Source organism: Schistocerca nitens, chromosome 7 (genome assembly GCF_023898315.1).
Source record: "Schistocerca nitens isolate TAMUIC-IGC-003100 chromosome 7, iqSchNite1.1, whole genome shotgun sequence".
Classification (NCBI taxonomy): domain Eukaryota; kingdom Metazoa; phylum Arthropoda; class Insecta; order Orthoptera; family Acrididae; genus Schistocerca; species Schistocerca nitens.
In genome coordinates this window covers 150,047,421-150,174,471 of record NC_064620.1, presented here as the reverse complement: position 1 = coordinate 150,174,471, position 127,051 = coordinate 150,047,421, and the positions used below count along the sequence as shown (strand labels likewise).

General features: G+C 40.4%; 1 protein-coding gene across 1 annotated transcript; it reads right to left on the bottom strand.

Moving 5' to 3' along the window:
- Window positions 1–19,329: 19,329 nt before the first annotated feature.
- On the bottom strand, window positions 19,330–105,764 carry LOC126194947 (UDP-galactose transporter senju). The gene is made up of 6 exons (XM_049933335.1): window positions 105,401–105,764; window positions 97,168–97,285; window positions 93,826–93,872; window positions 66,312–66,451; window positions 41,712–41,897; window positions 19,330–22,121 (listed from the first exon to the last, which is right to left on the bottom strand). The coding sequence occupies exons 1-6, from the start codon at window positions 105,489–105,491 to the stop codon at window positions 21,636–21,638; spliced, it is 1,068 nt and encodes a 355-aa protein (XP_049789292.1). The 5' UTR covers window positions 105,492–105,764; the 3' UTR covers window positions 19,330–21,635.
- Window positions 105,765–127,051: the final 21,287 nt, after the last annotated feature.

Below are 127,051 nucleotides of genomic sequence, written 5' to 3'. Positions count from 1 at the left end.
CCTGGAGCAACACCAGTGCTCGACATTACTGCCACCATGGTGGCAGCCGCTTTCACCTCCAAGTGAAATGTCCATTTCGGCTGCCCATGCCGCATCAGTGCAGACTGTGGGCACCATATTACATTGTTCTTTTTTGTCCACTGAGAGCTCTGTGTGAGGCATGCACCTGACAAAAGCAACCACCCAGCCGCCAACGGCATGGTGGAATGGCTACATTGCACCTTGAAGGCCGCCCTCGCCTGCCACAAGAACAGGTGGACTGCTATATTGTCGCTGGTACTTCTCGGTCTCCGTATCGCTCACGAGGCTGATCTTGAGATATCAGCTACCAAACTTGTTTCCAAACCAGCCACTTGCCATTCCAGGTGACTTCCTGGAGCCCACCGACCTGCCCGCGGATGACATCGTTGCTGAGTACGTCACTTGTAGGACTGCATGGGCTGCCTGTGACCCACCCCTCTCCAATGCCACAACAAATGCAGAACTTTCATTCACAGTGACCTTGTATCATGCACGCATATTATGCTGCACATCAATGCTCACCGGCCCCCTCCCTGACCACACTACTTTGGCTCCCACCAGGTCCTGAAATGGGACTCCAAGACATTTACCTTGCATTTGCGTAGCACACTGACCAGCATTTCGATTGATAGGCTGAAACCCATTTATACACTGCTCGACCCCACACCGCCAGGTGACTTTCTGGAGCTCTCCAAACTGCCCACAGATGACGCCATTCCTCAGTTAAAAAAAATGGCTCTGAGCACTATGGGACTTAACATCTACGGTCATCAGTCCCCTAGAACTTAGAACTACTTAAACCTAACTAACCTAAGGACATCACACAACACCCAGCCATCACGAGGCAGAGAAAATCCCTGACCCCGCCGGGAATCGAACCCGGGAACCCGGGCGTGGGAAGCGAGAACGCTACCGCACGACCACGAGATGCGGGCTTCCTCAGTTCATCACTATCTTGCAGGACTGCGTGGCTCACTTGTAACACACCCCTTCCCAACAACAAATGCAGAAATTTCGTTCACAGTGACCTTGCGTCATGCACATGTTACGCTGCACATCAATGCTCATCAGGCTCCCCTCCGACCACACTACTTGGGCCTCCACCAGGTCCTGAAACATGATTCCATGAGATTTACCTTGCATCTGCAAAGCACACTGACCAGCATTTCGATCAGTAGGCTGAAGCCCACCCATACACTGCTCAACCCCATGCCGCCAAGCTTGACTACCATCTACATCAACAACCCACAGATGCACGCTGCCACTGATGTTAGGCCCTTTGACAATGCCGATGATATCACATCAACCACCCCACCGCCAAAGCCCATGAGACACCCATCCACAGCTCTATAGCCAAAACACCATGAAAAACTTGCCATGCTATGCTAGAGCCACACCTCGCCCACCAGCAGTCACCAGCACAGGCACACAGGATGCTCACATCCCTGCTTCTCTACCTCTTCCACAGCCTACAACTGAGCCAGCAATTTCACCTCCGCCACCGGCAGTTGCCGAGTATGCCCCCAACATCACATCGCAGCTCCTGACATTTGCATGACAGCATTATTTTATGTGCTCCCAGTGCCATGCCCCAAACTGCCACCACCTGTCCTGACACTGAAGGCACAGGCGACCCACGCATATGGTACCCGGTGCATGCACTTTCTACTGTAAAATGCAGCCACCTTCTCAACACCGCCTCGCACCCACCCAACAAGGTCACTGCACCCTTTCCTCTGCAGTCTCACACTGGTAACCATGCCCTGCACGTACCCACACTTGCAAGCACAGCATCGAACACAGACTCAGACCACACTGGTACAGCACGCCCACCCCATGCGCCACTGCATGCTGTCACCCAGCAAACTAGAACTACTGACAGCTGACTGCCGTGCCCTCCATGTGCCTGGTGCCTTGATTTTAGGCACCCACACCCACTGCAGAGCCGACACCCGTACTGTCAATGCCACCACCGTCGGCCTCACTGCTGGCACAACACAACCCTCCACCAGTATCAGCCTTCACCATCTCCCCCTGACTCAACACTACAGCTTCAATCTGGAGGGTGAGGGGGGGGGGGAGGTGGAGGGGAGACAGGAATAGGAACAGGGAACTGTGTAGCAGCCTTTGCAGCAAGCTTTCTTATCAGTTCTGTATGCTCACAACTCGCTATGGCCATCTGCTAAGGCAGCTAGTTTCACCTCTCATGCAGTACTTCCATCCACAGCTGTTGATCTTTCCATGCGACAGGACATTTCACCACTATGGTTGCTGACCACCTGTAAGGAACAATAGCTGCCCCTAACGAGGCTTTCACCAACAGAGCTTCATCAGTCTTTGTCCGTCCATTGTAGCATACACTGTGGTTGATGCTCTGCACCTACACCATGAGGAACTGCCCATGTGGTGACGCACATGATGCTGGTGCTATCGCAATGCTGCAAGATGCCCACACCATACTGTCTTTATGCTTGGCAAGCAATCACTGAGGATATAGTGTTTTTGCTTCACACTTTGTGCAGACTATAAATTTTGCTTCACTTGTGTAAGTGCAGAGATCGTAAGTGTGGATATTGTGCAGTGAACACTGGGATGAGGCAACAATTTCTCCAGCTCAGTCGTTTCTACAACACTGCTCCTGGATAGTACATTCACATCATGTGTGAGTGACTGATTTACATTTTGAACCTGAGGCCGTTTAGGTTACTCCAGCCCTGTGTGGGCCTGTCCTTTATGTGTTTGTAACTTCATGTTTTATTTAGTTGAATAAAGTAAGGAACCTTCATACACAGTGGTGTTATTTATTTCAATAAAGTAAGGAACTTTCCTACACTTTAATCCAGCTTGGTAACAGTCCCACACAGATAAAAAAAAATAAAAAAATAATCAAATTATGGGTTCACAAGTGACCTCTTTTCTGCCAAATTCACTTCCTGAGCAATTGGCTAATAAATTTGAGCCTCACATCTGCTTTTTCCATGGATATATTTATGCTGTCATTCCACCTCAAATAGCTCTGGACAGAAACTCCGAGAGTCCTTAACAATTTTGTAGCTGATTTGAGAGACTAATCACCAAAACCAATATCTCATATTTTCATCTGTTTAGACACTTCACTTACATTTATTTATATTTACAGGCAACTGACAATCTTTGCATCAGACATTGATCATGTGCAAGCCTCTGAATTTCCTAACAGGTTTCTAACAATGTCCCCTCCCTGTATGGAACTTAATCACCTGTGAGCAGCCTCAGAGCTACAGGAGTTATCAGTCAGGTTAGTTACAGACTCATGAACAACAGAGGCCCTCTCACATCACCTTGAGGTATTTTGCTTCTGACAATGTCCTTCCATTAAGAATAGCACAATGAGTTTCGTTTGTCAAGAAGTCTTCAGTCCAATCACATGTCTGTTCCACATGCACATATTTCATTTCCCAAGCAATTGTACTGAAGGATTTTTGAAAATCAAGAAACACAGCACCAACCTGAGCCGTACTTTCTACAGGCATCATATCTGTACTATTCCTACTAATGCTATATGAAAAATAAACTAACACTTGTGGGTATCATATCTTCTAGGAAAAATGGCCCAATAGTATCTAAACTCAGAGGATGTGTAACACAGTATTCTAGCAATAAATCATCAAATTGATGAGAAATGGCATACTTATAGGCCAAGAAGTATCTCCTCTCAGGCATGACTGGGAAGATCAGTGTTATGCCAAGCTCAGTCAGTGAAGATCCACAAAATGAAGTTGCAGTGTGAAAACAAGTAAGGGGATAGCTCACCAACATCATTAAACTTAGTAAGAGATTCACAGCCTATTGAAACAAGGTAAAACAATTGGTCTCCAGGAAATGAGTCTGCTGTACCATGACTGATTGAATTGCATAGGGCACACAACTGGGAAAAAGATGCACATCGAACCAGTGGGTAGAATTTTTTGAAGTGTGGAGTGAGACCTGGACCAGTCTATGTGACCACAGCACAGGACAACCAGTTGGTCAAAACAGACTGTACAACTTCATCCACAGTGCTGGCTTGAGGAGTGACAAAGGTATCAGGCAATAATAGACAAATGAATGCTATATTTTTGTCTTAAATAGCAAAATATGAGTATGACAGACAAGTCATCCTGTACTATAGTGATGGTTGCATATGTATCACACACTTATGTTTCTTTACTACACTGGCAGTCTGGATTGGTTCAGCATAGCACGCCTATGTCACCTGTATTGGTTTAGGACAACATCAAGCCACAGTTGGAAATGAAGATGCAAATCTTCTTGATTAATGAGAGGTCCACTATTTTCTTAGGCTGCATGTTCACCTGCAGGTGTTGCACATTAAACATGTCTGAAATATTGTAAACTTATTGTTCACAATCTTCCACTAACAACTACTTATGCTTTGATGACTTACGTAAAAATTGTGTTAAGATACTTTCAAGAACATATTTGCATTTATTTTATTGCAGTTTTCAGTAGTTCCAAATTGCTTAATTTTCTGCTGCTGGCACTGCACCTTGACAAGGGTGAGGGGTTGTGTCATGTGGATAGAGAAGAGGAGAAAGAAGGTAAGCTTAGGGAAGAATAGCTGACAGCTACGAGTGAGAGGAAGTAGGTGCATGGGATAGGAATGTGCCACTAGTAAGTTTGTCCTCGTCACTGGCATGGGGCATAGGCAGTGGCCTGTGGCATGATGTGGAGGGATGGAATGGGAATGGGTGGGATATAAAACAGGAAGATGGAGTTTCTGGAGAAAATGATGTTGGTGCAGGATGAGTGAAATTAAGAGTCACGGGGCTGGTGGTGGAGGTGGACCTAGGGCTAGCAGAGACTGAGACCAGGTGGATTATGGGCTCAATGGATATGCTGCATGGACAGCTCCCTTTCATAATTCGGAGGAGGTGGTGTCATGGGAAAGTATCAAAATCATTCTGAACGCATTCTCAGAAAATTATTTTGAACAATTAGTTCAGGAGCCAACTCAAAGTGTGAATGATTGTTAAAACATACTTTACCTCTTAGGAAAAAATAATCTTGAGCAAATAGTGAGCATCATGATGAATACTACGATTAGTGATCAGTAGGTTGTTGTAATGAGACTGAGTACCATAACATCCACACCCACCAAAAATAAATGCAAATTCACTTGGTGCCTTACTAAGAGACAGTCCCCACTCTTCAAATCTGGCTACATAAGTGTAGACCAGATGTTATTGAAATTCAAAGCAGTAGTATCCATGGAAATTGAGAGACACATACCATATAAATCAATAAGAGATGACACTGATTTCCCATGGTCCACAAAACAGGTCAAGAGCATTGTTGCAGAAGCAATGAAAAAAGCATCAAAAATTTAAAAGCACACAAAACCCCCAACATTGGCGAAGTTTTACAGAAGCTTGAAATTTAGTGTGAACTACAATGCACGATACTTTTAATAGTTTCCATAATGACATCTCTCGAAACCTGCCAGAAAATTCAAAGAGACTCTGGTCATGTGTGAAGTACACCAGAAGAAAGACACAATCAAACCTTCACTGCATGATATCAATGGCAATGTTACTGCCAGTAAAGCAGAGTTACTTATTACGGTTCTCTTAAACTCCTTCACCAAAGATGATGAAGTAAATATTCCAGAACTCAAATCAATAACAACTGCCAAAATGAGTAACTTAGAACTCGGTGTAGCAAAGCAGCTTAAATCACTTAATAAAGACAAGGCCTCCAGTCTAGACTATACACCAGTTCATGATCCTTTCAGAGTATACTGATACAGTAGCTCTGTATTTAGCAATCACATACAACCACCCACTCATCAAAGGATCTGTACCTTCAGATTGGAAAGCTACACAAGAAAGTTACCAATGAAAGGAAATAGGAGTGATGCATTGAATTACAGACCTGTATCACTAATGTTGATTTGCAGTAGGATTTTGGAACATATACTACGTTTGTACATTATGAGTTATCTCAAAGAAAATGACTTATCGAGAAACAGCCAACATTAATTCAGAAAATATTATTTTTGTGAAACACAACTAGCTCTTTATTTTCATGAAGTAATGAGTGCTATTGACAAGAGATGTCAAATTGATCCCATGTTTTTAGACTTTCAGAACACTTTTCTCACTGTCCCTCATAAGTAACTTCTAATCAAATTGCTTGCCAATGGAGTATCGTCTGAGTAGTGCGACTGGATTTGTGATTTCTTGTCAGAAACATCACAGCTCATAGTAACTGACTGAAGGTCAACAAGTAAAACAGAAGTAACATGAGGGGCTACCCAAAGAAAACCAAATTTATTTTTTAAATGCTGTATATTTTCAAACTGTTTACAAAACAACCTTTCCCCTTCAAAGTACTCTCAATTACAAATAATAGATTCACCCCACTGGTGATTCCACTGTTTGAAACATTCTTTGTAGTCAGCTTTAGAAATGGCTGACTGCTCCTCCCAAGTTTCTTTTTTTTCCTTTATTCTTTTTTTTTTCAAATCAGTGTCCTTTCATGCTCCTTTTCATGTGTGGAAATGAAAGAGAGTCGCACAAAACCAGGTAAGTTGAGTAAGGTGCACGAGGCAGTGGGACCATGCCATTTTTTCCAAAAACTGTCTAACAGACATGGCTGTGTATGCAGGTGCATTGCCATGGTGGAAGAGCCAGTCCCTGTCTGCCACAAATTGTGTCTTTTTGATGATCCCTGTTGTGCAATCTTCTTAAAAGTTCAAAGTAAAAAGTTCAAAAAGGTGGCCAAAACACACATAAAAGAAGGTTATACTTATGCAAGCTTTTGGAGACAGTGGCTCCTTCTTCAGGCAGAAGGGTTGATGCGGAAGGAAGAGGGGTGAAGGAAAATGACAGAAGAGGTCTAGGAAAAGGGGTAGAGTTTGTAAAAGTCGCCCAGAACTGCAGGTCATGAGAAATTTACCAAATGGGATGCCTTCACAAAAGAAAACGAAGTAAATATTCCAGAATTCGATCCAAAACAGCAGCCAACATGATTAACGTAGAAGTAAATATCCTCGGAGTAGTGAAGCAGCTTAAATCACTTAATAAGAGTAAGTCTTCTGGTCCAGACTGTATACCAATTAGGTTCCTTTCAGAGTAAGCTGATGCATTAGCTCCATACTTAACAATCATATACAACTGTTCGCTCGACGAAAGATCCATACCCAAAGACTGGAAAGCTGCACAGGTCACACCACTATTCAAGAAAGGTAGTAGGAGTAATCCACTAATACAGGCCCATATCGTTAACATCAATATGCAGCAGGATTTTGGAACATATATTGTGTTCGAACATTATGAATTACCTCGAAGAAAATGGTCTATTGACACAAAGTCAACATGGGTTTAGAAAACATCGTTCTTGTGAAACACAACTAGCTCTTTATTCATATGAAGTGCTGAGTGCTATTGACAAGGTATTTCAGATTGATTCCATATTTCTGGATTTCCGGAAGGCTTTTGACACTGTACCACACAAGCAGCTTGAAATAAAATTGTGTGCTTATGGAATATTGTCTCAGTTATGTGACTGGATTTGTGATTTCCTGTCAGATAGGTCACATTTCGTAGTAATTGATGGAAAGTCATTGAGTAAAACAGAAGTGATTTCTGGCAATCCCCAAGGTAGTGTTATAGGCCCTTTGCTGTTCCTTATCTATATAAATAATTTGGGAGACAATCTGAGCACCTTTCTTCGGTTGTTTGCAGATGACACTGTCGTTTATCGACTAATAAAGTCATCAGAAGATCAAAACAAACTGCAAAACGATTTAGAAGAAATATCGGAATGGAGCGAAAAGTGGCAGTTGACCTTAAATAACAGAAAGTGTGAGGTCATCCACATGAATGTTAAAAGGAACTCAAACTTCGGTTACATGATAAATCAGTCTAATCTAAAAGCCGTAAATTCCACTAAATATCTAGCTATTACAATTATGAACAACTTAAATTGGAAGGAACACATAGAAAATGTTGTGGGGAAGGCTAACCAAAGACTGTGTTTTAGTGGCAGGACACTTAGAAAATGTAGCAGATCTACTAAGGAGACTGCCGACACTACGCTTGTCTGTCCTCTTTCAGAATACTGCTGCGTGGTGTGGGTTCCTTACCAGATGCAGAACATTGAAAAAGTTCAAAGAAAGAGAGCACATTTTGTATTATCGCAAAATATGGGAGAGAGTGTCACAGAAATGATATAGGATTTGGGATGGACATCATTAAAAGAAAGGCGTTTTTCGTTGCGACGGAATCTTCTCACAAAATTCCAATCACCAACTCTCTCCTCTGAATGCAAAAATATTTTGTTGACACCGATTTACATAGGGAGGAATGACCACCAAGATAAAATAAGGCATGTCAGAGTTGGTACAGAAAGATATAGGTGTTCATCCTTTCCGCGCACTGTAAGAGATTGGAATAATAGAGAAATGTGCAGGTGGTTCAATGAACCCTCTGCCAGGCCCTTAAATGTGATTTGCAGAGTATCCATGTAGATGTAGATGGAAAGATTGATTGTTGGGGACTGCACCGGATGGGATTTGGAAATCTGATACCTTAAAGATGAAATAATAATATGCAAGACAGAATAATAATACACAAGGCAGAGATACTGCTAAAGCATTGTGTATGAGTTAATAAGAGTGAAAAGCTGAGTGCATTGTATGTAACAGAGGTGTGAGGGGGACGGCAAAAAATAGACAGGTAAGAAAATGAAATATGTGGAAAACTAAAATGGAATGAAGAAAGGAGTAGTTACTCAGAAGAAATGTTGAGACAGAAGAAATTAATGTAAATTAAGGTTGGAGGAGTGGCAAGAACCAAGGACATACTTTAGAGCTAGTTCCCACATGCGGAGTTCTGAGAAATTGGTGTCTGGGGCATCAAAATGGCATGTGTAGTGAAACAGGCACCAAAGTTACAATTGTAATGTTGTAGAGCTTGCTGTGCAACAGGATATTACATGTTGCCAGTATACACCCTCTGCCTAAGCCCATTCATTCTAAATGATAATTTGATGGTAGTCATGCTGATGTAAAAGGCTGAACAGTGTCTCAATAAAAGCTGGTATATGACATGTCATTTCACAAGTGGCTCTCCCTTTGACAGTATATGTTTTGTCACTTACAGGGCTGGTATAAGTAGTGGTAGGAGGCTGCATAGGGCAAGTCTTGCAAGCAGATATGGTCACAGGGGTAGGAGCCATAGGGCACGAAGATGGGTGCAGAAGGAGCATATGATCTGAAAAGAATATTTTGGAGATTAGGAGGGTGACAAAAAGCTATTCTAGGTCTGGTGGGCAAAATCTCAAACAGAATGGATCTCATTTCAGGGCATGATTTGAGGAACTCATGGCCCTGTTTAAATAGCTGATTAACACATTCTAGACCAAGATAACACTGAGTGAGCAATGGTCTGCTCTGAAGTTGTTTTTTGGAGGGATCAGCAGTACCAGGATTAGATGTGATGGCCTGGGAAATCTGCTTTTGAACTAGGCTGATGGGGTAATTATGTCCAGTGAAGGCTGAGGTGTGAATGGTGGTGTATTGCTGTAAAGAGTCTGCATCTGAACCAATACATTTGCCTCAAATGCCAAGGCTGTGAGGGAGGGAACATTTGACATGGAAAGCATGGAAACTGTCAAAATGTAAGTGCTGTTGTTTGTTAGTAGGTTTAATGTGGAGCATAGGAAGGAGCCATCCTCGTTCCCATGGTCATACCCCTGGTCTGTTTGTATGTCTGCTCCTCAAAGCTGAAGTAGTTGTTGGTAAGAATAAAGCTGATTAAGGATGGCACAGATTTGGAATCAGGTGGGCACTGACTGACAAAATGTTCAGAAACAGACAGACCATGTGCGTAGGGGATTTTGGTGTAGAGGGAGGTGGCATCAATAGTGACAATAGTGTGGTGGGAGTTAGATGGGCACAGACTTCAGATGACCTAGGAAATTATTGGTATTTTTTATATAGCAGGGAAGGTCTTTGTATTATGAGTTGCAGGTGCTGATCAACTAAGGTAGAGATACGTCCAGTGGGTACTTTGAAGTCAGCTTTTTGTCACCCTCCCAATCTCTACAGTATTCTTGTCAGACCCTATGCTCCTTCTCCCAGCCCTATGGCTCCTACCCCTGTGACCATCCCTGCTGCAAGACTTGCCTACGCACCCTTCTACCACTGCCTATACCATCCCTGTAACTGGCAAAACTTATACTATCCATGGGAGAGCCACCTGTGAAACAACACGTCATTTACCAGCTCTTATGTAGACACTGTTCAGCCTTTTACATCAGCATGACTACCGCCAAATTATCAGTTAGAATGAATGGGCATAGGCAGAGGGTGTATACTGGCAACACACAATATCCTGTTGCGTAGCAAGCTCTACAACATGACAATTGTGACTTTTGTTCCTGTTTCACTACACATGCCATTTTGATGCCCCAGGCACCAGTTTCTCAGAACTCCACAGGTGAGAACTGGCTCTAAAGGATGTCCTTGGTTCTCGCCACTCCTCCAACCTTAATTTACATTAATTTCTTCCATCTCAACATTTCTTCACAGTAATTACTCATTTTTTCTCCACTCTAGTTTACTTTTCTACATCTTTCATTTTCTTACCTGTCTGTTTTTTGCTGTCACCCTCACACCTCTGTTACATATAATGCACTTAGCTTTTCACTGTTTCTAACACGTACATGACATTTTAGCAGTATCTCTGTCTTTCCTATTATTAGTCCGCCTTGCATATTATTATTCCGCCTTTAAGCTATCAGGTTTCCAAATCCCATCCGGTGCAGTCCCCAGCAATCAGTCTTTCCTTCTCATCCTGTCCAGTAAGTCTCTCCACAGCCGAGATACTGGGTGGCTTTTCTGATCTCTACCCCTTTTCCTAAACCACACCCATGCTTCTCGTTCACCCCTCTTCCTTCCCCTTCAACCCTTCTGCCTGAGGAAGGAGCCACTGGCTCCAAAAGCTTGCCTATTTATAACCTTCTTTTATGTGTGTTTTCTGCTGCCACTTGTTGAATAGATAATTTTTCATCTATCCACATCCATTACATTGTCAAAAATGAATTGTTATCATTGTTACAAATACAAGGTTTGATTGACAGTCTAACATGGGGGAAAAAAACTCCAAATGAACTATGCCCATAGCATCAAAAAAGCAAATCAGTGTTGTTTTGGTGGTTGATTTGACTTGATGACATTTTTCTGAATGGGGTAACAATGACATCTACCACTGGCTTGACTGTTGCTTTGTTTCTGTGTTGTACCCATAGCACCATGACTCATCACCAGTAATGACCTTTAACAGAAAATCTGAATCAGTTTCAAGCTGTTGTTTCAAGGTATGACCATGTTTCAGCTCAACATTCCAGAAAGATTTTCACTCTGCAGTGGAGTGTGCGCCGATATGAAACTTCCTGGCAGATTAAAACTGCGTGCCGGACCGAGACTCGAACTTGGTTCGAGTCTCGGTCCGGCACGCAGTTTTAATCTGCCAGGAAGTTTCATTTCTTTTGATTGTCAGTGAGAACACGATGAACGAACTTGGCAGCAACCTTTTGCATTCCCAAATCTTCCATTAACATTTGCTGAACTGAGCTCCAAGATAACCCACTAATCTCTGACAGCTGATCAATTGTCTGTGAGCACAAGCTCTCAAATTTTTTTCAATATTTTCATCAATTCAGGCAGTTGATGGGCATCCAGAATGAGGTTTGTCATCAATCAACATGTCGTCATTTTTAAATAGAGTAAACCATTCGTACACTTGAGTGTTTCCCATAGTGTCATCTTGGTGAACCATTTTCAACATTAAAACAGTTTCAGCACCATTTTTACCAAATAGAAAACAAAATTGCACATCTGCACATTGTTCACTTAAATTTGCCATGATAAAAATGAAACAAAAGCAAAAGAGTGCTAGCAGAAACAATCAGTGCTGATGAAAATAACAAGTCAGGTCAACAGCACAGGTAGCACTGAACTGGCAATAAGTTGCGCTATACACCCCTAGCAGCATAAATGTGTACTACACAAGCTCTACCCATGGAAATGTTATTCCAATCGCACCCCCTGTTAAGTGTTACAGGCCCTCTGCTGCTCCTGATCTACATGAAAGTTGTACTAGACAATCTGAGTACCCATATCAAATTGCAGATGATTCTGTCATTTACTGTCTTATAAAGCCATCACGTGATTAAAAACCAATTGTAAAATGATTTAGACAAGATACCTGTACGGTGCAAAAGGTGGAAACTGACTCTAAATAATGAAAGGTGTGAAACTGTGCACATGAGTATTAAAGGAATCCACTAAATTTTGGTTACAGGATAAGACACACAAATCTAAGGCTGTAAATTCAGCTAAACACTTAGGAATCACAATTATGAATAACTTGAATTGGAACAATATGTAGATAATGTTGTGCGTAAAGCAAACCAAAGACTGATTTACTGGCACAACATTTAGAAAATGGAACAGGACTACTAAAGAGACTGCTTACACAACATTTGTCTGACCCCTTTCAGAATAATGCTCATCAGATAGGACTGATGGAGGATATTGAAAAAGTTTTTTAAAAAAAAGGCAGCTCAATTTTTCTATTGTGAAATAAGGAAGGGAATGTCAAGGATATGATATGCAAATTGGCATGGCAATCATTGAAACAAAAGTTTTTTACTGCAGCAGGGTCTTCTCATAAAAGTTCAATCTCAAACTTCTCCTCGAGTATGAAAATAATTTGCCGGCACCCACCTCCATAGGGAGGAATGATCATCATAATGAAATACAAGATATCACAGCTTGCACAAAAAGATTTAAGTGTGTGTTTTTCCTGCACACTGTTAGAGGGTGGATCAGTAGACAAACAGCTTGAAGGTGGTTTAATGAACTCTCTGCCAGGCACTTAATTATGAATTGCATAGTAATCATGTAGATGTAGATGGCATGGATTGTGAAGCAGCCACTGAGACTGAGTATGTTGTGCTCAGCAGTGCATTCTGCCATTCAGTGTCCAACTCTGCTCTTTGCACTGTGGCAGTGAGCACTTATTCGGGTGGATGGGTGGTCATGCCCACATAAAATGCCATGTAGAAATTAGAACAGAGCAGGTATACAATGGAAGCATTTTCACAGATGGCCCTACCCCTTAGAGGATAGGATAAAACTATGGTGGGATGGAAATAGGATTTGGTGGGTGGGGGCACAGAACAGGTGTTGCAGCTGGGACTTCCACAGGGGAATGACCCACTTGGCAAGAAGTTGAGTGTAGGTGTGGTAGAGGGGTGGATTAGGAGATTGAATATATTGGGTGGGTGGGTGGGTGGGTGCACACCAATTTGGAAGGGTGGAAGCCCAGATGATGGATATGATTCAGTGGCAGTTGTTCCAGTCTGATGGTACTGGGTGATGAGGAGGTGCTCCTTTGCAATTGGGTTCTGGGAGTGTGTGGATATGACACAGCAGATCTGTCTGTGGACTACATTTGGGAGGAAAGGGGGGGGGGGTTAATGTCTATTGGTGAGCAACGTCTTTGTGAGACCTTCAGCATACTGGGCAATGGATTTAGGTAACTACTTTGTCGCAAATTTTGATTTGATTGTAACTTGGTTTGTCTCCACATAATGCAACACTTGCACTTCTTCATTCATTCATTTATTTTCAGTTTTCATGTTTTCTGCTATGCCACAATTGCACTATAACTCTGAGATTTGCAACACACATATCACATGTAATATTTCTCATACTTCCTCACACGTTTGCAATCATCTTTGAAGTCAATAGTCAGTTACCATCTGATGGCAGCCCAGTAAGCTGGAAACTGGTTCATAAGACAAGTATTTCAATAGCTAACTATGTATTTATTTAACCAAGCAGTAGCTGAATCACCCATAGACACTTAAAAAGTGAGAAAAGGGTGCCTTGATTCCGTGTCACATCATTTAAAGGTTCTTATTATATCATAAGGGTTCTCCACACCATAGTGAATTCTCAGAGTTGGAGATTACGTACAATTCTGTAATAACTTTTGTTCTGTCACATAGATAACCTCTGGTTCGATTAATACTTGATCCACAGATCATGAATACGACACTTTGTAATAATGTGGACTGTGACAATTTAACACAAGGTTTCTTTTGGTGGATGGATATGTGTGTGTGTGCACGATTGTATACCTGTCCTTTTTTCCCCCTAAGGTAAGTCTTTCCGCTCCCGGGATTGGAATGACTCCTTACCCTCTCCCTTAAAACCCACATCCTTTCGTCTTTCCCTCTCCTTCCCCTCTTTCCTGATGAGGCAACAGTTTGTTGCGAAAGCTTGAATTTTGTGTGTGTGTTTGTGTATCTATCGACCTGCCAGCGCTTTCGTATATATATATATATATATATATATATATATATATATATATATATATATATATATATATATATATATATAGAGAGAGAGAGAGAGAGAGAGAGAGAGAGAGAGAGAGAGAGAGGGAAACATTCCACGTGGGAAAAATATATGTAAAAACAAAGATGATGTGACTTACCGAACGAAAGCGCTGGCAGGTCGATAGACACACAAACACACACACAAAATTCAAGCTTTCGCAACAAACTGTTGCTTCATCAGGAAAGAGGGGAAGGAGAGGGAAAGACGAAAGGATGTGGGTTTTAAGGGAGAGGGTAAGGAGTCATTCCAATCCCGGGAGCGGAAAGACTTACCTTAGGGGGAAAAAAGGACAGGTATACACTCGCACACACGCACATATCCATCCACACATATACAGACACAAGCAGACATATTTAAAGACAAGACAAGACCCTTTGTCTTTAAATATGTCTGCTTGTGTCTGTATATGTGTGGATGGATATGTGCATGTGTGCGAGTGTATACCTGTCCTTTTTCCCCCTAAGGTAAGTCTTTCCACTCCCGGGATTGGAATGACTCCTTACCCTCTCCCTTAAAACCCACATCCTTTCGTCTTTCCCTCTCCTTCCCCTCTTTCCTGATGAGGCAACAGTTTGTTGCATAAGCTTGAATTTTGTGTGTGTGTTTGTGTGTCTATCGACCTGCCAGCGCTTTCGTTCGGTAAGTCACATCATCTTTGTTTTTACATATATTTTTCCCACGTGGAATGTTTCCCTTCTTGCCATAGCAAATTTCACAATTATTACTGCATAGTATTACAGTCACAACTGTTTGTGATGAAACATAGCTGAGGAATATGCATTCCACTTAATTTTAGAATTAATTTTTGTTAAAGCAAGGTGATTTTAGCAGAGAGTAATTATGGAACATTACTGAAAAATTACAAGGAAGAGAATTTTCAGCAGAAATTTTATGCCCATTCTTTATTGGTTCCAATTTTTGATGAATAAATATTTCAAAATAGTATTTACATACATACAAACTTTGTACATAGTTATCTGGTAACAACAATGTGTTCATATAAAATCATCTTTCAAAAGTAATTATTACAAAATGTTACATGTTGACTAGGAAACGGCTGTTAATTGACAAGATTTTAAACACAAATAGGAAATTGTAAATAGACAAATTATTTCCTTAGCTTTTTTTTGTATTTAGAGGTTTGAAAAATGAAGCAAAAAGCTTCACAGTAAAGTAGATTGTATAACACATTTTCTGTATTGATCCAATTCTCATACCCAAGTCATCAGCTAACTAAAAGGCAAGGTGGTGGTGTTTATGTTTTTTTTGCAGAAATACAGCCCCAAGTTCTGGACAATGCATCCATTACATAGTTTTGGTTTTAACAATGTAGTGAAATTAAAGTGGTCAAAAGGTAGAAAAAATGTTTTAACTGTTGCACACAAGAAAAACTTCTAAATGAAGGGGAAAAAAAAAATTGAACAATCTGGGCTGTGAACGATACATTTTATTTCAGCTGTGGCACATACCCATGTCTTTACTTTTAACAATTTAATAGCAGTTGTGTATGTACAACATTTCTGTAGATAACATTTCAGAACTTTTCAATACTATTCTTTACAAGAGGAGATGCCACTTGTTGTCTGCAGTACAGAAATACAGCAATCAGTGACATAAAAAAAACAAATGTGAATTGCAATGATTTTAGCTGGTAGTAGAGCTAAAAGAAATTTAAGACTTATAGCTACCTGTGACTGAGAACAAAGGGCACATTTTGTTTCATTTATCATAACCAGTGCTATGTAGTTTCCATTTATTTAATATTTTACTTGGTTACTTATTTTGTCACAGAAGTTATGTTAGTGATTTGGATAATAATGAATTGGATGGTAAATTACACCTATTGAGAATTAATCTTTTGCAGTGACTAGTCCGAATGCACAAAAAAAGAGAAAATTCAAAAGCAAACAACAAATAGCTGTGCAAATATATTCAATATATGCATTTGATTTTCGATCTTTTCTGCTCTTGATCAAACTGAGTAAGGTATTTTCTGTCAGGACTAGAATACAGATTGAATAGTAGACATTGCAGCACACAGGTGCCAAATGAAAAGCAATACACACTTTTTGTTCTATAAACAGTTTGTGGTCCCTTCTTTTTCATGAAGGGAATTTGTGATATGACACTAAATAATACGAAATACATGGCACGATTTTTTTCTAGTGGCCCCGTGTGCTTAAGGGCTTACAAGGAAATTGGAAAGGTCTGGATACGAAAGAGCAACACATGGATGGCCATCATTAATCAGGAACCTTCATGTAGTTTCACATACATTTAGACCAGAAAATGTCTAACTGATTATGAGTGAATCACATAAGAAGTAACACCACTAAGTTATAACGGTAAGGCCGAATCTACAGGCTCATCAGAAGACACAAAATATATGTGCACCTCTATTATTTGCAGTGTTATTTTAAAGCAGCAAGTTTTGCAAGAAATGTGCTTTAACAAGAATGGGCTAACTACAACATGTCTAATAAAATGTAACTCACTATAGTAAATCATGCAAAATAGAAAAGGAAAATGATGAGGGTGGTTTAAATGAAAGATGTACTGCTACACTATCAAAAGTAAAACCACTAATAAACTAATGAACTTAAGAGATGTCCAGCAGATCACAGCTTCAATGCCAATCACTGTTACTTAAAGCAAAAATCACTCCAATGTAAGAAATGATGAGATATCTCTTATCCACTGATAAGAATAACTTTGAGAATTTGTTACATTGTTTAATCTAGGAATTTACATCAGAGATTGTGCACTTCAGAGGAGTGTGGCCAGACAGGGTTTACTGCTACAACTCTGCCTGTCATGAAAGACTGTGACAGAAGAGAACATTACACAACAAAGGAAATGATATCATTCATTAGTTGCACCTGCTGGCACACTTTTATTTGTACCACAGAGCAAACAATTAACATACCTTCATGCAAGAAAAAGACAAAGAGGTGTGAGTCTGTAGCTTACAAAAATTTATATGAAGAAAACAATGCAAGGAAGTTCCCTATATGTTTGGGGCATTATTTCTGAATGCTATTAACGTCATTTGGCAAGTCAACAGCAATACGAGTAGTTGGTAGTTTACTAGCACTGCTTTATCTTTCACTGTTTACGGCTGGCAAACCAAATACATATCATACAGCAAAGAGAGATTCCCGTGCAAAAACATCTGGCAGCAACTCTATACATTGTCTTATACTATTACAAAATAAATGTTTCGCAGAAATTTATGACTGTGATGAAAAGCCATTTCTGTCACTAAGAACAAACAGTCTGAATGTTTCTTTACAAAACAAGGGACTTATGTCTCCACATTATATTTTCACTGTGACTGTGTGCCAGCTTTATAAATTAAACATGGAGCACATTTTTAAAGGCAGCACTGATTAGAGCAAGATACAACTGTGAGACAAGAGACAACCAGAATATCTCTGTGAAGATGAAGAGGATTCAACATTGCTGAGTAACTGAAGAAAATTTGATTTAGTCTTACATTCAGAACAACTAATTATAAAATTACAATATGGTTACAGAGTGCATATAATTTCACATCTGTTTACATCCCATAATGAAAAGAAACACGAAAAAAATATCACAGTTGTAACATCACAGAGAAAATAGTACATATCAGTTTCAAATATACAATCACAAACACACAGCACTTATCGTTAAAATTACAGGGAGACGGAAAGGCTGGAAAGAATGTTGTTTCAGGAGGTACACGCACCCCTGAACTGTTTCGTGGTCAAATCTCCCAGACAGTCACCCCTCCCCCCCTTTTCCCCATCCCTCCAAACAGCACAGCTCTGACTGCTGTTCTTACTATTCTGGTTACCTAGTAGCAGCTAGGGCTTGAATACCTCAGTACATTAATTTCTCACATCAGGCACTGAAATATAATCATCTCTCACAAATATCCTTTCCACACAATCCACTTGTCACCTTCTGCCACTCTCCTAACCTTTACAAGATTCTTATCAGAACATTCCTCATTCCCAGACCACCAATACCACCTCAAGGTTCCAGCTCCTACTACTGATTATGTTGCTTAATCTGTTCTTTGCACCCACTCACTATCATCCTCCGAGACTCCTAACTAGTTATGTTCTGCCATGGCTTTCTATATTGGGATGATGAACACCAAAATGGTAGAGGACGTAAATGGACACGAAAAACTATCCGTGTTGCGAATGTCAAGTACCCAATTACTAAGTCTCTCTCAGAGGACCAGAGTGCCTGCTATACCCCATTTGGATCCCTCTACCCAGCACCAGTTTTGCCACATCCAGAGACAGGAAGTCACTCTCTAAGATATCCTCTCATCCCGATGCCCTCCTGGGCTAACACCCCTTGCATGTACTGATGATTTTTAAAGTTCTATCCCACCTATTATTTACTTAAAATTACAAGACAGAATGATTGGCCAGCACTTACCTCAATAACAGTGCTGACAGACACCTACAAAAGTACAAGAAACTATCCTAACTTTTGAAACTATTAATTCCTTCCACAGGGAGAAAGTGACTTGCCCTTCCTTTCTCTCTTTCCCCATCTTATCCATCTTACCTTCTCAAAGAATAAACTAACCATTACAAATGCTAGGATAGTTTCTTGTGCTTTTATATGTGTCAGCAGCACTAATAATTTTGCCTCATAAAAGTAACTACCAAGCAGCCATTATGTCTCATAATTCTATAGTCTTCTCAGGTGAATTTTACTTTCAGTGCTATTATGTCTTAAAATTTTTCACACTTTCACCCCCCCCCCCTTTTCGCTCTGCCTCTGCCATCCATAACAGATGCATCACACCACTGCCATCCCCCCCCCCCCCCCCCCCCCCCGGTTACTAACTGCATTACTCTGGCCACATTTTGTTTTCCGTTCCTTTTTTCCTTCCTCTGTCCTCTGGCCATACTACTCACTCTATCATGCCTATAATCTCTGAGCTGAAGGTAGCACAGTTCTACCTCTTACACTTTATAGTTACATTTTCATCGTCTTTGTCTTTCTTTTTCTCTTGAAACTTATGTCGCTCAAAAAGGAACCTATTGTCCTAATGCTAGGAACATGCATCTACAGGCAGTACTGGGCTTTGCCTATCTTGAAGGTGTACACTGAGTCTCTTTGTAATTTTACCAATTTTCTGAATTGAATTTTTCATTTTATACAACAATTCTTTAAATTATAATTTGGTTGTTTTAAAAATATATTAGATGGTAGGAAAATGCATATATAAAAACATCACATATAAATAAAAATTAACATTAATTTACTTGTAAGTTACTCTTAAATTTACAGATGATTTAAGTGCTCTGGAAGCAGAGAGACATATAGCACAATAACTATAGCAATCACAGCACACACAAAATTTTCAAAAACTGCTAAAATTAGAAAAAAAGTCAGATATTCATGAAGCCAACACATCAAAACAAGAATACTCTTTCATTTAAGCACCAAACATATACTTCAATGGTAAAATACACTTAAGTAGCATAGCTATAGAAATTACTACAGCAACAGAATCTTCTAAAGCTTCCTGATTGTTGTTACAATACAGATAATGAATGGCAAGACTGACCAAATATGAAATTTAAAATAAATAATTAAATTTTTATCTGAGATTATCATAAGGTGCAGAACCACAAATGAAGTTAAGCATGTCAGCCAAGGTCACTTCTTAGTGATTCTTTTTAGTCTTACCACCTCATGGCACAAAGTAAAAGATTGTTTCTGTGCAAATCTATGCAACTAGGATTCAGCAGGAATCAGATTATACAAATGTCAAGAACAATCTGAAAATATTATTTTTAATCTGCTGCATTATGCTGTGGTTCACAAGGCAGCACTTTCAGCATATTATTTACTTTATTTTATTTTATGAAAATCATAGAATAAATCCTTGTAAAATCAGACAAAGAGAAGAGATTTCAAAGAAAGCCTTATCAAAAGTGAAACATTTTGTTCTTTTGATCAAAACAAATAATAAATGTGACCAATATTGGGAAGAGTCTCCCAAAAACTGTGAAACATTAAATGTAAACATACTTCTGGAGTACAACATTAAATGACGATTCTGTACTGTAAAAATACTCGCCAAAAAGTGGTTTGAAACTGATATCTTTATATTATGTTTTCATATTTTGTAGGTTATTCTGATGTTACAAACTTTAGGCCATTATATTTAATTCACAGCACAAGGGTTCAAAGAAAAAACATAGCTCTTCTATTAGTTAGTCCACTGACATTTCTGCTCGAGAAACAAGTATATGCTGAGACAGTATCCAGCACCTTTCATAACTTCACTTCACCAAGGCCACAAATATTCATTAGTTCTCTGATATTGTTACTATTATAATTACTATTTCAAGTTATTTGAAGTTTTTGGAATATGGCTGAAGAAAATTAATGAATTAAAAAATGCATCAGTAATGAACACCTGAGCCTTATATCAATGCAAAATTATCTTGAAATGATAATCTTTAAACACATTATAACCGCCATAACTAAAAAGATCAAGTACAATAGAGGCTAAATGCTTATCAATCTTTGGGCAAGTTCATGGAAATGTTCCATCATTTCATGTCCTAACGTATTTAAAAGCTTATACTTTTCTGCTTGGTAGCATATAAACCAGTAAATATTCTGGTGAAATGATGACTATACAAATCTTGACATTAGTTGCTAACATTGACCAATTTGAAAGATAATGTTTTAATGTTTTTGTTTAACAGAATAGAGTACACCACAAGAAATGGTTGGAAAATATGAAAAGTACGGAAATTCTTCTGCTCCCATTGTTCCTTGCACTTGTATTGTTTCAGCATATAAAATGTTCCACATTTATGTTCACCATAACAACTGTATATTATGTGCCATTGATTACGGTCACAAGTTAACTTACAGCAATCCTTTATAAAATTCATGAGTATAAAGATACAGGCTTCTAAATTTATGTGGACCATTTCTTATAACATAAATAAATAACGAAAGTTAAATCTATATAAATATCACAGACTATAATTATGACTTAAATTCAGAAATAAAAAGCCAGTTGCCAACGCAAGTTAACCTACAGAACCCCTTGGTACATTCTGCAAGTACAAAGGTGCATCCTTTTAAATTTATATGGACCATTTCTGAAAATATTAATAAGTCAGGCAGAAGAAACATCTAACAGATCTTCCTCTTCCTCTGTTTGCTTGTCTTCTTTCTGTGACTGATTTACAACTGGATTTTGAGAATAGAGTATAACAGCATACGATACAATGGAGATGGCAATAACAGTGTTCACATATATTGGTATTCCAAATATTAACCAACAGAGTACTGCTGTAAACATTAATTCAAGCGCACTTGCAAATGTTTTCAGAATAGAATTTAAGTTCTTCAAAAAGAAGCTAGTAATAATACCAATAGCTGCATTGTTGAACATTATAATCATTACTTTAAATGTAAACACCGATGAAAGTGCTTCCCATGTGAAAGCACTATAAAGTTGTCCTTGCACCAGAAGTATACCTCCGTTGCATATAATTGAATCCACATACATGAACACATTCTGTACAAACACATTGACATCTGCACCATCTGCCTTCAGAAGGTATTCATTGTAAACACCAGCAAATGAGGAACACACGGTCTGAAACAAAAAAATAATAATGAGCACAAAAAATTACAAAGCCATTATCATTACTGAGTCCATAAAGAAAAGGAAGACACCCCATTGTTAATGTTGTAAGAACACCTTCAGCTGTGTTCCATAAATCACAGAGGTATGTGATGGAGAAAGCTTTAATTGCACAATATATCAAGATTACTTATCGCTCCATTCACGGCTGAAGCCTGAGAAGACTGCTTATGTTTGTTCATGTGAACTGCCATTAGTCAATTCTCTGATCAACTGCAAGAGCACTGTTGTTGCGGTTATTTATTGCTCTTGCATTTCTTCTAGAAATAAGATCTTTACATTTTTAAAGTAGTTTTTTTTATTAGTTAAAATGGCTCTTCCTTTGAGCATGGTAGTTCATATTTTTCTGCATTCCTGTGGTAATTTCCATATTTTCAAGTTTTTCAGCAAGTTAATACTGTAATTTTACTCAAAGTTTAAACATATTTCCTTAGTTGTCTTCTTAATGTGTCCAACCTCAGCAATGAGTTACCAACCGGACTACAGACAGGACATGTTTTAGCAAATAATTCATTCAACCAGACCAGCAAGGGAATACCTGTGTTTGCATTGGGAAACAAACACGTGTATAAAAATTTGTGCACAGCTTGTCCTTAACACAGTTTGGATGCATTCCATGCAATGATCAACCAAGAACTACACTAAACACACCTAAAGCAGATATCAAGAAAAGCTGTCAAAACATTGTATAAAATAACATTAACTAAATTAGAGAAGGGAAGTTGCTACTCACCATACAGCAGAGATGCTGAGTCGCGATAGGCACAAGGAAAAGATTCACACAATTATAGCTTTCGGCCATTAAGGTCGCGCACCCACGCACCCACCTGCGCGCCCGCCCGCACACACACACACACACACACACACACACACACACACACACACACCGACTGGGTAGGGGTAAGGAGGAGGCTGGGGCGGGGAGGGGAGGGGAAGGGATAGTATGGTGGGGGTGGCGGAGAGTGAAGTGCTGCCATAGATAGAGGGCAGAAGAGAAGGTGGGGGGAGGGGGGGAGGAAGTAGTGGTAAGGAGAGAAATAAAAAGAAATTAAAAGACTGGGTGTGCGATGAAATGACGGCTGTGTAGTGCTGGAATGGGAACAGGGAGAGGCTGGATGGGTGAGGGCAGTGACTAACGAAGGTAGAGACCAGGAGGGTTATGGGAACATAGGAGGTATTGCAGGGAAAGTTCCCACATGTGCAATTCAGAAAAGCTAGTGTTGGTAGGAAGGATCCATATTGCACAGGCTGTGAAGCAGTCACTGAGATGAAGGACATCATTTTTGGCAGCGTGTTCAGCAACAGGGTGGTCTACTTGTTTTTTGGCCACAGTTTGTCAGAGCCATTCATGCAGACAGACAGCTTGTTGGTTGTCACGCCTGCATAGAATGCAGCACAGTGGTTGCAGCTTAGCTTGCAAATCACATGACTGGTTTCACAGGTAGCCCTGCCTTTGATGGGATAGGTGATGTTAGCGACCAGACTGGAGTAGGTGGTGGTAGGAGGATGTATGGGACAGGTCTTGCATCTAGGTCTTTTACAGGGATATGAGCCATGAGGTAAGGGATTGGGAGCAGGGGTTGCATAAGGATGGACGAGTGTATTGTGAAAGTTCGGTGGACAGCGGAATACCACTGTAGGAGGGGTGGGAAGGATAGTGGGCAGGACATTTCTCATTTCAGGGCACAATGAGAGGTAATCGAAACCCTGGCGGAGAATGTAATTCAGTTGCTCCAGTCTCGGATGGTACTGAGTTAGGAGCAGAATGATCCTCTGTGGCCGGACTGTGGGACTTTGGGAGATGGTGGGTGCCTGGAAAGAAAAGGCATAGGAGACTTGTTATTGTACAAGGTTGGGAGGATAATTACGGTCAGTGAAGGCTTCAGTGCGACCCTCGGGATATTTTGAGAGGGTCTGCTCATCACTGCAGATGTGACGACAATGGGTGGCTAGGCTGTACGGAAGGGACTTCTTGGTATGGAATGGGTGGTAGCTGTCGAAATGCAGGTATTGCTGGTGACTAGTAGGTCTGATATGGACACAGTTACTGATGTAGCCATCTCTGAGATTGAGGTCAACATCTAGGAAGGTGGTTTGTTGGGTTGCGTAGAACCAGGTGAAGCAAATGGGGGAGAAGTTGTTGAGGTTCTGGAGGAATGTGGATAGGGTGTCCTCACCTTCAACCCGGATAGCAAAGATGTCATCAATGATTCTGAACCAAGTGAGGGGTTTAGGATTCTGGGTTCTTGGGAAGGATTCCTCTAGATGGCCCATGAACAGGTTGGCATAGGATGGTGCCATGCGGGTGCCCATAGCCGTACCTTGGATTTGTTTGCAGGTAATACCTTCAAGGGAGAAGTAATTGTGGGTGAGGATATAATTGGTCACTGTGACTAGGAAGGAGGCTGTTGGTTTGGAATCCATAGGGCGTCTGGAAAGGTAGTGTTCAATAGAAGTAAGGCCATGGGCATTAGGAATATTAGTGTACAGGGAGGTGGTATCAACAGTGACGAGCAGGGCACTGTGTGGTAAAGGGACAGGAACTGTGGAGAGTCGGTAGAGAAAATAGTTGGTACATTTTATATACGAGGATAGGTTCCGGGTAAGAGGTTGAAGGTGTTGGTCTACGAGAGCAGAGATTCTCTCAGTTAGGGCACTGTAACTGATCCAGGGCCTAAGGATTTGAGTAATGACTGGAGATCCTGCTGGATAACTGGAATAGGGTCACCTTGGCAAGGTTTGTAGGTGGAAGTATCTGACAGTTGACAGAGCCTTCTGCCAGGTAATCCTTGCAGTTCAAAACAACAGTGGTGGAGCCTTTGTCTGCAGGTAGGATTATAAGGTCGGGATCAGTTTTTAGATGGTAGACTGTGGTTCTTTCTGCGGATGTAAGGTTAGTTTGAATGTTGAGGGATTTGGGGAATGTTGGTGAGGCAAGGTTTGAGATTAAGAAACTCTCAGAGAAGTATCAGTCCTTTCCAAAGGCCTCACCTTTTGCCCCACTTCCAAATTAAATCATGCAGGACTTGTTATAGACCTTCTCTCCTTCCCCTAGTCCCTACAGTGGAAACACTTTTTAGCCACCAACCCAACTAGCCAGACTCAACCAAAGACCAGTATTGAACCTTGCCTAACCCAGTTCACTCCTCTATCCAACCATGATCCACCCCCACTGCCTCTAAACCATCCCCTCTTAACTTTCCACAGTTTCTTAACCTCGAACCTTGCCTCTCCATCATTCCCCAAATCCCTCAACATGCAAACTAACCTTACATCTGCAGTCCCTCTCAAAATATACCGAGGGTCTCACTGAAGCCTTCACTGACTGTAATTATCCTCCAAACCTTGTACAAAAACAAGTCTCCTGTGCCTTTTCTTTCCAGTCTCCCACCATCTCCCAAAGTCCCACAGTCCGGCCACAGAGGAGCATTCCCCTCCTAACTCAGTAACATCCAGGACTGGAGCAACTGAATTACATTCTCTGCCAGGGATTCGATTACCTCTCGTTGTGCCCTGAAATGAGAAATGTCCTGACCACTATCCTTCCCACCGCTCCTACAGTGGTATTCCGCCGTCCACTGAACCTTCACAATATACTCGTCTATCCTTACACAACCCCTGCTCCCAATCCCTTACCTCATGGCTCATACCCCTGTAAAAGACCTAGATGCAAGACCTGTCCCATACATCCTCCTACCACCACCTACTCCAGTTCGGTCACTAACATCACCTATCCCATCAAAGGCAGGGCTACCTGTGAAACAAGTCATGTGATTTACAAGCTAAGCTGCAAGCACTGTGCTGCATTCTATGTAGGCATGACAACCAACAAGCTGTTTGTCCGCATAAATGGCCACCGACATACTGTGGCCAAAAATCAAGTGGACCATCCTGTTGCTGAACACACTGCCAAACATGACTGCTTAACAGCCTGTGCCACATGGATCCTTCCCTCCAACACCAGCTTTTCTGAATTGCACAGGTGGGAACTTTCCCTGCAATACAGCCTATATTCCCGTAACCCTCCTGGTCTCAACCTTCGTTAGTCACTGTCCTCACCCATCCAGCCCCTCCCTGTTCCCATTCCATCCCTACATAGCTGTGATTTCACCGCCACACCCAGTCTTTTAATTTCTTTTTATTTCTCTTCTTTCCGCCACTTCTGCCCCCTCCCCCCTTCTCTCCTTCCCTCAGTCTAAACTGCAGCACTTCACTGTCCGCCACCCCCTGTGTGTGTGTGTGTGTGTGTGTGTGTGTGTGTGTGTGTGTTGCTGACAAAAGCCTTAATGGCCAAAAGCTATAAGTGTGTGATCTTTTTGTTCTGCCTATCGCGACTCAGAATCTCCGCTGTATGGTGAGTAGAACTTTCCTTCTCTAATATTGTTACATTCCATCCTGAATTTTTCATTGTTGATAACATTAACTAGGTTGCAAAACTCAAACATTGGGAATCACAAATTTTCTTTTTCTTTTCTTGTAAATGTATCAAATTCTTTGGCTTTGACTAATAATTTTCAATTTATGGTTTGCCCGCCTGAGCTGAATCGCCAGCAAGCCTGACTGCCGTGCAGCTGGCCCAGGTTCAATTCCTGACCAGGTCGGAGATTTTCTCCGCTTGGGGAATAGGAGCTGTGTTGTCCTCACTATGGGACTGGAAGTTGTGTTGTCCTCACCATCGTTTCATCACCATCAACATGCAGTCACTCAGTATGGCATCAACTTATAACTTGCCATTTAGGGCTAAGTCCTGTCTATAAGGAAATTTTCAATTCAGACACGAACCTGGCAATGTATCCCATATGAATGTATAGACTTCATTAGGTGTTAAGACCACAAGAGATCAAAACTTTTCCAATGTAGTTACCTCATCTCAAAGATTTGAAAATACATGACAAGCTGTGTTTCAAATCAATGGTGTTCAGGTACCTATTTGATTCAAAGCAAGTCATAATTTGTCACATTAGAATAGACATAGAGATGTCAGTATTATATGGCAGATGTTCTGGGGATCAGTACAGTTGTCTCTTATAATTAATTACCGACAGTAATACCCTGTTTTGTGACACAGACAACAATGCAATGATTTAAATAAGGTACTGCACCAATTACCATTTTTTTTTTCACATAGCATAATACATTTCAGGACCTCACTCCCATTTTCAGCTGTAGTGGGAGTTACTTCACACATGCTCCAGAAAGAACACCAGGACTCTTGCTGTTTCTGTTGTATATTCATGACCTTGCAGACAGTTAGTAGTTACCTCCATTTCTTCACAGATAATGATCCAGTTATATACAATGAAGTACTGTCTGAAAAAAGTTGCACAAATATTCAGCTGGATTTTGGCAAGCTATGAGAGAAGTGTGAAGATTGGCAACTTACTTTAAATATAAAAAACAGAAGATTAATATTTAACATCTTGCTGACAATGGGGGCTGAAGAGATGGAGAACAATCTCAGATTAATGAAGGAAGGGGAATGACATTGGCTATGCCCTTTCAAAAGGACCATGCCAGCTTTTGCTTTGACGAATTAGGGAAACCATGGAAAACCTAAATGTGGATACAGATATTTGAATTGTAATCCTTTTATTGCACCACCCCACTCTGTGCTTTGAATGTTCATGTGTAAAACTGTGAACTTTACAAAAAGGAAAAAGTCAGCATCAAATAAAAGTATCATATCACTCCAATAACAATGAGTCACAACTAGAATCACTAAACACATGCAAGTATAGAGGTTTGGAGTAGGCTCAGCTGTAGGTAAAGCAGATGGCAGACTTTGGTTCATTGCTTGGTTACTAGGAAAAAGCATTCAATATACAAAAAGACATTGTTTGCAAAGTACTTGTGTAACATATCTAGATATACGAGAATATAAATACTGATGTATGTATGTATGTATGCATAAATATGTACGTACATGTGTTCCACAACTCCTTCTCCAGCAATGGATTGATTACATCCAAATTTGGTACATATACTACTTATCGTCTGGAATTAAGTATTGTGGGGTAAAAATCACTTAGTTCCCATAAGGTTGGGGATGAGAGTGAAGATGGATGGTATTATCTGACATGTAGGCTTCTCTGCACGAATGGCGTGTTGCGCAGATATTATCGGAATGTGTTCCTGGAGGTATACGTTGTGGACAGGCATGACTGAGCACAGAGAGGGGGCAGAGGAGACAGACAGAGAGAGTGGAGTGGGAGATGGGCAGACAGGGAGAGGTAGGAGGAGGATTAGGAGGTTTAATCTTGTGGTTTTGTAAGGGTAAATTCATTCAGTCTGCTGCGCAGTAGTTCCTCATTTGTTTTGTTTTAAAGATAAGCTTCCATTCATTTAATAAGCCAGTCAGTCAGACCACAGCTCTCAGCTGATGTACACCTACAGAGCAGCAAGTTAAGTGTTAATCTTTTCCTGTACTTCCCTCATTGCATATTTTTTAAATTTCGTGCATGTTTTTCTGTTTAAGAGGTTCAATCTCATTATCTCATGTTTTTGTATGGGCAAGTGCATTCAGTCTGTAGTGCAGTAGTTGCTCGCTAAACAACCAGGTACACAGCTCATTAATGCATCAGCATCCATTGGTGACGCATCAAGAGCGTAGTAAGTTGCATATCTGGGACTCTTTCTGCTTTTATAGTTTACTTTCTCAGTTTACTTTCACATGGTTAGGATGTGTGCATGCAGTGTGTGGATGCAGGAGGAGCCGGCTGCAGTTTGCGAACAGTTGGATGCACTTTCGACAACAGTAAGTCACCTTCAGGCTGTTGCCTCGGGATGTAGCATTGGCGGAGAGACTGGTGCACCGCATGGGGCACCTCAGGTGTTGCTTGTTTTGCCCACAAGCTCTGCTGCTGAGGCACCACCCAGTGTACCCGACACAGTGGATCCATCCACACCACATGGTGAGTGGCTGGTGGTAGCACATTTGCTTCGCTCAAGGCGGAGGAACAATGTGGAGACTGGCCATCTGGTCTCGCCCATTCACCCTATGAGTGGACATGCAGTCGCACATACACCTGCAGAGTAGATTACCAGTTATCGGAAGCTCCAATGATAGGCATGTTATGGAGCCCTTTAGGCACACACAGTTCAGAGCTGGAGAGAAAACCAATGTGCACTCGGTATGTCTGCCAAGGTGCCTCATCCAAGATGTGAAGGTGGCCCTGCCCACAGCTTTCGAGCATGCAGGGTGCAGTCGTCTGCAAGTTGTGGTTCATATTGGCACCAATGACGCCTATCACATGGGTGCTCAGTTCATACAGGCAGCTGCCGGAGGTGGATAAGAATGCTGGCCTCACGTGGGATGCAAGCAGAGCTTGCAATTTGCAGCACTGTTCCCAGAAGTGATTCAAGTCCTTTGGTTTGGAGCCAAGTAGAGTGTCTCAACCAAAGGCTCTGTCAACTCTGTGATGGTATTGGCTGCAGATTTCTAGACCAGCATTATCAGATGGGGATTTTTAGGACTTCCCTTGATAGGTCAAGGCTGCACTACACGTAGCAAGCTGCTACTCAGGTAGCAGAGTACTAGTGGATTGCACAAGGAATTTTTTAGGCTAGACAGTAGTTTGAGGTACTCTGATGAACATTCACCAGTCGATATGCAGCGTGGGAAGTCAGACCGCATTCAGAATAAAGACAATTTGACGGTCAAAATTTTATCAGTAAACTGTTGAAATATTCGTAACAAAGTTCCTGAGTTTACTGCCATCCAGTAAAGCTCTTGCACTCAAATTATTCTTGGGACTGAGAGTTGGCTCAAACCCAAAGTGGAAAGCTCAGAGATATTTAGCGAGTCGTTGAATGTGTATCAGAAAGACAGATTACAGGCCACAGGAGGGGGAGAGTTCACTGCAGTTGACAAAAAAAAGCCTCTATTGAGGTCCAGATGGAGTGATAAAATGAAGTTATCTGGTTGCATATAACAAGTGTAGGTGAAACCAAGTAATTGTTAGATTTTTTTACAGGCCGTCCGATTCTGCTGTGACAGTTCTAGAGTCATTCACAGGAAGTCTACCATCAGTAGTGCATAAATAGATTATACAATACTTGTTGGAAGCAGCTTTAACCTATCAAGAATAGATTGGGACATCTATAGATTCATTGTGGGTGTACAAACAGACAGTCATGCGAAATACTTTTGAACATGTTTTCTGAAAACAGTCTTGAGCAGCTAGCTCGGTGGCCCATACGCAGTGGAAATATCTTACACCTTCTAGCAACAAATAGGCTGGATCTTCTTGACCATGTCAGTATAGAAATGGGGATTAGTGATCATGATGTCATTATAACAACTATGGTTATGAAAGTTAGTAAATCAGTCAAGAAAGCTAAGAGGTGTTCCTGCTAGAAAGAGCAGATAAGCAGTTGTTAGAGAGTGAATTGATGTCACTTAGTTCCAGTAAGATGGACGTAGAAGGATTATGAGCAAATTTCAGGCAGATTGTAAATCGTGGTCTGGAGAGTTATGAGCCTAATAAGTTGATAAAGGATGGAAAAGACCCACTATGGTTTAATAAAGAGATTCAGAGGAAGCTGAGGAAGCAGAGGCTGTTGCAGTTTTGGTTTAAAAGGGAATGCACAAATGAAGAAAAGCAAAGGTTAGTAGAAATTTGTGCATCTGTGAAAAGATCTACAAACGAGGCGTACAAAAACTACCACAGTCACCTTAGCAAAAGATCCGGCACAGAATCCAAGAAAATTCTGATCCTATGGAAAATTGCTAAGTGGCTCTCCGGCTTCCATTCAGTCCCTGCTGACCATTCTGTTGTGACTTTTGAAGATAGCAAAACGAAAGCTGAAGTTTCAAATTTCGTGTTCACGAAATTGTTCACACAGGAGAATTGTACAAACACACCATCATTTGAAAATTGGACAGACTCCTGCATAGACAACATAGTAATAAGCATCCCTGGTGTAGAGAAACAACTGAAGGACTCGAAAACATATAATTCACCAGGTTCGAGATGGAATCCAAATTTGGTTTTACAAAGAGTACACTACGGCACTGGCCCCTTACCTAGCTTGCATTTATCACAAAACTCTCACCCAGCACAAAGTCCCAAGTGACTGGAAAAAAGTGCAGGTGACTTTATTATATAAAAGGGCAAAAGAACAAACCTGAAAAATTACAGATCAATACCCCTAACATCGGTTTGCTGCAGAATCTTCGAACATATTCTCATTTCAGATATAACAAATTTTCTTGAGACTGAAAAGCTTATGTCCATGAATCAGCATGGATTCAGAAAGCATAGTTTCTGTGGAACTCAGCTTGCCCTTTTCTCACTTGATGTACTTCAAACCATGGATGAAGGGCAACAGGTAGATTCGATATTTCTAGATCTCAGGAAAGCATTTGACATGGTGCCCCATTGCACGCTGTTAATGAAAGTATGAGCATGTAAGATCACAGATATGCGAGTGGCTCGAAATAGAACCCAGTATGTTGTATAATTTTTAACATTTTTATGCAGTGACAGCAATTGATATTGTTTATATAAGAATATATAGCCTACAACTATGTGTGTGTGTGTGTGTGTAGTTTGGCGGACGGATTGGGCAGTAGTCGTGGTGTATGGTAAGATGTTGAAGTTGAGTGACTGTAGAAGGGTATACGTATACTGTTGTGGCGTAACAAGACAGCCACGCCACTCGGAAGTAGCCGAAAGGCACGCATTAACTCACGCAGGCTAGTAGATAGGTCTGAAACAGGATACGTAATGAATGCTATAAAGAAAAGTACGTAGCTCCTGGAATACTTAACTTTAATCCATCCTTGTGGTACATCGCTCTTGACGATACAAGTGAGACTCTTTAGATACAAGCTATGTAATGCTAATGGCGCCTTGCTAGGTCGTAGCCATTGACTTAGCTGAAGGCTATTCTAACTATCTGCTCTGCAAATGAGCGAGGCTTCGTCAGTGTGCATCGCTAGCTACGTCGTCCGTACAACTGGGGCGAGTGCTAGTAAGTCTCTCGAGACCTGCCGTGTGGTGGCGCTTGGTCTGCGATCACTGACAGTGGCGACACGCGGGTCCGACATGTACTAATGGACCGCGGCCGATTTAAAGCTACCACCTAGCAAGTGTGGTGTCTGGCGGTGACACCACATATACGATGACTTAAGACAAAATTTCTAGTTGGTGTAATGAATGGCAGCTATCTCTAAGTGTGGAAAAATGTAAGTTAATGCTGGCAAGTAGGAAAACCAAGCCTGTAATGGTTGGATACAGCATAATAATGTACTGCTTCACACAGTCATGTTGTTTAAATATCTCGGCATGATGTTGCAAAGCAAAATGAATTGGAACAAGCATGTGAGGACTGTGGTAGGGAAAGCAAACAGTTGACTTCAGTTTGTTGGTGACTGTTGGGACAGTGTGGTTCATCAGCAAAGGAGACTGCGTATAGGTGCAATCTATGGGTTGGATTGAAAGAGAACATCAAAGCATTTCACAGACAGGCTGCTAGATTTGTTACCAGTAGGTCTGAACAAAGATGCTTCGGGAATTCAAATGGGAATGCCTGGAGGGAATGTGACATTCTTTTCCAGGAACACTATTGCGAAAATTTAAAGACCCAGCATCTGAAGCTGACTGCTGAACAATTCTATTGCTGCCAACAGACACTGTGCATAAGGACTATGAAGGTAAGACACCAGAAATAAGAGTTCTTACAGAGGTATATAGACAGTCATTGTTCCTTCGATCAATTTGCTAGTGGAACAAGAAAGGAAATAACTAGTACTGGTACAGGGTATCATCCGTCACACACAGTACGGCGGCTTGCGGAGTATGTATGTATGTAGATGTAGATATAAATGTAGGAGATGGGCACAGAGAGAGAGAGAATTAGACTCATAACAATGCACACTGAGGCATTTAAACACTCATTCTTCCCACACACTATGGAACGGGAAGAAACCTTTATACATGGTACAACAAGAAGTAGATTTTTCCAAGCACTTCACAGTGGTTTATAGATCGTAGATGTAATAATAACTTTATTTTATGGCACTGTTAATTAAAAGTTGTAGTTAGCTAAAGTTTGTATTGTTTGCTACATGCAAAAACGTATAACCTAATCAGTAAAATTCCATGAAGCGACCTACGCCAATTGAAAGTTAAGCATTCCAACTTTACAGGAAAGAATTTTAAATTACCTAAAACTAATTATCTTCCACAATAATTTAACTTGAAGTTCTGAACCATTAGCATTTTCCATCATAGATTTTGTAAAAACCACTATTAGATTCTGAACTCAACTACAACTTTTGTTATCTTATTTTTTTCTGTACCATTTGATGTACAGCACTGATTAATTAATGTACTACATAATAATTTTGTGTAATTAAGTATTATTTGCAAGATGAGGTTGTTGTTGTTGTTGTTGTTGTTGTGGTCTTGAGTCCAGAGACTGGTTTGATGCAGCTCTCCATGCTACTCTATCCTCTGCAAGCCTCTTCATCTTCAAATAACTACTGCAACCTACACCCTTCTGAACCTGTCTCCTCCTACAATTTTTACCCTCCACACTCCCCTCCAATATTAAATTGGTCACCCCTTGAGGCCACAGAACGTGGCCTACCACCCAATCCCTTCTTCTAGTCAAGTTGTACTGCAAATTCCTCTTCTCCCCAATTCTATTCAATACCTCCTCATTAGTTATGTGATCTACCTATCTAATCTTCAACATTCTTCTGTAGCACCACATTTCAAAAGCTTCTATTCTCTTCTTGTCAAAACTAGTAATTGTTCAGGTTTCACATCTATACATGACTACACTCCATACAAATACTTTCAGAAAAGACTTCCTAACATTTAAATCTACACTTGATGTTAACAAATTTCTCTTCTTTAGAAAAACTATCCTTGCCATAGCGTCTACATTTTATGTCCTCCCTGCTTCGACAATCGTCAGTTATTTTGCTTCCCAAATAGCAAAACTCATTTACTACTTTAAATGCATCATTTCTTAATCTAATTCCCTCTCAGTATCACCTGATTTAATTCGACTACATTCCATTATTCATTTACTGCTTGCTCAATATACAGATTGAATAACATCGGAGATAGGCTACAACCCTGTCTCATTCCTTTCTCAACAACTGCTTCCCTTTTGTGCCCCTTGACTCTTATAACTGCCATTTGGTTTCTGTACAAATTGTAAATAGCCTTTCATTCCCTGTATTTTACCCCCACCACCTTCAGAATTTGAAAGAGAGTATTCCAGTCAATATAAGATACATTCATGTAAACAGGGGGACCCAAACTGCAGAAGAAAAATAGTGTTCATTCTTTTTTTTAAATTTTGTAAACAGTAACTTTTCCATAATCAAAAATTCTATTGGTTCTTCCAATAAAAAACAGTAAATTTCACCCTAGCTGAATTTTAAAGAATAATGCAGTTTTCAAAAAAGCTGTTTATTCTTACACAGTCTGAAATGCAATGAGTAACATCTGTGATCAGTCTGCTGTTGTTTGACTCACAATACAAGTATGTATATTCTGCAAACAAGAATATGTGCACCTGAAAGAGCAACACTCTCAGTCTTCAGTGTTTAATTACTTTGAGTGAATTCAGTATGTATAATTAATGAGTATTCTGTGTAACCTGTGTTGTGATTATGAAAAGTCTATTAGGTTATTCTCACAGCAATTACTGATTGTTTGAACACGATGAATTTGATGAAGGATGGACTTAAGTGAACTACTATGGTGTTATCTTCTTCTTTAACAAACTACTATAGCAGAGTTTTAACAATTTATGAACAGTGATTTTATGCAAAAGTGAACAGATTATTTTGTGCCACAATTTAAGCATCAAATTCACTATCAAAATTGTGAAATTGTGAGTGCTGACATGTAACCTCACGCTAATTATCATTCATAATAAATGTACTGGTCACCATTATTATTAATCAATAGCTGTAAGAAATAAAATGCCTTTTAATGTCAGCTAGAATGTTAGTGTCATATACACTATTGAACAAACATCATTCTGCACCAATGTGAACTTTCAGCGTTGAGGATATCAGGAGTTGTTAATGAGGAAGAGGCTACAAATTAAAGGTCTGTGACGTCCCGAGCTCACGCACCCAAGTTACTGACAAAATACAACTTGGGATGTCACAAAATCACTGAAGTCTTTAGCTCAGAGTTCACACACAGCTAAAAGCCAGAAATTTTTAGTTTGTTTTATGATCAACACTACAGACTGTGAGCTTCATAAAAAATCTCATACAAAAATACTGCTCATCTCCACTTTATCTGCTACTGGCTAGAGAGACCAAGTATGACTTTACAGCACAGGTGATAGGCATTCTTTTTGTTCCCAAATGATTCAAACTCTTCTTATTGGTGTGTATTCTGTGCATTTAATGACTGTTTGTGCAAACATTTTGGAATTCCCGATTTATCATTAATGTAGTACATACCCAGTGTGTAAGCTGCAACATGTGGCCAATAGGTATTTTGTGTGCTGAAGATGATTCTTTATATGTGTGGGCTGTCATTTTTTGGTATGGAATAGGTCCACTGATTTTCAGTAATTACCCGAGGTTTCATTGTGATAGCAGAATTGCAGATAATTTGTCTTCCAGTTCCTATTGTCAATTACCTCTTAAATGGTGGGATAAATTTCTAGCAGTAAAGCAGACAAACACTGATATACCCTTACTCATGATGCACGCAATTTTCCAAGATTGGACATCTATACAGTTCACAATGTGTTTATAGAGGCCATCTGGATCAGCCCCCTGATGTGCTCTGGTGAGCCACCAAAGAAACTGTAGGATTTAAGTAATCACAAACAAGTGCTTGTCCTGCTCTGTAACCTGAATTACTGTTGTCCAGCCAAAGTATTCAAGCACAACCTGTACCTACGTGTTGCTCTATAAAGTACTACGACCACAAATCATGTCTGTTCGCACTATAGCACTTACACAGTGCAAGAAACATGCAGATTTGATTTTCTGAGCTTAGGGGGAAGTGAATTTATGTCCCAGTCATTCATACAAATTTAACTTTACAGGAAGTTTCAATAAAGCCACCCCTTTTCAACGGTTACAATGCTGAATACAAATTTTAATTACCAAAAGAAAACTTATTGAAAAGCTATGTGACATGATGTTTTCCCAGTGTATTACTAATTTCTATAAAGCTCAGGTATCAGACAGAGTCACATCGTAATTTCTCCATAATGTTTTGGCAAACAGAAACAGACTTGTTGCCATCTTCTGGTGATTCCTGATGACTGCTGCTGCACTCTTGTCAGCAACCTATATGTGTTGGCCACTATCCCCTCCACCACTTTGCTGCTATTGCTGTCCATGTGGCTGCTGCAGTGGATGATTGTGGTGGTGGTGGTGGTGGTGGTGGTGGTAGCACCTTCCTCTGGTCTCTGGCTTCTAGTGTCAACAAGGCTGGAGAAATGCACCATGAAACATGTGACATGCTCACCAGGGCCACATCACTGAAGAGCAACATTTTAGGCAGAAAGAGTGGCTATCCATGACTTACATTATGATCCAGAGCTGGTCACCCTGCCCACTGGCAAACGGAGTGCTACTGTGTTGCTCCTGCACGCAAACTATCAACAGAAAATGACGATCTTGATGATGCAGCGTACAGGAAGAAAGAAGGAGATTTGACAAGTTGCCTCCAGAGAAAAACCACTGTACTTCGTTACGGTAGTTTTGATATGAAAATTGTTAAGAAACTTCATTCACAAGCAGCTGCACCACCATGACTGTAGGGGCTGCCATAGATCCACAATGAGGGCATTACGACTCGCCCCATAAATAGCATTACAGGAGCAGCAACATATCACTTGGCCATACACCTGACTATTCTCCTGATTGTGTGGAAATGCGTACATCGCATCGGCTATTCCATTCACTTTATACACCATCTACAAGAACTATGCCTCAATAATAGTGACCTTTAGGTGAGTTTCGATGTAATGTCCCTCTTCACCAGGGTACCACTGAAGGACTCAATAGAATTGTTAAGCAACAAATTCAACATCAACCTGATGAGACTCTTTGAGTTTGTGCTCACTTCAACTTACTTCCTGTTCAATGGAAACTATTAGCAACAGATGGATGGCATTGCCACATAGTATGCTTTATCACTGGTTGCAGTGAATCTGATCGTGGAAGATTTCGAGGAGAAAGCCCTGGTGCAAGCACACCTATAACTAGTTTGTTTCTACAGGTATGTGGATAACACAATTATTATTTTGCCACATGGGCAAGGATAATTTAGGTGAATGTCTCCATCATAACTTGCTTCACTCCAACACACTGTTTATCACAAAAGTCAACAGGATGCCACCTTCCATTCTTGATGTCCTGGTGAAATGAAAACCAGATGGCAAGCTGGGCCACAGTGTGTAAAGAAAACCTACAAACACTGATTTGTATCTACATGGCTGCAGTGGTCACCCCAACTCAGAGTGTGAAGACATTTTACACATGCTTGTTCACAGGGTAGAATCCACCTGCAACCAACTGAGCTGAATCACCCGGAGATGACATTCCAAAGAAATGGGTACAGCAGCAAGCAGATAAGGAGTTTATTTAGATAGACTATACCTAGAAAACATCAGGAGGAATGTGAAGAGAACAAATCAATAGTGTGTATCCTGCTTGTCCAGAAAAGTCAACATAATCTTGGAGCAACACAATGTTAAATGCTTCTTTCGTCCGCCCCCAAAAACCTTGACACTACTAGGTTCAGTAAAGAATGACCCAGGCCTTTGCAAATCCGGGGTCCATGAAATCCCCTGCCGATGTGGCAAAGCAAACAGTGAGGAAGCTATAAGTGTGAAGCGTGGTAGAAGAGAGGTGCCTTGAACTTTGATGCCACAATGAATAATGCCAGACCACCAAAACAGCCATGGCTGACCATAGTCAAAAATATGGCCATACTGTAGATTACAACAACACCAAAATACTTTGGCAATCACCCTACTTCTAGGACTGGGTGATTAAAAAGAGTGCACTGAAATTAGGGGCCAGGATGGTCTAATCGACAAAGATTGCAGCCTACAACGAGTCAGGCACAGAAGCCTGCACTGAGCTTGGAAAGAGAAGCATTCCCATACAGTGAGGTCCGTACCCAACAACAATAATGCAGACACTTGAGGCCAGAGTTCAGAACTGGGCAATACTCCTGACACCACCACGGTGGCTGCATGGGCAGTGACAGGAGTGGAGCGATGGAAAGGTTATTGGCGAAATATATAGGATACCGACAAGAGTAGAGCGACAGTCATCGGGAACCATCTGAAGATGGCAACAAGTCTGTTTGCCGATACACCTTGTTACAAGTTACCAAAAGCAGCTGAGAGAAAACACCAGATGTTGAACATTATGTTTCTCATTTGGCATGCATGGTATCCACAACACGCAAATCGTCAACATATGAATACATTCTGTTCAGGTATCAGAGTATCAGGCAGATAGAGCCACTGACTCAATGACAAGAATGCACTGAATGTGTGAGCATATGCAGTGGGCATCACCTTCACTTGTTCTCAGACCCAAGGTATCTACTATGCCACTGTACCAAGAAGTAACTCAAAGCAATATAAAACTGCACAAAATCATGGAATGAAATGACACTGTTGTTGATGACAATTGTACATCATGTGGAGAATATTATGAAAGACACTCTTCTACTTTTTATCATTGCCTATGTTGTAGAAATTACTGTTATATCTCATTTACAGCGAAGTGAACAGAAGTGAGCCTAGCCTGGATGGAACAATTCACTAGTGCTCATTACTAATCACTTTAATCTGCAAACAAGCATTTACAAAGGAAGGAATGAAAAAACGAATGAATGAGCTTTAACCAAGTGAATGCTGACTAGTGCCCAGGTTTCATTTGTCAGAATGCTATTTAATGTTATGAGACGAAACTGTGATCTCCAGACAGGATTATTTTGTACGGGAATGAATTGGCAATTAAGTCAGCAAATCATCATATGAAACAATACATATGGCTGTCTGAATTTTTACACAAGGGTTAAATATGTGGTGGTAGTTCTCTTACCACTGATCTCCAGCTCTAACCTTTCTTAGCCTTGTAACAAAACTAAGTAAATACATCGCTACACGAGTTCTGGTGGCTGCTCACTACAATTGAGCAGAAAGCTGCAAAGCAGGATACTAAATAGCAACGAATGCTCTTAGGTGAATAAAGATTGGAACTTATGATACACCTCTTAGTAACTGGATACAGTTATGCTTGTCTTAGGAACTTGTTTTGCATTTCAGCAACTGCTATACTTCAGATAGTTTCCAATATCTGCAGTGCCAAACACAAAGCACTCAAGCAGTCTACCAAGGTAAGGGTAAGGAAGATAATGTCCAAGAGTACTATTATTGTAATGTAAAAATATACAAATAACCAGCTCCTAAAATAATAGCAATAATGTGACATAATTACAACAGTTCACATGTGAGAAATAATGGATTGTGAAAGCAAATCATCTCAGTGATGATCACATTAAGCACAGCCTCAAAGCTGAAAGTAGGTGAAATTCCTTTGACCTTTCTCTGAAAGACTGAAAACCAGCAGAACACAGGCGAGCACCTGCAATTACAAACTGAATGCCACCAAATGCTGTTTCTCACCTCAGAGTATGCTTTGCTCACTTATGCTCCTTTGCTTGTATTCATCCCATCGTAAACTAGGCTTTACATTCTCCTAGGGACTTAATGAATTAATTTTGCACAGAGGCATATCCCGCAAGGGTCAATTTTTGTCTTGCAATGAAAGCAACATTGTCTCAGGTTTTTAACTCTCATTCCTCTACTGAAGTTCCTCATATAGTATTCCTGTGTAATTGGCTACCCACAGTGAGTGCATACAAAATATGACTATCATGGCAGATTTTCCTTGTCACAAATATTCGTAAAGTTCTTTGAAGATATGCCAGCAGTAAACAATCATGAGAAAATATGACTGAAATCATATTTTCAACACAATGGCAATCAGTACGTTACATTCTAGTTCCCACCCAGATCAGTTCATCGTAACATTCAAATAAAAGTGGATATGACGAGATAGTCCGCATGCTCAGTCAATGAGGCCCTTGGTTTGGACTTCTTCTTGTCTACACGAGGAGTCGTGGTTTCATCATCCCTGTACAATAACAGAAGAATCACACTGCATGGGTTAGGGACAATGCACAAGTAATTCATTATACAATACATATTCCTGACTAAGCATATCACATTTTACTCTTGAAGATATAACTTGGATTTGAATACAGTGGTCATGATGTCAAGCAGTTTCTGTACTTAACTACACTTTGAGAACCAATATTTAGAGTGAGAATAAAGAAGAAAGTTGATCGTGTTTATATTTGTAACATGCAAATTATCATTTCTGGACATGTCTTTCTAACCAAATTTGTGCCTGGATTGATGATTTTTCAGGATGCAGGACACAGCATGTTATCTTGCATGGAGAGTTGTTGACAAATCTGGAATTAACTTCAAGATTTCTCCACAGAAATCTATTATAATTCTTACTGTTCAAAGTGAAAGTAATGACCTGACACTTAATGTAGTTATCTATAATGAAAAAAAGTGAACAAATATCCAGTCAGATCTTGATAAAGTATCAAAATGTTGGAGAGATTGGCAACTTTCTTTTTATGTTCAGAAATGTAAAATTGTACACTTAACAAATTCAAATATAAAGTACCATCCTTTGAGCTACAATATAAATCAGTCAAAATTGGGATCAGTGAACTCATACAAATACTTACATGTAACAATTTGTGGAGATGAAATGGAAGCAGAGACTCAACCATTTGTAAAGCAGTTGGGAGACTTCAGTCAACTGGTAGGACACTAGAAAATTCAGTCTATGAAGTATATTGCTTACTGAGTGGTATCTACATCACTGGGGTTATTGAAAGTATACTAATAAGGACACAATGAATGGTACTATGTTTGTTTGGCTCATGAGAAAGCATCATGAAAAAGTGAAAAATCTGGACTGGCAGACTCTTGGAGACAGATGTCTACTATACTGTAAAGACTCACAGATTTTCGAGAACCAGTATGTATCACTTTTGTAGAAATTGTAAAGACAATATTTTACTAATTACAGTGTGCACACACAAATGTTCTTCCCCTACTCCATAGGCAAATGGAACAGGAAGAAACTCTAATACATAGTACAATGGGAATTACTCACTGCCACACACTTCACTGTGATTTGAAAATACAGGTGTATGTGTAATACTACTTCTACCGTGTCTCTTCTACACCTTTTAGAAATATCTAAAAGGAATTAAGAGACACCCTGTTTTTCGTAGAGTGAATATGAGAAATCCATTCATTTCTTGGGAGTATAACAATGGATTGTAAGTCACTCACTCAAAAATTTTCAGAATAATGCTCTTGACCTGTGCCATGACTTTCATTAATGTAGAGGTGAGCCAAATATAATGTAAGGATACTCACTGCTTTGTTTTGGCATCACAATATTTTGTGAGAAACATAACCTACCTGAATTACAATAAGCAAAGCGTTGAAACTGAAATGGAAGCCAGCCTGGGAGGCAGTTGGTGTACTGGTAGAAGTAAGTGAATTTTTCTTATCATTGCTAATATCAGTCTCTTTCATCATACAACCAACTGTAAGCAGAACCAGTGACAACCACTGTTTACCACTTAACTTCTTCTTAAATAGCACCTGAAAAAATCAGAAATAACCAGCTCTATTAACAATTGTGTCATTTTTAGTACATAGAGAACCACTACATATGGACTATACATGCAAAATAAATCTTAATGAACACTGATAGGGTACAGCATTTGGACTGGAAAATATATATATATATATTTTTTTTTTTTTTGACAAAGAAAATATCCTGTTATAACTTATCTCATAAGTGTCTACACCAACAAGTAAGTGTGTTGGTCTTTGTTGACACACACAGCTTCAAGCAGGGAGCAACTGCAGGTACACACCAATGTGAACATAAAAGAAATTAACATTGTGCAAAACATATTCCTACAGCACTTTGAGTCTTATTTACCACTAAAAGAAACAAGGCAAAATTTAAATAAAATCAGAGATGGGACATTCATAACTTCTGGATTAAAGTACCTTGTACTATCTTACTCAGACGACAAGCTACAGCCAAGATTTGGAACCCTGTTACCACCAGAAATTCTTCAGTCTATTATCAAAGAAGAAAAACACATCCACTATTCACAAACATTAAAACAGTCGAAGAATACAGCATAAACAGTCTGGAACATTAGTAAACAGGCAATAACAAAAATACTGATGTGAATGAAACTGACTTTCCAGAAAGAGCTGTGGCAGTAATGATGAGGCACAAAAAACCAATCACCACCAAATTCATTGATTACTTGTTGCAGTGGCAGTGAACACTTCACCTTCTATTAACAACCAAATAAATATTATTAGATTTACTTTGGCAGACAAAGCATACACACAGACAGACATTAGTTTCAAAAAACGGATAGTGGATGATGGAATTAAAACAGTACTATCCTCGGCTTTCCGCAGTTGATTTTGCCTAATGGTTTTTATTCCAACCCACAACCTAGTGCTGTTTTTCTTTGTTACTAGCCTCTAACTCATGCTTTATTCAGTGTCCGTTCTTTCCATTCTCTTCTTTCTTGTGTTTTACTATCGACTTCCAAACTGCATATGCTCACACTTCCAAGCCACACTCTATCAACAGGCTTGTATGTGCACAATACATGGCTACATGATCACGCATACACAGTTCCAGTCCACAGTGGCCAGAGCTGGCATGTGTGCGCGCGCGCGTGTTTTCTACTTCCAAAAAAAGGCCTTTTGGTGGGAAATGTAAATGTTTAGCAGTCTTTTCATTGTGCCTATCTCCGACTCAATGCTTCCAAGACATTAGTTTCAAACATACAAACTCTAAGAAGATTACAAAATTAAATAGGTCACAACAATGATGTTTCTAGAAAAACATTGAAATTGTATGCACAGTTTACAGGAATAGTCATGATCTGTCATTGTAAGCAGTTCCTCTTGATGTTGAAGCTCTTGTGTCCGAACTTGCTCACAAATAAATTTGTTTTTGGGTTGGATGTGGCTCGAGCAAAACAAAATGTTTCCTTTTTTACCCAGACATGTTTAGCTGAAGTTACAGAGTCATCAGTAGCGTCTTATTTTCTTTCTATTAAACAACAAGAAAAATGTACTTTACTACCTATACATATGTTAATTCAAGTTTTTAAGGAAGTATTCACAAATTGGAAAACAGACATTTTTTGTATCAGTGACAGATACACCTTACAAATATTTAAAATTTCCATCTATAACAAATTCAACTGTTCAGCAGCCCATCATTTTGTTTTTGCACTTCTGTAAACAGCGACATTGAAAGTTTAAGAAGTGCACTTTCTCACAGTGAAGATAATGGGGAAAACCAAAAAGCAACTGAAACATAAATGCATGCATGCATGCACACTTGCAGATAAAATTAATTAATATTAAGCCTAACCATAACATTACCAGTCATAAATGATGTTAATGATGTTTCTATTTTCAGCTCTATGTGGTTGCAGATGACAAACTGTGAAAGAGAAACAACTGTAATATAAAACATAAAAGACCACAAAAACCATAGTATTTAGTAACAAGGTATACATAAAAAAAATCATGTCTGTTTTCAAATTTGTGAATAATTCCTTAAAAACTCAAATTTGTATACACACAGTTAGTAAAGAAAATTTTTCCTTGTGTTTAATAGAAAGAAAATAAAAACTCACTGACAATGCTTTAGCTTCAGTGAAACATATCTGGATCAAGGAAGAACAATTGTGTTTTGCTGGAGACAGATCCCATTCAAAAACAAATTTATCTGTAAGCAGTCAATCAAAAATGGCTCTGAGCACTATGGGACTTAACTTCTGAGGTCATCAGTCCACTAGAACTTAGAACTACTTAAACCTAACTAACCTAAGGACATCACATACATCCATGCCCAAGGCAGGATTCGAACCTGCAACCATAGCGGTCGCGTGGTTCCAGACTGTAGTGCCTAGAACCGCTCGGCCACCCCGGCCGGCCAAGCAGTTAATCATTCAGGACACACTTCTTGAGAGACTTAGATATGGTCTAGTGACTCATTTATAAAATTAGATATAAACCACCAAGTTTTTATTTGAGACCCATTTTGTTTCTTCCAGTCTTCTCAAAGGTGTCTGAGGTGGTGGCCTACAATAAAATATTGGCTCATTTTTCTGAGCAGAACATGTTAACTACTACTCAGTTTGGCGTTCATTACAGATACTCCACAGACAACACCATGCAAGATCTAAAAGCTGATGTCAGGGAAGGGATAAACATGAAAAAGATTTTGTTTGCATACTTTATGGTCTTCTCAAAGCTTTCGACTGTGTGGACCACAAAATACTCCTGTGCTCACTGAAATGTTATGGCATCAATGACCCTTCTTGCATGAACAAAAAGCACACAGCCACGTTTACAGATTTTATCGTAGTAGCAACATTAAACATAGAATGAGGGTACACAACATGAGAAGACTCACAAGGTTCAGTACTGGGTCTTCTTTCCTAAGGCTGAAATCATTTCTTTCTCAGTTTCACAGGTGAGCGAAAGACGCATACGAGATTGTTTCAGTTCTTGACTAATTGTGCTGAAGAATGACAAGAAGGGAGTGGTATTGGATGCTTAAGTTTATTCATTTAGTGCAATGAGTTGGACTTACTTTACCTACTGAATTTGTTTCCCTGTATACCTGTTCTGCTGGAGAACTGTCCTTGGGTACTGAATTTCAACCAGCAGGTTGCCAGGGTCAGAAGTAATGTAAGGTAATTGTACTCATATCAACTAAATTTTCTGCTCTGTTCTACGGTATTACATTAAGATTGGCAGATATCAACCACCAATTCAGAAAAACAGACATGAATGCACTAGAAGGCATTCCAACTGAAATGGCAAACAAAACTTCAATGAAAATTTTGTTGTAACACTTCAAACAATAACTGTAAGCGTTAATTATGTACAATATGCCAATAATGTACAATATGTCAACTTTTCGTGTAATCTATTTGCAAAACAAGCACTGACAATGAGCTACTGTATACCATAGGAGAGAACATTTGCAGCTGACTACCGTATCAAGCAATGTCTGTGCCACAACTGGAACTTCCCTATCTCTGAAGAATCTACTTCTGTGCAGCCCTTCTAGTTGAACAAAACTGAAACAGTCACTTAACATTAAATCTGAGCCGAGACAAATATGTGCAGTAATTTCTACTACCAAGCCACCGGATTGATTCAAACATTGTAGCTGCTGTGTCTTGTCATCACAATACGACAATATTATTTTGAACAGCATTCCACTTCAGTTTTAGTGGGTTAAGGGCTTAAGATTTTCCATAACATTGCACAGCAACTTACAAGGTTTACCGTCGATATAAAATAATTTTACAGATATGAAAGTAGCTAGGATGATTGCAGGTACTAGTAGATGGGAACAATGGCAGGAGGGTGTGCACAATGAGGAAATCAAAGAAAAACTGGGAATGAACTCTATAGATGTAGCAGTCAGGGCGAACAGGCTTAGATGGTGGGGTCATGTTACACGCATGGGAGAAACAAGGTTACCCAAGAGACTCATGGGTTCAGCAGTAGAGGGTAGGAGGAGTCGGGGTGACCAAGGAGAAGGTACCTGGATTCGGTTAAGAATGATTTTGAAGTAATAGGCTTAACATCAGAAGAGGCACCAATGTTAGCACTGAATAGGGGATCATGGAGGAATTTTATAAGGGGGACTATGCTCCAGACTGAACGCTGAAAGGCATAATCAGTCTTAAATGATGATGATGATGATAAAATAATTAGTCCTTTCATGTCTCAAAACAATGCTGGCAAGATTTTAATGATGGAAAGCTCAATTTTGTTAAGTGGAAATGACACATGTCTCCATTCCATAAATTGTTACTTGCTGTGTGCATAATGGTGATAAGTTCTCACTGTCTGCACAAATTAACTCTAGCATCATCTTTAAAACAACAGAGGAATGGGATAGCAACTTCCACACACTGTTAATTGTTGGTTTCAGTTGGAAACACGAAGTTTCCTGAAGGAAAGGTCATGACAAATTTAAATCCATTTGTTGTTGTTGTTGTGGTGGTCTTCAGTCCAGAGAATGGTTTGATGCAGCTCTCCATGCTACTCTATCCTGTGCAAACTGCTTCATCTCCAAGTAACAATGGCAACCTACATCCTTCTGGATCTGCTTAGTGTATTCATCTTCTGATCTCCCTCTATGATTTTTAGCCTCCACACTTTCCTCCAATACTAAATTGGTGATCCCTTGATGCCTCAGAATGTGTCCTACCAACCAATTCCTGCTTCTACTCTAGTTGCACCACAAATTCCTCTTCACCCAAATTCTATTCAGTACCTCCTCATTAGTTATATGATCTACCCATCTAATCTTCAGCATTCTTCTGTAGCACCACATTTCAAAAGCTTTTTTCTCTTCTTGTCTAAACTATTTATCGTCCATGTTTCACTTCCATACATGGCAACAATCCATACAAATACTTTCAGAAACGACTTCCTGACACTTAAATCAATACTCGATGTTAACAAATTTCTCTTCTTCAGAAACGCTTTCCTTGCCATTGCCAGTCTACATTTTATATCTTCTCTACTTCAACCATCATCAGTTATTTTGCTCCCCACATAGCAAAACTCCTTTACTACTTTAAGTGTCTCATTTACTAATCTAATTCCCTCAGCATCACCCGATTTAATTCAACTACATTCCATTATCCTCGTTTTGCTTTTGTTGATGTTCATCTTATACCCTCCTTTCAAGACACTGTCCATTCTGTTCAACTGCTCTTCCAAGTCCTTTGCTGTCTCTGACACAACTACAATGTCATTGGCGAACCTCAAAGTTTTTATTTCTTCTCCATGGATTTTAATACCTACTCCAAACTTTTCTTTTGTTTCCTTTACTGCTTGCTCAATATACAGATTGGATAACATCGGGGAGAGGCTACAACCCTGTCTCACTCCCTTCCCAACCACTGCTTCCCTTTCATGCCCCTCCACTCTTATAACTGCCATCTGGTTTCTGTACAAATTGTAAATAGCTTTTGCTCCCTGTATTTTACCCTTACCACCTTTGGAATTTGAAAGAGAGTATTCCAGTTAACATTGTCAAAGGCTTTCTCTAGGTCTACAAATGCCATAAACATAAGTTTGCCTTTCCTTAATCTATCTTGTAAGATAAGTCGTAAGGTCAGTATTGCCTCACGTGTTCCAACATTTCTACGGAATCCAAACTGATCTTCCCTGAGGTCAGTTTCTACCAGTTTTTCCATTCGTCTGAAACGAAATCGTGTCAGTATTTTGCAGCTGTGACTAATTGAACTGATATTTTTGTAATTTTCACACCGGTCAATACCTGCCATCTTTGGGATTGGAAATACTATATTCTTCTGCAAGTCTGAGGGTATTTTGCCTGTCTCATACACCTTGCTCACCAGATGGTAGAGTTTTGTCATGGCTGGCTCTCCCAAGGCAATCATTAGTTCTAATGGAATGTTGTCTACTCCTGGATCCATATCTGATTTCAAATGGCTATCAGAGTTTCTCAGTGCATCTGATATGTAGTTGGACACAACGTGTAAACTGTCAAAAGGTGACCAGAATTACTTTCACTTCCTTGGCTGTTTCTCGAAAGGTCCTCTGGCCATACAACAGATCAATTCTTTATCAACTCCACCAAATGTATAAATAAATGACCAATAGGTGTAACGTCACTTGTGTCCAGCAAGGCTCCATAGAGTGGGAACACAGCCACTATGGAAGGCCACTCACAAAAGCATCCATAGAGGACCAAACAAAAGGCAAGGTGCTCACTGGTTCTGCCTCATTTTGCTGTTGTTCAACTGCCACTTCAGCAACTTGTGCATCAATGATGTTGATGACACACACACACACACACACACACACACACACACACACACAGAGAGAGAGAGAGAGAGAGAGAGAGAGAGAGAGAGAGAGAGAGAGAGAGAGAGAGTGAGAGAGAGTGTGTCTCAAAGGAAGAAAATCCCTGACTCGACCATGATTTGAACCAGGGCCCTATAATTTAGAGTTGTCAATGCTAACCACAAGAGTAAGAGCCACCTACGACTGCCACTACAGTGCACTCTGAACCACCAACAGATTACAATATGTTCAGTGCAGAACACTCTGAAATTGTGGTTTCCACTAGCATATGCCCAGATGGAACTTAACTTATGAAATACTGGCTCAAATGAACCTGTATAGAGAAAGTCTCAAACATCTATGATGTATATATGCAGACTGAAGCAAAGAATCAAAATTTGTACCAAGGCTATGATTCTAAACTGGATCTCCTGCTCACTACACAGATGCACTAACCACTAAGCCATCCTGGCACATTGACTTTGCACAGCTGCACGCACTACCCTGCATGCCTCCCTCTTCAATCCTAATTCCCATTCATTCCTCAGCCTACTTGGTATTCCCCCTACCAATACAGCTCGAGAGAATCTGCAGTACTGTTTGAGTTTAGGGAGAATACCAAGTGGGCTGAGGCATGCATGAGAATTGAGGAGTGAGGTGGGCTAGGGTACTCCGTGCAGTAGTGCAAAGCCACTGTGGCAGGGTGGCGCAGTGGTTAGCGCATCTGTCTAGTGAGCAGGAGACTAGGGTTCGAATACCAGCCATGATACAAATTTATATTCTTTCCTTCAATCTGCAGAAATACTGGCTACTAACAATGAAGTTAATCTGTCTATTCTGTAGCAGTCTCTGAATAATTTCTATTGGGACTCAATGAGTTCCTTCAAGAACACTTTCTGCTTGAGTCGAGGACTAATTCATTATTTGATTTTAACGAAGTTTTTTATGTTAATAAAAATTGTGGCCTGAAGAGTGGGTTATAACATTACTGATGAGAAGGCTGCAAATTTGCTTCACCATGCGCTACCATAGATGTCAATTTCTCGATCTCTGGCAGAAACAGGAATAGCACCAGGACTTGAAAACACATAACAACAATAGCAACAGCATCAAAAACTACAACAGGGGCATCAGCACCAGCAACCCATGCTAGCATTTCAGCCATTGAATGACACTGAAGAAGACTGGAAAGTATATAAAAAAATGCCTCATGCTGCATTTTCAGGCAAATGAGGTTAAATGTCAAGATTTCCAACAGGCCTTTTTGGTTTCTACGATTCCTCATTTATATTCCTCAGTTCAAAAGTTAGCCCCATTGTCCAGTCCATAGATGTTGCTACTGCCTGACAAATTTCTTTTATTGTCTAAGCAGTTTTCAAACAAGATGCACATGATAGGAGTAAGGCTATAATTCTTGCAACACTGCAAGTCACACACTGTAAGCTATGCAGCATGGATTATACAATGCCAGGGGTTGGGTGGAAAATGTAAATTCAAGTGTGAATGCAGTAAATCATACGCTGAAATTTTAATTCATGATGTATTGATTCACTTAGCCATGGATAAGGAGGATTGCACACAAGCTTTAAGTCAGCTAGACCCCTTCATAGTTGAAGTGCTGTGAACAGAGTAGGCATTTGAATTACAGCAAGTGGCACAATAAACTTTTTCAGCAGACTTCGATATTTCACAAGTGGCCCAGATAATGTTAGAGTTCAGTGGGTTTTTGTAGCAGAGACTAAAGTGGTAAAGAAGATCTGTTCCATGGTAGCCATCCGGCTACGTTCTGCACAAACCTAGGCTACTATCTAGCATTATTTGGGCGATGCACCTTGTTTCTCAGCTGGCCTTGCACGCAAGGTAGAAACATTCATATTATGAGGCAAGTGTTATAAGAGTTTACATAAAGATCCAAAAGCAGAAGTATGGCTTAACACAGTGGGCACAAGGTAGTGAGCCAGGCTGCTGTAAATTAATAACATTTCTGGCAGTGATTGGGCATTGGCATTGCATAAAATTTTGTTACATGCAGCAGTGCAAAACATTCCTGTGACACTTTCTGTGTGACATTGGTGCACTGGTCTCAATAATAAACCAGTCAATGTACTTCAGTATGGGTGCGCCCTCACTCAGTGTAGTACTATCAGAGTTGTGAGCATACAGCCACTATGATGTGCCACTTCTAAGTTTTGTGCAATTAACAGTCACATGTGTGCACGGGAAAGTGCCATTGCTGAGTGTCGGTAGGATTGTACAAGATGATAGACAGAATTTCTATTTGGTGCAATATGTGTAGCAAAGTGTAAGTTAATACAGATGAGTACAAAAAACAACCCCACAATCTTTGAATACAGCATTACTGGTGTGCTGTTGCAAAGTGATACGAAATGTGACAAGCACACAGGGGCAGTAGTAGGGAAGCCTAATGGCCAGCTTCGGTTTATAAGGAGAGTTCTAGGAAAGTATGGTTCATCTATACAGGAGACTGTATATAGGACACAAGTGCAACCCATTCCTGAGTGCTGCTTGAATGTTTGATATCCTTATCAGGTTGGATTAAAGGAAGATATCAAAGCAAACTAGATATCTGTTACCGGTAGGGTCTGATCACACGAGAGTACTATGGAGATGTTTCATGAAGTCAAATGGGAATCCCTGGACTGACCTTCATGTTCTTTTCATGAAAAACTATTGAGAAAATGTAGATACCCAGTATTTGCAGCTGACTGAAGAATAATTTTACTAGCGCCAATGTATGTTTTGCATATGGACCATGAAGACAACATAAAAGAAATTAGGACTTGTATGGAGACATATAGACAGCTGTTTTCCTCTCACTCCATTTGCTTGTGGAACAGGTCACTGAATGACTAGTAGTTCTGCAAGGTATCTTTCATCATTCACCACAAGGTGGCCTGTAGAATATGTATGTAGATTTAGATCTGAATATAATTTTTGTTTTGTCAGATCCATCAGTTGACAATATATTTGACCTGGATGCATGTTCCCCTACTGTATTTTCATTACATCATGCAGTATGTTCCCTCAGTACCTTATGATGCCACTGATATGCTTCATAGTGCCACTGAACCTGGTTTGGGGAAAGCAGTTGACTTTCAGACACACATTGTCTTAAAGCCAATGGCAAGCCCAAGAGTTTTCACAGCTTGCCTGATGTCATAGGCCATCAACTGGACTGGATAAATTAGAACAACAAGTTTTGTCCCCCATTTTCTATAGTCAGTTGGCGTCACTGTTAGTGGTCATCAGGAAACCTAGGAGCTCTCTTCAATTGTGAGGAGACTTTAAGGAAACTCAGGGGGACTTTGCTCCTAACCCCTTGCCCCATTCAGATGAAATCTTTTCTAAACTTTCATGAGGTAAACTATTCTCCAAAATTGATCTCACAGACATTCATTTTCAGTTGCCTCTTGACTAAGATTTACAGAAGACATTAGATATACAGAATATATTAGTCTTGACAGCCCCCACCCCCACCCCCCCCACCCCGCCACACACACCCTCCCCGAACCATGGACCTTACTGTTGGTGAGGAGGCTTGTGTGTCTGAGCGATTCAGATAGCCATACCGTAGGTGCAACCACAACAGACAGGTATCTGTTGAGAGGCCAGACAAACGTGTGGTTTCTGATGAGAGCAGCAGCTTTTTCAGTAGTTGCAGGGCAACAGTCTGGATGATTGACAGATCTGGCTTTGTAACATTAACCAAAACAGCCTTGCTGTGCTGGCATTGTGAATGGCTGAAAGCAAGGGGAAACTGCAGCTGTGATTTTTCCTGACGGCATGCAGCTCTACTGTATGGTCAAGTGATGATGGCGGTCTCTTGCATAAAATATTTTGGAGGTAAATAGTTCCTCATTTAGATCCCCGGATGGGGACTACTCAGGGGGGTGTCGTTATCAGGAAAAAGAAAACTGGCATTTTACGGATCGGAGCATGGAATGTCAGATCCCTTAACTGGGCAGGTAGGTTAGAAAATTTAAAAAGGGAAATGGATAGGTTAAACTTAGATATAATGGGAATTAGTGAAGTTTGGTGGCGAGAGGTACAAGACTTCTGGTCAGGTGAATACAGGGTTATAAATACAAAATCAAATAGGGGTAATGCAGGAGTGCACAGTAATACAAGTTTATAAGCCAACTAGCTCCACAGATGAAGAGACTGAAGAAATGTACAATGTGATAAAAGAAATTATTCAGATACAGTAGTTAAGCCAGGCAAAAATTTAATAGTCATGGGGGCTGGAATTTGATAGTAGGAAAAGGAAGAGAAGGAAAAGTAATGGGTGAATATGGACTGGGGGTAAGGAATGAAAGAGGAAGCCGCCTGATGGAATGCTGCACAGGGCATAACTTAATCATAGCTAACACCTAGCTTAAGAATCCTGAAAGAAGGTTGTATTCGTGGAAGAGGCCTGGTGACACTGGAAAATTTCAGATAGATTATATAATGGTTAAACAGAGATTTAGGAACCAGGTTTTAAATTGTAAGACTTTTCCAAGGGCAGATGTGGACTCTGACCACAATCTATTGGTTATGAGCTCTAGATTAAAACTGAAGAAACTGCAAGAAGGTGGGAATTTAAGCAGATGGGACCTAGATAAACTGAAAGAACCAGAGGTTGTAGTGTTTCAGAGAGAACATTAGGGTACGATTGACAAGAATGAGGGAAAGAAATACAATATAAGAAGAATGGGTAGCTTTGAGAGATGAAATAGTGAAGGCAGCAGAGGATCAAGTAGGTAAAAAGATGAGGGCCAGTATAAATCCTTGGGTAACAGAAGAAATATTGAATTTAACTGATGAAAGGAGAAAATACATAAATGCAGTAAATGATACAGGCAAAAAGGAGTACAAACGTCTCAAAAATGAGATCAACAGGAAGTGCAAAATGGCTAAGCAGGTATGGCTACAGGACAAATGTAAGAATGTAGAGGCATATATCACTAGAGGCAAGATAGATACTGCCTACAGGAAAATAAAAGAGACCTTTGGAGAAAAGAGAACCATGAATATCAAGAGCTCAGATGGAAAACCAGTTATAAGCAAAGAAGGGAAAGCAGAAAGGTGGAAGGAGTATATAGAGGGTTTATACAAGGGCGATGTACTTGAGGGCAATATTATGGAAATGGAAGAGGGCGTAGTTGACGATGAAATGGGAGATATGATACTGCATGAAGAATTTGACAGAACACTGGAAGACTTAAGTCAAAATAAGGCCCTAGGAGTAGACAACATTCCATTAGAACTACTCATAGCCTTGGGAGAGCCAGCCATGACAAAACTCTACCATCTGGTGAGCAAGATGTAGACTCAGAGAAAGCTTTTGACAACATTGACTGGAACACTTTCTTTCAAATTGTGAAGGTGGCAGGGATAAAATGCAGGGAGAAAAAGGCTATTAACAATTTGTACAGAAACCAGATGGCAGTTGTAAGAGTTGAGGGGCATGAAAGGGAAGCAGTGGTTGGGAAGGGAGTGAGATGGGGCTGTATTTTATCCCCGATGTTATTCAATTTGTATATTGAGCAAGCAGTAAAGGAAACAAAAGAAAAATTTGGAGTAGGAATTATAATCTGTGGAGAAGAAATAAAAACTTTGAGGTTTGTCGATGAGACTGTAATTCTGTCAGAGAGAGAAAAGGACCAGGAAGAGCAGTTGAACAGAATGGACAGTGTCTTGAAAGGAGGATATAAAATGAACATCAATAAAAGCAAAATGAGGATAGTGGAATGTAGTCGAATTAAATCGGGTGATGCTGAGGAATTAGATTAGGAAATGAGACACTTAAAGTAGTAAAGGAGTTTTGCTATTTGGGGAGCAAAATAACTGATGATGGTTGAAGTAGAGAAGATATAAAATGTAGACTGGCAATGGCAAGGAAAGCGTTTCTGAAGAAGAGAAATTTGTTAACATCGAGTATAGATTTAAGTGTCAGGAAGTCGTTTCTGAAAGTATTTGTATGGAGTGTTGCCATGTATGGAAGTGGAACATGAACAAAAAATAGTTTAGGCAAGAAAAGAATAGAAGCTTTTGAAATGTGCTGCTACAGAAGAATACTGAAGATTAGATGGGTAGATCATGTAACTAATGAGGAAGTACTGAATAGAATTGGGGGGAAGAGGAATTTGTGGCACAACTAGACTAGAAGAAGGGATTGGTTGGTAGGACATATTCTGAGGCATCAAGGGATCACCAATTAAATATTGGAGGGCAGCATGGAGGATAAAAATCGTAGAGGGAGACCAAGAGATGAATACAGTAAGCAGATTCAGAAGTATGTAGGCTGCAGTAGTTACTTGGAGATGAAAAAGTTTGTGCAGGATAGAGTAGCATGGAGAGTTGCATCAAACCAGTCTCTGGACTGCAGATAACAACAACAACAACAACAATTAGTCTTGAAAACATGATTTGGACCATATCAATATTACAAGTTGCTGTTTGGCATGTCTAATGTCCCCAGAATATTCCAGAGGTTCGCTGAGCAGACTACTGTTGTTGGGATTCTGTACTGTGTAAGGTACCTTCAAGATATTCTGGTCATTGGTCCTACAACAGATAAATATTTGTGCAATCTCCGACTGGTCTTTGTGGCCCTAGCACAAGAAGGTCTAAAGTATAGATTTTCCAAAAGTGCCTTCTTTCTGCTATCAGTTGCTTATTTACATTATATCCTCAGTGAAGAGCATCTTGGACCCACAATAGAATATGCAGAGGCTATTTATAATACGACTGTGCAACCATTAACGACTTTCAGTTATTGCACAGCCTCCATTGCCTGCTGACTAAATTGTCTCCATAAAAAACGAAATCGGCACTCTGAGAATCACCCTGCCATTTGATTTACCAGCCCCACTGGCCATGGGCGCTGGCCATAAATGTATCTCCACATGGTGTCAGGGTGGCTATTGCTCATAAGTTTGAGGATGGAACACAGAGACCAATCAAGTTTATGCCAAAGACACTTACTCCAGCTCAGAAGCCTTTTTTTTGGATCAGAAAGTAGCTGTTCGCCATTATTTCTGAGGTCCTTTTATTTGTATGGTTTTACATTTCCTTTTATCTCATAGATAATCCAATTGTGTTACATTTTGGACCCAAGGTTAAATCACCAAATCACATGGTGCATCATCTGCATTGTTGGGGTCTCAATAAGGAAAATTTTTAATATTCAATTTATAATTGCTCTTCGACTCACTATTCAAATAGGGATTCTCTCTTTTACCTTCTGCAGGTCTGGATCCTCAATTTGCCAGGACACAGTCTGTTTAAAATTAGATAGCGCACTGGAGCATTCATCAATGAGTTCCCTACAAATTCTCAGAATACTGCTATAGCATCTCTCATAGCTGCCATTGATCAAGTGCTAGAGAGTGGCTCCAGCCAGTGTCGTCGATAACTGTTGGACATTTTCCCTATTAGTCTTGCATTTTGCTATTAGTCTAGCACTAGAGAGTTGCTCAAGCTAGTGTAGCCAATAATATTATGTGGAAATGATGGGCACTAATTATAGAACAGCAAACTATCACTGGACTACAAAATCGTTAGTACTTTCGTGTTATGTACTTTCATGGCCACTTGTTGACAAGAGAGCCTGCTGACTCCTGTCTTGGGTTCTGCAAGCGAATAACGTGCAGGGGAACAGCTGCTAGAAATGACACAAGGATGGGTAAAAACCCACTCTGTCGCTGAGTCCTGCAACTTGTCTGACTGGCTTGGCCTCCCTATCTTTCTGGTGCAGATCCACCCAACTTTTGCTGATTTTTTTCATTGGTGGCACCAACTTCAGGTTCAGCAGTGTATGGTGCTTCTTACAAAAGATGACAAATGGTGCTGGTTGGTGGTATCGTCCTCTATACATCATCAGGTGCTTCAGCTCACGCATCGGCCCCACTGGGGGATTTCTGGGATGAAACAACTAGCATGCTGCTATGTCTACTGACAAGAATGGATGATTACATTGCACAGGTGGTGCAACAGCTAGCCATTTGCCAGGCACACCAACGTACCTGACCAGTCGCTCTCATCCTGGCCAGCATTGACACAATAGCGGGACCAAGTTAACGCTGACTTTGCAGGCTTCAGGCTTGTTCTTGGTGTCCATGTGGTTAACCACTGTGGACTCCTTCTCCCACTTCCCGTATGCTGCCTGCCTCCACTAATCAACTATGGCGGCCACTATGGAGCCACGTAATGGATCTTTGCAATAGAGGTTGCACCAAGGACATGTGACTTACAATGATCTCAAATTCATAGCAACCGATTTCAAAAGCTTTTATACCTGCAGTCGTATTTATTGTCTTCCCATGCCCCTTTTTCATTTAGCCCAAATGACCTGAGAGAACAGCTTGTTCGCAGCGTTAAAATGCAAATTCTGAAAAGTCTAGGATCTGCTAAGCTGGCTTCAGCACTAAACATCTTTCTACATCTACATCTACATTTATACTCCGCAAGCCACCCAACGGTGTGTGACGGAGGGCACTTTACATGCCACTGTCATTACCTCCCTTTCCTGTTCCAGTTGTGTATGGTTCACGGGAAGAACGACTGGTGGAAAGCCTCCGTGCGTGCTCGAATCTCTCTAATTTTACATTCGTGATCTCCTCAGGAGGTATAAGTAGGGGGAAGCAATATATTCGATACCTCATCCAGAAACGCACCCTCTCAAAACCTGGACAGCAAGCTACACCGCGATGCAGAACACCTCTCTTGCAGAGTCTGCCACTTGAGTTTGCTAAACATCTCCGTAACGCTATCACACTTACCAAATAAACTTGTGATGAAACGCGCCGCTCCTCTTTGGATCTTCTCTATCTCCTCTGTCAACCCGACCTGGTACGGATCCCATACTGATGAGCAATGCTCAAGTACAGGTCGAACGAATGTTTTGTAACCCACCTCCTTTGTTGATGGACTACATTTTCTAAGAATTCTCCCAATGAATCTCAACCTGGCACCTGCCTTACCAACAATTAATTTTATATGATCATTCCACTTCAAATCATTATGTACACATACTCCCAGGTATTTTACAGAAGTAATTGCTACCAGTGTTTGTTCCGCTATCATATAATCATACAAAAAAGGATCCTTCTTTCTATGTATTCACAATACATTACATTTGTCTATGTTAAGGGTCAGTTGCCACTCCCTGCAACAAGTGACTATCCACTGCAGATCTTCCTACATTTTGCTGCAATTTTCTAATGCTGCAACTTCTCTGTATACTACAGCATCATCCGCGAAAAGCCACATGGAACTTCCGACACTATTTACTAGGTTATTTATATATATCGTGAAAAGCAGTGGTCCCGTAACACTCCCCTGTGGCACGCCAAAGGTTACTTTAGCATCTATAGACGTCTCTCCATTGAGAACAACATGCTGTGTTCTGTTTGCTAAAAACACTTCAATCCAGCCACACAGCTGGTCTGATATTCCGTAGGCTCTTACTTTGTTTATCAGGCGACAGTGCAGAACTGTATTGAACGCCTTCCGGCAGTCAAGGAAAATGGCATATACCTGGGAGCCTGTATCTAATATTTTCAGGGTCTCATGAACAAATAAAGCGAGTTGGGTCTCACACGATCGCTGTTTCTGGAATCCATGTTGATTCCTACAGAGTAGATTCTGGGTTTCCAGAAATGACATGATACGCGAGCAAAAAACATGTTCTAAAATTCTACAAAAGATCGATGTCAGAGATATAGGCCTATAGTTTTGTGCATCTGCTCGACAACCTTTCTTGAAAACTGGAACTACCTGTGCTCTTTTCCAATCATTTGGAGCCTTCTGTTCCTCTAGAGACCTGCGGTACATGGCTGTTAGAAGGGGGGGGGCAAATTCTTTTGCGTACTGTGTGTAGAATCGAATTGGTATCAAGTTCTAGTTGTGTTTCTTCAAGTTTTTCTTGGCGGATAGTATTATTTCATGCTGAAAGATGGTGGAATATTCTATCTTGTATGCATGCCTGAAGGATGATGGAATAATCTTCCTAGCTTCTTACCCATTCACATCCATCAAAAGCTCCTTCATGGGCACCCTCACAGGATGCTTCTGAAACTCCTGTCCGAAACTCCTGCATGAAACAGATGCAGCGACTCATTCTGTATGCATGCCCTGGAGTGGACATACACATTTGGGGAGAGCCTGCGGAGGATCAGAGATCCTTGGAGAAACAGTGCCTGCTTGCGGCACCCTGGGCAGTGGCCTCTTTTGACAGGGAGTCCACTGTTGCAGCTTCCTCAGAGTCTCCTCCACTCTCATATCACAGAAGATAGCTGTCTGGTTCTCCCTTAGCAGGAGATGCAAACATGCATGTAGACATCAATCCTGCTTCACTGATAAGTGAATCACCAGGCTAGTTTCATCCTGGTGGGAGGCCTTCACTCCCAGATGTCTCTGGACCTATGCAAAAAGCTCCAGATCAAGCACCAGTGTTTCCATTATCACTGAATGTCTCCTACAAGCCTTCTGTCATGCCACAGTCAACCACTTCCACCATGCTCTACATCCCACTGTCCAAGCAGGTACTGGCCCTACATGTCAATTCAAGGAGGGAGAGAAATTTTAGCCGCGCTGGATGTGCAAATGAATGACTGATAAGTGTAACATCTTATGTGTCTGGTGAGAGCATCCAGCAAGTGCACCAATGGTGGGAATGTAGCCACTACTGCAGGACACAAAATGCTTGCCACCTCTGTCTCATTTTACTGCTATTCAACTGCTGCTACAATTGTACTCTTAAATAGCACTAGATTACTGTGTGTTTAGTGCAATGGATTCTTAACTTACAGTTTCCACCACCTCATGCCTAGACGGAACCTTACTTATGAAATACTTGCTTATTGGCTATTTGCACTACAACCTAAACCTTCTACTCTGGGGCAATCTCTGTACAGTTTCTATTGTGACTCTGGTGAACATTTCTTTAAGAACAGTTTCTGCTTAAGTCAAGGAATAATTTGTTGTTTGCTGATTACTGAAGTTGTTTTGTTAATAAACATGGCCCAAAGGAATGGTTACAACAATTTCATCCAATGCTCTGGATGTACAAATTTTCTACCTCTTTGGCAACACACACTCTTCAGTTATTAGAATACTGAATCACGTACAGCACTTACAAACATTAAAATATGCCACTGCAAGAATCATCTGTAATAAATTTTTTGCAAAGTTTGCTTCTTCATGGTAGGAGAAAGCGTATTCTTAACTTCATTTTTTGTAAATAGACTAAGTCAAATGAGACTGATGTATTAGTATCCCTATACTATCAACTCAATACACAGCAATCTCTCCCCCCCCCCCCCCCCCCCACTCCGGGACATCATTTCTCCATTATAACAATAAACAAATTCTTCCATACATCACAATGACAAGGATCACGTTTCAATTCAAATTCCTCTTCTTTGTTGTTCCCACCATACCCAACACTCTTATCTTCTCCCATGCTATCAGTTTTGTTTCTATCACTCACACTGCTACTGATCATTGACATTCTCTGCCTCTTCTAGACTTTATTCTTAAAAATGATTGTAGCTTATTACTGAGTACTTCTCCTTTCCAGATTTGTTTGCTTTCTGTGATTCAAGCTGGAGTTTATTTTCCTGAAAACCATCCCCATTCTTCTTCTTCTTCTTCTTCTTCTTCTTCTTCTTCTTCTTGTTTTGAATGGGCCTACTTTGGACCATGTTTGTTCAACTGTTGGGCTTTGATCATTGCCCAGTACTGTCGCATCTACTGCCGATGCAACTCCTTCCTTTCTTCTGTCCAGGGGGCACCTTTCCTTCAGGGCTTTTCCTGAAATCCTCGGACTTCCTTCAGGGTATGCATCACAGACTGACTGTTCTGGATATCAATTGTTCCCAGTTCTATAATGTCTTTTTCAGTTTCTGTCAGCCAAGTGGTGTGAACCTTCTTGTTTTGCCAGAAGGTGAACAGACAGTTGGTCAATCTGTTTGGAGGCAATCTTGCAACATGGCTATAGAAAGCTACAATTCTTTTTCTTGCCCAGTCAGAGAGCCTCTCGGTATGTTCGTAGAGCTCCGAGTTATGTCGCCTTCTGAATTTCCCATCTTCTTCTACCAGGCCTAGGATCTTCCTGAGGCTTCTCCTCTCTCTGACTTCCAAGTTCTCCATCAGACCTCTCCGGTTCATGGAAAGACATTCCACGGCATGCAAGGCTTTTGGTCATATGACTGATGTGTAGTCTTAAGTTTCAGATTGGGTGACAGGCATTTTTTTGTTGAAGGTCTTCATAGTCAGTCAATAGGCTAGTTCCAACTTGACTCTCATGGATAATGATGTTTTACCCGATAAGATGAGTTCAAATCCATTTACCGAGATACTTAAACTTTTCAGTCCTTCTGATGTTACCCTGGTCTAGTAACATCTCTCTGTTAGCTTCTTTGATGTCAGGGAAGAACTGTGTTTTCTCCAGTGAAACTTTGAGACCCACTTTGGCTGTTTCCTGAGGCAGTTTACTTTCATTGTTGCCATTTCAAGACAATCAGCAATCAGTTGTTCGTTCTTACGGCCCAGGTAGACAACACTCTGAACAACCACACTGGTCAGTTCCTTGCACCATTCTCTCTCAACCTTTTCAAGGACACAATTGAAGAGAATTGGAGACAGTCCATCCCCTTTTCTCACTCCAGTTTTTATCTCGAAGCTTTCCAAGATCTCACCTCTAAATTTGACCTTCGAATGGGTGTTGGTAAAGGTTTCTAGAATGAGTCTGTGGATTTTGTTGTCTAGTCCTGGTTACTGGAGTATTTTGTTAAGCATTTCTCTATCAACAGAGTTGTAGGCCTTCCTGAAATCGACAAAGGTGACAACCACCTTGTGGTTTCTCATCTTGGAGTATGCCAGTACCGTTTTAAGGTTGAGGATCTGTTCAGCACAGGATCAGGTCTTCCTGAAGCCTCCCTGATAATCTCCCAGTTGACTATCCAGTTTATCTTCTACCTTTGTTACTAATGCCTTGGAGAGAATCTTATATGTTATTGGGATGAGAGAAATTCCATGGCAGTTGTTCAGATAAGTTAAATCTCCCTTTTTGGGAAGTGGATGGATCACAGCCATGTTGCAATCAGGCGGTAATTTCTCTGTTTCCCAGATGTCCAGGATCATCTAAGTGAGCTTGACCACAGCATTGCTTCCAGCACATTTCCAGAGTTCAGCAACGATAGAGTCCTCTCCAGGTGCCTTATTATTCTTTAGAAGTCGAATGCTTTGTCTGACTTCTTCCAATAAAGGAGGTAGTGAGTGTGTGGTTTGTTTGTAGTTGAAGTCTTCACTAGATGGATCACAATTTAGTAGGTTTTTAAAGTACTGAGCTAATAAGTGGCAGTTGTCCTTATTATCTTAGCTGTAAGCCTTCTTTGTTCCAAAAAAGTTCTCTCAATTTTTCTTGGTTCTCTTACAATTCCACTTCCCCCAGAGTGTCTGACTTTGGGCTGCTGCATTGTCACAGTCTTCATTCCACCACAGATGCTTCCTCTTCTTCATGAGGGGGCGAGTTCATTGGCCGTCTCCACAGGAGTCTCCTTCAGTTGGTCCCAGCTGTTGAAATCTGTACTGTTCAGTCTCTGGCTTACTTCTTGTCTGTTCTTAAGTTGCTCTACATCAAATCTTACCATCCTGGAGGTTCTGTGTAGACTAGTGTTTCTAAGCTGGAGTCTCAATTTGACCTTCGTGAGGTAGTGGTCAGAGTCCAGATTGGCACTTCTTAATACCTTCATGTTTTGTATTTCCTTTTGAGATTTTCTTGAAATGGCCACATGATCCATGTGGAATTCACCCAGGTTGGTGTTAGGTGAAATCCAAGTCTTCTGCTCAGTGTGTATACATGGACAAGGAAAAAAAATTCCTAAATTTCCCAGTTAAAAACACACTCTTCCTGGGTTAACATACACATTTTCCATGTTAAGTGACAGTATACCTTCCCTTGGAACTGTAAAACTTATCAATCATTTCAATGGTTCAGGTTTTATATACCGGCGTATAGCTTCCCGGCACTTTAGAAAATGAACAACCCCCGCCCCAAAAAAAAGCATTTTGGAAAGATCTTTGATGTGCAGCAACGTGTACACTGTATATCTTTGTATTACGAAATTACACAGTCAAATCCCAACACACTCTGCATTTTAGTTTCCAGAGCACTGAAATCTAGATTGCGATGCGTTTTGTATGTCAATTGCAGCTCATGTCACGTGATCTCGACAGCCAACGACAGCAGATATTCAGAGCATAGCACACATGGTGTAGTCAGCCAATAGCAACACCACTGTTAAGTAGCACGAACACACAAAGAGGAAAAGTTAATGGTTTAGATTAATATACATAGTGTAGCTACAAGAAAAGCTAAGCTTTTACATATAATTTTTTTTTTCTTTTCTTGCGTGTGTTACACTTTAAGATACATCACACAAATGTTCCAGTAAAATTTTAAATAACGACAGAAATGTTTGGTCTTCTGGGCACAAAGTTCTTGTAAGTAGCTGGTCCTTGAAGTTTTAAGTTTTAAATGACAGTCAAACACTCTGTGATTCAAGAAATTGATTGCACATTCATACACGTAATACAATTCATCTCGTGTAAAAGGAAAATCACTTTGAAAGTAATGCTTTTTCAAACCACCATTAACAATATTTTCCAGCAACCTGTTAGAAATAGGTTCATTTCAGCAGTTGGCAGAGAGTGCCGGATATTGCATGTGTGCAGCTACAATAATGCAGGAAGCCCATATGTTTGTATGTACATAGCATTAAGCGATCTTACATTATGTCACAAAAGAAACAGGACATCAAAGGATACTCCAAGAGCATCAGAATTTCTCAAACTATACTAAAATGTATAATTTGGCTTAAATTGCAAATTTGTATGTCCCGATTCATAGAGCTTACTTTTAAGAAAGTCATCATGTACCTAAAATTTCCTTCTACTATCCCAAATCTTAATTTCTAGCTCACTTTTCCTCATATAAAAATTATAAAAGATATAAATTTTATTATAACATTTCTATAAAATTAAGAGAAAATGAAAAAAGGTAGATGGAGGTAAATCATTACAGTAAATTCGCGTAGTTACAATAATTGACATTTATCTAAAATTTTAATATGAAATACATAGAAAATTAAGAGAAAAATGAGTATGTTCATTTTCTTACATTTCCTTTTTCAGAAAAAAAATCAAGTTTGAAGAAAAAAGGTAAACAGAGGTAAATAAAACAGCAAAATAAAATTATTCACATTTAAGTAAATGTTTTTCTTTAATAAGATTTCAAAAAAGTGCAAAAGAACCCCACATTGCCCACCACTCAACTTCCATTTGTTTTGGACTTTAACCCTATGTACATGGCACTAGGCAGAGACTAACTTCTGAATTACCAGAAGCACTCCATTTATTTGGGCCACTATTAAGTACACGAGTGAGTGTGTTGGTTGTTTTAGCCAAATGAAAGTCCCAACCTGATACTAAGCTTTTCAGTGCGGTTTTCAGGCTGCAAATGTTCTTGGTGTAGTAGTACTGTATTATATCATGTTTGGTTCTTTATTATGGTGTAATGCCATGTGTGTGTCAGAAGATGAAACGTAAACATGGGTCACGTGGGGAAGATTGGTTGGACAAGAAAAATTTTTCCGGGCAGCATCTGGCAGCTTGTTGCTACTGCAGATACGGCTAACAGCCCCACGTCAAGCAGCAGCAAGCAAGAAAAGGAACTGCTCATACACAACTCAACTGCTCATGCGCATGAGCCCACAGGCAACCACTCAAAAGAACCTAATGTAAAGAGTTGTGATGTCACGCTCATTGGAAGCAGTTTGTTGTTATGAAGTATTGCATAGTCTTCATACCGAATACTTTGACACATTCTGTTGTTCACAGATGCTTGTGTATGCACTGTTTTTTGTTGTTGTAAATGGCACTTTTCCTTTGCAACTTACGTTTTACCTCTCACGTTCATGATTTATTGCTGCAGTATTATTCTGCAGTAATGGGATACAGTAGAATTCTTTTTTAGAATATCTGTTCTTACCAGTCAAAATTACAAAAATTTAACTGAAAACTAAGACCATGAAAAATTCCTGGAATTGTAAATTGTTCCCAGGTTTTCCCCAGTTTTCTCCCAGATGAAAAAATTCCCGAGTTTATCCCGGTTGTCCTGGGGCATATACACCCTGTCTGCTTCCTTGGCAGATGTTCGAAGGCTGAAGACTTCGTGACCAACCCAAAAGTCCTACACAGATCCACCAATCGTTCCCCATTGCAGTTGGTTCTATATGTGCCGGATAGCTGCCCACGATATTTCTGCTCTTTTTCTCTCTTCCCAGTTGGGCACTGAAGTCACAAAGCAGTTTGACAGTGTGTGTCTCTGGAACTTTAGAGAGAACATCTAAGTCTTCCCAGAATTTTTCAGTTCTGTATGGATCATGTCTGTTGTCCTAGTTGGTTGGGGCATGTATGTTGACTACATTGTAGCCCTTGTTAGCACATTTGAGGGAGAGGATGCTACAGTACAAAGGTGTTCAAAAGATTATCATCTTGTTCTTTATCTTTATCTGCAAGATTTCCAGCATGTCATTAGTTCTCATTACCCACCCACATGTTGTCTATAACTAAGCGATTTTGTTTCAAACAATTCTCCTTTCTCATGTGTCCAGTCTATTCAGTTTTCATTTGTTCACCGAGTGTTCACATTCACATCTCTTACAAACTGAAAAGTTAGCATCAATTCAATCAACAATGCCAGACTTCTTAACCAGGCCTTACAAACCAACCACCACTGATTGCTGTTCTGCTAATCATAATAAGTACCACAATAATTAGTACTGAATGAGGAGTCAGTCACAATAAACACGTTTCAATGCAGACCGAGTGAGGTGGTGTGCAGTGCTTAGCACACTGGACTCGCATTTGGCAGGATGATGGTTCAAAACCCACGTCTGGTCATCCAGATTTACATTTTCCGTAATTTTCCTACATCACTCCAGGCAATTGCCATGGCATAGTTACTTTGAAAGAGCACAGATGATTTCCTTCCAATCTTCAACACAATCCGAGCTTGTGCTTTGTCTCTAACAATGTCGATGGCATAATAATTAACTCAGTCTTCCTTCCTTCCTTTTTTCGAAGTGCAGGTAATACTTACCACTTCTAAAATACATTTTGATGGTATAATAAGGTATATGCACAGTGTTTCCTTCATGACAGCAACTCCTTTTTGACATAGACAGACTTACTAGTATGGAAGTAATATTGAACCATCATTAGTTTGTGGACATAATAGGTCACTAAGAGTGAGAGCATGTAATAAATTATGGCACATATTCCTCATTAATCATTTCAGATGGCATAGATTGTATTTACATTATGAACTTGACACTTTTATCTAGTTCATAATTACACTTTCAAGATAAAAACATTTACATTTACTATCTTAAATTAGTGAACATATCTCTAAAATCATTATAGCTTTAATAGATAGGGTCATATACCAATATGTGATGCTTTTTATGATACGCTAGGCATTTCCAAATAAACTCTTATTCATATAATATCTGTAGGTTTGGATTGTACTTTATCTCACATAATGGTTTGTGGGATATAAATGACAGAAACATGAACTTCTGAACAAAGTAAGCAAATTTCATAATTTAGAAAATTAGTCTTTTCACTGTGAGCCAAAAATTAACATGTAGCAACACAGAGAATTTTATCAACTCAATACAGTTCTGTATGAGCTAATCTGATGAATTTTATTCCAAATATGAGCTAAATAAAATCACTTATGTGATGTGCTATTCTGAATAGCAATTTACTCTTTATCCTCAAAGCCTCAGGATCCGATTAGCAACAATATATAAATGTTTCATATGATAATAGCGACAACTGAAGATGCACTTTTTTTATTATTCAAGTACTAATTTCTTCCTAAATTGAGCCCACTTAATATTGGTCTTTTTTGTTCATTTAGTAGTTGGGTTGCTTAACGTTTCACTTGTCAGCAACCTCATATCCTGTCTTCTACAACATGTATGGAATAAACATTCTTCTCAACTAGTAATCAGAAAAGATAAATTAAAATATACTAACCTGAAAGGCAATACCTGTCACTACAACTCTGAACTGTAGCAGGAGGTAATATGTTGTAGGGTCAAAGGCTGACAGGTTAATGAAGGCCAAATTGTTATACAAGCAGTATAAAAAGGCCGGTACAAAATATAACAGCATTACTGTAAAAATAAAAGATACAAATGTTAATTCTTAAAAAAAAATTGACTGCAGTTGTTACAATGAAGACAAGAGTTCTTCCAAAAAAATCATGGCAGTGCATAAATAGCAGAGAAATTTGGTAACTAGTTTTGTTGCCTGTCCTCTCCTCAACCCCTTGTAAAAGTGTGCTTCAAACTTGAATTGTTTATTTTCTTTCTTTAAGGATGCAATAAAGTGGTGACCTGCATATGAACAGGTAAGATAGTGAAACTAGTCACACACACACACACACACACACACACACACACACACACACACACACACACACAAACAAACAAGTCTGCAAGTCTCTCTCTCTCTCTCTCTCTCTCTCTCTTTCTTTTTCTTACATTCAGTCCCACATTGAGTGCTCTGTCAATCCCATCATGACAGAGAGCCTCACCTCCAAGCTCTCAGAGAAAGGAAAAAAAAATATAGTGTAGTTAGGTGTTTCCTTTCAAGAAAATGATTTTAAAGCAGGTATTACATTGGTTTTTAACAGGGTGGAAATGGAACTCCTGTGGCTACTTACAAGTCAATATTCATCTTCTAAAATATTACAAATACTCCATACCCCAAGGTCTAACAGCCCCCCCACCCTCCTACAAATTATCATGCGGGTGCCACTGGATGTGGAACAAGTCAAGTAACAGGCAGGAACAACCACTGTTAGCTACTTCTGTACAGTATAACAATAACCAATTATGACTATAGAAGTAATTCATTCAAGCTGATAACTGTCATAATTATTTCTGCATTACTTTATACATGTTATAAGAAAAACAATTACACTTAAAAGTAGGTGCTGCTCCTACAGGGTTAGCCTAAATGATTTATCAGGTTTCAAACCATTGTTTACTTACAAGTACATAACGTACGACAACAGCTGATACATGAAAAGATAGATGCACCCACCAAGTTTCTGGTGCATTCTACAAATACTCAATGTGTGTGCCATTGGTCACCTGGCACACATCCAAACAGTAATCCAGTTCATTTCACTAGCACATTTCCACCAACATCCGTAACAGCACCTCTATTGCATTCCTACAGTTTTTGCAGTGTTGTTGGCTTTGGGCGCACATACACATTGCCTTTAACATATTTTCACAGGAAGAAACTGCATGGCATTAGGTCTAGTGACCTGATAGACTATGGCAACAGAGGAACATCACCCAGACCAGTGCAACCTATCTATTGATAGGAATAGTCAAAATAAATTAGAAAATCAATTACATACATAAAACTAAGCACAAAATTAGATATGGTGTTAAAGTCTTTAAAACTAAGGGCTAACCTTTTTCTCTTATGAAAATGCAGATTATATTCACGTATGTTAATCGTAATTAGTTAAAACTGAAATGATGAATTTTAAGGAGGCAGATGGCAAAACAAAAGGGGAAGTAAAAATATCCCAGCCTGCTTCATCACATGTTGAGAAAGGTGTGGACAATTGTACTACAGTGAGGTGGAGCACCATCCTATTGAAAGATGAAAGTCAAGGAGTCAGCAAGACCCACAACTGCAACATATCTATGTACATGGAAAATATCACCAACTGCTTGATGATGAAAGAGGAGCCATACATCCTTGTCTTGGATGCGACGCAGAAGACATTCACTTTTTGTGAACCCCTTTCCATACGGACAAACTGCACACTCTCTCACAGTAAGGATTCATATTCCCGATAGATCAAAAAACCACTTCATCGCTGAACATCAATGTCCTCACAAAATTATAATCACGTCCACAACCTGCTGCATTTTGGTACAAAACTCCAACCAGTGGGTGTAATCATCTCGAGTCAGGTGTTTTAACAGTTACAAATTGTAGGATTTAAAATGCAAATGCCACTGCAAAACATTACATGCCGTTTTCTGCAGAATGCCCAGTTCACAGTTTGCACAAATGGCTGATTTTTGTGGCCTCCGCACATGGCTCTGTCTCACATGCTCCAAGTTTTCCTCCGAGACATGTGGTCACCCCATGATTTTCTTTTTACACAGACAAACAGTACCACTAAACTGGCAAAACCAACACAAAAAGCTCTAGCGCCCAGTTGCAGCTTTTCTGCATTTGCATACAAATGCACGCGTATGCCCATAATGGGCTAACATTTCCCATATTCTAACACACAGAAACTTTTCTCCTGCATTGCTGCCATCTCAGAGTGCCGTAACAGGCCTGTTAGATAGCGTGCACGCGAGTCACGCCAAAAGGCGGGCTTTGTAAACTTCGCGAATCAATCTTTTCATGCATCAACTCTCCATGTACATCACACATTTGCCAATAAAAAGTGCTTTGGAATCTTCTGACTCATTTACGCTAACCCTTCACTATTCAGCTGCTGTTACTCTCTAATACTTCAAACAAAGTATTTCAACTTCACAGGGACCATTATTAGCTGTCTATATAACGCCAAAATCAGAATATACTTTATACAAATATTAGAGTTCGGCACAATTTACATTCCTGAGTCTGAGTCCTCTGATAAATTGTAGGAGTGACAAATGTAGTATTCTTTCCCACTATGTTTAAATTTTTGGGGATTTTCAATTTCCTGCCAGATGTCTACTGGCAACTGTCTATGGACTTTTGCACCAGAATATAAAACCTCATTCTGAAACCTAGAGAGGCATGCATAATCTATGAGGAAATTATTTCAACTTCTAAATAATGTAGGGGTGGTGAAGACTACCACTCACTGCATAAGAGTCAATTCATCAACAGCCAGACACAAAGGAGAATGAAAACTTTACTAGCTTTTGGAAGAAATCCTGTGATGATCTAAAGCACATAATCAGACTGTGTCCAGGAAAAAAGTGGACTACACAGTGGCCCAACATGCTGCTTCACAGCCAGTGCCATCTAGATCCTTCCCTCCAGCACCAGCTTCTCTAAACTACAGGCGAGAGAGAATTGCTTAGCATATGGGTTTGTGTTAGACGGAGACTTTCGTAGAGTGTAAGACAGAGGTATAGTGTCAGCTGTACTGCATTTCACAACTTCACGTAAGTCTGCCGTAACAACATGTAACTCTGTCACAAGTACACCTAAGGGGTCAGTACGACAGATAAATCAGCAGTATAAGTGGAACAAATGCGTTCATTACAAACGAGCATGACCTCAGGACGTCGCTCGTGCTTCCTTTAAATACGCCAGCTTTGATAGCAACAAGGCACTCGCAGTTAGACTTGCAGTTAGATGTGTACTGGGACACTGTGTAGTGCTAGCTCGGTGATTGACATGTTAATCTTTATTAAGGAGATGTTGCAGTAAGGGCGGCCCATCCAGCAGCAGACGTGAGGGGACAGTACCAGCTCTGGTCCTCTCTGCTGCCGCTGTCAATCATCAACCCAGGATTAGCAGACATCGAGCAGACTTGCTCGCCACCAATGCTAACCACATCAGTGAGCCGTCGTCGAGATCGTGCGGGGCCTAGGCCCTGTGCATCCGCCATCACAACCAGGTGAGCCGACAACGTGGGGGACTGCAGCCCGTTTCGCCCGTCCACCGCAGACGAGCCACCAGGAGGAGCAGGGAAGAAGACGGGGTGGGTTAGAGTACACTCCACACTACGAGAACGCTTCTCGTTCCGACAGTGCCAGGACCCCAACCCAGAGCCTCCTACGCGCAGCGGCCTGCTGTCCGTCGCCGAGCCGGTCCCTTGTGGTAAGTGCACGAGGCAATTTTTGTTAATAACTATGGATGCACCTTCTTTGTTGGGAGTGCACTTTGTGAGACCTACGGAAACAGCAGATTTATCTGAGTTTAAGGGGAACAGTTGGGAAACATACTTGGTACCAGTCAGATGTACTGTGTGTAACTTAACGGGCCATGGGGAGCCATGCACAAAGTTTGTACCACTAGAATGTTCAATTTGTAGACGGTTTGGTCATGCAGTGCACAATTGTAGAGAGTGTCGCTGGGCAATAACAAGGCGGAAGGATTAATTTTGTTTAGTTGTGCATTGTGAGGCTTGTTTGTCTTCTTGTGTGTAGTTTTCAACTGTGACAAAGGAGTTGAGTAGCTAGTGTAGTTATTGTTCTGAGGAGTAAATTCAGTATAGAGTAAGTTGTTGGTAATTTGCACAAATCATGCCGGAAACTAGATCCGTTAGTACTGAAGTGGGTATAGCTGCTCTGAGGAGCAAGTCTCAAAATTGTTAGAAGAGAATGCGCAGCATAAGTTACGTCATGTAGAATTAATGATGCAAATGAAGACCTTGTGTCCAGCGCAAGAGTCGCAAACAGGTTCAAGTGAGTGCAAGTCAGTAGCAACGTCCAACCTTCAGTAGCTAACCTGATCACGCCTTTCTCAGGTAAAACAACAGAGGATGTCACAGCGTTCATTAACAATGTTTTGGCAACAGCTGCAATGAGCAATTTGCGACTTGCAGGGGAAGCCAAGACGTTCGTGATGTACCATGAGACGCTTAGTAAGATGAGCATGTTTGAAGAATTAGCAGATGAGTTACAACAAAGATATCGTAAGCAGAATAGTGCAAGATTTTTTAGGGACAAGTTAGCTAATTTGACACACAAGGTAAATGAGACAGTGGAGTTTTTTTCAGACAGGATATGGAAAATTAATTCGCAGACCTATGAATTATTGGGTAATCCTGATGCGGATCATGTATTACTACGAGAGGCAGAAAATAGAGCCCTCAATGTATTCCTCAGTGGAATTCCTGCAGAATTTTCTCGTAGGGTTAGGATGGAGAATCCTGGGGATTTAGCACTGCATACTGCAACGCATCTGCAGGAGATAGACATTGCAACAAGGGTTTGCAATGATAAACACATCTTTGCGTCGGAGAGGAATTGTTATAGTTGTGGGAGGAAAGGTCACGTGAAGGCTCAATGCAGACAGCCGCAGTGTTATGCTTGTAAATGCTACGGTCACAAGGCAAATGTGTGTCGTAGTAAGCAGAATGATAACGGGAATAAACAGGAAAAAGTGTTAAACAGCAACAGGAGTGTTTTGTCCGTTGGAAGACAGTCCTGGTAAGCAGAAGTACAGTGAAAACTAGTACAGAGACAGATTGTTGCTTGATAGGTGTTGTAAGGAATAACAGATGTAAGTTTTTGATTGATACAGGGGCACATGTATCTGTTGCTAGTCTAGACCTCGTGGGTAGGAGAAGACCAGGTACGCCTAGGTACAGATTACGTGGAGTAGGGAATAATGAGTTGCAATCATTGGGTACAACACAGCTCGTTTTTAAGATTGGAACTGTAGAGTTTGGAGAGCAAATGGAAGTGTTGCCAACTGTGGGACAAGGTGGTGGTGGTTAGTGTTTAATGTCCTGTCGACAACGATGTCATTAGAGACGGAGCCCAAGCTCGGGTTAGGGAAGGATTGGGAAGGAAATCGGCCGTGCCGTTTCAAAGGAACCATCCCGGCATTTGCCTGAAATGATTTAGGGAAATCACGGAAAACCTAAATCAGGATGGCTGGAGACGGGATTGAACCGTCGTCCTCCCGAATGCGAGTCCAGTGTGCTAACCACTGCGCCACCCCGCTTGGTTGTGGGACAAGGGTATTCTGTGATTCTCGGACTGGACTTCCTCGATAAACACCATGCCAAAATTAGTCTTTCACAGTGTACAGTTGAACTTAGTGGAAACTTGTTTTCAATGGGTACAACAGCTGTAAATGTTTCTATGTCGCGAGGTGCATCCATTGCTAAGATGTCACCAACTGAACCGCATACAAGGGTGTTAAAGATGATTACGCATGTCAAAGTGCCTTCGGGTACAGGGAAGTTAGTTTGGTTGTCAGTAGGTACCAATGTACCACAGCAGAGACTATGTGTGGTGGAGCCACTGCAGAGCAATGAAGCATTGGATGAAATGCATTGTTTTATTAGGAGGAGCGTTGCGCGCGTAACAAATATAAATGGGGAACTGATGATTCCGGTCAGTGTAGATAATTTTGGGGCACATGAAGTGGATCTCCCAAAGGGTTTAGTGGTAGCAAGTTTGGAAATACTCGACGATGAGGATATAGGTGAATCCCAACGTGATTATAATGTCAAGCAAACCGTCAAGGCATCTGTACTACGTGATGAGATTCGTCATTTGGAGAATGGTGATCGGAAAGCTATGGAAGCTTCGTTATTAGAGTATTTAGATTTGTTTAATTCAGAAGGTCCATTACCAGCAACTCCTATTACACAGCACAGTATACCGACTGGCGATACTCCGCCGGTCTATAGAAAGCCATACAGGATAGCGAAACACCTACAACCACTAGTGGAAGAATTTATTAATCAACAGCTAAGGGACGGTATGACAGAGAACAGTGAAAGTCCGTGGTCTGCCAACATAGTGGTAGTTCCTAAGAAGTTATTAGACGGTACTAAAAAGTATAGGTTACGTTGTGACTATTGTTTTTTGAATGCACGAACTGTAACAGATGCGTATCCAATACCAAACATCACGGAAACATTGGACAACCTAGGTCAGTGTAAATATTTTTCGACACTAGATCTAAAGAGTGGGTACCATCAGATAGAAGTAAGTCCCGAGGATAGACCGAAGATGGCCTTTACAACAAGCCTTGGTCACTTTCAGTATCACAGAATGCCATTTGGGTTGAAAAACGTTCCTGCTACTTTCCAGCGTCTGTTAGATGGTGTGCTTCGGGGACTGAAACCGAAGATTGCTACGGTATACCTCGATGATTTTGTTAATTTTTCGTGTAATATAGAAGAGCATGTGGAACGACTGAACAAAGTATTTAATAGGCTAAGAGCGGCAAATCTTATGCTTAATGTCGAGAAAAGTCAGTTTGCTCAGATGCAAGTGACTTATCTTGGGCATATTATCAGTCAGGATGGGGTAAGAATGGATCCTCATCTAATGTCGGCTGTGCATGGTTTTCCAGTACCACACACCACTAAACAAGTTCAGCAATATGTCGATTTATGTAATTACTACAGACGATATGTAAAGAGGTTCGCGGAAATTGCACATCCATTAACGAGATTGTTAAAGAAAGGTGTTAAGTTTGAATGGACAGCACAGTGTCAGGAGGCATTCGAGAAGCTCAAACAGATACTAACATCAGACCCAGTGTTGATACTTCCTGATTTCAAACAAGAGTTCATACTATCTTGTGATGCTAGTAATATTGCTGTAGGTTGTATTATTTCTCAAAGGGTTAATGGACAGGAACATCCAGTGGCTTATGCTTCCAGGCAACTGAATAAGGCAGAGAAGAATTATTCAACTACAGAGAAGGAAATGTCAGCAGTGATTTACGGTATCTCGTATTTTCGCTGTTATTTATATGGGCGTAAGTTCAAGGTGATTGCAGATCACACAGCATTGAAGTGACTGTTGGGGTTGAAAGATCCTTCGAGTCGGTTAACGAGATGGACACTGAAACTAAGTGAATTTGACTATGAGGTAATTCACAAACCTGGGGTAAAACATACGAATGCAGATGCGCTTAGTAGAAAAATAGCAGCTGTACAAGTTGTGGGCATAAGTGAGAAGGAGTGGATAAAGGCGCAAGCTACTGATGGAGAGTGTCAATTGTTCTGAACGCAACCGCAGTTTGAAATGCAGGATGGGTTGCTTTGCAGGAAGACGAAGTGCAGACTATGCATCGTAGTACCGGAGTCGCTGAGGGAAGAAGTGTTGAAACAAGCGCACGACCACATATTGTCGGGTCATGGTAGTAAAAGAACAACTGATAAGACGGGTAGCTGAAAGGTTTTGGTGGAAGACACGTCGCAATGATGTAGAGCAGCTTGTGCAAAATTGTATACTGTGTGCGCAGAGAGCAGATTTAAGTCATCAGAAAATTCAGTTACAGAGACTACCTGAAGCGGATTGTGCATTCGCATTCATCGGATTAGACGTAATCGGAGCATTTAACAAGACCCAAGTGGGTAATCGATACATATTAACAATATTAGATCATTTTTCCCGATACCTGGTAATGGTAGCTATTCCAGATCAGAAGGCAAGCACTGTTGCGCAAGCCTTAGTAAATAACTGGTTGCTGAAGTATGGTGTGCCTGATACTATAATTACAGATCAGGGTAGTAACTTTCTGTCGGAGCTGATGAAGCAGTTATGCCATTTATTGAATGTTAAGAAATTGCAGACAAGCCCATTTCATCCTCAGTCGAATGGACAAACAGAACGGGTTCATAGGACGTTAGTTAAGATGATTAGTCATTACATAAATTCAGAACACACGGATTGGGATGTCTATTTAAATCTGTTGACAAGCACATATAACGTGAAAGGTCATACAGGAATGGGGCTCTCTCCGTATGAGGTAATTTATGGTCGGAAAATGCCAACACCTTTTGATGTACTCAAACCTCAGGTAGGTTCACAGGATGAGTCAGTGAAGATTTTCTCCAAGAAATTGAGAGAGATTTGGCAAAGGGTACAGTGTGCTAATACTAAAGCTTTGGAGAAACAAGAGAGCATTGGGCAAAGAACAGGTAAACTGCCACAATACAGAATTGGTCAATGGGTACTGTTGGCTAATCCTTATGTTCCGAAGGGTAAAACGAAGAAGTTTTTGATGAAATATTCTGGACCGTATCAGGTAAATAAAATAGTGTCTCCAGTGAATGTAAAGTTGCAGTTACCAACCAAGTCGTTAGTAGTTCATGCAAGTAGGATTAAGCCGTTTAAGGGCGCAGTGGATGCGTTATCGCAGATTCCTCCAGCAGTAACAAAGGATGTGAGGGTACCGAAGCTAAAAGAACAGCAGAGGAACGTTCCTTACACACTTAAATCTAGGGATAAGTAGACTAAGTGTCCTCGGGGAGGAACATCTCGTATTTATTGTTATTACGTAATAGGGTATGTGTAGCTTTTACTTTTCATTTGTGTGTTTTAGACGTGGTAAGGAAGGGAGTGATTGACATGGCTTCCTTTTCCTTCAGGTGCCGTGCCAGGATGTGGCCCGGGAAACTTTTGGTCAGTCTGGTACTGCTACACTGTTGCAGAGGAGAGGTGGTGCAGGTGCAACCACTAGATAAGGGAATTTTGTTTGCAAGACAATTCGATGTGGTATTGTCAAGCCGCAGGTGGACAATTGTGTTCACGTATAATATATGGGGAGTAAGGAATGATGTATGGGCACTACAGGATAGGTTTACGGGCTACAGGCGGCCACGGAGAAAGAGGGGTTGTTTCAAGACATACGGAACGAGTAACAGGAATTGAAGCTCTCATACGAAAAGCTGAGAAGGCAGCTGCAACAAGTAACGGAAGTGGTCCCGCAAACGCTTGTTCGCAGGAAACTAGGGTGGTTGGATGCAGGGGGAAAATTGCTGAAAACAGTGTTTGGAACCACGGACGAGGAAGACATAAGGAGATTAAATAGTACGGTGGGGGAGTTGCAGGAGTTGGCGGAGGAGACAAAGTCAAAAGTGAATTGGCACACGACACGTATAGGTAACATGGAGCAGGGGATATTGAATGTCACTGGAACAGTGCGGGAGTTGACGTCAGACCTGGAATGGTATGCAGCAAATACCAGGAAAGTGTTGAATGGGGATATAGAGGCTATACAGGCGAGATTGAGCCTAAGAGACGGGAAAATACAAGTAGCAGCTTTATTGAGGGCATTAGCAGACAGGGTGGATGATGCGAGTGTCGAATTGGAAGCGTTATATGAAGCTATGCGTCACGCAGTGCATGGGCAATTGAGTGCCACTTTGTTAGGTCCAGATCAGATGCTGAAGGCATTGCTGAAAGCGCAGAAAGAATTCTCGGAAGGAGTGCGTCATGTCATGCCTCCGGCGAAGCGGAATTTACCGTTATTCTATCGCATGTCTAAAGTGAGAGTAATTATGGATCAGGCGAGTATACTCGCAGAAGTGCAAATACCAGTGATGGGTATCAATTCGCGCTACCAGTGTTATACAGTACACCCGTATCCAATTAGATGGGGTGCACTTGGGAAGTGGGTGCAAGTGCAAACTCAGGAAGTGTTTTAGTGTAAAGACGGAGGAGTGCTCATGTGGTAAGGACTACGTAAGATTTGACACACTGTTTCAGGGGAAGTGTTTTTATTCGTCCAGCAAAGGAGGTGGCAACTCACAATCATTCGTGTGAGATGCAGTTGTTCTTGGGGAATATGGGAACCTTAGAATCCGAAAAGAAGGTGTTACTTCCGAGACCGAAATTTCAGAAAGTTGGGTAACATTAGATTTACTCTGTGTTTGAACTAGAGACCATAGTTGGCACTTGTTACAGAAATGGTAGATTGACAGATACATCAAAGCTTGAATTGCAGGGCAGTGGGTTATTGATTAATGGCACTGGATGTGAAATAGTGGGGAAGCATTTTCGCCTACCAGCTACTTTCAAGGGTACAACAATGATTAACGTGACACAGCCTATCTTGTATTATCCAGAGGAACCACCACACATATTGCTTCGCCAGAACCTAACGTTTATTAACGAATCCTTGGCTCCCACATTGCTACAATCTTTAGATAACCTGATTATCTAAGAAAAAGAGCAGATCTCAGTTAAACAACTACTGCAGCATGTGCAGTAATATCGGGAGAAATGTAAGCAAAACACAATTATATTTGGTGTGTCAATGATCAGCATAATCTTAGTTCTAGTGTTTATTTGTGCAACTTATTTTTATATACGGAAAAAGATGTCTCATTCTGAAATAACAACCGTACATCAAATACCTATGGGATGGATCAGGAATAGTGGAACGTAATATAAATAGATAACCAATGATAAGATTGGAATCAGTATTAAGTGTAAATAGATTATTAGCGGATAAGAAAAGTTTGACAGTGTTGAAGGAGTAGTTGTAAGATACCTGTAGAGTATAAGGAAGTGTGGTGTGCACAACCAGTAAGTCCAGAATTGTAAAATTCGGGACGAATTTTCTTAAAGGAGGGGGATGTAAAGAGTTAGAAACGTGGAATATTGTCAAAGTTTCGTTGCCTATGCCGAGAGCTAGAGGCAGTAGGTTAGCCAAGAGGTATGAGGATTGCACATGTATCGGAATGTGTCATCACACGGGGGCAGTGGCCTGGTTACACACAACAGGCGAGAGAGAACTGCTTAGCACACGGGTTTGTGTTAGACGGAAACTTTCATAGAGTGTAAGACAGAGGTATAGCGTCAGCTGTACTGCATTTCGTAACTTCACATAAGTCTGCCGTAACAACATGTAACTCTGTCACAAGAACACCTAAGGGGGTGAGTACGACAAATAAACCGGCAGTATAAGTGGAAGGAATGCGTTCATTACAAACGAGCATGACGTCAGGACGTCGCTCGTGCTTCCTTTAAATACGCCAGCTTTGATAGCAACAAGGCACTTGCAGTTAGATGTGTACTGGGACACTGTGTAGCGCTCAGCTCGGTGATCGACATGTTAATCTTTATTAAGGAGATGTTGCAGTAAGGGCAGGGACAGTACCAGCTCTGGTCCTCTCTGCTGCCGCTGTCAATCATCAACCCAGGATTAGCAGACATCGAGCAGACTTGCTCGCCGCCAATGCTAACCACATCAGTGAGCCGTCGTCGAGATCGTGCGGGGCCTAGGCCCTGTGCATCCGCCGTCACAACCGGGTGAGCCGACGACGTGGGGGACTGCAGCCCGTTCCGCCCGTCCACCGCAGACGAGCCACCAGGAGGAGCAGGGAAGGAGACGGGGTGGGATAGAGTACACTCCGCACTACGAGAACGCTTCTCGTGCCGACAGTGCCAGGACTCCAACCCAGAGCCTCCTACGCGCAGCGGCCTGCTGTCTGTCACCGAGCCGGTCGGCCAGCCGGGCACCGCCAGCCACACGTGGCCGAAGTAAGGGCATTCCACCACTACGCCACAGCACGCGGCACTGTGCTAGCAAGACTGGTGCGGCCCGGAGCTGGTGTCATCACTCCAAGTTAGCGAGGACTCTGGGAAGGTCGCTGATATCACCGAGCTCAGCCAGCCTGTGTTACACGGGCCACATTGTATTCGGCAGGAATAAAGGTGTCACGAATTAATAATGTCTTTTTGGTGTTTCTGATGCGTCCACAGTCATTTCCTAGCATACTGGCAACTGGAGAGGTCACCGCTCGACTTCCAGTCCACCGTAGGCAACCGGGACCGCCGGGGCGCCTACAGTTCTTCAAACAAATCACAAAATACTGTGGCCTGGTGACAAGGCACATTGTCATCCATAAAAATCCCCCGGGAATACGAAGTCCATGAATGTCTGCAAATTGTCTCTATGTAGAGCCAAACATAAACATTGCCAATCATGATCAGTTCAGTTGACCCAGACGACTCAGTCCATTCCATGTAAACACAGTCCAGACTATTTTGAGGCGCAATCAGCTTGCACAGTGCCTTGTTGTCAACTTAGGTTCACAGCTTCGTGGGGTCTGCACCACACCTGAAACCTACCATCAGCTCTTACCAACTGAAATCAGTACTCATCTGATCACGTCACAATTTTCCAGTCATTTACGGTCCAACCAACCAAAATGGTCCCAAGCCCAGGAGGGGCACTGCAGGTGATGTTGTGCTGTTAGCAAAGGCACTTGTGTTGTTCATCTGCTGTCACAGCCCACTAATATCACATTTCACCCCACTGTCGTAATGGATATCATTGCATACGTCACACATTGACTTCTGTCATTATTTCACACTGTGTTGCTTGTCTGTTAGCACTGACAACTCTATGCAAACACCGCATCTCTCAGTCAAGTGAAGGCCGTCAGCCACTGCATTGTCCATGGTGAGGGATAATGTCTGAAGTCTGGTATTCTTGGTATGCTCTTGACACTGTGTATCATAGAATACTGGATTCCCTAAAGATTTCTGAAATGTTATGTCCCATGTGTCTAGCTCCAACTACCATTCCGCATTCAAAGTCAGTTAATTCCCATCGTCAGCTGTAATCACGTCAAAAACCTTTTCACATGAATTACCTGAATACAAATGATAGCTCCACCAATACGCTGCCCTTTTACACCATGTCTACGCAATACTACTACCACCTGTATGAGTGAATATTGTTATCACAAGACTTGTCGCCTCAGTGTACATAGATAGGCGTTATCCCTGACACATCATTTGTTCCCATAATCCACCTCACTCATTCTCTACTAACCGAAACCCTCATCTACATCTACATCTACATCCATACTCCGCAAGCCACCTGACGGTGTGTGGCGGAGGGTACTTTGAGTACCTCTATCGGTTCTCCCTTCTATCCCAGTCTCGTATTGTTCGTGGAAAGAAAGATAGTTAGTATGCCTCTGTGTGGGCTCTAATCTCTCTGATTTTATCCTCATGGTCTCTTCGTAAGATATACTTAGGAGAGAGCAATATACTGCTTGACTCCTCACTGAAGGCATGTTCTCGAAACTTCAACAAAAGCCCGTACCGAGCTACTGAGCGTCTCTCTTGCAGTCTTCCACTGAAGTTTATCTATCATCTCTGTAACGCTTTCACAATTACTAAATGATCTTGTAACGAAGTGCGTTGCTCTCCATTGGATCTTCTCTCTCTCTTCTATCAATTCTATCTGGTACGGATCCCACACTGGTGAGCAGTATTCAAGCAGTGGGCGAACAAGTGTACTGTAACCTATTTCCTTTGTTTTTGGATTGCATTTCCTTAGGATTCTCCCAATGAATCTCAGTCTGGCATCTGCTTTACCAACAATTAATTTTATATGGTCATTCCATTTTAAATCACTCCTAATGCCTACTCCCAGATAATTTATGGAATTAACTGCTTCCAGTTGCTGACCTGCTATATTGTAGCTAAATGATAAAGGATCTTTCTTTCTATGTATTTGCAGCACATTACACTTGTCTACATTGAGATTCAATTGCCATTCCCTGCACCATGCGCCAATTCGTTGCAAATCCTCCTGCATTTCAGTATAATTTTCCATTGTTACAACCTCTCGATATACTACGGCATCATCCGCAAAAAGCCTCAGTGAACTTCAGATGTTATCCACAAGGTCATTTATGTATATTGTGAATAGCCACAGTCCTACGACACTCCCCTGCGACACACCTGAAATCACTCTTACTTCGGAAGACTTCTCTCTGTTGTGTAGGAACTCTTCAATCCAATCACACAATTGGTCTTGCAGTTCATACGCTCTTATTATGTTCATTAAACGACTGTGGGGAACTGTATCAAACACCTTGTAGAAGTCAAGAAACACGGCATGTACCTGGGAACCCACGTCTATGGCCCTCTGAGGCTCGTGGACGAATAGTGCGAGCTGGGTTTCACACAATCTTCTTTTTCGAAACCCATGCTGATTCCTACAGATAGATTTCTAGTGTTCCGAAAAGTCATTATACTAGAACATAATACGTGTTCCAAAATTCTACAACTGATTGACGTTAGAGATATAGGTCTATAGTTCTGCACATCTGTTTGATGCCCCTTCTTGAAAACGGGGATGACCTGTGCCCTTTTCCAATCCTTTGGAACGCTACTCTCTTCCACAGACCCACTGTACAGTTTCCCCTTTTTCTGTCCTGTGACCCCATCCCTATCCACACCTCCCCATCATCTTCATCAGGCTTCACTCCTCACTGGCTCCATTACTGGTATGTCACATGCCAAGCCCGTGCACCTGCCAGCCCTCTCCCGTTTATTCCTATCCAGCAACCTGTTGCCTCTGTCTCAGCCACTAGTTATTTGTCCCCAACCTTTCCTCCTGCTTCCTGCCTCTCTCCCACCCAATGCATGCCCCTAGCAGTCCAATAACTAGCAAAGTTTTCATTTTCTTTTGTGTGTACCTGTCAATGGCTCAATGCTTCTCTCTCCTGTTGAGGACTCAACACTTCTCCCAATTGGTGAGTAGTCTCCTTTATTCCTAAAATATCTGCAGTCTGCCAGGCCTTTCCTTACATATTTTATTTCCACTCCTAGTACTGTTGTTGTCAGTTGCTGAAGTCATCATCTTGATAAAAGAATTGTTCGAATTATCTATGTAACATGTAACTAACGAACTGAATTCACTCTTGTTATTAACCACAAATACTATTACAGAGCACATTTATTGGAATATTTGCATATAGGTGTAAGAATCTTTAGGTCCCTGAAGAAGCTTCTGCAATATTTTCAGCTATTAACTTCACACAATATTCTTATAATTGTCAACAAGAGTTCTGTTACTGTTTTAGAAACAGTTTCGATAACTCTGGTGAGTATCCCATCACATGCTTAACAATAATGATTTTTTTCAAGTGAATTTGTAGACTTACTTCAGAGTATACAATGGATTTTTAGTTATTGGAAGCAACTGATTTGTCTGTCAGACATTAGACCACAATAGAGACAGTGTACACAAAAGAAAAGCATGTGGAAACCGTGTCAGCACTGTAGCAGATTGCAAACATGCTGTTGTTTGGGTTTAGTATTTTGTAAACAACCAAGACATCAGAGACAGAACACTGGATCACTGTGGTTGGCACTGAATGGTGAAAGCATTAGTTCAGCATTGTAACACTGCACCAAGGAGATTACCTAACATATGAGTTCAATCAGATGTCAAAGATTCAGTCACATAAATGAAATGTCTAGGGTTTAGTGTTGAGGGTACATGAGCTAAATGAGCACATATGTCTGACTGTAGGAGAAGTAGATGGCAGATTCCAGTTCCATGCTAAAATTTTTGGGAGGACAATGAGACCATTAAAAAAATTAATTAACAAATGAGTTATTGGTACATCCTTTCCTTGACATTATCTGTTGAAATTTTGAAAATCATTACCATACAACATGAATAATTAGCATTTTTAGTCCCAATGCTTTTCAGTGAAGTCCTCTTGCTTCCAGTAAAAAATGTTGATCTGACACAGAACACCACAATTTATATTTTGTAACAATGTTATGAAAAAGAAAGTTCCTACTACAGCCAACAGGGCCTTTGTTGAAAATAAGAAAAAAAAAAACCACACACACTCTCTCTCTCTCTCTCTCTCTCTCTCATGCAAACGCAACTCTCACACACATGACTGCAGTCTCTGGCAACTGAAGCCACCCAGCCTCAGCTGCCAAAGACTGCAGTCATGCGTGTGTGAGTTCTACATCTACATCTACATTTATACTCCGCAAGCCACCCAACGGTGTGTGGCGGAGGGCACTTTACATGCCACTGTCATTACCTCCCTTTCCTGTTCCAGTCGTGTATGGTTCGCGGGAAGAACGACTGTCTGAAAGCCTCCGTGCGCGCTCTAATCTCTCTAATTTTACATTCGTGATCTCCTCGGGAGGTATAAGTAGGGGGAAGCAATATATTCGATACCTCATCCAGAAACGCACCCTCTCGAAACCTGGCGAGCAAGCTACACCGCGATGCAGAGCGCCTCTCTTGCAGAGTCTGCCACTTGAGTTTGTTAAACATCTCCGTAACGCTATCACGGTTACCAAATAACCCTGTGACGAAACGCACCGCTTTTCTTTGGATCTTCTCTATCTCCTCCATCAACCCGATCTGGTATGGATCCCACACTGATGAGCAATACTCAAGTATAGGTCGAACGAGTGTTTTGTAAGCCACCTCCTTTGTTGATGGACTATATTTTCTAAGGACTCTCCCAATGAATCTCAACCTGGTACCCGCCTTACCAACAATTAATTTTATATGATCATTCCACTTCAAATCGTTCCGCACGCATACTCCCAGATATTTTACAGAAGTAACTGCTACCAGTGTTTGTTCCGCTATCATATAATCATACAATAAAGGATCCTTCTTTCTATGTATTCGCAATACATTACATTTGTCTATGTTAAGGGTCAGTTGCCGCTCCCTGCACCAAGTGCCTATCCACTGCAGATCTTCCTGCATTTCGCTACAATTTTCTAATGCTGCAACTTCTCTGTATACTACAGCATCATCCGCGAAAAGCCGCATGGGACTTCCGACACTATCTACTAGGTCATTTATTTATTAGTTGCGTTTGTTTGTCATTTCGTGTGTGTGTGTGTGTGTGTGTGTGTTTTGACTATTTTTTACAAAAGCCCTGTTGGCTGAAAGCTTTTTTGTTGTGCCTATCTGTGACTCAGCATCTCTGCTACACTATTTTTTAAAAAAAAAAATGGATAAACACTAAATTAGGTGGGACAACCATTTAGTGGAATGATCTTGCTACTTTTGAATACCCTATGCATAAATCAAAATCACTGTACGGAAAATTACCTCCCAAATGAAACTTCAACCACATAAGAGGAGAAAATTTCTATCTACTAATGGCAGCAACAGCAACATGCGCAACAGACACATGAATAAAAAAAGTGTATTTGTTTTCTATTTAATCCATGTTTGGTCTCATTTTTACAAAGCCTTTCATCCATTTTGCCAGGTGGAGAAACTTCTAGTTGCAAGAGGTTATGTACATAGCTCTACTAAAATTTTGCTTATTTATTTGCTGCCAATCAGCAAGAAGATATTTTCTAATATTTCATAAATTAAAATCTGAGAAAAAGATCAACTAGCTGGAGCACGAATTTATACTCAGCTGAATTATTTTATTATTTTGCCTAACATGTTCTTCATCTTCAACCCTGGGCATCTGAAACTGGCGTTACCAATTTTATTTGATAGTAGCCACAGTTGCATAAAAATATATTCAGTCTCATGACCAATCTAGGCCCCAAGGCCATTACCATTGCTTACTACAACAGGTGTCTGCCCAATGTAATCAGGATAATCAGAAAAGAGATAGTTCTAAAGTAAACATACACACCCCTTACAGATTATGCCTTGGGCTGGTTCTGATTGTCCAACTGCTGCCAACAAGGCAGTACAAGAATGGTCTACAATTTAAGATTATGGGACACACGATCCGTATGTCATCAATTCCAATGCAATTGTTTCTTTATTCAAGCAGCTCCTCATTTGGTCTCTCAAGGATGAGTGGATCCCATTCAAGACCTCCCTAGCTATATATATATATATAAAAACTGAGGAGGAACAGGGAATCAAACTGATCCTTCTGCACCAAAGGCAGCAAAGGTGATCACTTGGCTTTGGTGACAATTCTATAGAATATAATTTGTATATTAAATATGACACATGAACAACTGATGTTCAGAACATGCTCAGTCTGTTTGTAGAAATGACATAACAAATATGGTAGAATTTTGAGCTCTCAGAGCAGAGGTTTTGACCTCACCTGTTTTTTCACATAAATATACAGCAGTAAGCTGCGAATGACATATATTTATTTATTTATTTCTGAAATAGAGCTTCACCATCAATGCTTCCATTATTATTTTAAATAAGGTTTAATTTTCCATGCTGTACATAGTTTAAGTGAATCATGTGGTTGACAGAGTAGTAAAAATTACAGCTTCATATGGATGCATCTGACAGATGGCATATGAGCACAAAAATTCAACAAGAATCAGGGTACATCAGTCTGTAATAGATCATTCCTCGCTGTGTTCACGGCCTTGCCCTCTGGCTGTTGTGGATGCCAGATCCAGCTTCTGATATCTGGAGGAAGGGGGCTCTGTTCACTCTTGAAAGGATAGCCTGATTTCTGTGCAGCACTTCTAAATGGGTTGTCATTAGGACCTACTATCCTAGCTCAACGGCTAGGGGCTTTCCTTGATGGAAGGCATTTTTCATCCCTTGTTGGAAATAAACTTTTGAGAAGCCTGGGCAGGAAGCCACATTCTGTTGAGGAACACTACTGACAGAAACAGGAAATTGCCAATGAAATTGCCTGCATTTTGTTCCTGAGGTTAATTGGTGAAAAGAGCTAAATGTTAAATCTACATTTCCATCTACATCCATACTCCTCAAGCCATCATATAGTGCATGCCAGATGGTATCCCGCACCACTAGTAGTCATTTCCTTTCCTGCTCCAATCTCCAATACAGCATGGGAAAAACGACTGCCTATATGCCTCTTTATGAGCCCTAATTTTTTGTATCTTATCTTTGTCGTTCTCACACAAAATGTGTGTTGGCAGTAGCATCGTTCTGCAGTCAGCTTCAAATGCTGCTTACACAATTTTTTCAATAGTGCTCCTTGAAAATAATATTGCCTTAACCTCCATGGATTTCCATTTCAGTTTCCGAAGCATCCCCGTAATACTTACATGTTTTTCAAACCTACAGTAACAAATCTAGCACTACACCTCTGAATTGCTTTGATGTCTTCCCTTAACCCAATCTGGTGTGGATACCAAACACTTGAGCAGTATTCAAGAACAGGTCACACTAGCATCCTATATGTGGTCTCCTTTACAGATCAACAACACTTTCCTACATGCTCCCATACATCGAAGTTGACCATTTGCTTTCCTCCGCCACAATCCTCATATTCCATTTCATTCCATTTCGTATCTCTTTGAAACTTTACGTCCAGATATTTAAATGACTTTGTGCCGAAGCAAGCTGGGATATTTTTACTTCCTCTCTTGTTTTACCCTCTGCCTCCTTAAATTCATCTTTTTTTTCACTTTTAACTAATTACCATTAACATATGTGAGTGTAATCTGAATTTTCATGAAAGAGAAAGGTTGGCCCTCAGTTTTAAAGAATATAACAGAAGATCTAATTTTGTGCTTAGTTTTATGTATGTAACTGATTTTCTAATTTATTTCAACTATACCTAGTTAGTATCCTTTGTTATAGTGTGAAATCAGTAATGGTTTCATAACTTAAATTCTATTGTTGACATATAAACAAATTAGCACACTTGGAGGAACAACTAATAGTATTTCTAAAGGATTTATTTGGATCTATTCAAAAACATGTCAGCAAAGCTGGCCCTTAATTAATTCCAAAGTAATTAACAGTTTTGTCAAAAGTATTGTTTGTGTAACGATATTTGTTAATTTCATGATTCAAACAAATAATATGGCCTAACTCTTGTAGTGGAAGAAACTGTTAAAAAGAACCAATCTTTCAATGCATTCAGTTAATATAATGAGTTAAGTTTTAATTGTAATTTCTGTAAATTAAACTTCGAACAATGTGAAGTTTCAACACCTATTATTGTGAGGATATATAAGGGCCCAATTTTGGTCCCGAGACAGTCAGTCCACGGCCAAGTTTCAGATGAGAAACCTGTGTTGGTTAGAACAACAATGCTTCAACTTAACTGTGAAATAAGTGTTACTCAGTTACGCCGTTTGTTAAAACAATGACAGTGTCTGCTCCAAACATACCTTCCTATTCTTCAAGAACTGTGAACTTTGTGGTTATGTTTTTACTGCACATAGATATTCAACAGTAAACTATTGTAGCAGTATGTGGATGTTTGGCTGAAACCTGTTAATGAGGCTTATAGAAAGTTAAACAATAGTGCACTGGTCATATTAAATGTGTATATGGGGGGTTGTAAAAAGTGAAAGTAAACAACTGTGAAATACAAATGTGTACCTGTCAGCTACATCATTTACAGTAGACAGTACTACACTCCCACTCCCTATTTTTTCAGCCAGTACACCAACAGTGAGGACTACAAACAAAGAAATAATGCACGGAACATCATTACAACATGAATGTGTCACACGTGACACTGTATCCTAACATTGCAGGTTAGTTTTTCCTCTCATCTCCATTAACTTATTATTTGCTGTATTCAGAGCTAGCTGCCATTCATCACACCAACTAGAAAATTTGCCTACGCCATCCTGTATTTACCTACAGTCACTCAAGTTCTACATCTTCCCTTTCACCGCATCATCATCAACAAACAACTGCAGACTGCAGCCCATCCTATCTACCAAATCACTAATGTACATTCATGTTCAGAATAAAACAGAACAACTTGAATGATTAGAGATAGGATGTTCATATTTGCAGGATATGTACAATATTCACAGGACATTTACATTAGCATGTTCTGCACAAATGATAAGCATTTCAGTCACCTTGGTTCAGCATGTGTCCTGTTGCCTAGTAGGCACAGGGTCTGCCATGGGCTCTGATAACTTGGTCCATGCATGATGTCATCAAAGCATACAAGGCATGAATGGTGTCCTGCGTTATAGCTACCAACTGCATTCACCTGGTTCCAAAGTTCATCTGTGGTTGTTGGCACTGGGTCACTGTGCTGCACCTGTCATTTCACCATATCCCACACATTTTCAATAGGCGATAAGTCTGATGATCTGGCCGGCCAGGGCAAAAGGCTGACATCCTGTGACACCAAGAGGCACATGTTCATGCAGCAACTTGTAGTCGTGCATTGTCTTGCTGAAAATTGGTGTCTGGAGTGTTGTGCAGAAAGGGTATGGCTACATGTCCCAGAACATCATTCACATAGGTCAGACTAGTCACACTGTCCTGAACAAACACCAACCATGATTTATGGCAGTACCCAAAAGCGCCCCACACCTAAGGCCTTGAGCTGGTGCTGTATGTCTTGTGTGAATGCAGTCACTGTGATGCTGTTCCTTCTGTCTGCGACAATCCAAAGGCAGACATCATTTTCAAAGTAACAGAACCTGCATTCATCCAAAAACACTATTTGATCCCATTCCTGACCCCAGTGATGTCGTTCCATACATCATTGCTGCCTGGCATATTTCTGCACATTTGTCAAACATAGGCAGAGAAGTGGACAATGCACATATAAACCATGCCAAAATAAATGGCAATGGACTATCTCCTATGATAGTGTATGATGTGTTACACTGTTCCATTATTGCACCACAGTCAAGGAGGATGCAGATCTGTACTGCAGTGTCCTTCAGATGAGGTGTCTATCTTCTCGGGTGATGGTCTGGGTGGTGCAACCTTACCCATCAGATCATGTACTATGGCCTGTCGTGAAGCATTCTGCACACATCCAATGCACTGCCCGATCACTTCATCCCACATGAGTGGCAATTTCCCAGATGGATGCATCACATTCTCTCGTGCCAATAATGTGCCCTCCCTCAAACTCACTGATTTGACAGTACAGTTCGCACATACATCTGCGAGGCATCCTGCGCATCTGCTCAAGTCACACTAATCGATTACCTTTGGTTTGTAGTGACAAAGAGAGCTGCATGCACATTTTACCGGTAGCTGGTACTGCACCACAATATCTATGTTGACCTTGAACTCATGGGCTCACATGGTTCAAATACTAATCATTTCCACAGAACATACTAATGTACATGTCTTGTAAATATGAAAGTCCCATTTATAATCCCTCAAGGTGTTTGGTTTTTTTCTGAACACGAGTGTATGTAGAAAATAACATCAGTCCTATCATATTTCCCTGGGGAACTCCTGATGATATTCTTGTCTCTCATTAACACTCACCATCAAGGATAACATACTGGGTTCTATTTCTTTAAAAGTCTTCAAGCCACTCACATATCTGGGACCCTATTCCGTATGCACATACCTCTGTTAACAGTCTGCAGTTGGGCACCATGTCAAATGACTTTCAGAAATATAGAAATACGGAACTGTCTGTTGCCCTTCATCCATACTTCGCAGTATATCATGTGACAAAAGGGCAAACTGAGTTTCATGGTAGTGACGCTTTCTAAAGCTGACTGATGTTAACATAAGCTTCTCAGTCTCTAGGAAATTTATTATATTCGAACTGAGAATATGTTTACGAATTCTGCAGCAAACCCATTTTACAGATATCAGTCTGCAATTTTGCAGTTCCATTCTTTTACCCCTCTTACATACAGGAGGCACATAAACTTTTTTCCAAGTCACTTGGGACTTTGCACTGGGTGAGAGGTTCTTGATAAATGCAAGCTAAGTACAGGGCCAATATTGTAGAGTACTCTTTGTAAAACCACACTGGGATACCATCTGGACATGGCGACTTATTTATTTTCAAGTTTTGTGGACCAGTTCGGAGCTCACAAAACCTGGGGTCGGCCAGCAGCCCATGCTGGAGTAGGAGGCAATTCATGGGCCTTATGGGTGGATGTTATGTTTTAAGAGAGTTCTTCATTAGAGGCCTGCATCTGAAATTTATGCTTGCTCGAATTGCTCTGTGCCTATAGTTCTGCTTAAGTCTGGAACATGTCAATACAGCCACTTTGGCCATTGGGAGAGTCTACATTTGACTTCACTGACACTCATTGTCCAGACGTCTGCTACAGTTACTCAAGCGCTGCAAGCTGCCCGCTGTAGGATCACGGCGAATGAACGTGAGATGAAGGAGATTGTGAAAGCAACACTTTAGTGCAAAAAGACAATGATCGTAATGATGGTTGGGAGAGATTTTTATTAGTTACCGATAAGGATGTTGGCAACATACACTGTGGCAAATGGTCTGCTCTCTTGTCTCACAGATCTGCCACCACACACCTGAAGGCACATGTGTGCAGAACACGACAAAGTGTAAGTTCTGAAGCATTACTATTTTGAGTGAAAGCTGAAGTAACTAAAAAGGTTTACAGAAATGTTCATTTACAGTAATATTCGGTGTAGGATTTTGTGATTTATTTCAGAAGTTGGTAAGCATCAGTTCAGAATTGGGACATACAGACGTCTCTACCACTTCTCCTCATCCTGCAACAGTAGCAAGAAACACTGAAAGACAAGCTGATGAAATACAGGCAAGTATGATACACAGCTTTTCCAGGTCATGGGTGTGAATGCATGCGGATGTATAACAGATATACGGACTGATACATATTGGAAAATGTGTTATTTATCTACTACTGGGAATTTTGTTTTTCAAAATTAGGCACTGTGAAATACTATACTGGTGACAATTCACTTTTCTGAGAAGAGAAAAATCTGAAGAATTTATTTCGATCTACATTGGGGAAACATTATTCACAGTGCTAGGAATAAATCACCAGCACCTCAGTGAGGTTTCATTGTCACTGACCAAGATGCTAATATATGCAAGGCATTGCAATCCTTTCAGCATTATACATGCATTACACACATTTTGAACACAGTCCTGAAATGCATGTTCAATGATGATTATTTGATAAATGAGTTTGCAGTGGTTTATTCCAGGACTTATGCTGCCACAGATGCTGTCAATTTCATGAACTAAACTGGTGACCTGAATTCAATGCAGACATACTTTAAGCAACAAATGAAGAGCAGGGTGAAAAGCTTATTTATAATGCAACAGTCTGTAGTTAGTAAATATGATAAAATCATGGAAATGCTTCCGGAGAGAGGCATCTCTCAAAAACTTACTAGCTACAACAATACTGCAAAATAACTCATGGAATTTTTAGAGCCACTGAAAGTTACAATGAGGAGTGCTGGAAGGCGAGAAGTTCCCAACAGTTCATTATTATTATTATTATTATTTGTGCACAAACTAAAAAGTCATTGTAATACAGGGCACAGGGCTTGAAGACACAGAGGTATGTTTAATTTAATGTAGATCAAGTTTTCTGGATTAATACATGCTGCGTAACCAGTGACAAAAACTGCATTCAACTGCAAAATGTCAGATTCAGTGGGACTGTTATTTTTGCAGTACAGTACAACTGTCGTATCATCATCCAATAACGAAAAAATTGCTGTCTTTGTCTCACAGGTGAGACAGTTAAAATTCGGATGTTACAGAGAATAGTAACACTTCTGTGGTTGCCCTTCCAATTACTGGAACTGATGTCTGGTTCTAATAGAGATTAGACATTAAATACAGTCATTAAATATGTGAGGAAATAGAACATAATTATAACATGGCTGTAACATCTTACTCTGTTTATGTGATATATGTAAACATTTATTTAGACTCACTGACATAATGCCAGCTGCACTCAGCATCCAAAAAAATTAAGTCTCTTTTTCAGAGTAACTAGACTGTGGCCTATGTCAAACTCAATCTATCAATGATGTTGACTTGTATTTAACCTGAATGGATACTGCTGATCTGCTCGAGAGGTGAAAGCACAACCATAGTCTCTTCCCCAAGCTATCAAATTTGAAAAAAGGAATGTTTTGATTTCCAGTAAAAGAAATTTCAGTACAGCAGGGAACCTTACATTGGATGTATGAAGCAAACTTAATCCAGACTATCCAGTTCAGTGTAATTACACCAACAGGGAATAATTTTGAGAAAATTTTGTTCTGGTTAGATTTCTAATTTCTTAGACTGTCAAGTTCAGCTATGTACACTTGAATAAATAATGCAGATGGTGTTTTAAAAAACACCAATGTGATTTTTTCATTGCAAGAGTGACCATCATTACAAAAGTTGGTAGTTACATAGTTTTTCTGTGAAATTCAAACTGTTTCCAAATATTTGTTATTTCATAAATCAGGTTATTTTCTCTTGGGGATCACATTGATGTCACGATTAGGCACTACCATCTACGAATTTACGTCAGCAGCATAACCAAACTGATCTGACAGTAGTTCCATCAGCTGGTGGGAGTATGTCAGCACCAGCCTACAGACACACAGAGTTATGACTAAAACAGTCACAACAGCAGCATAGAGAATGCGCTGGACCAGGCAGCCTCTACCCTTCCCACAGCCCATCTGCTTCAACCATATGTACTTCGGGAAGTCACGTGCAATTGGCTGGAGAGAGTAAAATGCCCTATTTGCAGACCTCTATTGCATGTATGAAATCAGAAATGAGTGAACGCCAGTGAGCAATAAAGTTGTTCAGCCAGAAAGAGTTCACAAGTGCAGCCCATGTGCAACATAGAATTCTGCCCTATATTCCGGTTTGGTAAGTGCTGCAGTTTGGTGACAGTGTTCAACTTTGTACGAAGAGGCTTCACAGCAATGGGTGGAGTCACCAGCTAGCAGGATGTCAGTGTTCAGTCAACAAGGCGGGCTTAGTGGGGTCTACTTAAGGCCAATCCAGTCCTTTTATTCTGGTGGCAACTTGAAATGTAATGATTTTGACTGTCTTTTCCCATTTTGGTGTTGAACTATTATGCTGTGTTGCTTTTGAAGGCGATTATCACTAGCAGTTGCTGGAAACTGTCTGGAAACAGTGCATAAACTGTCAGCAGTGTACATTTTCTAGTTTAGTGATCAGCTCTCAGAAACTTTCTGAAAGTAGGTAGAGTGCTGCAATGTATTCTATCACTGGTTTGGAAGTAGTGACAATTTCAGTCCTGTCTCCTCCCAAGTCAAAGCACAGGTGGTGACCCTTATTTACACCGATTTAGATGATTAATCCGGGCCCATCAATAAATGTTTTTGAATAAATCTGCAAAACAAAGTATCACGTAATCCATCTAGTGTCCCACACATTATTAAGAGTGCGCAGATTCCGACAACGGGGGACTTCACACTGTGTCACACAAGCACTGAAGCTCAAAGTGAGAGACAGAAGGAACATTTCAAGTCCTCCACCACAGTCAACAGTTCCTTTCTATAATTAAACGAAAAAGAAGCTCTGATTGTGAAAGCTTGTGATTTCATCATGTTTTGTAGGTACAAGGTGTTTGTTTTAAATTAGAACAATTAAACATCTCAAAAAATATGCATTGTACAAAAAGAATGTTCCACATGAAGATTTAGTATTTTTATATGAGACTTCTGACTGTGCTGAAACTGGCCTCTCCCTAATCCACCCTATGGAAGAGTCAATGTCTCATTTTCACATGGTAACTTTCAGTCTTTTTATTGCAGATTTGAATTCTACACCAAAAAATATCTGCAGTTTATCTGAAACATTTTTTTTCCATTTGTGGCAGATTGCACTGCAATCAGCGTGGCGGTTGAATGGAAGAATACACCAAAATCAGTCGCCCTGATGGTCAGATTTAAGGGAACTCATTGAAGTCAAGCAACCTGGTGGTGTATAGACTCACTCAAATCAGCCCCAAAGGGAACTGTAAACTATGTTACATTAAAAGAAGCTTATTTGCCAGACTTTTAAATGCCTAAACATAAAAGTTTTCTTTTAATCAAATTTTTGGAACTAAATTAAAATTTTAATGATAATATCAACTATTTAGTACAAAAAAGTTTACATTTTCACTGAAAATGTAATGTCATATCAAATGACTCAGTTCTTAATTGCAAAAACCACAAAAAATTGAACTTTGTCAGTTACAGCATCATCTACCACAAATGAAAAAAAAAAAAAAAAAATGTTTGTGGTAAACTATAGGTATTTTTGGCATATTACCTGAATTTGTGATCAAACTGGGGGATTCCCACTCAAAAATAAAAAGCTGACTACCCATGATCAGTGGGTGGGGCCGGAACAGTTTTAGCAAAGACAGAAGTCCCCCTTGAAAATATTAACTTTCATTTTTATCATACGATATGTCTTTTTTTTAAATATTTAGTTTTTCCAAATTTAAAAAAAAAAAAAAACTCTGTACGTAATGTGTTTACCATCTGCAGATGCTTATGGTATGAACTATCAGTTTTGACTGTCCTTTTCTGATTTTTCACAACAACTATTGCTTCTTCATCCTGATTAGGTGAGTTCACTTACCTCTAATGTGTAACTTTGTCTCATGAAGCAGGGAAGACACTGCATTGCTAGAAAACAAAACATAATCCACTATTAAAAAGGTCAAGAATATGTGAAGATTATTCCTAAATGTCAAACTATGGAAACTCCAGGTTGGAATATCAATAATATTAGGAAAGGAATAATTGCTACTCACCATAAAGATGGCAAGTTGAGTTGCCGACAGGCACATTGAAAAGACTGTTATTTCAGCCAAAACCTCCTTCAGAAAAGGAAACACACACACACACACACACACACACACACACACAGCTACCATCACTGGCAACACAGACCAGACGGCCTTTTCATTGTGGCTGACTGCAACTCAACATGCCATCTTCACAGTGAGTAGCAATCTACTCCTTTCTTAATATTGTTGATATTTCAACAACCTGGAGTTGTCATTGATTGTTACATTAGTAGAAATCTATCCTTTTCCTAATATTGTAGTTATTCCTAAATGTCAATGTAAGAAATTGTTCACATCACTACCTATTCCTCAAGAAATATTAATGAATAGCCTTTTGCTTTTCACCCCAACAGATACTTACTTTTCCTTCAGATTTTTGGGTTATTTTGACTTGCAAACCTGTATTATCTAAGTATTACGAGATCCAACAGAAAATGCATAACATAGGTCTATGTTACTGTTGCATATTTTTACATTGATTCTCAACCTATATTTCATATTTAATTTTGGGTAACAGCTCACTGAACAGAACTTCTCAAAATGCACATAAAGAAGACAGAACCTCACTAGCTTTTGGACAAATCCTTGTTTTATTACAGAGTTATTATAGAGAGGGAGAGGGAGATGGTGTCAAATGCATAAATCCTGGATTGTCAACCAGTGGAAATAATGGAACAACAATTAAGGATCCTTGGCCCCCTCCTTCCTTGCCCCCCTTTCAGCATCTCTCAATGAATTTGAACAGTTTATTAATAAATGAGGGTATCACATCCCACTGATGGCTTAAGAATTTAAATGCTTTGAATGTTATGAGAGATTACATTATTTTGGTTATTAACACTGGTCCTGTGTCCTATTGGGTGGGTGTTTATATCATCTTGTTCAATCCATGCACTGCATGAAGATAAACACATATTTAAAATAAAATAGAAGTATAACATTAGTAACATCAAATATTTGAACAGAACTTGGGCAAGAAATATACAGATAAAATTGTCAGCAGCTTGGTTTAAAATTGTGGTGTTATACATCTTCAGTACAGTTACAAAAAGGATTTTACTGACTAATTTAAGAACACATCAACAGTACCAGAAAAAGAGATCTGCCAAAGAATTTGGAAGGAAGGAGACATGGTCATTAGAGAGGGATCATGAGCTCAAATTAGGTGGGATAGGAGAGGAATTCAGGCATGTTGATTCAAAAGGCATCACCCATACATTTATTTACATTAATGATAACATTGTGAAAAAGATAGTTGCTACTCACCATATAGCGGAGATGCCGAGTCGCAGACATGTGCAACAAAAAACTGTCGAATGAAGCTTTCAGCCAAATAGGTGTTCATCTGAATGGACAAAAAACACACACACACACACACACACACACACACACACAGTCTTAAACGAGATGGTGGTGGTATGGAGGGGATTGGGGCAGGGAGGGGGGGGGGGGGGGAGGGATAGCAGGGTGAGGATGGTAAACTGCTGCTTGTGTGAGCATACAGGGACAAGCTGGGGAGAGGGTATGGCAGCTAGGTGCAGTTGGAAGCACCTACAGACAGCACACACTTCCTCCCTAGTATCAGCAGGCAGGCCATCTATGCACCGCTCCTGTGATGGTGTTTGTGCATTTGTACAATGCTGACACTTAGTAAACATATGGCACACAATTAGGAACACGCATACTGACTTAAAGGCAACTGGCACCATTTTTTTTATCTTTATTATTATTAAACACTTTGAGTTTTCATTTGATTTGCCCTCATAGTAGCATCATCCTCATTGTCTGCAAGCAGATCACTTGTAGAGATGTGGAGAATGTGATAAGACTGACTCAGTCTGTGTACAAAGAATTTTTTTTTAGCAATTCAACATTTTATAGTCCCTATTTACCAGTTTTCCATTTTAGAAATGTGTATGGAAATGAGCACAAAGTTTTACAGAAGTTTAGTGAAAATTAGCTGAAACTATAATTTTACCACCTCAGTAAGAACACTGCTTACATTCTCTTCAAAATTCTCATTGCATCATTCATTACTCAATCACACCAATGGTAGTATCTGTAAAAATGGTGGATTTATGAGTTAGGTGTTCATAGCATGTTTGTTACTAACAAAAATAAGACAAAAGTGGGTCTAGAACCGATGAAGATGAAGCACATGAATGTAATCAATACTTTTAAGAATTATTTTTTGTCTTTTGTCCTGAATGAAAAACTGAAGTTAGTATTTCTACTTTATCACATATACTTTCTTATTTAGCCTTATCAATTGTTGACAGAAGCAAAGACTTTTGTGATAGTAGGGGTGGCTCCAACCATCATCTGCTTCCTGTTCAAAGATTCCAATAATGAATGTTTACCTTGTATTTTTTGTCACTACGGACAGCGGCCTGCTGGAATGTTCAGTAAATCTACATAGCCTCAACATTAGCCATTTGACTGTCACTGCTGCATAAAAGCAAAGCTCCACATTCTGGCCCACTTGGGCCATCCAGAACTGACTGATTGCAGTTCATCCTCTGCCAATGGCATCACTGAAGCAATATACAGAGGTGTGGGGTCACCACACTGCACTCCTCGTCATTGTCAGCTTTCTAGACCTTGTAGGTGCTACTTCGCACTCAAGTAGCTCCTCAGCAGGCATCACAGCGCTGAGACTGCTGCATGAAGACCCATTCCATATTTCTCTGTGCACTACAGTCTTCAATTAGGCCCATATGCAATATATTAGATTTTCCAATTCTTTGAGAAATTAGTCATGAGAAGGACCAGCCAGTGACTAGTATAATATAATTTATTATTTTTTAGTCATTCACAATCAAATATTTGATACAAGTATCAGAGCAACTAAATGCAGGACTGTCATTTTCTTTAAAAGTCTATAGTTGGAGAAGATTTATTTGGCAAGGGGTAACTACTTTATGCTGCATCACACTTAAGTTTTCATATTTTGACATGCCACTGCAACAGGAAATCTACACTGTGTTAGGGTTAAAAACAAATGGTTAAGGAGAGATGGTAAGCATGAGGTCATGAACATGCATGTCATGCCCATTATGTTCTTAAAATGATTTCATCAGAGCACAGAAGTACCAATGGAAGTTAAGTAACACAATACATGTATAACTTACTCTTTGCAGTAAATGGAGACAGAGACCACCAACTTTACCACCTCTGTGAGCAGCACAACAGTCACTGTGTTATAGCTGTATGTACTAGTTGAACTTTGTGATGCTGTGACAAGTATCCCTACAACAAAGATAAAGTTGCTATCAGGAACAGTTGCATATGAAGGTAAAAAGAACAATACATCAAGAGAAACCAAATGTTAAAGTCATCTGACAACTGAAGGACGATTTCCATATATAAAATATAGTATTACAAAGACCATTGGACAGCCATAATGGATTGGCATAGACTTCTGCACAATGACAAGTTGGTATAAAAAAATATAATTTTTATGTGATTAAATTTCTATTTTAGATGTTACCCTACCAATGTGCATAAATGGTTTTTTTCTTTTATTTGCAGATATTATGAAATCAGCAATTTATGAAAAAGGTATATTGTGATCAATATTTGCCAGATTATTGGAGATATGTGAGCTGCCACTTTACTGCATTATGTTGACTATCAGTGTTCTGAAAATCTTATCTCAGGACAGGAAACTATTCCGGACTACAGGACAGCAGATGTTGTTTATATGGAAAACACTACAATTTGAGACAGAAGACAAGTATCTACTTAACATACAGTGAAAGGGAAACAAAAATGAAACAGGTTTGACAACAGACAAATATCAAAGGAAAGACTTTTGAAGCAATTCAGTGATTTATTCATCAGGAACAATGGAAACAGGATACTGTAAATAAGAAAGAATTACATATGAAGCCAAGCTAAAACTGAGTAAGGTTGGGACACGAAATTTAATGCAGCTTTTCAGGAGAAGGGAAGGTTAGGGCTTTACACCCAAACACTGACAAGGTCATAATATAGACAGGCTTAGCTTCAGACTACAAACGGATAGGGAAGGAAATTAGCATTGTAATTTTTCAGAGGAATGATTCCAGCATTTCCCTTACATGCATTAGAAAAGCCACTGCAAATTCAACATTAGTCGGCTGGATGAGGGTTTGACTACACGCCTCCAGAATGTGAGTCTAAATCTGGGAGATACGGGGACAACTACACTGTCATAGTTACAGCGATAGATAGCACACGACCTACGGTGTGTAAGAACTGGAAAGAAGTAGAATAATTCCATGCCAGGAACATCAGACTGTTATCAGTCGTTGAGCATTCTAGTGCAGCATTAATTTTATTTACTTTATTTTTGTCTATATATCATACTTTATAATAGAAAATCCCACATGGAACGCAACAATATTACGAAAGGTATAATTTCTACTCACTATATAGCGGGGATGCTGAGTTTCAGGTAGGCACAACAAAGAGACTGTCAGAAAATGAGCTTTCAGCCAACAAGGCCTTCCTCAGAGATTTAAAAAACCACACACGCAAATGCAACTCACACACACATGGCCACAGTCTCTGGCTGCTGATGCCACATATCAAGCAGCACTACATAATGGGAGGCACAACTGGGTGGCAGGGAGGCTGGAGAGGGGAGGGGAGGGGTAGTGGGGTAGGGGTGGGAGACGGTAAAGTGCTGCATAGTAGCATAAAAAGACAAGGTGGACAGAGGGTAGGGCAGCTAGGGGCAGTCGGAAGGTTAGATAGAGGGCGGGGAAGGCTTAGCACAAAAGGAGAGGGATAAAAAGACTGTGGTTGCATTGGTGGAACAGAGGACTGTGTAGTGCTCAAATGGGAACAGGGAAAGGGCTAGAGTGTAAAGACAAAAATTGACAAAAGTTGAGGCCAGGAAGGTTACAAGAACATAGGATATATTGCAGGGAGCAATTCAGAAAAGCTGCTGTTGGCGGGAAGGATCTGGCACAGCATGTGAAGCAGTCATTGAAATGAAGAACACTGTGTTGGGTGGCGTGCTCAGCAATGGGGTAGTCCACTTGTTTCTTGGCCACAGATTGTCAAAGGCCATTCATGTGAACAGACAGCTTATTGGTTGTCATGCCAACATAGAATGCAGCACAGTGAATCCAGCTGAGCTTGTAGATCACATGACTGGTTTCACAGGCAGCCCTTCTTTTGAAGGTATAGGTGACACTTGTGACTGTACTGGAGGTAGGTTACAGGGATATGAACCATAAGGCAGGAGGTTGGGAGCAGGAGCTGTGTAGGGATGGATGAGGATATTTTGTAGGATCAGTGAGTGTCTGTGTCTGCTTGTGTCTGTGTATGTGAGGATGGATGTGTGTGTGTGTGTGTGTGTGTGTGTGTGTGTGTGTGTGTGTGTGAGAGAGAGAGAGAGAGAGAGAGAGAGAGAGAGAGTGTGAGTGTATACCTGTCCTTTTTTCCCCCAAGGTAAGTCTTTCCACTCCCGGGATTGAAATGACTCCTTACCCCCTCCCTTAAAACCCACATCCTTTCGTATTTCCCTCTCCTTTCCTCTTTCCCGATGAAGCAACAGTTTGTTGCGAAAGCTTGAATTTCGTGTGTATGTTTGTGTGTCTGTCGACATGCCAGCACTTTCGTTCGGTAAGTCACATCATCTTTATTTTTAGATATATTTTTCCTACGTGGAATGTTTCCCTCTATTATGGGGTCTGATAAGTGCTCAACATATGCCCCTCAATTTTTTTGCTGTAGAATGTATCCAATGGCTAGACACCAACAAAATTCTAGATTCTTGAATAAGTAAAATCTAACAGAAAATCTAGAAAGAACAAGTTCCAGTGAACTTTAGATAGTCTTCATAACAGTTTTTCTCGTTACTATATGAAACTGAAACCATTTTCCGTTAGTTGGCTGCATACTTTAGTACTAGTAACTTGTGTTTTTTTGTACTATGTGGCATAATGTTAAAGAGCTGTTCTGGCCTGTAATGCTACTTTCTCCATAAGGGCTACAATTGCCTAAATCTAGTCTATGAAATTAGAGGCATCCAACTCGCACATCTCCTCAGACAACCATAAGAACTTCTTCGATACCAGCACAGCTGCTACAGTATCTTTAATTAACAGTCCCTGCACTGTTGTCTAGGTCACTTTCCCTGCCAAGTGGTTTATACCACTCTTACGAATGCACCTTTCCAACCACTAACTAGTCAGGAATCATCACTGGTAGGACTCGATGAAATGTAGGGTTCCCTGTAAGACGAACCATCACTTAATAGACGAACCATCACTTGATGCTTCACCCATCTCCGTAGCCGAGGTTGCTAATGCAGGCCTGTGCAGTTGTGAAGTGTTACCACAGAATTGTAAAAGAAAAATCATTAAGATCATTAAGTGTTTGGTAGTGACAGATGCTTGAAGCAACTATAACATATATCTTCTCTGGCCCTTTACGGGACAAGGGGGATTTGAGAAGGCTGGGAAAGGAAACTGGCTACGTCTTTTTCAAAGGAACCATCCCATCATTTGCCTTATGTAATTTAGGGAACTTAATGAAAACATAAATTGATAAATTGAAAGACACAACAGAGAATTGAACCGCCAGTTTCACTACAGAAGACCATAGGTTTCTTCATTCAATCACTGCATGAAAGCCAAAGTGGCAGATATTGAGAAATGAGATATCTGTTGAATTCTACAGAGAACACATGAAAGAAGTTGCTTCGCCTCTAGCAGCAGTCCTCCCCCCCCCCCCCCCCCCCCACGTTAGCAGATAGAGCAGTGAAATAGAATAGTATCAGGTAAGGAAAAAAAGCATAGGTCAATCCAGTTTTCAATAGGTGTCATCAGACAGATGTACATAATTGTAGTCCTGTATTAATGACATCAATATGTTGTACAATTACATAATGTGTTTCATGCTAACACATTATGATCTTTTTGGTGAATGAACATCTCCTCACTGAAAATCAACACATATTCCCTACTGAGATATCTTGCAAATCACAGCTTGCTTTGTTGGCCAGAGGAATTCAAAGAACCGTAAATGCTCTTGCCCAAGTTGAAGCCATGCACTTTGACTTTGGTAGCCACTCCATACAGGTCTGCACTGTTGTTTAATGAACAGAGTATGACCTTACCAATTATTGGTCATAATTTGTGATTGGATTCAGGTTTCACAGAATATTAAACACAACATAGCATTCTTAACAGGACAAAATCAACAGACAGAAACCCCCCCAACCATTGCTGTTTAGAATCTGCTTAAATGATCTACTGAATAATGTCAGAAGTTCTGTGAGGCTGCATGCAGATAATGCTGTTGTCAACAGGGAAGTTGCAATGGCAAAACACTATATCAAAATGGAGGATGACCTGCACATGATCAATGATCAATGTAGAGACTGGCACTGAATGTAAATAAATGGAACATTATTGTATGTAAATTAGATAGAGATACCTGTGTGTTCAAATACATTATGGGTATTAAAATGACCAGAAATGGTAACAATCGCAAATACCTAGGAGTAAGCAGATAGGACTTGGACAAACTGGAAGAGTCATTGATTGTGAGAGTTTCAAAAGGAGCATAGACAACATCTGATTGAAACTGGAGAAATGCTGAAGTCAGAAGATGAAATAGGCAAAAAGACAAGGCCCAGGAGAAATCTTTGGGTAACACACAAGAAACCAAATTTAACAGACAAAAGGAGAAAATACAAAAATGCAACACGCTAATGGAAATAGGGTACAGAAGCTTAAAAATTTTATTGGCAGAAAGAGCAAAATTACTAAACAGTATGGGCAGAGGACAAATGCAAGACTATAGAAGCATGCATGACTACAGGAAAAAAGGGGCTGTATATGGGGAAACAAAAGGCATTTGGAAAAAAAGAGAACCAGCTATATATACGTTAAGAGCTCAGATAGCAAGCATGTACTACACAAAGAAGGGATGGCTGAAAGGAGGATGGAAAAAAAAAGTAGGCATATACAAAGGAAACTATAACTTGAAGACAAATGTTAGAGAGAGAGACGAGGAAGTAGATGACGATGATGATGATATGGGAGATACAATACTGTGTGAGGAATCTGACACAGCACTGAAATACCCAAGTTGACACACCGCACCTGAAGAAGACAACGACACTCAAAATTGTCGATATCCTTGTAAGATGTACGCCACAGACGAAACAGAATATTTTCACGGCATTGATTGGAATACACTCACTGAAATTCTGAAGGTAGCAAGATAGATACGAAACACATGTATATCACAATAGTAAAAGTCTATAAGCTGACTAGCTCCACAGATGATGAAGAGATTGATGAAATGTATGATGAGATAAAAGAAATTACTCAGATAGTGAAGGGAGATGAAAATTTAATAGTCATGGGTGACTGGAATTCGATAGTAGGAAAAGGAAGATAAGGAAACGTAGTAGGTGAATATGGAATGGGGGTGAGGAATGCAAGAGGAAGTCGCCCGGTAGAATTTTTCACAGAGCATAACTTACAATAGCTAACACTTGGCTCAAGAATCATAAAAGAAGGTTGTATACATGGAAGAAGCCCGGAGATACTGACAGGTTTCAGATAGATTATATAATGGTCAGACAGATATTCAGGAACCAGGTTTTAAACTGTAAGACATTTCCAGGGGCAGATGTGGACTCTGGCCACAATCTATTGGTTATGAACTGTAGATTAAAACAAAAGAAACTGCAAAAAAATTGGGAATGCAAGGAGATGGGACCTGGATAAACTGACAGAACTAGAGGTTGTAGAGAGTTTGAGGAAGATCATTAGGGAACGACTGACAAGAATGGGTGAAAGAAATACAGTAGAAGAAGAATGGGTAGCTTTGAGAGATGAAATAGTGAAGGCAGCAGAGGATCAAGTAGGGAAAAAGACGAGGGCTAACAGAATTCCTTGCGTAACAGAAGAGATACTGAATTTAATAGATGAAAGGAGAAAATACAAAAATGCAGTAAATGAAGCAGGCAAAAATGAATACAAATGTCTCAAAAATGAGATAGACAGGAAGTGGAAATGGCTAAGCAGGAATGGCTAGAGGACAAATGTAAGGATCTAGAGGCTTATATGACTATGGGGTAAGATAGATACCGCCTACAGGAAAATTAAAGAGACCTTTGGAGAAAAGAGAACCACTTGCATGAATATCAAGAGCTCAGATGGAAACCTAGTTCTAAGCAAAGAAGGGAAAGCAGGAAGGTGGAAGGAGTATAGAGGGTCTATACAAGGGCGATGTTCTTGAGGACAATATTATGGAAATGGAAGAGGATGTAGATGAAGATGAAATGGGAGATATGATACTGCGTGAAGAGTTTGACAGAGCACTGAAAGACCTAAGTCGAAACAAGGCCCCGGGAGTACACAGCATTCCATTAGAGCTGCTGATAGCCTTGGGAGAGCCAGCCCTGACAAAACTCTACCATCTGGTGAGCAAGAGGTAGGAGACAGGCGAAATACCCTCAGACTTCAAGAAGAATATAATAATTCCAATCCCAAAAAAAGCAGGGGTTGACAGATGTGAAAATTACCAATCTATCAGTTTAATAAGGCACGGCTGCAAAATACTAACACGAAATCTTTACAGACAAATGGAAAACCTGGTAGAGGCGACCTCGGGGAAGATCAGTTTCGATTCCGTAGAAATGTTGTAACACGTGAGGCAATACTAACCTTACGACTTATCTTAGAAGAAGCATTAAGGAAAGGCAAACTTATGTTTATGGCATTTGTAGACCTAGAGAAAGCCTTTGACAATGTTAACTGGAATACTCTCTTTCAAATTCTAAAGGTGGCAGGGGTAAAATGCAGGGAGCGTAAGGCTGTTTACAATTTGTACAGAAACCAGATGGCAGTTATAAGAGTCGAGTACTTGAAAGGGAAGCAGTGGTTGGGAAGGGAGTGAGACAGGGTTGTAGCCTCTCCCCGATGTTATTCAATCTGTATGTTGAGCAAGCAGTAAAGGAAACAAAAGAAAAATTCGGAGTAAGAATTAAAATCCACAGAGAAGAAATAAAAACTTTTGAGGTTCGGCAATGACATTGTAATTCTGTCAGAGACAGCAAAGGACTTGGACGAGCAGTTGAACGGAATAGACAATGTCTTAAAAGGAGGATATAAGATGAACATCAACAAAAGCAAAATGAGGATAATGGAATGTAGTCAAATTAAGTCAGGTGATGCTGAGGGAATTAGATTAGGAAATGAGACACTTAAAGTAGTAAAGGAGTTTTGCTATTTGGGGAGCAAAATAACTGATGATGGTCGAAGTAGAGAGGATATAAAATTTAGACTGACAATGGCGAGGAAAGCGTTTCTGAAGAAGAGAAATTTGTTAACGTCAAGTATAGATTTAAGCGTCAGGAAGTCTTTTCTGAAAGCATTTGTATGGAGTGTAGCCACGTACGGAAGTGAAACATGGACAATAAATAGTTTGCACAAGAAGAGAATAGAAGCTTTTGAAATGTGGTGTTACAGAAGAATGCTGAAGATTAGGTGGGTAGGTCACCTAACTAATGAGGAATTATTGAATAGAATTGGGGAGAAGAGAAATGTGTGGCACAACTTGACTAGAAGAAGGGATTGGTTGGTAGGACATATTCTGACGCATCAAGGGATCACAAATTTAGTATTGGAGGGCAGTGCGGAGGGTAAAAATCGTAGAGGGAGACCAAGAGATGAATACACTAAACAGATTCAGAAGCATGGAGGTTGCAGTAGGCACTGGGAGATGAAGAGGCTTGCACAGGATAGAGTAGCATGGAGAGCTGCATCAAACCAGTCTCTGGACTGAAGACCACAACAACAAACAGAATGAATAAAATAAAGGGAGCAAATTGTTATTTATAACTTGTACAGGAACCAGACTGCAGTTCAAGAGTGGAAGGATATGAAAGGGAAACAGTGGTTGAGTTAGGAGTGACGCAAACTTGTAACCTATCACTGGCGTTAATCAATCTGCATATTGAGCAAGCAAAGAAGCAAACTAAAGAAAAATTTGGAGCAGGAATTAAAAGTTCACGGATAAGAAATAAAAAGCTTACGGTTTGTCTGTGACATTGTAAATCTGCCACAGATAACAAAGAAATTAAGAGGAGCAGTTCAATAGAATGTATACAGTCTTGAAAAAGTAGTAATAAGATGGATTTTTAACAAAAGATGACACGTTAAGTTGCAGACAGGCACAATTAAAAGACATTTACACATAAGCTTTCGGCCACAGCCTTCGTTAGAACAAGAGAAACAAACAGCATTCATTCACACAAGCACGCACACCTCACGCATAAATGACTGCCAGCTTATTCCAGAATGATTTATCTGCAGGTAAAGCATATTTCATATTGATTTTACCACCAACCTTGATTTATAAACAACACCATGTACGCGATGAATATCACTACGCTCCATTTCGTGGGGAACAGTTCATTCCAACTAATTCGCAACGACATTTTTACTAGTTCATCACCTTTACACAAACGTCAATCTAAAGGTAACGGTAGGCACCGGTAAGAGCATTTCGTGAGCCCTAACGTGTTTCACAAGCTCGGTTGTACGGCGTTTAACTACGGAAAGACCTGTATAGGCATTGTTACCACCGAGCCGTAAAGCCAGTGTGTTTCTGACTTCCTGTACGTACGTCACCAACCTGCAACTGTCTACTTGCTTCGCTAGCATTTTAACGTTTCCTGGTAACCGGCGAAACCTTTAAACAATACGCTGTCTTCTCATGTTGGGCAACATTAAGTGTACTTTATTTGCTCGGTACACGTAATTAGGCGCAGAAAGGGGAGAATAATACACAGGCAGGTTAGGGGGCAAAAAAAAAAAGGCTTTTCTTATTTGATGAACGCCATCCCTCATATCGGCAAATAATTTAATGTTTATTACACCTTTAGGCATGTGACATATTTATATGGTACAACTATATCTTTGGCTTAATCTTGATAAGGGCTCATCAAAGTTACTATGCCAAGTGTTGCAAAGATAACGCACGCACAGTGTGCCAAAGGTAATTGCGCTCGGGACACATCGACAAGGCTGTAGGAGGACTTTCATTTTTTTCCCTACGAGTGTTATTCCATAAAGAGGTCAAACGTCTAGATCGAAAAATTATTTACTTTTTATAACAGCCAAACAACAAAAAATCATACACTGTGCATAAAGGACGATTTAACACTCGTTATCAACAGACTTTACCGTCCGTCAAATAATGGATGGTTCAGACCAAAAAGGAATATATATATATATATATATATATATATATATATATATATATATATATATATATATATATATGTGTGTGTGTGTGTGTGTGTGTGTGTGTGTGTGTGTGTATTGCAGTAAAAAGTTGCAGTGGGCTGGACGCAGCAGCTCCGCGTACCTACTGCAACCAATCACGTTACACAGTTTTGTTAATGTCTCTATGCTAACGCCTCAGTGTTGCCGGGGCTCTACTGACGGCCACTGTCTTCACTCTTTACCATCTGCACTTGTTCGTTGAAAGCTGGCTGCCAGAGATCAATTTTGCCGACTCAACTGTAAGGCGTTGGTTCACACTAGATGGAACGTGTAAACGATGTCAATTTGCTTAGCCCAGTACCGAAAGGCGAAATTGAAATTATAAGATACCATCTGTGATACAAAACGTCGGAGAATAGTATCGGAGTTAATGAACTAACAAGGATCAATTTTGTTGATGATCAAATGAAACTTCATAACTGATGTGACTGCTCAATTTTGTATGGCACCTGTAAATTGCATAGAAGTGAAACAACATTTCAAAACTTCGATATTTATTCGTTAGCGAAACTATATACTGTATACATAAACACATCTAACAAAATTTTTTTGGGGAATACGTAGAACCTGTTTACCTTATAATTATGTTTGATTTTCCATACGAAGAAAACAGCATCTTAACCAATAGTATTTTTCTCCTTCAACAGAGCAGATTTTTTCGCTTAATAAAGAGCTATTTAATGAAAACCGTTCCATCAACTTATATTCCCATTTATACAAAGTGTAGGCATCAGCTCTCAGCTCTGCACAGGTATTGTAAAATCAATCATATTTCGCTGTCAGTATCTAGCCTCTCTTACAGAAGAGCACTCAATGGCAACATATCCAAGTCGTTATGGGACGCTTGCAATTTCTCACGAAAACAAAGCAACATATAATTATTGTTCGATGTATTGACATGTATGATGTATATTTTTTCGAAAAAAATAAATTAGACGTTTTTTAATGATTGGACGATACTTTTGTATTTTTTTTTGATTCTCAGTAGTGTGGAAAGTTCACTATACCACCTTTGTCAAGAACTTCGTTTATAAATTTTGATTTTTCCGTTTTATTACTACCATTGCTAGTTCCTTAAAGGTCAAATCCCCTTTGAAAGAATGGAACAGGATGGAATGGAACATCTGAATATTCCACAATGAGGTACTCACACAAGCCGTTAACAGAACAGAAAGGGAAGGGCCTCAATGGAACACCAAGGTCAAGATTTCTGGGAAAGAAAGGTCAGGCACTGATATTTGTGTGGGGACTGTGTCGTCGTTTGCTGACAGCTGAATTTAATTTATTTTCGCCACGCACACTAATATTAGAATAGTAGATATCGCGCCTTTTTTTTTCTTCTTAGCCTTTGCTTTATTATTTTGCTTTGTTTTCGTGACCAATTGTCAATGTTTCACGACGACATGAACATTTTCCCTATTGAATGTTTTTCCATAATAGAGACTAGATAATGAATGCAAAAAATTATTTAGGTTTTACAATATCTGAACAGAGCAGATGCCTACATTGTGTATATATGACAACATAAATTGATGAAGCAGTTTTCATTAAATAAACTTTTATTGAGTGAAAAAGTCAGTTTATTGAAGGACAAAATACAGTTGTTTATGACGTTATTTGCTATATATGAAAAATAAAACATAATGTAAATAGGCTCTGCATATTCCCTCACAAATTGTGCTTGATGTGACGTCGATAGTTATTATAGGATAACATTTATTGCAGTAAGATACGTAGACCTGGAGCCTGGCGAACGTACAGGAGGCTGCAAACTCGAGTCTTAGCCATGACTCATAGCACATATGTCGCTACTAGCCAGTATGAGAACGGGCTTCTGTGACACTTAGAACGACAGTATATTCATACCCCCTACGAATCTAAATAAAACATTTTCAAACATGGTATACTAATTTTTTTATTCAGAAGATCTCCAAATTTCAAAGCTGTACGTATAATAGTTTTGGAGATTCAGAAAATTACCTAAAATCTACCAAACCATCACTCAGGGTGAAAAATTCAGTTAGGAAAGATTACAGTTTGTCTTTTGTTACCATTTGAAATCACAGTTCTCAATATACCAAATCAATTAGTTTGGATTTTTATTTCCAAAATTATAATTATTCTTCATTTTGTAGTATAAAAATTCAGAAATTAGTATCTGTTTAATATGTTGTTGTGTGAATAAATGAGAATGAGTGAGATGGTGTATGTGGCTCATACAAAAAAATTCAATATTATATTATGTACAACATTACATTATTGGAATGTGGTAAAGATGTAATTTACCCACATTGATGATGATGTATGTCTAGGGGTGATTGCTTTTGTAAGATTGCAGCCAGAATATCAGTTTAAAGTGCAATCGTTTTCTAAATTATTATCAAGATTAATTTTATTTCGTCTTGTTTTATTAAACATTGTGTTAGTATTTGCATTTTGGGATGACATAAATTACTTTCCGAACAGTGATTGGCTTAGGCTTGTTTTGCCATGAGAATGATCTCGAAGGATCATTCTGATTGGTCCGTCAGTCTGATCAGCCAATCAGAATGACGTAATTCCCGCGCACAGCTAGTTAGATATGCTGTGAGTGAGGCAGCATCGGGAGAGTCACCCACCAGCTTCGGAAGCAAAAGAACATGTTAAATGTCATGATTCTCATTATGTGTAAAATGAAGGAATACTGAGTTCCTCGCGTTTAATACATGTTGTGACTAACGCTGATGTAGTTACGAACAGTTTGATGAAAGCTTGGAGTTTCGGGAGAGTTTTGGTGGAAAGTTAGTCACGTGTGATCTTTCGGCCTTTATGAAAATTCCGTGTGGCATATTCTGTATTCAGTTATGGAGTATTTGGCGAGCAGTTTCTTTTAAAGAAACCCACTGAGAAGGACCGAATGTGAAAATCATTTATAGTAGCAGGTCTGTGACTGTGAGATCGCGCTATCAGTCGGGTCACACTTGTATAAATTTCTGGCTGCTTTGAGTGTGAAATTGGTTGTATGAACTGTGAACAGAGAACAATAGAAACGTTAGTTAGACACAAGCGGACTTGATAGTCCATTTTGTTGTGTGCTAGTAGCAATAAAAAGGCTTATCTACAAATTTTTTGAACATTTACAGTGAGGAAAAATGCATCATATAACTACCCGAAATCTTGATATATGTGGGATTGCAGGAACTGAAATACTACTAGAGTTTACGCAAACTTTGCAGGATAGATATTAGGCGGCGTTTTCTTCAGTGCTGCTTTTTCGCCATCTAGTAAGTATCTATGCTTGCAGAGTGAAGGGACGTCCAGCAGAAGCCGTACTGAGGTAGGTGGACGTTTATTTTGAACAGTACGCCAAACGATTTTTGTAACGCACCCTGCTGTAGTATATACAGGGCTATTACAAATGATTGAAGCGATTTCATAAATTCACTGTAGCTCCATTCATTGACATATGGTCACGATACACTACAGATACGTAGAAAAACTCATAAAGTTTTGTTCGGCTGAAGCCGCACTTCAGGTTTCTGCCACCAGAGCGCTCGAGAGCGCAGTGAGGCAAAATGGCGACAGGAGCCGAGAAAGCGTATGTCGTGCTTGAAATGCACTCACATCAGTCAGTCATAACAGTGCAACGACACTTCAGGACAAAGTTCAACAAAGATCCACCAACTGCTAACTCCATTCGGCGATGGTATGCGCAGTTTAAAGCTTCTGGATGCCTCTGTAAGGGGAAATCAACGGGTCGGCCTGCAGTGAGCGAAGAAACGGTTGAACGCGTGCGGGCAAGTTTCACGCGTAGCCCGCGGAAGTCGACGAATAAAGCAAGCAGGGAGCTAAACGTACCACAGCCGACGGTTTGGAAAATCTTACGGAAAAGGCTAAAGCAGAAGCCCTGACACCCGATGACAAAGTCAAACGCTTTGAATTTTCGGCGTGGTTACAACAGGTCATGGAAGAGGAACCGTTCAGTGCGAAACTTGTTTTCAGTGATGAAGCAACATTTTTTCTTAATGGTGAAGTGAACAGACACAATGTGCGAATCTGGGCGGTGGAGAATCCTCACGCATTCGTGCAGCAAATTCGCAATTCACCAAAAGTTAACGTGTTTTGTGCAATCTCACAGTTTAAAGTTTACAACCCCTTTTTCTTCTGCGAAAAAAAACGTTACAGGACACGTGTATCTGGACATGCTGGAAAATTGGCTCATGCCACAACTGGAGACCGACAGCGCCGACTTCATCTTTCAACAGGATGGTGCTCCACCGCACTTCCATCATGATGTTCGGTATTTCTTAAACAGGAGATTGGAAAACCGATGGATCGGTCGTGGTGGAGATCATGATCAGCAATTCATGTCATGGCCTCCACGCTCTCCCGACTTAACCCCACGCGATTTCTTTCTGTTGGGTTATGTGAAAGATTCAGTATTTAAGCCTCCTCTACCAAGAAACGTGCCAGAGCTGCGAGCTCGCATCAGCGATGCTTTCGAACTCATTGATGGAGACATGCTGCGCCGAGTGTGGGAGGAACTTGATTATCGGCTTGATGTCTGCCGAATCACTAAAGGGGCACATATCGAACATTTGTGAATGCCTAAAAAAACTTTTTTAGTTTTTGTATGTGTGTGCAAAGCATTGTGAAAATATCTCAAATAATAAAGTTATTGTAGAGCTGTGAAATCGCTTCAATCATTTGTAATAACCCTATATTTTCGCTAGCAAACAACTGTTGATGTTTTGAAATGTTGTTTCATTTCTCAGCAGTTTACAGGTACTATACAAAATTGGTCAATCACATGTGTTATGAAGCTGATTGGACCATTAACAAACTTTTTCTTTGATTTTGACAGTGTTCTCTGACTTTTTGTATTGTGGATGATATCACATAGCCTTACTTTCGCCTTTTGAAATTAGGCTAAGAAAACTGACATGTTGACATTCTGTCTAGTGTGAACAATCCACCACTGTATGCTGACATCATCCGACATTCTGTTCCATTTCATTCATATGTAGTGTCTATCAGCCTTAATTCTGATGTAATACTCAGATTTTTTTATCTTGAACTAGCATCTCATAAACTCATTATCGCCATTCAGTACCAGATTAACTGCAGTTATGTTGGGTTAATGAAACAACTAATGTGAACACACCTCCCTTTGATGAAGATGTTCCCTTCTACTAAATGTTCGTTGGATACTGTAATGACTAGGAGATTGGTCGCACACCTATCACAGTACCCAATAAAGAGTTATGTGAACCTCCTTATAATTAATAACTACAGGCAAGATGTGCTCAGTCGTGAAAAATAGTAATATTCCAAAAACCAAATGGCTCATGTTTAGAAATAAAATATGTTTGTTAATCATTGAAGATTGTATAATTAACACAATGAGAGATGGAGTTCCTCATAATTACAAAAATACTGAATGCGGCACACCTAGTTACTGTTCAGTGTTAATGATCTGGAAACTAACTGTCAAAATATTTTACAAATTCATCAACTACCTGATATAAACATTTTAGAAATCCAAATGATTCAGCTCACAGCTGCAGTCCAAGACACTAACATCTAAAACATTAAAGGTGCCAACGTTATTCTGTATAAAAGTTAAAATTCATAAGATTAGCAACCAAAATATTTGCAAGGCCAAGTCATAAGTATTCACACTTACAGCTACAACCAACTTTCAGAACTTCTCTAAGTTTTCACAACACCTACATAAAATTTTACAATTTCACGAAACTTTCGTCACTTAAAACTATAATTGACATGCCTCACATTCATTCGTATATCTGACCTTGGTCAACTCTCAAATTGAATTGTCGCTAACTTTATACAAACGAGATCTGTTGAGAATTCCCCAAATTTAAATTTAAATTATTCTTACTGTGCATATTACATATTGGTCACAATCAGAATCTCACTATCATTTCTCTGCTGTCCTTAGATTTCAGCTGTGGTCCTTAATTTTTTATTGTTATTTACATTTTAATTAGTGAGATACTTTGCCATAATGTGCTATTAATTACTGTAATTATAATAGACGGCATTTTGTGTATTTTGTAGCTGTGAAATGGAATTTCGAGCTCTGAATCCACACAATGTCGGCTCTTCATCACATTGAGATTCTGCAACTGTCAACCACATGGGTTTTCCCCTCTGTTACTAATGCTACAGGCTACTTCCTGTCCTTCTCTCAACCAACTTACTTCGTGGTCTCTCATTTACACCAATTGCAGAGAGAGAAAGTGTTGTCCATTATGTGAAGCAGATGACTCTGGTCCCTACCCCCTCTGAGTGACACTCATTTGTGTCAGAACTTATGCATGTTGTGCCCTATGACCTACCAAGACAGATTATATGCATCTAGCAATGCCTGCCTGTAATGTCTCAATGCCTAGCCACATCTCTATGTAATGACTCAATATGCACTGCATTTGTGTGGTTTTCATAGCATTTGTAAATGGATTCTTTGGACTGAAAAAATGTTTTTGTGTGGCTTATATTTTGAAAAACTCTCTCTTGCAGCTCTTTGCTTGAATCAGTATTTTATATGAGACAACTGTCATTTGCATACAGTAGTGGTACAGAAGTTGAACAGTGTCACAGTGAAATTTGACACCTACACAATGGTTGGTACTGATTTCATTTAACCTAATAAATTTGTAATAATAAATAGTTTTGTTTAATTTAAACTACAAAGTGTTTTGCTTATGTTTACTTGTTGGTTTGTTTTTACTTGTTGCATGTACACATCACAGTGATATGGCGAGCAATCAGGGCTATACTTTCTCATATCACTGGGTACAGCACACAAGTGTTTGATGTCTGTCCACCTCAAGAGGAAACCTGAAGTCTGTTTTATCTCCTTTTATAGTGTATTCAGTCTCGTCTTGGCCACTGTTGAATCAAGGTCATTTTATTGAAGAAGTTAAGACATTTTATTACATGGCCTACCTTTGTATATCATTGGTGGAAATAAATCATCTGAAAATGTTTTATGAAAAATAGATAATGTTCACTGAATGATACCGACTACCTCATAATCAAAGAATAATATTGCAGTAGTGACTGTCATGAAATTTTAATTAACTGGTTATGCGCAGTTGAAAATGTTATTTGATTTTGGGAAGCACTAAGAGTTACAAGTACAGCTCTGATTTTATAATACTCTGACATCGTAAATTTACAAAACAATATTTTGGTGTTTCAAGGATAGGAAAAGGCTACAAACTGTGTGTTGATTAAAAGTACACAATCCAATTACATGGGAAATAATCCTCCACTATATTAACACTCGAGTAGACGCTATTTTTCATGACACATGCAGCCACGTGGCGCACTTTGTACACATGTAAGGAATAGCTGTCTTTATGTTACCAAGGAAAACAAGTATGAGCAAAATCACAGTTTACTTTTAATTTAATCAAACAATGGTAAAATAAACTTACATTATAAATCATTGTTTAATAAAACAATAATAAAATAAACCTTTCATTATATCACTCTATTACTGCATACAAGTGTTACCCCACAATAATAACCCACTAGAAGCATTAAGCAGCACAGTTGTATCAGATTCCTGCCAACTGCTTATTATTGCCTCATAGTGGGATTGTGCTGCAAGTTCGAAATCTGAATCATTTTCTTGCACAGATAACAAATTTTTTCTCACCTAGCTTGCTGTTTATTTTATATTACTGTTACTCATTTGCATATGTGATGACACAGCATATTATTGTGCTAACTGAGGCAATAATGAAGGAAAAGGTATGTGATCACAATAGTAAAACGACAATGGAATGGCACAAGACGTCATTTGTGATTGGCGCACTTTATACTCAGGTACACAGGCGTGAGGGTTAAGATTGAAAATAATTATGTTCAAGTGTACATTAGAGAAATGAACAATTCACTGATTTGTTTGAGTATATGTTTAAACAGCATTGCTGGTCTCTGGACAATGGAGAAACTCAATAACTGAATTTTACAATTTATGAAACTGATCATAGAAAAGAAGTTTAATTTGTTTACCACAATCCTCTTTAAATGAGATGAACCTACAAATATTCACGAAATTATGGTCATACAGTCAGATTGTATCAGATATCAGATGAAGCTGTGATGGTGCTGGGACAACACAAGGTGAAAACACCATATTATATTAGACAAAATTTGTAGTTGGTGTGATGAATGGCATCTTCCTCTAAAAGTAGAAAAATGTAAGTTAATTAAGACTAGAAAAAATATTATTTACGAATACAGCATTGATGGTATGCTGCTTGACACAGTCACATATATCTAGGTGCAATGTTGAAAACCGATACGAAATCGAAACAGCGTATATAGGTGGTAACAGAGAAGGTGAATGATAAACTTCTGTTTATTGGGAGAATTTTAGGAAAATGTAACTCATCTATAAAGAAGACTGAGTATAGAGCACTAGTGCAACCCATTCTTGCATAGTTCCCAAGCATTTAGGATCTCTATCAACTCAGGTCAAAGGAACACATTGACACAATTCAGAGGTGATCCACTAGCTTTGTTACCAGTAGGTTCTATCAGGACACAGGTATTATGGAGATTCTTTGTGAACTCAAATGGGAATCCTTGGAGGAAAGACAATATTGTGTTTGTGAATCTCTATTGTGAAAATTTAGAGAACCAGCATTTATAACTGACTGCGGAACGATTCTCCTGCTGAGAATGTACGTTTTGTATAAGGACTAAGAATATGAGATAAGAAATTAGGGCTTGTACAGATGCATATAGGAGTCGTTTCTCCCTTGTTCTGTCTGTGAGTGGAGGAGAAAACGATATGCATGGTAGTGGTACAAGGTACCCTCCACCATACACCATGAGGTGCCTTGCAGAATATGTATGTAGGTGTTCAACTACAAAGTTTTACATTCAAAAGGAACCTCTTTCACCACAATATCCTAATTAAAGTGACACTAACTGGTGAAATATAAGCATTTACATTTGGCAGGAATAGGAGTATCCTCAGAACTGATCCTTGTGGAGCACTGTATTTTGCTAGCATAATATTACTGTACCCATTTGTGTCTGTATTGCTGGTATTATGCTTCATCTACCTATAGTGCTTTTTGTTTTCTATGTACGATTTTAGCTATTTGCTACTTATGTTGTAGTTACTTAATTTATGAGTAGCTGGAAGTGGTATGCAGTCAGATGCATTGGAAAGATCCAGAGAAATTGCAAATTGTCTTCTGTAGAAACTGCAAAGTTTCCTTAACTAATATAAAATTCTCAAGTTTCCAGCTGGATTACTTGCCCCACTCGCAAATTCAATCACACAGGACTTGTTAAAGACCTTCTCTCCTTCTCCCAGCCACTACGGTGGAGACACTTTTTCGCCACCAATTCTACCAATCAGACTCAACCAAAGAGCAACATTCAACCCTACCTAACTCAGTTCACTCCTCCATCCAACCGTGATTCATCCTCACTGCCCCCAAATCACCCCCTGTTAACTTTCCAGAATTTCTTAACCTTGAATCTTGCCTCACCATCATTCCCAAATCCCTCAAGATCCAAACTAACCTTACATCCACAGAATGATTCGCAGTCCAATCTATAAAAACTGTTCCCAATCTTATAATTCTACCTGCAGATAACAGCTCCATCACTGTTGTTTTGAATCGCAGAAGGACTCTGCCAGCTGTCAGATGCATCAACCTACAAACGTTGCCACAGTGACCCCATTTCAGAACTCTAGCAGGATCTCCAGTCACTCCTCAAATCCTTAGGCCCATCCCACACACTCTTTCCGGAGTCCATCTCTCTCCTCACCCCTACCACTCCCAACACTTCTATCTTTTACATGCAAGTCCATAAACCCAACCACCCAAGACGACCCATTGTGGCCAGTTACTGTGCCAACACTGGGGGAATCTCTATTCTTGTAGACCAACACCTTCAATCTATTATCTGGAACCTGCCCACCTACATAAAAGATACCAACCATTTCCTCCTCCAACTCTTCACACTTCCTGTCCCTTTACCATGCAGTGCCCTGATCGTCACTGTTGATGCTACCTCCCTTTACATTAACATCCCTAGTGCCCATTGCCTTACCACTACTGAACACTACCTTTCTCAATGCCCGATGCCCAATGCCAGATTCATTGATGACATCTTTGCGATTTGGATCGAGTGTGAGGACACCCTATCCATATTCCTCCAGAACCTTAACAACTTCTTCCCCATTTGCTTCACCTGGTCTTACTCAACCCAACAAGCCACCTACCTAGATGTTGACCTTCACCACAAAGATGGCTACATCAGTACCTCCATCCATATCAAAACCACTAACCACCATCAATACCTCCACTTTGACAGCTGCCACCCGTTCTATACCAGGAAGTCCCATCCACACAACCTAGCCACCCATGCTCATCGTACCTGCAGTGGCAATCGATCCTTCTCGAAACATACTGAGGGTCTCACTGTAGCCTTTACTAATCGTGATTAACCTCCCAACCTTGTATAAAAACAAATCTCCAGTGCATTAGCTTTCCATTCTCCCACCATCTCCCAAAGTCCCACCATCCGGCCACTGAGGAGCATTCCCATCACCCAGTTGCCTCTCCCATTACGCACTTGTGCTCAAAATCTGGCTACAGCTGCCAGGGACTGTGTTTGTGTGTGTGTGTGTGTGTGTGTGTGTGTGTCATTTAATTTTGACAAAGGCTTTACTGGCTGCAAGCTACGAGGATTGACTGAAAAGTTATGCATAATGCCTCCACCTTTGTAACTCTTCAACAGTTGGCAGCATTGGTATGTGGCAGGTACTGTCTTGTTCCATAGCCTCTTCTCTACAGCTCCAGTTGGCAGGAAGCCTTAGCATTGAACGGTTTTGTTGTTACAGTGCAAAGTATGGAACCCTGAGAAGACGATCGGTCAATATGATTTAAGCAACGTGCAGTCATTGAATTCTTGACAGCAGAAGGTATCACCCCAAAGGTGATTCATCAGAGAATGAAAGCAGTTTATGGTGATTATGTTGATTTGAGTACTGTGCATCGTTGGGCGACTACATTTAAAGATGTTGAGCTGGGAACATCTGAACTGCATGACAATAAAGAGTTGGACGTCCTGTGACATCAAACACCGAGTTTCACAAGCATAACGTTGACAGATTGATTCAGGACGATCATCGTATCCCTCAGACAGAAATTGCAAGCGCAACTGGCATTTCACAGGAACGTGTGGGCCACATTATTGCTTTTCTTGGCTATCAGAAATCGGTGCACGTTGGGTACCGCGGATACTGACTCCTGAATTGAAAGTGCACAGACCTGATATTTGCCAGGTACTCCTTTCGAGTTACTTGAATGAAAGTGACGCCTTTCTCCATTCTATTGTGACAGGAGACAAAACGTGGGTACATCATTATGACTTGGAGACCAAAAGTCAGTCTGGAATATCGACACAAAGACTAGCCCCAGAAAAAGAAATTCAAGAGGCAGCCCTCAGCTGGAAAAATTATGACCACATTGTTCTGGGACGCAGATGGTGTTATCCATGTTGATTTCCTTGATCGTGGAACAACAATAAATTCAGAGCATTATATCACAATGCTGCGAACTCTGAAACGATGCCTAACAAGGGCCTGAAAGGAAAAGGGAAATGTTTTCCTGCAGCATGACAATGCCAAACCACACACTTCACGTGACACCACAGCGTAACTTCAGAGACTGAATCTCACCACCATACGGCATCTCTGTACAGTCCATATTTAGCACCGTCTGACTTCCATCTGTTCCTGACAATGAAAGACGATCTGCAGGGACATCGTTCTGCTTCTGATGAAGACGTTGAGAGAACTGTGAGACTGTGGTTATGGAAACAGAGTGTCGACTTTTTCCTGATGGCTTCAGAAAACTTGATCATAGTTGGCAGAAATGTATCCAACTGGGTGGTGATTATATGGAAAAGTGAATAGTGGCAATAAAAGATCACATTCCAAGGATTATTTCTGCGTTTGATTTATTAAAATATTCCTAGACAAACCCAGTTAACAAAGGTGAAAGCATAACTTTTCATTCAACCCTTGTATATTTGTGACAGTTTTTCATTGTTCCTATCTGCGACTCAGCGTCTCTACTATACGATAAGTAGCAACTTTCCTTTTCACAATATTGTTAGCTGGATTACTTCATTGAAATGGAGCACCATTTGGGTGACTGTCCCTTTTATTTTATTTTATTTACACGTCAAGTTCCGTAGGACCAAATTGAGAAGCAAATCTCCAAGGTTATGGAACATGTCAGTACATGAAATTACAACATAAAAGTAATAACAGATAAAAATAGAATGTTTATGAACCAGAAAAAAGTAAATCCATAAGTTTAAGCAAACGCAATCAACAATACAACAAGAATCAGCTTAATTTTTCAAGAAATTCCTTGACAGAATAGAAGGAGTAACCTATGAGGAAACTTCAGTTTCGATTTGAAAGCGCATAGATTACTGCTAAGATTTTTGAATTCAAGCGACAGCTTATTGAAAAAGGATGCAGCAGTATACTGCACACCTCTCTGCACAAGAGCTAAGGAAGTCCGATCCAAACACAGGTTTGAATTCCGCCAAGTATTAGCTGAGTGGTCAGCATGACAGACTGTCAATCCTAAGGGCCTGGGTTCGATTCCCAGCTGGGTCGGAGATTTTCTCCGCTCAGGGACTGGGTGTTGTGTTGACTTAATCATCATCATTTCATCCCCATCGACGCGCAAGTCACCAAAGTGGCGTCATATCGAAAGACTTGCACCAGGCGAGCGGTCTACCCGACGGGAGGCCCTCATCACACGACATTAACTGTGTGAAAGCTGCTTATTCTTGGGAATAAGCTGAGGGTCTACAAGAGGTTTGTGAACTTACACCACTTACTGCCCGACCCTCCCATTTCTGAGCAAAAAATATCATTTTAGAATGGTAAGAGATAACCCAAAATATAGTACCATATGACATAAGTGAGTGAAAATAAGCAAAGTAGACTAATTTTCGTGTCAAACAATCACTCACTTCACATACCGTTCAAATAGTAAAAATGGCAGCATTAAGTCTTTAAACAAGATCCTGAAGATGGGCTTTCCACGACAGTTTACTATCTATCTGAACACCTAGAGCTAGGCGCGCAGTCCGGAACCGCGCGACTGCTACGGTCGCAGGTTCGAATCCTGCCTCGGGCATGGATGTGTGTGATGTCCTTAGTTTAGTTAGGTTTAACTAGTTCTAAGTTCTAGGGGACTGATGACCTAAGATGTTAAGTCCCATAGTGCTCAGAGCCATTTGAAACATTTTTGAACACCTAGAAATTTGAACTGTTCAGTTTGAATCATATGCCCATTCTGTGAAATTAAGAAGTCAGGTTTTGTTGAATTGTGTGTTAGAAACTGTAAAAACTGAGTCTTACTGTGGTTTAGAGTTAGTTTATTTTCTACTAGCCATGAGCTTAGGTCATGAACCGCACTATTTGAAACTGGGACAGTGTCGCACACAACATCCTTTACTACCACGCTAGTGTCGTCACCAAACAGATATATTTTAGAGTTACCCTTAATACTAGAGGGCATATAATTTATGTAACTAAGAACAGGAGTGGCCCCAACACTGATACCTGGGGCACTGCCTCCCCTTGACTGTACCCCACTCAGACCCCACATTGCAGCCATTCTCAACATTGTGAATAATGACCCTTTGCTGTCTGTTGCTAAAGTAAGAGGTGAACCAATTGTGAGCTACTCCCTGCATTCCATAATGGTCCAACTTCTGGAGCAATATTTTGTGATCAACACACTCAAACGCCTTAGGTGAATCAAAAAATATGCCTAGCGTTCGAAACGTTTTGTTCAACCCATCCAGTATCTCACAGAGAAAAGAGAATACAGCATTTTCAGTTATTAAACGACTTCTAAAGCCGAACTGTACATTTGATAGCAAATTGTGTGATATAAAATGATCGATTATCCTTACATACACAGCCTTTTCAATAACTTCAGCAAACACTAAAATCGTCTACATTATCATTTTCTTCCTTTTTATAAAGCGGCTTTACTGCTGAGTAGTTTAATCATTCAGGAAACTGACCATTCCTAAAGGAAAAATTACAAATATGGCTAAATACAGGGCTAACATGCGCAGCACAGTACTTGAATATTCTGCTAGGCACTTCATCATATTCATGATAGTCCTTAGTCTTCAGTGATTTAATTATTGACTCAATCTCCCCCTTGCCTGAATCACAGAGGAGTATTTCAGACATCAATCTCGCAAAAGGCATTTGGCAAGAAAGTTATATAATACCCTGTAGAAACTAAATTTTTATATATTTCACCAGCAATGCTCAGAAAATGATTGTTAAATACTGTACATATATCTGATTTATCAGTAAAAGAAATATTTTTGCTATGACCTTGTGCTGCTGACCAGCACTTCCTTCACAACTGACCAAATGGTTTTAATTTTATCCTTTGAATTAACTATTCTATTTGCATACCACATACTCTTTGCCTCCCTAATAACATTTTAAGCACCTTGCAATACTGTTTGTAATGGGCTACTGTAGATTGATTGTGACTACTTCTAACATTTTGATATAATTCTTGCTTTGTTCTACATGATATCCTTATCCCACTGGTCAGCCACCCGGGCTGCCTATTACTGCTAGTACCCTGTTTAGCACGTTCTAATGGAAAGCCACTCTCATAGAGCATGAGAAATATGTTAAAGAAAGCATTACATTTATCATCTATGTTATCGGCACTATAAACATCCTGTCACTCTTGTTCCTTGTCAAGGTTTAAAAACTCGCTATTGCTGTTGGATTAAGTTTCCTACATAGTTTGTAATTATATGTGTCATTTGTTTGAGTACAAAATGCTTTTAGTGTTAAAATTTGTGCATCATGGTCTGAAAGGCCATTCACCCTTTTACTAAATGAATGCCCATCTAGGAATGAAGAATGAATAAAAAGATTGTCTGTGGCTGGGCTACTGTTCCCCTGCAACCTAGTTGGAAAAAACACTGTTTGCATCATATCATATGAATTTAGGAGGTCTACCAACAACCTTTTTCTTGCACCTTCATATACAACACTTATACAGAAGTCACCACATATAACTAATTTCTGGTATTTCCTACAAAGTGAATCTAGAACCTCCTCTAGCTTGAGCAGAAATGCTCTGGACTCAGAGTAAGGGGACCTATAAACAACAACAATTAGAAGTTTAGTTTCACTGAGTTCAACTGCCCCAGCACAACATTCAAATATCTGTTCGGAGCAGTGCTTTGATACATCTATGGACTCAAATGGAATACTGCTTTTTACTTACATAGCCACTTCCCCACCCTGCAAGAAACTCCTTGAAAAACAGCCAACTAATCTGTATTCTGGTAAAGGAAGCCTCTGAATTGTCAAATTATTTAAGTGATGCTCGGATATACCAATAAGTTCAGAGTCAACTTCTATGAAGTTCATTAACTTTATCTCTAACACTCCTTATATTTTGGTGAAATATGCCAATTTCTTCTCTACTTGGAAACATGATGTCCTCTGAAGGTGAGCTCTTAGCTAGAGGGACTTCCTTTAAGCAAGTATACCTATCAGGTGACTTCAGTCTAGAAAGGTGCAGATCTAAAACCGACTACTACAGGAATTTTTCCATGAGTGATCCCACCATAACCCACTACACTGTCAGCTATAAGTCTTAACAGCCTCCCCTTCCCATACCTTCTGAGATGTAGACCATGCCTAATGAAACCCAATCTACTGATAGACCCAACTGGCATCACTGAAATGTGACCATGCCCTCTGCCATCAGCACCCTCTCCAGCCCCGTGTTAAAGTGCCTAACAGCCACATTAAGATGAGGCTGATCAAGATGCTGAAACAGTTGCACAAAATGCACCAGGTCACCACCTATATCCTATTCCCTGTCCCTATCAAGAGTGTTCCCTTTTCTACCCACTATCACTATCTGACACCCCTTCGTAAAATTCCTACATAACTCCCCTATGCTATCAGTCACCTGAGCCAACCCTGTACTAGGCTTCGCAATTCTGGTGACCTGGTACTCACTCCCCAACACTTCCTGTAACTGCTGGCCCACACCTCTACTGAACAAACTACATAGCAGCAGAACATTCTTCTTTCTGTTAGACTTTACAACTGATCAAGGCCCTCAAACTGCTGAGGACTGCTGCATGTTCCCACACATCTACAGCTACATGAGGCTCTTACTGTGTTTCTGATGAAGTATCAAAACAGCATTGAGTTGTCTTTACATAGACTATGCCATAGTGGGTTGAACCATTTCCCGATGCCGCAAGAAGTTACAGTAGGGGATAGGAAAAGAAATAGAGTCCTTGCATGTTGAGTCAGTCTCCACCACCAAGCATGGTGGCGGAGTGGTTAGCACACTGCACTCACATTCAGGAGGATAATGGTTCAAACATGCGTTGAGCCATCCTGATATAGGTTTCCCATGATTTTCCTAAATCGCTTGAGGTAAATACTGGGATGATTCCTTTGAAAGAACACAGCCGATTTCCTTCTCCATCTTTCCCCAATCCTAGCTTGTGGTCTGTGTCTAATGACCTCATTATCGATGGGACAATAAACACTAATGTCCTCCTGCAGGTTTCACCTCAGATGTAGTATGGATGTCTCTCAGTTTGGTTTGCTCCAGAGTATCATGGCCAGTAATGGGTTCTATGTAGAGCTCAGTTGGTAGACATTTTCTTAGTTTTCAAAGTCATCATATGTTGTTGTGTGATTTACCTTCCTGCCTGAGATGAACATATCTGGTGTGATCCAAGTAGCAGTGTTTCATGCTTAATGTACTATGCCCCAAGCTTGTGGCAGAACCAACATCATGTATAATCTTTTGTAGTGGTCGAAAGAGTGTTTTTAAGTCATATTTCGTTAGAATCCTTGCGATCTTGGCTGTCTTTGGCCCTACATTTGGAAGAAACGCCATTTGCCACCCTCTTCTTGTGTTATTTCGGCGCTGCACATTGTTCACATTGCCTTCTTATTTTGTGTGTCACTGTAGCCGTCGCTCTGGAATATCTTCCTGACGATTTACAGACTTTCCTGGTCAGTTATGGCCCGATTCTTGTGAACAAGACTTCTGAAAGGCATAGTAAGTAGGGCTAGGTTGTGGTTCGCCGAAGTAGCATCTGTGGAAGCAAAGAGCATGCTTCAGCCTATAGATTCGCATGGCACAGTGCATTTGGGTATGGAGGAAGCAGGACCCATGAAATAATAGAACTATAACAAGTTTCAAGACCTTGAAAATGACGTCTGAACTACAACTTTAAGAACCTTGTATTGATTGTTATTAAAACAATCAATACAAGGTATCTTAAAGTTGTGGTTCAGAGGTCATGTTCTACTGTCTGTTCTGTTCTAAAAATTGTAGACGCAAAGTTAAAATACAGTCGAGCTAAATCATTTTCTGTGATAATAGCCAACTTAATTACATTCATACAGAAATTACGAAAATTCTAAATCAGTACACAACAGTGTCATAAAATATTATGTGTCCGAGAAAGCGGCCATTTAGAGGCTACTACCGGGGCATAGACTGGATGACGGCAGGTGTTCCCTTGGCCGTCCGCTGCGCCCAAACATAAATACGGCCTGAGAGGCAGTGATTTCTCCGGCTTACGTGCTGCCTCGGGTGACATCACAACCAGACTGCAACTTAACTCATGTTTTCGGTACAAATAGAAAGTGAACTCGAGAGGACTGGACACTGTCCTGGATCATACGATTTCATGGAAGTAACTGTTTGTGTGCCACCTGTAATGATACCAAAACTGCGTGCCAAGTGGTGAGATTACTTTCCACTTTTGTGGTGAGCAACTAACTTAGATTATTAGAAGTCAGGGCGAAAAATCATTTCTTGGGAACTTGCCATAGAGGTCGCTTCTGTACTGCTCATGGTGCTGTTTATGATAGAGACAACATTAATCTTATTGTCATCAGGAATATTACTATGTTGTGCGTGTGAAAGTTATCAAATATATTTATCAATTAGGACTCAAAATTTTTATTTATATTCATAGATCCTGATCCCACTGAGTAAATAGAGAGTAGAAACATTTCTTTCAGTGGGCAAGACAAGAAAGTGGACTTGCAGACTGGAAACTATAGTCAGTATGTTCTCGATTTGTTTCTGGCTGACCACAAAAACTATTCCGAGAGCACCTCTCTCAATCTCTAGACACAACACCCGTTTGCAACTGCTTGATGATTGTCAGGCAATAGAACAGGAACTACAAAAAGTGACAACGACATGTACAAGGTGCATTCAAGTTCTAAGGCCTCCGATTTTTTTTCTCCGGACTGGAAAGAGATAGAAACATGCGCATTGTTTTAAAATGAGGCCACGTTCATTGTCAATACGTCCCAGAGATGGCAGCACCGTACGGCAGATGGAATTTTACCGCCAGCGGCGAGAATGAGAACTGTTTTAAATACTTAAAATGGCGACGTTTTCCTTACTTGAACAGCGTGCAATCATTCGTTTTCTGAATTTGCGTGGTGTGAAACCAATTGAAATTCATCGACAGTTGAAGGAGAGATGTCGTGATGGAGTTATGGATGTGTCGAAAGTGCGTTCGTGGGTGCGACAGTTTAATGAAGGCAGAACATCGTGTGACAACAAACCGAAACAACCTCGGGCTCGCACAAGCCGGTCTGACGACATGATCGAGAAAGTGGAGAGAATTGTTTTGGGGGATCGCCGAATGACTGTTGAACAGATCGCCTCCAGAGTTGGCATTTCTGTGGGTTTTGTGCACACAATCCTGCATGACGACCTGAAAATGCGAGAAGTGTCATCCAGGTGGGTGCCACGAATGCTGACGGACGACCACACGGCTGCCCATGTGGCATGTTGCCAAGCAATGTTGACGCGCAACGACAACATGAATGGGACTTTCTTTTCGTCGGTTGTGACAATGGATGAGACGTGGATGCCATTTTTCAATCCAGAAACAAAGCGCCAGTCAGCTCAATGGAAGCACACAGATTCACCGCCACCAAAAAAATTTCGGGTAACCGCCAGTGCAGAAAAAATGATGGTGTCCATGTTCTGGGACAGCGAGGGCGTAATCCTTACCCATTGCGTTCCAAAGGGCACTACGGTAACAGGTGCATCCTACGAAAATGTTTTGAAGAACAAATTCCTTCTTGCACTGCAACAAAAACGTCCGGGAAGGGCTGCGCGTGTGCTGTTTCACCAAGACAACGCACATCGAGCTAACGTTACGCAACAGTTTCTTCGTGATAACAACTTTTAAGTGATTCCTCATGCTCCCTACTCACCTGACCTGGCTCCTAGTGACTTTTGGCTTTTTCCAACAATGAAAGACACTCTCCGTGGCCGCACATTCACCAGCCGTGCTGCTATTGCCTCAGCGATTTTCCAGTGGTCAAAACAGACTCCTAAAGAAGCCTTCGCCACTGCCATGGAATCATGGCGTCAGCGTTGTGAAAAACGTGTACGTCTGCAGGGCGATTACGTCGAGAAGTAACGCCAGTTTCATCGATTTCGGGTGAGTAGTTAATTAGAAAAAAAATCGGAGGCCTTAGAACTTGAATGCACCTCGTAAAGCAGTGAACAAGGAGAATCTCAATGTGCTTGAAGAAATTCTCGAATTGCAAAAAAAAAAATTAATTTCATTAGGAAGTGAACTGGATACCACTAAAAACAGAATCAGAATCATGGTCTTCAAACCCCCAATGTGAACGAGACAGCACTTGCCGTGATGAAAGAGGATGACACGCACGTACGATCGGGGCTTACTGCAGTGCATGACTCATCACAAATACATCTCCCACAATTTCCTTTCATCCCTCCTCCCTCCCCCCCCCCCCCTCCTCAAATTCTCCAGACATAAATTAATAATACACCAGGCTCGTCAGTCTGCCACAAACAGGGCAGATTGGCACCAGATAATCAGCTAAAACTGCTGCCGATAAAACATCAGACACTGAGCCTACTGACAATGCGTTCAAGGTGAGTTCTGATGTGTAACAATTCCAGCGACATGATTTGAAACTGGTAGACAACTCCATCGAGCATGAAGGACAGCATGAGAAATGGCAGGTAAAAACACTTCTCGTTCCACACAGTTCACTCGCTGCTATAAACTATCCAACGGACTTCAACCTGCAGCGATAACATCACGGCTATCAGCCAGTAGTTTCCTAATGATCACTGTTTCTAGAGGAAAACGGCTGCCAGCCAACACACAGACAGAGACAGGTGATACTGCACCTCCTCTTCAGTCACTTCCACAGCCGAAAACTCCGCCATCACAACTTGATAATCTCAAAGTCGACCAGGAATCCCACTACCGTCGTCCTCGACGACGTCCATTTCCCTCCCCATCCATACCTTAGCCATTACATATTTACTAAGATGAGACTGTTGAGTCGTGGACTGCATTGTAGCCGACGGCCGGGGTGGCCGAGCGGTTCTAGGCGCTACAGTCTGGAACCACGCAAGCGCTACGGTCGCAGGTTCGAATCCTGCCTCGGGCATGGATGTGTGTGATATTCTTCGGTAAGTTAGGTTTAAGTTGTTCTAAGTTCTAGGGGACCGATGACCTCAGCAGTTAAGTCTCATAGTGCTCAGAGCCATTTGAACCATTTTTTTTGCATTGTAGCCAGCTATGT

Coding starts and splice junctions, on each gene's coding strand:
- LOC126194947 (XM_049933335.1), bottom strand. CDS start 105,491: ATGTCGTTGCGAATTAGTTGGAATGAACTGTTCCCCACGAAATGGAGC. Junction 66,452..93,825: donor GACAAAGTTACACATTAGAG/GTAAGTGAACTC, acceptor TTATTTTTACAG/TAATGCTGTTATATTTTGTA. Junction 22,122..41,711: donor CTTTGCTTATTGTAATTCAG/GTAGGTTATGTT, acceptor TTTTTGTTTCAG/ACCGTGTGTTCCTCATTTGC.